This window comes from Lepidothrix coronata, unplaced genomic scaffold (assembly GCF_001604755.1).
Source record: "Lepidothrix coronata isolate B3197 unplaced genomic scaffold, Lepidothrix_coronata-1.0 Scaffold102, whole genome shotgun sequence".
Taxonomy (NCBI): Eukaryota; Metazoa; Chordata; class Aves; order Passeriformes; family Pipridae; genus Lepidothrix; species Lepidothrix coronata.
Window position 1 is genome coordinate 869,804 of NW_016690282.1, and position 137,019 is coordinate 1,006,822.

General features: G+C 51.5%; 6 protein-coding genes and 1 long non-coding RNA gene across 13 annotated transcripts in view; 4 read left to right on the forward strand and 3 right to left on the reverse strand.

The window, feature by feature from the left end:
- Positions 1 to 234: 234 nt before the first annotated feature.
- On the reverse strand, positions 235 to 9,595 carry SH3BP1 (SH3 domain binding protein 1). Its single transcript, XM_017823397.1, has 18 exons — positions 8,830 to 9,595; positions 6,997 to 7,039; positions 6,520 to 6,624; positions 6,055 to 6,131; positions 5,661 to 5,772; positions 5,493 to 5,569; positions 4,980 to 5,115; positions 4,294 to 4,362; positions 3,809 to 3,899; positions 3,375 to 3,517; positions 3,168 to 3,279; positions 2,990 to 3,071; positions 2,607 to 2,687; positions 2,369 to 2,485; positions 1,839 to 1,930; positions 1,528 to 1,657; positions 1,244 to 1,359; positions 235 to 791 (listed from the first exon to the last, which is right to left on the reverse strand). The coding sequence occupies exons 1-18, from the start codon at positions 8,889 to 8,891 to the stop codon at positions 457 to 459; spliced, it is 1,980 nt and encodes a 659-aa protein (XP_017678886.1). The 5' UTR covers positions 8,892 to 9,595; the 3' UTR covers positions 235 to 456.
- Positions 9,596 to 10,973: 1,378 nt separating this feature from the next.
- GGA1 (golgi associated, gamma adaptin ear containing, ARF binding protein 1) lies at positions 10,974 to 21,530 on the reverse strand. Of its 2 annotated transcripts, none has more exons than XM_017823396.1 (17): positions 21,465 to 21,530; positions 20,777 to 20,861; positions 20,406 to 20,481; positions 19,712 to 19,810; positions 18,332 to 18,455; positions 17,748 to 17,848; positions 16,710 to 16,790; positions 16,161 to 16,298; positions 15,940 to 16,021; positions 15,620 to 15,727; positions 15,165 to 15,320; positions 14,335 to 14,399; positions 14,015 to 14,193; positions 13,624 to 13,907; positions 13,253 to 13,422; positions 12,897 to 13,007; positions 10,974 to 12,725 (listed from the first exon to the last, which is right to left on the reverse strand). In XM_017823396.1, the coding sequence occupies exons 4-17, from the start codon at positions 19,793 to 19,795 to the stop codon at positions 12,615 to 12,617; spliced, it is 1,794 nt and encodes a 597-aa protein (XP_017678885.1). In that variant the 5' UTR covers positions 19,796 to 19,810; positions 20,406 to 20,481; positions 20,777 to 20,861; positions 21,465 to 21,530; the 3' UTR covers positions 10,974 to 12,614. The 2 variants fall into 2 exon arrangements, with proteins under 2 accessions (XP_017678885.1, XP_017678884.1); XM_017823395.1 differs by lacking the exon at positions 21,465 to 21,530 and adding an exon at positions 21,244 to 21,292.
- A 1,876-nt stretch (positions 21,531 to 23,406) lies between these two features.
- On the forward strand, positions 23,407 to 42,369 carry LGALS2 (galectin 2). Of its 4 annotated transcripts, XM_017823403.1 has the most exons (7): positions 23,407 to 23,621; positions 28,737 to 28,838; positions 29,078 to 29,149; positions 34,505 to 34,613; positions 40,588 to 40,670; positions 40,905 to 41,064; positions 42,164 to 42,369. In XM_017823403.1, the coding sequence occupies exons 4-7, from the start codon at positions 34,608 to 34,610 to the stop codon at positions 42,308 to 42,310; spliced, it is 396 nt and encodes a 131-aa protein (XP_017678892.1). In that variant the 5' UTR covers positions 23,407 to 23,621; positions 28,737 to 28,838; positions 29,078 to 29,149; positions 34,505 to 34,607; the 3' UTR covers positions 42,311 to 42,369. The 4 variants fall into 4 exon arrangements, with proteins under 4 accessions (XP_017678892.1, XP_017678891.1, XP_017678893.1 ...); XM_017823402.1 differs by lacking the exon at positions 28,737 to 28,838; XM_017823404.1 differs by lacking the exons at positions 28,737 to 28,838; positions 29,078 to 29,149.
- A 1,200-nt stretch (positions 42,370 to 43,569) lies between these two features.
- On the reverse strand, positions 43,570 to 51,770 carry CDC42EP1 (CDC42 effector protein 1). Of its 2 annotated transcripts, XM_017823399.1 has the most exons (4): positions 51,491 to 51,770; positions 50,046 to 50,207; positions 47,096 to 47,984; positions 43,570 to 46,040 (listed from the first exon to the last, which is right to left on the reverse strand). In XM_017823399.1, the coding sequence occupies exons 3-4, from the start codon at positions 47,535 to 47,537 to the stop codon at positions 45,244 to 45,246; spliced, it is 1,239 nt and encodes a 412-aa protein (XP_017678888.1). In that variant the 5' UTR covers positions 47,538 to 47,984; positions 50,046 to 50,207; positions 51,491 to 51,770; the 3' UTR covers positions 43,570 to 45,243. The 2 variants fall into 2 exon arrangements, with proteins under 2 accessions (XP_017678888.1, XP_017678887.1); XM_017823398.1 differs by lacking the exon at positions 50,046 to 50,207 and having other exon boundaries at positions 51,491 to 51,768.
- Positions 51,771 to 65,896: 14,126 nt separating this feature from the next.
- CARD10 (caspase recruitment domain family member 10) lies at positions 65,897 to 82,415 on the forward strand. Of its 2 annotated transcripts, XM_017823394.1 has the most exons (21): positions 65,897 to 65,973; positions 67,879 to 68,097; positions 68,463 to 68,600; positions 68,937 to 69,262; positions 71,737 to 71,919; positions 72,278 to 72,433; positions 72,575 to 72,700; positions 72,830 to 73,024; positions 73,123 to 73,260; positions 74,021 to 74,136; positions 74,390 to 74,430; positions 75,109 to 75,229; positions 75,708 to 75,888; positions 76,691 to 76,814; positions 77,156 to 77,396; positions 77,680 to 77,749; positions 78,094 to 78,193; positions 78,653 to 78,811; positions 80,450 to 80,571; positions 81,212 to 81,327; positions 81,574 to 82,415. In XM_017823394.1, exons 1-21 carry the CDS (start codon positions 65,967 to 65,969, stop codon positions 81,779 to 81,781), a joined length of 3,087 nt encoding a protein of 1,028 aa, XP_017678883.1. In that variant the 5' UTR covers positions 65,897 to 65,966; the 3' UTR covers positions 81,782 to 82,415. The 2 variants fall into 2 exon arrangements, 1 of the variants encoding a protein (XP_017678883.1); XR_001876192.1 differs by lacking the exons at positions 81,212 to 81,327; positions 81,574 to 82,415 and adding an exon at positions 79,590 to 79,738 and having other exon boundaries at positions 80,450 to 80,548.
- A 4,089-nt stretch (positions 82,416 to 86,504) lies between these two features.
- On the forward strand, positions 86,505 to 97,445 carry MFNG (MFNG O-fucosylpeptide 3-beta-N-acetylglucosaminyltransferase). The gene is made up of 9 exons (XM_017823401.1): positions 86,505 to 86,534; positions 87,282 to 87,653; positions 92,700 to 92,748; positions 93,268 to 93,370; positions 93,465 to 93,618; positions 94,088 to 94,173; positions 95,482 to 95,647; positions 96,178 to 96,263; positions 97,094 to 97,445. Exons 2-9 carry the CDS (start codon positions 87,315 to 87,317, stop codon positions 97,158 to 97,160), a joined length of 1,050 nt encoding a protein of 349 aa, XP_017678890.1. The 5' UTR covers positions 86,505 to 86,534; positions 87,282 to 87,314; the 3' UTR covers positions 97,161 to 97,445.
- Positions 97,446 to 118,977: 21,532 nt separating this feature from the next.
- Positions 118,978 to 137,019, forward strand: part of LOC108501513 — a 49,655-nt gene continuing 31,613 nt past the window's right edge. Inside the window, exons 1-2 of the long non-coding RNA XR_001876196.1 lie at positions 118,978 to 119,472; positions 135,423 to 135,603. This is a non-coding gene — a long non-coding RNA (uncharacterized LOC108501513). The remainder of the gene's footprint in view (positions 119,473 to 135,422; positions 135,604 to 137,019) is intronic.

Genomic DNA, 137,019 nt, shown 5'->3' on the forward strand with positions numbered 1-137,019 from the left:
GCTCAGCCGCCCCTCACAGGACACATGCTCCATATATATATATATATATATACACACACATATCTATTTGTATTTATATATATTTGTCTGTATGTTCTTGGGTGGGGCAACGCGTTTTAAGGCAAAATGGGGCTGGGGTCATGGCTGAGCATCCACAAATGACCCCGCCAGGCCAAGCTGCCCACGCTGGCCCAAAAGCTGCAGGCAGTGCCTGGGCCTGCGATGGAGGAGCTGGGCAGGGAGCTGGGCTCTGGCAGGGACAGGGTGGTGGGGGAAGGTGAAGGCGGGAGAGCAAGGGGAGGCAGGTGGAGCGTGCCAGGTGGTGTCAGCTGAGGGACAAAGGTGGAGGTGCAGGAGTCCCTCAGGCCACCACCCTGGTGTTTCCACAGCACCTGCTGGGGTCCCAGAGGGACGCCAGACCCTGTCTCCCCAGCCTGTGATTCCCCCACGCCCTGCTCAGTTCTCTGTGGGCTGTCCTGCTGGGGCCAATATGGCCAAGGGGCTGCTTTCTCCTGCAGGCAGAGGCTGCCCTTCATCTGTGGTTCCTGGGACACAGTCCATGGCAGCCTTTGTGTCAGCCTCACCAGTGGAAGGCTTGGGGGACAGCGGGACATCTTGGCTGTGACGGGGTGCCGGCTGTGGTGGGAGTGGCGGTGGGACAGAGGGGGCTCGGCTGGGTGCCGTCCGTCGTGGCAGGGCTTTGGGGCTGGCTGCCAGGGCAGGAGCTGTGCTCCGGGACTGGGTCACAGGTGGTGGCAGCATCGTGGGTCGGGCTGGAGCCGGGCGCTTGCCTGAAAAGAAAGCTGGGCTGGGCTGGGGTACCCTCCTCTGGTGTGTCTCCGCAGGGCAGAGGGGGCTGTGGTGCCAGCCATGGGTCAGGCAGGGGGGCTGAGGGCAGACAGATGGACAAACTGTCCCTTGCCCAGCTCCTGTACTGAGACCTAAGTGCACAACAGCTTTTGGGGGTTTTTCCTCTTCCCCTCACAAAGGGCCAGGAGTTTTTACACGTCCTTACAGGGGATGTTCAACCCAACACTGGAGGACATACTGTGTCCATCCCCTGGTCCCACCTCAGCTGGATCTTGGCCATGCTACCCTGGCCAGAGGCTTTACCTCTCATTTGGTGACAGGGACATTCTCAGAGGCCTTTTTTGCAGGGAACAGCAGGATGAAGGCTAAACTACAGGAGGTGGCATTCAGGGGTGTCATTTCCCAAGCACTGTGCCATCTGGGGCACCCTTACCTTTGCGGCTGGTATCTTCAGTCATTGTTGGAGCTGCTGGCCCTGCAACTTCAGGAGGTGGTTTGGTCAGTGCTGGGGATGCCAGCTGGGACTTGGCCTCGGGGTCCCTCAATGTCCTGCGCAGAGAACGAGGCAAGTCAGGCTTTGGTTGGGCATGGCGGTCCTGGCCTCAAGGCCAGGCATCCACCTGCGAGGCTATGGCCCCTGGCCATCCCATGGTGGGATGGGAGGAGAACATAGGGAGAGGTGGGACAGCCAGAGCCCCTAGTTCCCAGCAGACTTACGTCTCTCCATCCGAAAGGGTGGGAGTGCTGGCTGGAGGGAGCTCAGGGGTCAGCTCCTCCACTGGGGCAGCCTTGCTAAGTCCACTATTTGCAGGCAGTGTGAACAATCCTGAGACATTAAAATCTACCTCTGGGTGGAGAGAACGGAGGAGACCCTGTGAGGAAGAACTTGTGGCCCAGAGCAATGACCCCATGGCACGGAGCCAGAGCAGGCCCCTAAATCCCTCTTCCTGGGGATGGAGAAATGTCCCTTTCCCTTCCTCTCCCGTTCACCATGTGCTGTGGCCCACCAAGTGGTGCCTTAGCCCTACCTCCGGGGAAGAGGGTGTCCACGTTCTGGATGAGGGCTTCCACCACACCCTGGATGGAGGAGACTGAGGCCAAGTCCAGTTGCATGGGGTCTCTGAGAGACAGGAATGGGGTAGGCATCAGAAAAGGGGTTTGGGGGGCATTAACCCCAAATGGCTTTTGGTGTTCATTCCTGAGGGGCCAGAGCCTGAAGGGAAGCCAGCCCAGCTGAGGGGAATGGCAGGGTGGGAGATGGGCCTTGTTCCCTGTCTTGAGAACCCTGGTTCGGTGTTGGAGGCCAATGGTGTTGAAAGCCATCCATGTCACAAGTGCTTCAGGTCTCAGCCCTTTCCTCTACTGCTTTGCAGAGCGGCTAAGAGGACACAAGGGACATGCAACTTGGGAACAAACACAGGACTTGAGAATGGAAGAGGTGCAGGTGCTTCAAACCAGCCTGAAGGCTGCTGGATCAGCCTTTCCCATGGCATTTGTATTCAAGGTACCTGAGCTGGGGCTGGGAAACTGCATCCCATCCCTCCAAGCTGGACCTTACCCTGTGCTCTGCTGTGACCACAGCAGGTTTGGGCCCAGCACAATGGCGATGTTGCTGGGAGTCATTTTATTCACCTCCTGGTGTTCAGCCAGCTTGGCTAAAAACTTGATCAGATACCTGCAGGGTGAAAGGAGGGTGAAGGTATAGTAGGCATGGATTTGGGGAAGAAACAGCCACTACCAGTGATTGCTTGCCCTGCTCCTTGCAGGGCTAAGGAAGCCCTGCTTCAGCAAAACACCTCAGATTGTTGTAGCTCTCTTGGGGCAGGCGGCTGCAGGTGTCTCGCAGGCTCTGTACACGGCTGTCAACGTCCTTTAAGCTGCAAGAGAGAAGGAGAAGGAATGGAGAGCTCAGCCTGCTCCCTATGGCAGAGAGAGACACGGTAGGCAAGGAGGAAGGCCAGTGCTGGCCACCCCATGTAGGCCATAGCCCTGGGGATGGAGATGTCCTGCTTTTATTGAGCAGCTAAGGTAGGCATCCATGGAGGAGCTGCGTTTTTATACCCCTGACATGGCAAATGAGGCTGAGCATCCCTGCTTCAAGTGCTGGAAAGGATGGAGGGGGTTGATTGGGGGCTTTTTGAGACCAGCCAGGCATTTCCACCCCAATGTCTGGACTCACCTGGCCACTTTGACCCATTCGTCATAGAGCTCAAAGGTCATCAAAGGCTGGGGCAGCTCCCGCAGGTAGGATTTCAGTGCGCCTGGGAGGGGAGGGGGAGCAGCGGGGGCTGATGGCAGCTGGGGGATGGCAAGGACTGCCCAGTGATGTTCCCCCACCCCGCCTCACTGGCACCCACCAGCCACAGCGTGGGGGTCTGAGTAAAACTCCTCCAGGGCATTGGAGCCACTGGCCAAGCTGCTCTTCAGCTTCCTCAGCACTGACGCACCTGCTGCCAGCCGGAAGAGACCCTGGGATGAGGCAAAGAGGGAAGGGATGCACTTCAAGTTTGAGAGGGGTGCCTTTTGGGGGGGATAGTGGTGAGGGGGTCTGGAGCACTCCCTACCTCTTCCCTCATGCCAGAGGCCAGCAGCATCATGACACAGGCTTCAATGGGCAGTGCGATCTCCCGGCCCAAGCTCTTGAGGTGGGTCTCTAGGGACACACCATAGTACCCTGCCACTGGGGTGTCTGCATTGAAGGAGGGCTCTGGAAGAGGGAGGAGAATGTCAAGAGGGATGGTGGCCACTGGGGCCATCCAGCATCTGGCCATGGCAACATCTCACTCCAGTCCAAACTTAGCTGGCTGGGGGCAGAGACAGGTTAGGCAGCATCCCCAGCTCACCTCAGGCTGCGGTCCCCAACCCACCAGCCAAACATGGGAGAGAGCAGCAGATGTTAGGGAGGGAAAATGGGCCTTTTCCAGTCTTGCTGGCCACACTTATATCCCCCAGGCTCGGCTGCAGCCCTCTCTGGGCTGTGTGGAGAGCCAGCAGGTACCTGACTGTCTGTGGCTTTCCCTTAGCTCTGCCAGAGCTGTGTCCAGAGATTCCAGTGACTGCCGGTGGTACTGGGCCTGGATTTCCAGCAGCTGCCAGACAGGGTATAAACAGACAGCACTCAGTTTGGCACCAGCCCCTCTCCGAGAGACACCCATTACCAGGACATTGTACCCTCATGCAGGCAGGGCAAAGAGGGAGCTGCAAAGGGAACCCACCTGAGGTCCATGGAACTATATCTGTAGTGAGGGATAGAGGGTAAATTGGAGAGGGGGGTCACTGGGACAAGCCACTCTGTTTGCAGTTAGTGCTAGTGGCGGCATTAACCTGCAGTGCCTGGAGCAAGGCCAGCTATAGGCATCTGCTGATGCCTCAGTCTGTTCCTTGTCCTGGGTGGGGGACTTGGTGCGGATGGGGACAAGGCTGGGCTCAGACATACCCCAGGAGATGTTCACACACAAAGGAGAAGTGTGAGAAAGGACTTACTTTGATGAAGTAGCTGGCGTAGCTGTCCTCCTTGGTGGAGAAGTGGTAGAGGTCAGCCATGTACTCATCCTGGGAAGGGAGACACAGGGAAGAGCAATCTTCCATCCCCTCTGGCACCCGAGGAAGAGGAGACCCCTTCATGAAGTCTTTCATCTCATCTGTGAGTTGTCTAGACAGGGTCCCTCAGTGTGGTGGGGATTCCTCCTTGCCTCCACTGCTTTCATTTGGGTAGTGGCAGCAACCTGCCCTATGATCAAGGTCCTGGCACAAGTGGCTCAGGGATAAGAGGTCCCTGCACCTTCAGCTCCAGTGAGCTCATGCTTCTGCCAGACAAGATGCTGGGCGTTTCAGAGAAACAGGGCAGAAGAGGAGTAAGTTGATGTGAAACTTTCCTGCCGCCCAGAGCAGATTCTAGCTCAGCTGGTTCCCAGCCCAAGGAGCTCCCCACTATAGCCCCTGGAGCCTCCTCTAAAGCAGAATCCTTTACTCTTTGAATCCTTTACACTTCTTATTCCCTGGGCCATCTCTCTGTTTCTGCTTGAGGAGCCTGTTTGCTTGCAGAGGGCAGGACACGTTGGCTGGCTGCAACCCATCTCACCATGGGGTCACCTCGGACAAGACTGGTGGAAGGAAGCAGGTCTGCAGCCCTGGAGCTGCCCCGTGGAGGACAGCAGTGACATTCTCACCTTGCATTGTTCCACCTTCCTCTTTACCTCCTCCTCCTCTTCCTTCAAGATCTCCAGTTTGTTGGCAGCAGAAGATGCCCCTGGACCAGCACCAGCTCCAGTGCTGTTACTGGAGCTCTTGGCAGCTTGGTTCAGCCTTTGGGGTGGGAGAGAAGAGGCACATTCATGGCCTCAGTGCCAGGGACGTGGGGTGGGACAGCTGTGCAGACTCCTAGAGAAATCTGGCATGGCACAGGCTGCCACTGGCAAGAGTTGGAATTGGACAATCTCAGTGGCACCAAGCAGCACTGGGGCACTCTGCTGCCTTTGGCAGTGGCACTGCCCTTCTCTCTCGGGCCGTGGAACCAGCTCAGCCCAGAGCAAGGATGCACCTGCAGAGAGGGTCTGGCTGGGTGCTCCCAAAAAGCTGTTGGAAATTCACTCCCCAGGGCAGTCATCTTCCTCTCTCCCCCAACCTGTCAGGGGGCTGTGCTCTGTATGCCCTGGCCATCCAAGCTGCAGTGGGCCCCATACCTGCTCTTGATTGTGTTCCAGTCAGAAATCAACTTCTGGAGAGTCTTCTTGTGCTTCAGGATGATGGGAAGTTCCTCCTAGGGGATAGAGTGGCCAGAGTGAATGGAAGAGGCTTGGGAACACAGGAAGGAGTGGTGGGATGGGAGTTAGAAGGGCAGCCAGGACTACCTCACTGAGCTTGTTGAGTGGCTGCAGGACGTTGTGCTCCAGTGCAATCTCAAACTCAGCCAGGATTTTTGCCAGCGAGCTCTGTATACAGCAGCCCATCTCCAGAGCTTTCCTGTGTGAGGACAGAGGTGAAATGCCTGTGGGCTGGAGCCATGCCCCTCTCTGACCCAACACCCTGATGTAGCCGCACCCATGTGGGACCTTGAGCCAGCCCCTGGCCCTACTCTGCAATGGGAGGCTGAAGGTGCTGGCTGTCCCCTCTCCCACTCCAATGCCAGCGTTTGCTCTTGGGACAGGGTTTGAGCCGTGGGTGCCCCTGACCCAAGACAGTGTCACTGCCAGAGTCTGGCATCTTTTGGGGTCACCCTGGCACTTTTTCCCCACCAGTACTTACCCGAGGCTGGACTCTGTGTCCAGTTCCTTGAAGCTCTCAGCCATCGCCGTGGACAGAGCCATCAAGGGTAGCTTCTTCTGCACAGAGCCAAGGATTTGGGAGAGAAGTGGTGACACCAACTGTGCCTGGCAACACTGTGGTGCTGCTCACCACAGGGCATCAGTGGGTGCCAGAGATTCACAGGGGTTTGGGAAGGGGGATAGACAACCAGGGCTTTGGAGGGTTATTCAATACAAAGACACTGTCTCTCTTTCAGGAGTGTCCCAAGTTAGTGATGGTTGAAAGCGTTGCCCTGCACTGCTCACCCCAGGCTGCTGGTGGTCACTGCTGGCAGTGGGACCTAGGCAGGGTACAGCTTTGGGCCATCCTTCAACAAATCTGGCAAAGCTGGGGCCTGGCATCCCATTTGCTGGTGAGGGACAGAGCTGGGGTGAGCACAGGCTGCAGTGGGAGGACTTTACTCACCACTCTCTTGTCCATCTCAGAGCCGCATTGCCCCTGCAGGCAGGCTTGGAGCCTCTTGGACACACTGTGAGCTGCTCGCTTGGCTGGCTCGATCCTCTGCTCAATCTGGGGCAGAAAGGTGGGACTGGGGAAGCCCTTTCATCAACCATGGGCACTTCAAGGCCATTTCCCCACTACCTAGCTCTGGGTGCAGGTGGCCTGCCTGCTACAGCCCAAAGCATCCCCGGTCCAGGGAAAAGGGAACACAATTCCCGGCCAGGATTCATCCCTCTGTGAGCAGCCTGGGAAGCCCTTTCCAGTGGCAGAAGCCTGCCATTCCCTTAACACCATGGTCCTGAAATCACCCTGCGGCACACAGGCGGATCCCAACCCCATGACTTGGATGTGCTGGCAGGGTGAATGGCAGGCGGGAGTGGGACAGGTTCCCACGCCCAGACACAAGCAGACACACGCCTGCCAGCCCAGCCTATGCCTTACCTGCAGCAAATCTTCTGACAGGAGCTCAGTTGCTTCTTGAGCTCTGCAGAGGAAGGAGAAAGAACCATCAGCAAATGGGGATGACCTCCACAAGCCTCCTTGGAAAGGCAGGTCCTTATGCATCCTACCTGCCTCTCTTTGGGCTCCTGGGAGCAGGAGACTTTGGCTATAGCCTGGACCACGAGACACAATGCTATGGGTAAAACAAGCCCACAGGGACAAGAGCAGCAGAAGCAGGGCAAAGGCAGCCAACCTTGCTGACTGGTGGACAACCCCATCAGACAGAGTTTCCAGTTCAGAGCACCTCAGTAAAAATGCCCAGATGTGGCCTGGGTTTTGGAGATGGAGGCCACAACAGGAGTTGATCCTGACTGCTCACCTCTCCCCTGAAGGTGAATCTACACATCTTTGCAGGCCAGTGCAGCCACTGGCTGAGACCACTTGTGCCAGAGCAAGGATATCCTTGTGGTCAAGCTGGGGTCTGAGACCAACACTAGCCCCTCCAGAAACACCCCCACAAAACCAGCTTTTGCTTGATTTTGCAGCAGGTGTTTGCAGCGAATCTGACAAAGGAAACTTATGGTTTGCATCAAATTCTCAAAAGCAAATTCAAAACCCACCAGCCACTGTGACCCCCACACCTCCCTGATGCCTCTCATACAGGAAGACTTGCTTCAACAGCCTGCTGTCATTGCTATGTCCTGGGAACCCTGTTTGCTTTCCCTCTGCTGCTGCTTTTTCTTCAGTTCATGTTTCTCTCTTTTCACCGCCCACCAAAGCCAATATGGGACAAGGCTGTGGAGGTGCAGGAAATGTGGGTGGTTTGGTTGAAGGCAAGCAAGATCACATGAGGTCGTGGCCCACGGAGGAGAGGCTCTGCAGAGGGTAAAGAACTCTCCTGGACTCCACGAGCTGCCTGTCTCGCATTAAGCAAAAGGGAGGTGCGTCTAACATGGAGATGAGAAATCTTGAGGGAGGAGGGATTGGAAAGGGGGTTATGCTCCCCTCTGGGGAATGCAAGAAGATCAAGAGGCCACCAGGATATAGGAGCTGCTTCTCTGTGGCCGATCTGCTGGGGTGGCTGAATGACCTCTGTGGTCCAGAGGACATGATTGGTCCCGCTCAGCCACCCAGCACTGGGGAACCTGTGGAGGTGGCAGTAAGAAAGAGGGAGTGGGGGGGCCGGGAAGGGAGGGCCCAGCCCTGTAATTTCAGTTCTTGGTTTTGCAAGGGGAAAGCTTTGGAAAGGCAAAGAGAAAAATAAGGAAGCGGGAGATGTAGGATGGGGACAGATGGATTTGTGTTAAGCTGTAAGTCCTCCATAGGTCCTCTGAGGATCCCCAGTCCTCTCCTCAAAGGGCATTTCGGGATGCCCATACTGCTGGGCTGCCTAGAGTCATGAGACACCCCAGACTCAGGGGGGAGGGAAAGCCCCAGCTCCTAACACCCTTCTGGTCACCACACAGCCGAGGACATGTGGCTGGAAGGTCCCTCCCCATTGCCCCATTGCCCCACATCCTGAGGAAGCCAAGATTGGGAAAGCCCTGTTTGCAGGTGGATGCAGCACCTGTGGGCCCTGGGAGAGGTAGTTGGGCTTGGGGATCAAATCACTGCCGTGCGACACCAGCACAGCCTTCCTTCCCACTGCCCCTCAGGTGCCAGGAGGTCACAGCCTCTCAGCTTATGCTGAAGATGCTCTAAAGTCAGGGTTATTTCCCCCTTTTCCCGGGGCCACTGTCACTAGGAAGTCAGTACAGCCCCGGCACAAACCCTCCAGAACCCATGTCCCTCTCCCTCTCAGCCCTCTGGTACAGGCAGTGCAGAAATCCTTACCGGGTGGCGATGTTGGGATGGGAGAGCTGCTGCCGCATTCGATTAAACTGTCTTTTCATCATCTTGAGAGCTGAGAGGAGACCAGGAGAGCCACTCTGCTTGACTGTACCTGCTCAGCACCCCTCAGTAATGCTTGGCATTGGATGCCGGCAGCCCCTCGGCTCCCAGGAGCTGCTTTGCTCTTTGCTTTTTCCTGAGGACCTTTCCCTCCTTACTCCTCTTCTTCCTCCTTTCCTCGTTCCCCCTTTTTCAGTTTCCCCAGCTGGTCCCCTCCCTAGTCTCTCTCTGGGGATGCCCTGCCTGCTTTCTTTTCTCCTCCCTTGAACTCCCCTCTCTTGCTCCTTCTCTTTTTCTGAGCTTCCTTCTTCCTCCGTCCGCCCCTCTGCCGCAGATCAGGTAAGAGCAGTTCAGGGCTCCTGCTCCGTTCTGTGTTCCTGTCACCACCCCACAAGTAAAAATAACTTCAGCCAAGCCTTAAAGGGGAAATATTATTACAGCATACACAAAACAAGGCAGGACAAGCACATGCCACTGCCGAGCCCAAGCGAAGAGCCCACGCTCTCTTTCTTGCTCTCTGTCTCAGCTGGAGTGGTTCCCCCCCTTTCCTTGCCCACCACCAGCTGTGCCGCGGGGCAGCCCTTGCCGGTGCCAGCTGGCTGTGTGGTTCACTGGGTGCCTGGTGTACTCCCTGCCCTACCTGGTCAGCCACACTCTGCCAACACTCCTCAGGCACCTTTCCCTGCTCATGGGTGCTCCATCCTCTTCCCCTGTGACGTATCCCCCCTGTCATTGCAAAAGCAGGAGAAGCAGCAAAGCCACCTGTGCAACCCCTCCTGCGCCCCTCACCCTGCTTTCCCTCCCTGCCTTCGCTGAGGCTTTCCGGAACCACTGCAAAGCTGTGGCAAACGGCAGTTGCCTTGTGTTTTGGGGAGGCCCCTTCCTCCCCGCTCCCCCTCCGCCAGCAGAGCTCCTCCGAGCAGGGCGGGTGGGCCCAGTGCAGAGCAGCAGCACTTGCACAGTTGCACGGGGACCACAACCTCCCTGTTCTCAGGCTCGGGTGTTTCCTGCTCTCTGCAGAGCTGCAACAATGTTCGCACTTTTTTTTTTCCTTTTTCTAAAAGCATCCCCCTCACACCACCATGACCTTTGGCCCTGGCTCTATGAAATGTAAACCTCACTTGCACCTAGGACTTTCCTCCTCCTACTCTTAAGAGAGAGGAGAGGTTGCTGTTGGCTGGGTTACATGGCTGGCAAAGGAAGTAGCAAACAAAGCCCAAATGAGAAGCGGTTTGCTTGTGGGCAGAACAGGCAAGCAGAAAAGGAAAAAGAGGCAGAAGGGCCACTCTGCCTGTGCCTCAAAGCCTAAGGAGCAGTAATTTGTGGGCTGCTGGGCTGTGTTTTTTGTTAAGAGTCAAGTCTCCAGTGAGTGTATGGCAAAGTGGCACTGGCAGCTGTTTTCAAGCAGGTACGGGGTGAGGGAGCACCACTCTCCCTGCCCAAAACACCAGGCTGCTCTAAACCTGTGGCAGAGCACATCTGATCCCCTGATCCACTCCAGCACCTATCGCAAAGATGCAGCAAAGCCCTGCTCAGATCCTCCCTGGCTGCCTCAGTCGGTGGCCAGGCCCTTCCCTGCAGTGTCAGAGACCCACTCCCAGCCTCAGGCTGCTGTTTGCCAGAGCAGATCCCCCTCTTTGCACCCCTGGAACTCCTTCCAAGAGGCAGCCTGGGGGAAGAGGAGGAAGTGCTGCTACCATCAGTGGTAAAGCTGCAAAAGTCATGTGGGGCATAGGATCAAGGTCAACCCCTGCTTCCCATGGGCTGTGGGGCACAGACCCTTGCCAACCGCCTCTCAGTGGGGAGGGAAGTAAGCAGCACCCAGTTTGCAGCTTAGAAGTGATTGTTCTCAGAAAAGGAATTGAGAACTGCTGGGGGAATTCCACCATCCCAGCTCCCCGCTCACAGGATTGGGGAAATCACTGCGGCAAGGCTCTCCCTAGGTGACGGTGGGATGAACTACAGGATTGCAGGGGCAGGATCTGAGCTGGAAAGGACCCTGGGCAGGGTGCAATATAGTTCCTCAGAGGTTAGGGAAGGTGAGGTGTGAGAATGTATTCCTTGGGTCAAAAGGCAGAGGGACAGGATCAGGAAAGAACTCTTTATTTCCCATAAATACAGCTGATTCTTCGCGCCGGGCGTCTAATTTTAAATGTTTGTTTTCTTCCATTTACAGAATTCTGCACTGAAAATATATACAAGTCTATTCAAGAACCAAACAAGATCTGCAAGGAAAAAACCCATACAAAACCCTTAACAGACCAGAAAGGGAAGTAAGACACAGCAGAACCCCAGCACAAAGACCTTGCTTCCCCTTGTCCTCTACTGCCTACTGTGCCCAGCTTTGAGACACATCACCTTTGCTGCCCCGAGCCAAGAGTGCAAGGCACTCCACTTGTCTCCACCTCACAGAAGCCTCCTTCTGGCTCTGACAAGCCAACACAGGGCACAGCTTGCCTCTGTTTTCTATGCTCAGGCCCTCTCAAAACCAGCTTAGACATGGGAAGCAGCTCCCGTGGTCTCAAGTCCCATGAGGAATCAGGATTGCTTGGGATGTGCCATTCCCCAGTCTCCTCCGTGCCTGCAGATCCCCGCTCTTGTGTCACAGTGATTAGGTGGCTGGAGTTAGCCCCCTCCCTGCCACAGGGAGCCAGGCCTGCCCTCAGCTGTGGGCAAAGGTGAGCAAGGCACAGCTGAACCCCCCCCGTACGCCCCTGTGAAGAGCTTAGTGGTGATGGGCTGGGCTCCCGTCTCTCCCTGGCTCCCAGCCCATCACCTACCCCACTGGGAGAAGACACTGAAGAGCTGAGAAAGCTCCCCACACCTCCAAGCTCTCCAGTCCAGCCAAAGTGGAGGAAGACTAAGTGCTGCTTCCTCTCCCCATCTGTCAGGAGGTTGCAAGGAGACTACCCCTATTGTGTGCCCCTCTCCAGCCCCCGTTCTTAAAGTTGTTATGATAGATAAAATGTGGGAAGAGTGCGGGCCATCCCGCTGTGGGGGTTCAGAACTCCAGCTGAAAGGGGCTGGGAAGGCACAGAGCAAGCCCTTCCCAGCCCCGAGGGTCCCACCCTGGGGCTCACCTCCCACAAGCAGCTCTCTAAGCAGCTAAGACAGAGAGATGTGATGATCACTCTCCCTGGCCCCCCCAAAGCAAGGGCAGCTGCCTGCTCTCTGGTGCTGGAGAGATACCTAGCCTCTGTCCAGCCTTGTTCCATACCAGTGTGATCCCAACAGACAGGGAAACACTGGGGCCCAGCTCCAAGGAGGGGAGAAGGGGGGACAAGAGGGAGCACCATAGAGCACGAAGTAGCTGAAAAGCTGGGAAGTGCAGAGGGAGCAGAAAAGGATCTTCCTTTGCTAGCCCTTGCCCTGGGCTGAGGCTGTTAAAGCTCCCTGTCCTTGTTCCCCACTGCACCTAGAGCAGGAAAGCAGGGTTAGAAGAGAAGCTGGACAGACTGGGGAGGGAGTGTCATCTTCGGAAGAGCAGGGAAGGCAACTGTTCACACACACGAAGCTTTCCAGTCTGCTCCTAGTCTTGTGGGATGAACATCTCCTGGCATCTCTGCTCTCCTCCTCGAGGCACACTCCCTCGGGTCCTCGCCTGACTGCCTGGAGAACAGAGCATGAGGAGCAGCCCCCCACCCACCCTCCCATCTCCTCAGGCTGCTCCAGCCCTGCAGGGTTGGCTTCCCGAGGAATCTGCAGTGTAGTGCCTGCAACATGTGGCTCTAGAGGTTTCCCCAGGACTCTGGTGGGGGAAACTGGTCCACATCCCCAATTTCATTGTAGGTTTGCTCTCCCATGGTGAAGGTCAGCTTGTACCGTAGCCTCACTTTTTCCTGGAGATGGAGGAGAAAGGATAAGCAGTTAGAAGGAGGGGAAGAAAGGCATGAGGCACAAACCATTTATGTCTCTCAGACAATGCTGAGAGGGAATGGGGACAGGGTAAGGAGGCTTTGCCTAGGCACCAAAACCAGCCTCTGCTCGTGCCCCAGGGATGATGCCATTACCTTCTGTGGGTTAGCGAGCAGCAGGACTTGGGTGATGGCACTGGGGTGGACAATGGGATTGAACGCTGGTAGCTCCGTGCCTGAGGGAGGCTGTAGCTTCACCTTCATTACCTAGGGAGAGAGAAGAGCATCCCACACTCCTGAGTGACTTGGCAGCTAGAAGCTCTGCTCCTGTACTTGGGGAGCTTCCACTGTCTAGTCAAAGAGAAAAACATTGTGCCGGTTCCCGCTAATCTGAAGGCAACACAACTTGCTCCCATGCCCACAGAGCTCTCTCAACCCACCCTGCTTTTCCTGCAGAAGTAGAATCACACTCTTGCTCAGTCTGGGGACCTCAGCCCCAGCAGTTCCCTCACCTTGGGGACGGCAGACTGAAAGACAATGTTGCGGATGGGCTGCGGGGCCGTGCTGAGCATAGAAATCACCACCACAAGCACATCAGGCCTCTCGGGCAGGGCATCCTTAGCAAAGTGGAAGAGGACGCGGAAGCCATGTTGATCATACACTGTCACAGGGAGAATGCTGCCTGTGGGAAAGGCAGGGACAGGCAGCAGTCAGCCAGGAGGGAATTGGCCTCATCACCCAAACTCCATGCAAGTGACAGAGACAGCATTCCTCCTCAAACTCCACAAAATCCAACAAGCAAGAAGTTTCTTCACGTTCTTCCCCTCCATGTGTGCAGTGTTTGTTCCCCCCATGCCTGCCCCCCTCTTTGTCCCCAGCTCACTGGGTTTGATTGACTCCAGAGGCACAGTGATGTTGGCCAGCGAGATCTCCTGGGGCAGCGCAGTGGCAGGAGGCCGTGGTGGCACTGCAGTACTTCCTGCTGGTGTGGTGGCAGCTTTTGGAAGTGTAGCAGGGGCAGGCAGCTCTGAGGTCAGGGGCAGTGTGGGGTTAGGGGAAACACTCTGGAGCACAGGTGGAGTGCTGGGATTGTGGGCTGTGGTGCCAGAGCTGCTCCTGTTCTGCAGATCCCTCAGGGTGAGCCGAGGGGGTGGCTGCTGCTTCTCCCTGTAGGGAAAGAGCAAGGAGTGGAACAGGGCATTGAAGTGCTGTGTCCAGCACCCCATAACGGGAAAAGATGGGGAGAGATGCGAGATTGCACTGCCCCTGCTTACCATCGCACTTGTTGAGACTCTGGAGGCAAAGACTGCTGCAGCAGAGTCTTGCCCAGGAGGTCCAGGTCATCCAGGCCACTGCCGCTAGGAGAAGGTTTGGGGGAGGATGCACCGGCATCTGCTTTGACTGGTGGTGTTGCTGTGATAGGGGTGATACCGAGCTCATTGCTATCTGATGACTGTAAAAAGAATGCACAGGAGAGCCCTCAAAGCACGGTTGCATTTCAGCACCAACCATCAGATCTGGGATCCTTCCCTACTTCTTCATTTATTGCTTTTACTACCCTCCCCACCCTCTGTCATGGCTCCCAGCGCATTACCTGGAAGCTGTTCCAGCCACTGGTGTCACTGGCCTGGGCAGCATGTGGTGCTGGGTCATTCAGGCCTGCCAGGAGTAAAAGCAAACATGAAGCTTAGCTATCAAGTGGGTAAGAGCAATAAACGTGGCCTGAATAAGAGAGACAAAGCAGGGCAGAACCACCAACGTGGTCTCCATCTCTGGCCCCCACCCTTGCATGGGGGAGAGCCTGGAAGGTGATAGCAGTTTTTTCTGTCCAGAGATCCTCATTTGCAGTCTAGTTCTCACTGCAATTGGCAGAAAAGTGAATACTACTGGGCTGACAAGTCTGTCTGACCATGTTGTCTACTTCATGCTGTTGTACTCAAAACACTTGTCTTAGCAAACAGACACCTTGTTGGGCAAAGAAGGACTCTAAAGCCTTCTAGGATTGGGTCCTCACAAGATTTCCATGTGAACAGTTCTGGAAGTCCCATGCATCTGTTGTCAGCTCATGACTTCAACACCAAGCAGTAAACATGAGGAGCTGAGGGTGACCCACCCTTGTGATCCCATCTGGGGATGGCCATTGCATCATGCTTGATTTACCTGCCAGGTCAGTTTTCCCAGAGCAAATCAGTGGGGGCATCCCTGCAGGCTCTCTCTGACTAGCTAGGAAAACACCTTGGGACTGAAGTTCAGAATCATAGCAGGGTCTTTCCCTCATGCTAAATGACAGACATCTCTTTGTCTTTCATTATTCCCCTCTCCCAGAGCTCTTTCTTATTAATGTTGCTGCCACAAGAAGAACCACCCATACAGACTATCCAGAGTCAAGGAGAGAATAAAGAGCTTTTGCTCTGGATTTCTCACCTAAAGACATGAGTTCATCATCCAGCAAGGAGACAGAGCCAGCCTGGTCAGGCATGGGGACTGCTGAGCCACCTGAAACGGTGGGCAAGGCTGGGTAGGAAGGGCATGTTGCTGGAAGCTCCAGGCCAGACAGATCCAGAAGCGCTGAGGTGCTGCCTGCAAAAAAAAAGAAGCTGAGAATCAAAAACTTTACCCAGTCCTTATACAGTGTGCTGAGGCCAGTTCCCATCCTTCCACACACCTGGGAGAGGGAGAATGCCCTGCTCTCCCTTCCAGTTCCCTCTCTTCATGCATCAGTCACCCTCACATGCTGTTTTCTCATCTCACCAGCCCCACTCTGACCTGCTGCAGGTTTCACCTTTCCACTGCTCTCAATCTCCTCTTACACTGCAGGAAACCAGCAACAGGGTCTCTCTGCTTGATGTTCCTGTCCCCAGTTCCCCAAGTCTCCTCACCTCGAAGGGGACCAGCCACTGTCTCCCCATTGATCTCTTCTCCCCGTACAAGCTGCTTGTAGAGATTGATCACCTGTGTTAGATTGTCATTGGCTTGCAGGATCTCCGCTGAAATGGAATAGGTGGGAACTAAGTTTGAAAACAGTCAAGAGAGTGACTTTTATACCCTGATTCTGTCTGTTCTGTCAAAGCAAGGCCCAAGGAGCTGCAACAACCCATTGCAGAGAGGGTGTTTGCCATTGTTGCTGCAGAATGCACCAGGGTACACTGACACCTCCGCGGCAGTCTCAGCAGGAATGAGAAAGGCCAGATTTGTTTACCCAGAGCTTCATCATTGTCTTCTGTGTCACTGGCAAGGCGGAAGAGCATGGGCCTCATGCGCTCACAGCGCTGATACAGCTCCTGGACGAGAGGAGAAAGGGATGCTGAGGTAAGCAGCAGGACGCTCAGCTGGGGCTACAAAATAGGCAGGAGGACAGGGGGATAAGGGTCACCCATTTCTGCTATGCCCAGGGAGGATGCTGGGATGACCTTCCCTCACCTTCATTAGGTCCTCATTGCTTTCTGTTGTCTCCCCCTTGCTGTAGTTTGTCACCATCTCTGTCAGCAGCTTCACATTGTTGTTCACCTCCTCAATGGCATTCACTCTCTTGGAGATCTTCTCCATGCGCTTCTGGTCCTGGAAGGGAAGCACATGGGGAAGGATGTCCTTGCTCTTGCCTATAACTTGGAGAGGAAGCCAGTCAACCACCAACTCCCTGGTCTAAGGCACAGCAATACTGCCCTCAAAACAGCTCCCACTCCACTGAAAAACTCCAGGTTATCTCTGGGTCATAACTTGCCAAACAGAAGGAGCTGCTGCAGATCTAGTGCTGCAACAGGGCTTGGGCCACAGAATGCACCCAGAGCCGTTCCTCCAAGAAGCCAAGGGATGGCAGAAACCACACATGGACTCTTTAGCAGCTGCTACAGCAAAATTCTGGGCAGAAGCTCTGTATGTCTGCATGAGGTCATAGAGCCACTGCTCCTTTAGTGCCAACCATCACGACCCAGACCATGTTCCCCCAGCTTCCCTCTTTCCCAGCCACACCTCCTGAACCATCTCCTTGATGAGCTTGTTGGCAGCCCGGAGGTCCTCAGGATGGGAACTTTTCAAGAGCCGAGCCAGTGTCTGCAAAAGAGAAGGTACCTCTGAGCCCAAGCTGAGGGGCGGCAGCCAGAGTCACTCTTGCTACACTAGAGCCAGTAGTTCCCCCTGCCCCAAACCTGTATCTGGCAGAAGCAGTGGACAATGCCAGCTGTTTAGAAAGCCCAGCCACAGGAGCTATCAGAGACCAGGGAGAGAAGAAATAAAACTGCCCTTCCTTTTCCCATTATGGTTCTGTTTATGTGAGATAGGTCTTTCCCTGAAGATTCCCTGCATTCAAACCCTGCTCCTACCTGCCTGTTACCCACCACAGAAAATCTAGAGTGCAGCAGCACTAGCACTGGGACAGAGAAAGCCTGGTTTGTGCAAGAATTACCATGGGATTGCAATGGACTCAGACCTCTTAACATGCCTCTTTGCAGGTGCAATTGGTGAAGAGGGAGAGCTCCCACCTTCTCTCCCTCTCCACAGTCAGTGAACAGTCCCACTGGCCACCTATAAATCCTCATCTGCAGACTCTGATCCATGGAGGCAAAAGGTGTCACCTGCAGCAAACTGGCTGCAGAACTAGACTCAGAGGAGCTCAATACTTGTTTAAATGTATCAGCACTGATAATGCAGAAGTTTGCCTGACACAATTCCAATGGAAAGACAACAAAGGATGAGTCCAGGAGGGTATAAGTAGTTAGGCAATAAGCAGATTGCAGTGCTGGGGTGGGGAAGAGATAACACCAGTAGCATCTGGGGCTGGATTTAGACCTTGTGGCCAGGTAACTCAGCTAAGTCAAAGGTCAAACAGACCCACATGCCCCACCTCTGTCCATTTCCTTTGTCATGATTTTGGAGCAGTCCCTCAGCATTCCTGTGATGCAATTTTCTGAAGGAGAGCATGTGGAACAGGGGCCTCCACATTAGGGGGACATGAGATACTGGAGCAGGAGGATATTGCCTGCTGTCCCTCTCCTTGCACAGAGCCCTCACCTTGGATTTTTCTTCATCATCAAAGATGATGTTCTTGGGCCGAGGGGGTGGCGGTGGAAAAGGAGCATCATCGGGCAGTTTTGGGTCACACTTCACAATTCCTACAGTAGACACCAAAGCAGAGATCAGCAAAATTCACCCATTTGGGGATGGCACCGCCACCCAGGTCTTCTTTCCCTAGTGGCCCACCAAATCCAGCTGGGACTGACGGTGTGTGGGTTTGCTCCTGTTACCCAAGACCCTGGATAGTGTTTTCACAAGAACTCCCCATAAATATCCTCTCTTAGAAAATTCCGGCATCTACTGCCAAAGCACTCGTAGCCCTTCAGCCCCAGACCTTTCCAGGGCCCCATCTCCCACAGAAGCAAGCAGATATGTCCTCCCACCCAGCAACTTGGACCACCAGCAACTCCCTCTGCCCAGCTAGGAGCCCCAAGACACCCAGTCCTTCTCCTGACCCTAGTGCTGAGCCAGACTGATGGATGTCGTGGGTCTGGGCACAGGGAAGGGAGAGCTCATTTCAGATTCTGTCCAGACAAAAAACAAGGGAGGGCAAACCATCCATCCACCTTCCCCTTCCAGACCTTGTTTCTTCAGCATCTGGTAGGCTTCTGAGATCTTCACCTCGTGGGGCAGCCCTAGTGTCCAGCTGTACATCAGCTCCAGGATCTTTGACTTCACTTTTTCTGGTGTCCGGCTGCCAAGATACTAGAGGAACAGAAAAGAGGTGGCTTTAAGCTGATCTGAGCCATTGCAAGCTTGGCCTGTTCCTCTCCTCTCACTCCCCAGGAGAAGTGAGACTATTTCCAACAGCACAAGGAGGAGGAAAGAGGAAGCAAGCAAGGAAGCTCATGAGGGCCTTGCTGTGCCTGGTTTCCACAACAGGAAAACAATAGGTGTGAGAACTGCTGTAGCAGCAGCCCCTTAGCAACACACAGAGATAGGTGGGAAGGCTCAGGCAGGTCTCTGTCCCCTCCTTGTGAAGAAAAGGGTCCTGCCAACAGATGCTGCTCAGCAAGGGAGCCCTCGAGAACAGGGGACAGCAAGGCTGGGAGAGGAAGGACTGTGGTTAATGGTCTCCGAGGCAGGGCCCAGTGTCTGGCATCCTTTAGAGCAAGGTGAGCCCCAGATGACCAGTACACAGTAGGGAGATATCCAAATGCTACAGCTCTCCTCCTGCCATGCAATCATCCTTCACCCTTCCCCTGTGGGTCTGCTGGGAATTCTGGTAGTAGAAACAGTGCATGTGCCACCAGAGTCTAGTGGCTTAAGGCAGAGGACATGCTCTAGGGTGCCAAGCAAGAGGACTTTAGGATGCTGCTGTCACTGTTCCTGGTTATTCATCACTGCAGATCACAAGCTGTGACTGGCAGACAAATGTTTTCCTTAGTCATAGTCTTTGTTCCGTTAACCCTACACTTGCTGGTGTTCACTGTCTTGATTGAATAGGGGAGCACACACAGCTTGTTCTGCTGCAGGAACAGCAGCATCAGCAGAGGAGCAGGTAATGACTTGGTCCTTCAGATGGACTCGCCAGAACACCACTGACCAGGCCTGGGCTTGTCCTCCCTGAGTGTCTCAATCAGGTTGGGACACCCCAGAGAGACATGGTCAGATGTCAGAGCTGGGGGAGGTTCCCGAGCACATGCAGCACAGAGCCCAACAGCAATGCAGAGAAGGTGACTCCAGGCCCACACGTGAGCTCAGCTGTCTCACAAGTGCTGGCTGCATCACGTCTAGCTGGCCCTCAGCTTCCTACATCAACAATCAGCCTGGAACAGAGGGGTGAAAACTCACCTTCCAACCAGGAAACTCAGCAGGGAACAAGGACTAGATCTCATACTCACACTGTCCTGTTTTCCCTACATTCCAGTGGCTGTCTGGCCTTTCTTCTCAGCCACCACTTTTTCCCAAAGCCCTCCTGTCACCAGGAGTCCTCTCTAGCATGATGCCCTGAGACCCACCTTGGGTGACACCACCTTGATGAGCTCATTGAGGAAGCGGAACTTGCCCACCTCGTCATGGAAGCGTTTGCCACAGCTCTTCATGCAAGACTCCAGCACCTGAGGAGAGGGGACAGGTGAGTCCCAGCATGGGGACAGCAGCAGGATCAGGAGGCAGCTCCCTCTTCCTTCTCCTTCACCAGGTGTGGGACCCGTGGCTCCTGTCACAGCAGCAGAAGAACATCCCCTTCCCCCCATCCCAGGGTAGTCAAGCACCCTCCCACAAAGAAACAAGATTTTCCTCTTTGGAGCCAGTTTTTGCAGACATGGCTCAACAGCCCATGGAAAGGGCTACCCTTAGAGAAGTCATACCAGGGTTTCACAGTGTGGATCCACAATATGATTAAGAATCATAGAATCATTTGGTTCGAAAAGATCATCAAGATCATGGAGTCCAACCATTAACCCAGCACTGCCAAGACCACCATAACAAAACCCAAAAAGCTTCCTATCAACAGGATACAATCTTAAGAAGTAACCAAGTAACCTCTCCTGACTTGTGAAACCACCTTTGCTCCCTCTCCCACCCAAGGGCCCAGGTGCTCCAGGGCTTTCTTAGAGGGAATTCAAAGCCTCCCATACTTCTCCAGTAAAGCTGGAGCATCTCTAGGCCCTGCCCCTCCATCTAGTTCTACAAGCCTGCAGATGCCCTTACCGTGAGGGCCTGGATAGCTTCCCATTCTTGCGGAGACTGGATCTTGTGGGCAAGAAGTCGGGTGGCAAGTGGAGGACTGGAAGGAGTGAGGGGAAAAAAAAAGCTAGGCGGTTATTGATGAAAACCCTGGTCCCTGTCTTCCTGTCTGGGAATCCAGGGGTGAAAAGCATGTCGCAAGTTGAAGACACTGATAAGGCACCAAGACACCTCAAAACCTGGGGAGTACCTTCCATTAGTGGACCAGGACCGCCCCCACCTACCCTTACCTTGAGGGCCTTTGTGCCTATTCAGCTCTTGGGACAATCCCACTGGATTTTACTGTGCGAGGGATCACAACTAGGCCTGTGACCTGGAAAGGACGAAGCACTTACCCCTCCAGCTCCTTATTGAGCTGCTCGCAGAACGCATTGATACCATCCCAGTCCAGGTCCTTGTTCAAGGGGTTTGTTGCTTTGTCTGCAGACAGGAGGAAGGGACGGTAAGAAAAATCTCCCCAGGCCAGGGGCAACGTCGATCCCACTCCCTCCCTGCCAGCTCCACCAGGTGCAGTGGCGGGGGATGGTGAGGGAGGAGAAACGCGCCGATGTGCACTCGCCCCTTCCCTGCCCTGTGCACAAACTCTCGCCCCCTCCTCCCCGATGACCCCCACGCACCCGCCCGCCCCGGGCTCACCGCAGCCCCCGGGTGCGCCCACACCCACCCCTCGCGTCGGGCCCCGCACCTGCCCGGAGCCGTGCCCTCCACACCCCGCTACGCGCGACCCCCGCCGCCCCCTCCCTCACAGCCCCCCCGCCGGCCGCGCCAGAGGAAGCGGCGGGGCGGTCGCGACCGCACTCACTGATGCGCGCCTCCAGCGTCTCGGGCTCCATGTCGGGGGGCCGCGGCTGCTCAGCGGGGCAGCGCCGCTCCGCCGCCCTCCCGCCGGGCCCGGCGCGGCCGCGCCATGGAGGGCCCCGATCCCTCTGGCCACTGACACCCGGAAGTCAGCGGCCCAGAGCGTCGCCCCGCCGCCAGCGCGCCCCCTGCCGGTGCGCGCCCCCACTCCACCATGGAGCTCACCCGCGCGGGGAAAGGAAAGGCGCGGGACGGGAAAGGAAGCGGAAGGGCCTCCCGGAGAAGGGCACGGAGGGCAGGCGAGCGCGGGGCGGGGCGCCGGAAAGCGGCCGCCGCGCGGAAACCACTGGGCCGACCCTCCCCGGAACAACCCGCATACTGGCAGGTGAAGCCACTTCCGGCAAAAAGACCGGGCACTTCCGGCTGGCGGCGCGCGGCGTCCTTTCAAAGGACACGGGCTCGCCGGATGCGGCGCATGCGCAGTGCGCCCCCGCCCCGGAGATGGAGGGAGACCAGGTGCCGGCCCGTAATAAATATAAATATAATATAAATGCTAGTAAGCGAACTCCCCTGCCGTGATCTTTAAGTAGCAGGTGATCTCCTGACCTTCTGCCTCGCTGAGCAGCGTGCGTATGAGGGGATATCGGTGGAGCCCTGGAGAGAGCTGGAGGGTTCCAGGAGAACAAACTCCATTTGCCCTCGTTTTTCTCGTCGCTCTGGCAATCTAGGCCAGCGCCAGCTGTGACACTTGACACCGCCTGTTTGCTCTGTGCTCCAGTGGCCCTGGCAGGAGCAGAGCGTCTTCTACCCGACTCGCTGCCTTCGTTGTTTACTTTCCTGCACTTCAGCGTTGGTGGAAGGGACGAGCTCGGCGAGCTTTGGGGAGCCTCAGCCTCCCCCTGTGTGAGGAGTGCCCTGTTGGGTTGTCGGCGGTGGTGTTTGGGGCTGGGGCTGCCAGGGAACGTCGGCGATAAGAGCACAATGCAGCCTATACAATGCAGCCTGTTCGGCGTTCCAGCGTCTGATCCTGGAGACAAGGCGTCTGAGCCGGAGCCGTCCCGTGCTGGGTTACTCATTTACAGTGCTAATCCCATGGTTGACTCCCAAGGTTGAGGGATCTGCCCTGTTGTCACACCTAATGGCTTTTCCTTATGGATAGCCATTGTTTCGGTGGGGATTTTTTGGCCATTAAAAAGCACTTATTTTGGCGCTTGAATGTAGTTCTTTTTTTAACTGTTACTGCCTTGCATCACTCAATACTTACTCATCACAAAGCCCTTTTTAAGCACCTTTCATAGAAAATTGCAACATCCTTCCCTCTGCTCTGTTCAGGCACGTTTAACACGGGTTATTTTAATCTTATGAGTCAACCTTGCCTGTCAGTACTACCTCTTTGATTTTTCTGAGAATCCTGAAGTCATCTTTAGGAGCCCTCCAGGTCATGTACCATCTGCATAGAAGGCATGCATGTCTCTTCTCCACCCCCCACAGCGATGCCTCTGAAGGAGGAGTTTAGCAGGCTGGTGTTTTACACAGCTCCTTTGCTCAGGTTTCGGTCTGTCTGAGTCTCAAGCTTGTTTGTTTTCCTGCCTTTGGCAACACCCAGTAGTTAGCCAAGTCCAGGATGAATGGAAGGCTGCACCCACTTTTCAGCTGGTTGCAAACAATGGCGAGTGAACTCGTGCATAACAGTCCTGTCAGCAGCGACCTTGCCTTTATTTCTCATAGATTTAGGAGTCTCTTTCCCCTTTGGTTACATCTGCTTTTCATATAACAAGGACCCTAAGTGCAACTGAAGAAGAAAGAGAGATCGGAGTCTGAATCCCTGTAACAGTGGTTAGATGTTGTGAGGAAGAAGCTTTCTCACTTCCCTCGATTTATTTTTACCGACAGCTGGAATTTCCAACTAGGTCTGGACGGCGTGAGGCGCTCCATGTGGTAATTAACACCGCTCCAGAGGGAAAGTACTGGAACTATAATTAGCTTGTAGCCAGATGCGGAGGAAAGTGATGACGCCAAGCCAGAGGCCTGGATGAGCACAGCTCACGGGGACAGAGGGGTGCGGGTCCCGGGTTTGGCACAGGGATATAGGTCCCAGGTTCAGCAGAGGGATGCAGATCCCGAGTTGGGCAGGCCTTGCAGCAGCCGCCCGCAGAGGGCACCAGAAGGCAGGGGAGCGCCTGCCTGAGTAGCCGGGCTCAGCAAACGCTCTTGCTGCCCGTGCACTCGAGGTGAATCGCCGAGCAAACCAAGCCCCAAGTCCTTCGGGAAGGGAAGGTGGCCTCGCAGGAGTGGCCGGGTCGCCTGGGAGAGGGGTTTTCCATCCATCAGCTCGTCTTCAGCCAGCCAAAACCACGTTGTCACCCCCTGCTCTGTCCCAGGGTTTGTTTGGTTTCTCTGCCGTGTGTGTTTATGTAAACCCTGCCATGTTTTTCAGATGCGCTTGTGTGGGGCAGCGAGAGCTTTTGTGTGTTTCCTGCTGGATTGTCGGCTCTGACCCGTGACGTGAGCTTCCCTTTCCCCCTTCACATTCTTCTTTCTTTGGCAAGGCGTTCTGCCAGAGACCTTTCACTTTCCTGAAGCTTGGTACCGTCATCTTTTGTTCCCTTTTCTTGTTTTCCTGCTCTGGCTGACTGCAGCAGCCAGTTCCTGGGGGGTTGGCTCAGTTTTAACTCTGCTACTCTCTCTTGGAACAGGCTGGCAGCACCTCTTCTGACATCATCTCGGACCATGCACCTCTTTATGCAATCCTCTGGATTTACAGCCCTGCCATTCCTTGACCTTGGCTAATCTCCATACTTTTGCAATACTTTCAAGCATCTTTCCCAGTGGAAGGTTGCAATTAGAGAGACAAGTATAGAGTTGCATACTTCTCTAGAGGGAGAGCAGGTTTGAGCTCCTTTAATCTAATAGGAAATGTCTCCTTCCCTTCATATGCAGCACTTTCTTGTGGTGTGCAGTCATCCACCAGGATTGCTCCCTTCCATTTCTTTCAGCAGTTTCCCTTTCAGCTGTAGGAAGACTTGTCCTGCGTGATCAAAGGCATCCTTCTACAACTATAGGAGCAGAATGAGGAAACAGAATGCTGGATAAGGGATCAGAAAACCTGCTGGCTAGATCTCTGCAATTAGGCATGTCTTGGAGCAAGACTCAGGGAAATGCTCAGCTATGCTCACTGCCTCAGTTTCCCTGGTTGTTAGCGTGGGGGTAATTGCATTTGCTTCCTTCGGGGAATTGCCTTGACCTCGGTAAACCAAATTTCCTTTCCATGTTGATTCTGTCATTAGAGCAACTGGCTCAGCAAGACAAGTGAGAGAAGCAAATACCAGAGTTAGAGGTGAGCTGTGCAGCTTGCTGCTTCCTGGTGTTTGAGTTCTCCTTCCAAACTGGGCAGCTCAAGGGGTGTCTCGATCCCTTGACTGAGCTGGCAGCAGTGCCCTTCTGGACAGTATGGGCAGTGAAATTGCCTCCTTACACCCTGGAGAAGGCTCAGATGGGTTTGCCGTTGCTGAAAGCTTCTTCCCAAGAGAGTCCAGGACATTCAGGGGATGCTCTGAGAATGTGGGAATGCTCTTGCTGCCGAGGAACATTATTGGCAGCAGGCAGTGATGGAATAAAACTGACAGAATGGAAGCCCTAGTCATAGCCATGTCTTGGGGGCTGATAGGTTATGTAGCTGGTGAGCCAAAACCTGAACAGGGAGAGGAAGACCTGCCAGGTTAGAGACAGCTGCTTAAATTTATGGGGCTGAAGTGAGCACTGCAGGCCCTGAGCCCGCAAGGGGGAGCCTCGGTGGAGTTATTCACAGCACTGCTGATGAGATCAGTTCCAGACTGGAACAGATCCACTACCGATACTGTGCACTCGGGACTCAGGAGTCAACAGAGGCATTAGAAAACGTGAACAGATTCACCCATTCTTGCTCTAGCCCTCACTTGCTGTGCTGTTGCTAACAGATGGAAGGGGCATCATTAGAAAGCACAAGTATTGGGGGCAAAAAGTAGTTTAAGAGCATGAATTTTGCTGAGATATAGTTTGGCTCTAAAGAACAGCAGGAGGGAGAAGGAGAAAAACCCTACTGCAAAGGCATTTCTGAGGGGCATCCAAGCATGATCTGAGCAGAGACTGGCAACAGGAAACTAGGCATCCTGAAGCAAACCAGGGAGCCCAGCTGTGGCAAATCCCCCAGCCTGGATGATGAATACATCCCTGCATTGCGGTGACAGCAAAGTGTGACTTAGTGTTTGCTGGGAATATTTAGTGTAGCAGCTGCCCGGGGAGCTCAGAGGCACAGCCGTGTGCAGCCTCTCTTTCACAACGTGGCACAGGGAGGAGGTATTCCTGCTGCAGGGTGCCCCAGTGCCGAATGCACGTGTACTCAGCTGTGCAGCTGGCTCAAGTGTGGCAGCTGGTGAGTTTGAATAGATGGGTTTTGGCCTGGGCTTGAAAATCTCTCACTGCCAGCAATCCTGCTTTGGCTGCAGCTGCCTCAAGTTCCCTAGGAAAGTTCAGTGCTGGCTTAAGTCGGGACTGTGAAACAGCAAGAGGAGGCAGTCCGGTGGCACTCTCCCTCCATCCAGGCTGCTCAGTCTCTGCCGCTTGGCACTGCAGCCAGCTTCTGCCCTTAGCTTTTGGTGACGGGTTGGTGACGGTGAGGATCAGCAGGGCAGAGCGATCCCAGTGCTGGGGCATGGTGGACATGAAGCTAGGAATGAAAAGAAAACTGTGACCCAAGAGGAGGAGGAGGGAGATGCAGAGTCTGCATACGCAGATTTCCCAAGGACCTGACTTTTCACAGGCTCCTTTTTAGTTCCTCTGGTTTCGTCTGTCCTAGTAAGCACTACAGGAGCATGGCTGGGCCTAAGCACTGCCTCAGGATGTTGGCTCATGCTGTGCAGTTGTTACCAACCTCCCTGCCTTGGTTTTGGGCAGTGCTAGCTAGCAGTGCCACAGCACCCAGGCACAGGTGGGGGACAGGGTGGACTGGGGACTGTTCCCCCTAGAGCCTTGTTGTCACCATGCATTTAACCCCATAAATGGGAGCTGGGTTCTGCTCCTTGCTTTTGGGGCCAAGAGTGAAACAGCTAAACCCTGTAAGCCCAGGTCTCTTAGAAGGCAGGCTTTTGAAGTACAGTTGCCTGCAGCCTGTGTATTTACCCCCTAATTTTCCACTGTTTCCCTCTTCGAAGATGGGAAATATCATGCAACAGGTTGTAGGTGAGTGTGTGGGATGGGAGCGTGTGCGCCAGACTGAAACTGGGAAATGCTAATGCTCTGTCTGCTGGTTACAGCTGAACACTGGGTTGTGACTCAGTGTCCTACAACCCATGCTATGGATCACTGTATTTGACCTACTGCCATGAGAGGTGGGAGAGATGCTATGAGAAAACATTGCCCAATTACATGAGATCATGTGGGTGTGGGGACCAGCTCCTGGATGCAGGGGATTAGAGAGGCCTGGACACACAGACGTGTTGAAATTGCCCCTCTGGATCTCCTGCCTTGAGCAGGCAGAAGGAGCCTATGAAGCATGCGATTCTGCAAGAGCTTCCCGTGTGTGCACACCTCTGTCCTGGTTCCCCTGCCACCCCAAACTACATCAGGTTTGGGAACTCAGGGAGCAGAATGGGGGCAGAGCTCGTGTATCCCCCATTTAATGTGTTGCCGACAGACATGTCCCCCAGCCAGGAGAAGGATCAGGTGAACACCTCTGGGGGTGTTTGACCAGCCTCTGCTTTGTATTTACCTGGAGGGGCTGTGTTCAAACAACACACTGTTCCCTTCAGCTCAGCGGCATTTCGAAGGCACTGTTTGCATGTGGGTCGTGACGCAACCATGTTGCATCTTTGCTGTCCCTGATTTGCAGCCCAAGCCCTTTCCTCTATGCAGAAGGAGACGTTCCCAGCAGAGGCTGCTTCTCTTTCCACGTCCCTCCTCGATCAGAGTAGCTTTGCATCTTGAGTAGCTTGCTTCCCTGCAGTGGCACTCTGGCTGAATTTCCAGAGGAGGATGTGCACTGGGAGTTGATGGGGTTAAAAGTGGTGTCACAGTGTGATTCCAGAGTGGGCTATTAGACTTCTTCCCTCTACTGTCTTGCTGCTGTGCTGCTCCTGCAGCCAAGCAGCCACTTGCTGGTGTCCAGAGCTCGTGCGAGGCACTCTTCAGCTCATCCTGAGCCAGACCTCTGGGGAGCTGTGTCTCTGACAAAGCTGTTCAGGAAAGATTTCCACCCCTTTCCTAATGAGGCCGAGTGAGTAATAGAGATGTTCCTCAGGGATGGTCTTGTTAGGAGTGCTACGTGCATGTTCAGGAGCAGAAAGCAGGTCTCCACTAGCCTTTTCCCGCTGTTGTGCAGCAGATGTGGATGTGTGTCCCATCTTGACAGAAGAGATAAGCTATCTGCCTGCAGATGGGAACTTGCCTGGCAGTTGCCTGTCATCCTCACATTGTCCTTATCAGATCCCCTGGCTTGGCAAGTCTGTTGGCAATGTGTTTCAGGCTATTCAGCCTGGGATATGATAAGATTAGTCTGGGGTGAATTGCATTTAAAGCATTTAGTTTCTAATACTCTTTTCCCCTCTCTGGAGCAACCATTCTCCATCCAGGAATCTGACTGCAATTAAAGCCTGGTGTGTGCTCTGCTGCTGGGGGCTTTTGGGGAGGGGAAGAGAGTGGCACAAGGAAACCTGGGGGCAGCTAGAGACGCAGGCAGGTTCTGGCCAGTGGTGAGGAATAAAAGGACAGCAGAAAAGCCACACACTGGAAGGAATGGAAAGAGAACCAGAGAGACCGAACAGTCTGGCATGAGTGTTGGGAATAAATATTCACTGTGGTCAAGTAAGGGCTTATGTACTACTGGATACGTGGAGCAGAAAAGGGGTAGAAGTTCGCAGGTGCAGTCCAGAGAAGGGACAGGATGCCTGTATAGGATGGGGTGTCCCTTAGTGCCCAGTATAGTGCTGGAAAGGGAGACCAGGTGTCCCAACAGTGCAAAGCAGCTGCAAGCAGCTGCTGCCCCGCTCCTTTAGGTACCTTGAGGAGATGAAAGATCTCTGGGCTCTAATGCTGGCTTTGAAAGCTCCTTCACCTGGTGGCAACTCTAAGCAAGACTATGGATGTAACTTCTCACTGGGAAGCAGGGAAAAAGTAATTTAACATTCCCTGTGCTGGTGGGAGCTGGAACCTCCTGTGGACATTGGTTGTGCTTGGAGCTCTTGCAGCAGGTCAGGCTCAGTTCTCTTCCCTGTATGTTGCTCTGAAGGTCCATGGGTTCGAATATTTCTGGTGCCCTTCTCTCTGGAAAGTGTGAGGAAAGGAATACAGAGTCCTTCGTGTGGGCCTGATCTTTTCTTAGGTCTCCTTTAGATGCCTGCAGTTCCCTCTTTAGATGCCCATTTCCTGCACTGAGTCAATCATTTGGGGATTTGGATTCCCTTTTTTTGGCAGCTTTTCTTTCCCATTTTCATCTGGTTTGGTTTTTACTATTTCATTTTGCAGGGCCATCAAAGGGAGTTTGTTCAAGCTGATTTTGGAGAAACAGATAGTTTTGACTTGACAACCTCTTCTTCTGCAGACCTCAGCCATGCCCTTAGATCCAGGGTAGGTTGCCTGTTCAGACCCTCTCAAAGCTGATGTGTGGTAAGGTGGCTTGCTGCTTCCCAGTGGGGATGAGGGATACTTGGCTTTAGTGACGTGAGCATGGGAGAACAGACTTTTTCTTTTTGTTTTCCCTCCCATTCTTTCCAGCCCATGAGCTGTTAATTCTTGTGGCTTTTCAAAACTTGCTATTTATCCCTTAGCATTTCTTTCTCTCTCTCTCTTTTTTTTTTTTTTTCCAGTGGAAGAGCCACCCTTGGCATTGTGCCTCATGCGTGTGACTCAGATGGATTCTGCTTGTCTGAAAGGTTCCTGTAAGTCCTCATAGTTGTCCAACCTGCCTGAGCTCAGCACTGGAACCCGTGAGAAACACGCTCAAAGCGAGTCATGCAGTGCCAGTGGCCTTGTTCTCCCTGTGTGGGATGGAGTGCTGTGCGCAGGGGCTCGGCAGTCACTCACTTCATGCCTTTGCTGTCCTGTGGGGTTGAATCTGGGATGGCTGTTTGGAACTCAGAGCAGAGAGGTCCCCGTGGACCGTTTGTGTATGGTGCAATATTTTGCTTATTGTAGTTCCAAACAACTGGTCTCATGCTGTCTCTGTTGTGGGAAATGATCCCCTTGCAGTCAGCAAAGTTGGGCTTGGAGCATCTTGGAAGTCCCCTGGCTTCCACTGTTGGAAGGCTTCTGTTCTTTGAATGCCTCTGATTTTCAGACTTAATTGGAGCCACCCAAGGGCTAATTTTTTCCAGAGGCACTGAATGCCTCAATACCTCCTGCTGGTAGTAAATGGTGTGACCAGAGATCAGCATCTCTCATACTCCAGCTGTATCAGCTAGGGGACCACAGCATCCTTTTAGGTTCTTGCAGAGGTTTGCAAAGAAGAGTTGGCTTTGGATGTGAACGTGGGTATCTGTACCTCAATTTCATCATGTGCAAGATGAGGGAGCTGCTATCTGCCTTCCTCAATGGTAAGATAAAACTGTTGGAGATGTTAATCTTTGAGTGCAAGATGCAAGTGGAGCATAAGACCTCATGAAGCTGATCCTTTGTGGAGAGCTCTTTGGAAGATCTTTTTCTCATTAAGCTAATAATATCTCATCCAGAAGATCTGGGTAAAGCTGGGAGATCCCAAAAGTCTCAGAGAGGGGGAAGCTGTGAGCCTTCTATACATCTCTTTGCCAGTAGGGAAGCTTTCAGCACAAGTGCATTTTTATCTTCAGGCATGTTTTTGAAAGCCTTTCCCACAACCCACATTCCTGGCATGCACCCATGAGTGAAAGAATTAGAGAAATGAAGTCTGGAAATGGAACTGGGTGGCATGTAATCAGTCCTCTGACCTCCCTTCCCCACCCTGTGCCAGTTCTGTTCATTCTCCTGCCCCTCAGGCAAGCTGGGGACTCAGAAGACATGACTCATCTGGCTGCTTGGGTTGATGACATGGCCCTGGTGCCTTATGAACCAGCTTCCTTGCAAACGAACCACCTTTCTCCCCTTCCTCATGCACAACTCATATCATACAAAAATGTTGCCACAGACTTCAGAGCTGCCTGAGAGAGAGGTTCCCTGCAAAGGTATAAGGACATAACTTGGCTATGGGGATGGAAACCATCCAGCAGAGCACACTTGAACTCCCCATGGAGATGGGAGATGCCAGTCACTCTTGCACCACTACCTTTCTGATAGGGTGAAGAGAGAGATGGAGTCTGATGGAGTCTGTTCCCTGTGCTCTTGATCTGCTTTCTTGGTGCAGGTTCCCTCTTTCGCTGCTGCCCCTAGCCCTGAAGAAAGGTGTGGGTTTTTTCCACATTTTAGTTCTTTAGCTAGCTTTTTCCTTCCTCCTCCTTATTCCCCACATCCTAAGGAAGAGAAATTGCCCCCTACAGCTGAAGGGGGATGATGTTTGTGGAGAGCCTACTGGATGCTGACGGCCTCTAATCTCTTGCCCCCAGTTCAGAGCATGGATGCTACTTCCATACTTCCCACTGTCAGGTAGCTGGGGCGGGAAGGGTGACGGAAGATGCTCTTCCAGTCCTTGTTCCTTCCCATTTTACTTGATCTGAATGCAGAGGCTTCAGTGCTTTCCCTAAAGGAGCAGCCCCTCTCTGGTCAACCTCTTAGGCAGGAGCTTAGTGCTCATGGGCACTAGTTTCCTTGTGCTCATCATTGCTTTGGCTTCTCCTAGATCTCCTGGACAGTCCTCTCCTGTACATGCCCTTCAGATCCACAGACCTGCTTACCCAGTCTCTTGCTTCCCTCAGTTTGGCTAAGTACACTTTGTTCTCTTGGTTTTCCTCCGTTAGGAAGCTGGCTGGCTTTCAGAGCTTAGGGATCGGTTGGCTGAAGGTTGCAGCGCTGTCTGCTGAGAGGCCAACTAACACCTCTTGACTAAAGGGGAAATCAGTTCTGTCAAACCTATCTGGGAATTTCTGTGACTGGAAGCTGGAGGACTGAGCATCTCCATCAGGAGGTGGTGGAAGCTTCTCAGTCGTGTCCTGAGCCCTGGCTGCTGAAAATCCACCCCACAGTCCTCTAAGGTAGGGGGCATTCACCCTCTAGGCCTCATGAATGAGGGACACCAAGGCAGAAACAGGGCTTAATCACAACTGCTGGGAGGAACCACAACCAGGGTCCAGATGAGGTCAGAGAACACAGTTTAAATCAGGTCACTACTTGATATTTATTGTGTGCAGTCTTTCTTTTTTCTTTACTCCCGCACTGAAATCTTTCCCCAGAGGCTATTCAAGGAAATAAATAGCCAGTGGAAAGGGACAATAGCTTGCTGTGGAGTACAAATTATATGAAGCTGTAGGAAATAATAGCAGTGTGAGCAGATGCTACCCCAAGAAAGAATGCATGGTTGGTCTCTCCAGTTCCCTTTGCCTTGAGCAGATGCTTATGCCTCGTCCAAGGCACAGGCTCCCTGGTGCCTTGAGTGCAATATGGGACAGGCACCTTATCCCCTCTGCAATGTTGTTGTCCTCCAGTGCTGCTTCTTTGGTTTCAGATTAGCACTGAGCTGAAATCACAGCCTTCCACGAAGGTATTAAGGCGATCTCTTTCCTCTTTTTGCAGAGCTTGGTTTGATGTGGGGTCAGTGGCACGGACATCCGTGCACCTGGCGTGGCTGCCTTGCCTTTCCCTCTCTTCCTCATTCCTTCTGGACTGAGCTTCACATCTGGTGATGACCATGTCGGTCCTGCAGGGGACTGTTCATAGCTCACGTTGTCTAGAGAGAATGTGTTGGCTGCCTTCCCCTCTGAGCCCCTTTCAGCCCTTCCTCAGAACACCATTGGGAGAGATGGTAGGGACAATTTTGGTGTGCTGGTGTGGATTTTGGAGGCTGCCCCTGCCACAAAAGGCCCTGAGAAACCTCTGACAGCTGAGGCAGTTTGGCTACTTTGGCTGGGAAGTGGGGAAACCCGTGGTTTTCCTCAGGGCTTCACACCTTGCTGGCTTATCTCCTGCCCCAGTGAGAAACCAAAATAAATACTGCTGCCAGCAATGATGCTGGTGAGGATCTTGGCAGCCTGCTGGGGAGGGTGGCATTCAGTCTGTTCTCAACAGCTGTGTGGGTGCCCTGTGGTAGAAGTGGCAGCTCGAGGCTATGGTACATGAGGTACTGCTGTCTGAAGGATCCCAAGGATCCCGAGATCCTATGAATGCTCCTGGTGGCCTGAGATCTCCTTAGGACCTAGCAGGAAGGCTGGGAAGGACTGTTAACACTGAAATCTATTGTATGGGACCTCTGCAAATAGAGCTGCTGCATTTTATGGGGTGAAAATAGTCTGCAGAGGACCTGCCCTGCCACCCTTCTGGCTGAAAGCCAAGATGATTGCAATTAATCTCTTCCCTCCTTAAAATATGGTTTTGGGTTTTCTTTATTTTCTCCATGCAAAATTGCAGACCTGCTCCCTATTGGAAACTCATCTTTCCCTTGGGTTGCATATACCCTCACCCTCGCACTGAGTGACTACTTGTTTGGTCTCTGCCATCCCTCTGGAAATGCAGCAAATCCTCCTCTGGCGTCAGTGGTGTGAACATGGGTGTCCCACACTAGTACAGGCCAAATGCCCTCTGGCCAGGTTGAACATCTGTGGGGCCCTGGAGGGGCACTCCCAGTTTGGTACCCTATTATAGGATCATCTCTGAGGGGCGAAGGGTTCCTGGATCCTTTGCACCAGTGGCTGCCAGCTTCCACAGCTATTGTTTATGTTTTCCTTACTGCACAGACCCTCCACCTCTTTTGCAGATGCTCTTTAGCCGGATTTCCTCTTTCTTTGGGATTTACATTCCCATGCTATCATTGTTTCCGCAGGCTTTCTACTTTGCAGTGTCAGCAGGGAAGTATCAACCTGCCCCCGCCACCCTCCTTTCATCATCCCAATTGCCACCTCCAACTGCAATGGAGAATTTTGGTTCTTCTGGGGTCCCTAAAGTCTCATCCCCTTTCTATGTGGGGAGCACATACCCCTGCATGAGAGAGGCAATCAGCACAGGGCTGGTGTCTGACAATGTGGAGGTTCAACTCAGCAGATGAAGGAAGTTGCCAGCACTGGCAGAGCTGCTGCCTGGTTTCCCACTATTGTTCCCAGTGGCAAATAAAAGGGGGGTGAACGCCCCTGCTGAGCATTGTAAGAAGGGGGTTAATGTAATCTTGATAAAATCTCATGGCCCTTCTCTGAGCAGCTCATGCCTCTTTCCTGCTCGTCTCCCTTTTGGCATATTCTCATGTCTGCGGTACTCGTGGCTCTGCGCACAACTCTCTGCGTGGGTAGTTTTCCTCATCCCTCAGACAAAATCATAGAATGGGTCAGGTTGGAAGGTACCACAGGGGATCATCTGGTCCAACCTCCCTCCTCAAGCAGGACCATCCTAGTGCACATGGCACAGGATCATGTCTAGATGGTTCTTGAATATCTCCAGTGAGGGAGAGTCCACAACCTCTCTGGGCAACTTGTTCCAGGGCCTGGTCACCCTCACAGCAAAGTTCTTCCTCACATTCAGGTGGAGCTTCCTGTGCATCAGTTTTTACCCATTGTCTCTTGTCCTATTGGTTGGCACCACCAAGAAGAGCCTGGCTCCATACTCTTGGCATGCCCCTTTAGATATTTATACACATCGATGAGGTCCCCTGTCAGTCATCTCTTCTCAAGGATGAACAGGCCTTGTCCCCTCAGCCTTTCCTTGTAAGAGATGCTCCAGTTCCCTAGTCTTCTTAGTAGCCCTCCACTGGACCCACTCCAGCAGCTCCATGACTCTCTTGTACTGAGGAACCCAGAACTGGACAAAGTAAAAGACATTTACTGCTCTCCCTCCTGGGCAGCTGTAAGGAAAGAGATAATGACATTTGCAGTATATGCCTTAAACAGGCGTGGTGGTGAAACTTGGTGCAGAAAAAAAGGCATAGGTGCCTATGCACAAATCACAAAGGAAACAAGATTTTGGTTCTGGCCCTGCTTTTTATGTCAAAGTTTCACTGTGGTATGTGACGTAACAAGTGAATAATTGCACAAGTGCAGTAAGTGGGGTCACCGGTAGGACACTTGATTTTTGGGGTACTTTTCTTGCACAACCCCCAGAATAGATCCCGGACAAGCACTGAAACCATGCCTGCTCTCATCTTTCATGTGAATGAGGAACTGAAAGTCACTTGTACCTTCGCTTTTCAGCTATATAAGGGACTGCATAAAAATGACTCGGAGTGAACCGGTTCGGACCCCACTACCAAGAAGCCCAGGGCACTGAAGGACCAACGGGGTTGCTGCTGGATCCATGGCGGTGACTATCTTCTACTTAGACTATCTCTCCCCTTCTCCCTCTCTCTCTTTCTCTCTCTTTTCCCTGTACAATTAATTTTGTAAAATAAATTTGGCATTGTTGAACTGGCATTTGGGCTCGTTTGCACCTTAATTTGGGCAGAGGACTTTAACATCAAATCATAAGATTTTAATTGGCATCACAGACAGGATATACTGTTCTCTGACCCAAAGTGCTGTTTAACAGTTCCGAACTTTTACTGTTCTTCTTCCTGCCTGGTGGGCACTGTCTCTCTCTGAAGGAGATTCACCAAACTTTTACTGTTACAAATTGTCTCCCTCTGAGGGAGACTGCTTTCTGCTGCCTGGCAGGCACAGATTGTCTGCCTCTAAGGGAGACTGAAGTAAAATGGTTACCCACGGTGACCAGTGTAAGCCTAATGTTTTACTCTCTCTCCTGGAGAAGTTTCATAGTCACCCCTCTCCCCTGGGGTCGGAATGGGCACAAACTAATTGAGGTAACGTACAGGCAATAGCCGATCACATTACTAGTTTGCCTGCCGAATGAAAAATTGGAAGAGGAAAAGGTAAATTACTCATTAAAGGTAAGTTATTTGTGCAGTTTTAGTAGCTTGTTTATCCTGCGTGCAAAATGAAATCAAAAGCTCCCCGCCACCTGAAAGAGTTGCAGATGTAGAATATATGACTTTGAAGTCAGAAAATTAGGATCCCAAAACATGGGATGGGGACATTTGGTACAATGCTGATGATTTAGAGGAAGACCTTGACCCTATCCCAGCACTAGTAAAAGTTTGGCCTTTAATTAAAACTGAAACTGATGGTGAGGGGAAGGGAGAAGCCCACACTACTGTTCATACTGTTCCCTGGTCCCCCACAGAGTTAGGTAAATTGCAAGAAAAATATTCCAAGTGTCCAGGGAAATCAGAACCTGAGTATGTGTAGTGAGTTTCCCTTACAGGCAGAGACCAAATCTTGCTGAGTGAGGATGAGGCAGAAGTATTTTTAACTACTACTCCAGGTAACCATAACTACTCATTAACTGCCAGACCTCCTTACTGGGCTGGAGGCATAGACCCACAGGACAGAGGAAAGCCTACTACTGTTAAGACTACAGGATTCTCAGGTCTGGCAGCCTCTGTGCAAAAGGCAGCATGTATTCAAACAATGTATGAAAGATGTCAATTAAGGCGATCCCCTATAGTAGCTCCCATTGATCTGGCCAGATTAACTCCTCTCCTTTGTGGCCTTCCAGATAGCCTGAAAATATTTGTATCTGATGCCCAAGATCATGAAAGTTGCTGCAGCAGCAGCAAAACCACCTAGAGACCAAGTTCACATACCTACTCGGTATGAATTCGTCCAGGAAATAGGATGGGTTGGAGTGACCTCTGGGAAGACAGATGAAACCCCCTAGTGAGTATGTCAAATTTATACCACCACACCAAAGCCAAATGCTAAACCACGATTTGATTATATACCCCTTACTGCAGGTGTTGACGGGTTGGTCACAAAATTAAAGCTTTCTATGTTACCCTTGAGAAGTAAAAGATACTTCTTGAAAAGTCCATCAAATTAGTATCAGATGGATAGTGCCCTCCTTTTAACCCACTGTGCACTGGTTAGACAGAGACCAAGCAATTCTGTTCTATGGTTTTTCCAGGTTATAGGTATCCTGGATGTTAGAAATCAGACTGAAGATTCTTTTATACCAACTCCAAGTGTCCACAGGGATTGTTTGCTTTTACATGTAGTATATTTTGGGGGTTTTAATTGGTGTGTGTATCTGTAAGTTTTGTTTACAAATTTAACTAAGTAATTAAGGTTAACAAGTGTGGCATTTATAACCTGTGTTGGAAAGATATGCCTTGGTTTAATATGTTTATACTTAATGAAAATAAGTGATTACTGCTTGCTTGCTTTTGCCTAAATCTGTAGAAGACCTCCTTCCAATGGGTATTCTTACAAAGACTGTGGAATACCTGGGATATCCTACAGATAGTGAATCCTTACTCCTCAAATAAAAAACAAATTACTGTGCAGTTTAACCAGCCACTCAGTTTTCCCATCATCACTACCAAAATGCTACTGATTTTAAAAAGTCCACTGAATAAGTATGTCTGGATAGCTGCGGATGATCACAATAAGGAACATAAAATTAATACTCAATGGATTATCCCATCCTTTTGAACCGGTTCAAAGCTGAGCTGAGTTGTTTATTTGATCTTTTGAAAGTAAAGGCCAGGTGCCAAAAGGAGGAAGAGGGAATTCCTGCTGTAGTTTATGCCATAATATGTTTTGTTTTTCTATTAGTAGGAATAGTTATTATACTAGCATGTTTGTGCTGTTATGTAAATGATTATATATGTCCACTGCTGAAACGGGGAAATCAACCCCAGGGGACAGAAGTGCTAATTCTATCAACCTCATATGGGAGTTTTGGGATTTGTGTGTCTTTAGAATCGAACAGACCAAGGAATAAGTGTAGCTTTCCCTACATCAGCAGAGTAGGGCCCAAGATTTTTTGTAACACTCACGATCTACCAGTCAATTTAAGTGAACCCCCACTATGGAAATGATCTTATATTCTGGTACCTATTCCTTGGTGGTTAGAGAGTAAATTACCTTTGAAATGGAGGGCCCATTACCTATTAATTGAGGGAATATCTACGGTTTTTGAATGCCCCTGGTTCCCACACCAAGTGAGACTTAGTGATACATATTTTGCATACTACAATAACACAGAGGGACTTCAGAGTTGGAATATGTGTAATGCATCACATCCGGAAGCCATCTCCTCACTAAACTCTGAAGAGATTGATCTACCTGGGATGATCAGGGGAAGTCCGCTATTACCAGGGATGTCCCAAATCCCCGACTAATAGGATTCCTTGTCAATATTTCCCTTCTGATCCCATTTTTCATCTGCTAAAACAACCGGATTATTATGAAGCACCATATATTTAAAAGTTATTTTTTGTGGTATGTAGAAATACCCAGCAGGGCAGGAGCATTACCTATAGATTTTTCGATATGTGTTTTAATACGTGGCATGTGTACCTGTTGGGGATGCTCCTCTATGGGATTTAAAAATCAAGACCTGCTGTGTAATTCTGTGGCTCATTTCAAGACACATTGGGCCCACATCCAACGGGTTCAGTATTCTGGAATCCCTTGCACCTACTACCTATAAAAGAACATTCTGATCCTGTCACCTCCCCAAATGTACTTGATGGACTGTAACAACACCTGGACTTGTAGGATGAGCAGCTATCCTGCACCACTTGGATTAGCTTGAGGATGTTCTGATGGAAAGTTTTAACTTGCAGTTAAGCCTAACTCAGCACGCTGGTCTAAGATGTGGGATGGTACTCCTATCCTTTTGCCCAAATCGTGTCTGTCATTATTTATTGGTGGGAAGGACATGATGAGAGCTGAGTTCTCCTGAACACAGCTGAGAATGGATCATTGATATACATGCCGCAGATTATTATATGGTAGGACAAAAGTTAGCTTTGGGATTTAAGATAATTTTTACACCTTATCTAGTTATCAGACAACATCAATGGGCGTTAGAAAACATAATATGGCAAGTGGACAAGGTATCTTTTTTGAGGAGTTAACTTGCAAGTCCAATAAGTGTCAAAAATAGCTTTATGAAATCGGTTAGCATTATTACTTAAAAAGCAAGGTGTATGTGGAATGTTAAATTTAACAGATACTGAATGTTGTATTAGAATTTATAATGCTTCTACTTCCATTGAAGAAGCTTGAGACAAAAGGAAAGAAACAGCTGACCAAACTGCAGAATTGCTCCAATCCATGAAACCTAATGACTGGTTTGAAGGTTGGAGCCCCAACTCTTGTTTAATGTGTGTAGTCTGATCACTGAGACTCACAGGGTGGGGCTCATGGTTAGTGCGAATGATGTTGTTAATTAGATTTACTTGGTGGATGAATGATTGAAATTGCAGTTGTTCAGAGTACGATTTCTTGTATTATCCCTTCTGCTTCATCCATCTTTTCTCCCTCTGTCTGCTACGTGCACATCACCACTGTGGACAAAGACAACGATTGAAGGCAATGACTGCTGATTGATATTTAGTCACGGGGTAGTATAAGGAAAGGGTTAATGACTTTGCAGTATATGCAAAATTTGTTTCAGGAAAAAAGTCGTGGGTGCCTATGCACAAACCACAGAGGAAACAAGGTTTCAGTTCTGTGTTCTCCCTGGGATGGCTGCAGGGGAGCAGGGTGATGTGAAGGTGTGTACAGGTTTGTCGTGGACACAAGAGCGTGATGGTAAAGAGACCCAATGGCAGAAAACACCATCACCAGCACCTGTTTCTGCTGGTTCCACAATCAGCCCAGGGAGATTTCACCAATGGTTTCAGTGTCCTCAACAGCAAACAAATTCCCCAAGCCTGCTGAGTTTTATGACCTGCTCATAGGAAACACCTCTGGGGAAGGAGTGCTTATCAGCACTTCTCCTTGCTTCAGGATGTTTTGGGGAAGGGCAGAAGCTGTCTACCAGCTGGCTGTGCATCAGCAGGATGGCTGCACTCAGCTGTTCTCTGCAGGACTGTGGACGGTGGCTGAGAGACTGCTGGTCTACTGAGACTTGACCTTCTCCTTCTTCTCCTTTTTCCACTTGACTTTTGGAGACTTACAAATCTGTGATACTGTCTATTGACTTATATCGTAGCTTTTACCTGGGAAGAAGACAGCAGGGGTGATACTCCTCTGTAAGGACAACATTCCCATGTCTCAGGGCTAGGGAGGATGGGGCTGTTGGACATTATAAACATCGCTTCTCAGGCTAAAAGATTTAGGTCTTGATGGGGCTTGGATGGGAGGTTGCAGAGAGTCCCACATGTTGCTGTTGCAGTCCATCCAGCTGAGGCTGAATCTAGAGCCACAAGAAAAGAAGGAGCTGGGATGCCACTGTGTCACTCCTGCAAAGGACTGTTCATAGTTTGTACCATCTACAGGGCATGTGTTGGTTGCCCTCTCCTCCAAGCCCCTTTGAGCCCTTCCTCAGAGCACTGTGGGGAAGGATGGTGTAGACCATTTTGGTGTACTGGTGTGGATTTTGGGAGCTGCCCCCTGTCACAAAAGGAAGGAGCTGGGATGCTTCTTTTGGCTGAGCTGTTACACACAGAAAAGGACTGAACATGGTGGTCACGCCTCCATGACCAGCTGGGAAGATGCTTGCCCTGTGTGGTGTCTGAAGTAGCACCTCTAGGGGTTGTGCATAGTAGTCCTTCCACTGGGAGCCCACCAAAGAGGCTGGAAATTGGTTAAATCTCCTGAAGTCCCTAATGAGAAGTGTACATAAGGAAGCTTTTTCTTTGGATCAAAGTCTTCTGGCTTAATAGCAGCCGTTGGAGCTTTGCAGAGGCAAGGGGCATGTTAATGTGTAAGCCGCAAGGAAGTCTAGGGATGTTAGGTTCTCTGTGCAAAGCATTTCAGGGCTAAACTGCCTCCCTGCCTGGTTACTCTACCCTCTGAGGAAGATGTCTGTAAGGGCTGCTGCTCCTGTCCTCTGTCACCCAGGGTCCTCAACTCAGCAAGGCTGAGTGAGGGGCCGGCAGGTCACACCCACTCTCACCACTTTCATTTCTTGGGCAACACTGACTTTCCACCAAACCCTGTGTAATGCCCCTCTGCTTTAACTCTCTTTGTACCTCTGCTGTCATGCTTTTCTTTCCTTCTGCTGAGGACAAGCCTGTTTTCATCTCCTCTCTCTGATGTATTTTCTCTCTTGTGGGCTTCACTCGGCCCACTCTTTCCTCACTGTGAGAGAAGCTCATGCAAGACCTCCAGCATGGAGGTGTTTTGGCCATGAGAGGAGCACCAGCTAAGAGCAGTAGATGTTCACCTGGCTGGGGCACCTTCTCCAAGCAACACCCTCTCACTTACGGGGGCTGAGGAAGAATGGCTGAAGGAGCCTCACAGATTATTTTTCTCTGCCTTAGGATCCATTTGAAATCTTAAACCTCGATATGAAGCCTGGGAACACCCTGAAGATCAAGGGCAAAATATCTGCTGATACTTCTGGGTAAGTACAAAGAAACCATCTTGACTTACCAGGATTGAAGGTGGGCTGTAGAGGTAGGTGGTTTTCCAAGGTCCCCAGATACAAAATGTGTGAGCATATCCGTGCTAGAGGAACCCCTATGCCACCACCTGCCATGCTGATGGAGGAACTGGGTGCAGAGATGTGTGTTGGATCTCAAGTCTTCCAAGACCCTCTCCTGTGCATGCTGCTGACCTTCCTCCTGTTCGTCCACAGCTTCAGCATCAATCTTGGCTCCAGTTTACAAGATCTGGCACTTCATTTCAATCCCCGCTTCAATGAGTCTGTCATTGTCTGTAACTCCAAGTGCTCCAATGTGTGGCAGAAAGAGCATCGTGACAACCACTTCTCTTTCTTCAGGGGCTGCACTGTCAAGGTGAGGAGTGTGTGCTGGGTGTTGGGGGGTGTGCATGTGGTGGGGAATCTGGTTAGCAGATTCCCATACCCTCGTTTTCCCAGTCCCATCCAATACTTCATGCTTCCTCACAACAGCCTGTTATCCTCTGGTTTTTGGTCCTGATTATCATTTCCACTCCTCCTTCAAAATCCCAATGCTGCTTCTGGGAACTTTGTGTGAGCCCTGTCTGTCTCAGGCTTTGTAAGTGCTTCCTGACCCCCCTACCTGCCCATCAGGTGAGTGTACCAGGGGCATGTATGAAGTTAAAAGGAGTCTCCAAGGAGCAAGATCTTTCTGCTCTCTACCTTATTTCTCTCCCTAATTCCATCCTGTGTAAACACAGGCTTTAAGGCAACCCAGAGTTTGGAGCAACGTCCAAAAACCTCTCCATCAGCTCTTCTGTCCTCCCTACTCCTGGATCCACGCTGCCAATCTGTCCTCTCTCTTCTCCTGCCAGGGATGCTGTCCTAGTTGCTGTCTCACCCCATCTGATGTCCCAAGTTGTTGACAGGGCTGAATTTAGGAGAAGTCCAGTTTCCATTGCTGTGGAGAGAAAGCTTGTTTCCTCAGGCATGATGGGCTCTTGGGGAGGGGGTAGTGAGTTGATGGCTTTGGAGAACATTCCCTTTGGTTTGCAATGATCAGTGATGCATTCTCGTCCTGTCTGCTTGTGTGTTTATCAGTAAAGTTCCTTTTTCCAGGTCCCAGTGAGCTGCTGAGGGCATTGGGGGGTCAGGTTTAATCTGCCCTGTTCAAAGCAGTACAGTGGCATATACATTCCATGTGTACATGTACATATACATTCCATAAAGACATGTAAAGACATACTTGGGTTTAGCTGCTCTGAGTTTACAATCTCAGTAGGTGAAACAGTCTCAGGAGAGATCCTGTCCCCAAATCATAGTTTGTATACCAGCTTAGACCTTTGATATCAAGTGCTCATTTCCTGAATCACCCTCAGCTCAACCCCCAGCATCTTGATTAAGGTTATAGAGAACAGGTTTGACCCTCTCAGTCAGGTCTTTTGCTTAGATGCTGACCTCTGAATACCCTCCTTGTCCTCAATTCCCTTTCCCAGTTCCTCATTGAAATGCTGACAGACAAATTCCGTGTGAAACTACCAGATGGGCATGAAGTGTGTTTCCCCAACCGGCACAGCTACCGCAAGATCAACTACATGAACATCATGGGAGGCTTCAAGATCACCTCCTTCAAGCTGAGCTGATGGATGCCACTTCCCAGCTCTAATAAAAGACCAAGCCAGTGGAACACTGCTTGCTCCATCTGCTTTGTCTTCTCTGAGGTCTTTGGGTCTGCTTCTGTGTAAGCCACTGTCAAAGCCCAAGGTTTTCCCAGTAACAGAAAAAGAGTCCTTGTTGGATGGAAATAGCTCCCAGATAATGCCAAGTGCTTTCCTGGTCAGAAGAGGATGTGGGGTTGAATGGGTAGTAGATAAACCAAAGCAGGCTGTAGGTGGGGTTCAGGAGGAGGAGGAGGTCACTATATGATTGCTTGGGAAATGGTTGTGTAATCTCTTCACAGTGCTCCATTTCTTCCTGCACCTGAGCTTTTGGGAGGGAGGGATAGAAGAATGGGCAGAAAAGCATGGATGTGATTGATGTGGCATTTTGCACCACAAAAGAGCAACCTAATTAAAAGTTAGGTGATGTGGGGAGGGCAGCACAGGTGTGCCCCCAGCCAGCATTCCTGCCATAGATAAGAGAGTGTCTCCTCCACTTTCCTCTTTACCTCACCTCACTTATCTGCTGGCACATTCCAGTCAGGTTACCCATTACTCTGACATTTCCATAGCAAACCCTACTCAGGGAAAGTGAGGCAGGGGAGGCAGTGAGGTTTGGACTGAATTATGTGGCTCAGCACCTCCAAGTCTGTGTCCCTTGCACAGGACTACAGGCAAGTCCTGATTATTTTATGCTTCTGCTCTAATTGAAAAGTACCTCGCCAGTCTAAAGTGAAACTGATGTGTGACAGAAAATGTCAGGGCACTGTAGGCTGGGGGGGAGGAGAGCAGAGTAGAAAAGGATGTAATGGAGAGCCTGGGAAGGTGGCAGTACCCTTGCCCCTGCCCCTGCTCTCCACTTCCTTGCTGCCCAAGCTGGAGGGACTTGCTGCTGCCTGAATGAACAGGCTGAGGATGTCTGATGTCTGATGGGCTGGACAGGTGTACCTGAGCCAGCTTTGGGAATGGTACTGATCTGCTCCAGGCTGCAAATGAATTGTTGCAGAGCTGGACAGGAAGCTTTTCACCCTCCTGTGTGCTACATGGGCCCAGATGGATAGGATGTTGCTTTATGTGTGCCCCAGAGAGCGGCACAAAGTACCAGGTTTATTAATCCAGGGATCTCAGAGGTGCTGGAACATCCTGCTGAGGGTAAAGAGGACAGGATTTGGTGGCTGGGGCACCAGCAGACGTAGCAAGGAAGACGATAAGGTCACAGCAGCCAAGAGGAGGCACCAGAGAAGTTAGTATCAAAACTGTTTTAATAAGGACAATAATAAGTGCATGGCATACAGAGTGGAGGCAGAAAGGATAATTCCATGGATGTGGGTCTTTGGTCTGGAGCTTGTGTTACAGTGTGGAAAGCAGAGGGTAGAGGGGAGCTCCTCCTGAGAGCCTGGGTCCCCGCCCTGGAAGTGGGGATAAGGCTGATCCTGCTGGGTATCAGTGGCCAGAGCTGGGGACTTCTTGAAGCTGGTGCCTGCCCCAGTTTGGTGCTGCTGGCTGGTGCAAGGCAGCCCCTCAGGGAGGCTGAGGAACATGGGCTTGCTCATAGCCTCGGTGGCCTGACTGTGAGTGGCACTTGCAAGAGCAATATGTGTGCACACCGGAGCTCTTTATTCTGCTCTGAAGAGCTCCCTGCCAAAAGCAGCCAGGTCGTGGCTGAACTGCGTGGGAGCAGAGTCTTGCAGCCATGGTCCAGCATCTCCCCCCGCTGCACACCCCCTCCTGTCCCAGAGAACAAGGGGGGTCCTGTGAGGGTCCCTCTGGTGACCTCAGACCCCGAGCATGCTGGCTCTACACCATGGCACAAAGGCGCTTCTGTGAGGGCCAGTTTGCACGCGGGGCAGCGTGGGGGGCAGCTCATTCCAGGGTGGCTGCGTCGCCCAGGGCCACTTGGTGAGGGACATTCCATCGTCCACACTTACCCCTGGGAAGGGGTGTACTGGGAAGAGGGGTGTGTGCATGGGGAATGGGCAGAGGGGCAAGGATGGAGACACAAAATGCCTGCCACCACCATGAGGATGGTGGCACAAACTGAGTGGCTTCAGAGGAGGAGTCTCCTTGTTCTGAGGCAGGGGAAAAGGAAGGGAGTTTCAGGATCTGAACTGCAGAATTTGGTGACCTGACAACCTGCCTCTGCTTCCAGCCAGCCAAGAAGTTTCTTCCCTCCCTGCTGAGAGGGGTTGGAGTCAGGAAAGAAGCCATCCTGAGTGATGCCCAGCAGCAGGAGGCAAGTGGAAAGACTCCTGAAATTATCTCTGTGCATGCTCTCACCTCCTGAACACTGAGCACACAGCTTTTTGGGAGAAAGGGGAAAAGAGGAACCTTAGGTCTTTGCCTGCCCCTTGGGTCCCCAGCTGACCTCCCCTAGCAGACAGATGTGCTATACTGAAGGGTCTTGCACTAGCTGGAGCTGGGGAGATTCCCATCCCCTACGTGCCAGAGCTATTGGTGGGAATATTTTTGGGAGGGAACCCATGCCAGTGCAGGGAGAGGTTGGGGGCTTCAGTGGGAGGATGGGGTATGTCCGCAGACATGCTGGTGGGGCCAGGCCAAGGGCTGGGAGAGATGGTACTGGGGAGAATGGGATGGGGTAGGAAGGAGTTTGGGGTTTCTTTGGCACATGGGAATGTCTCTTTGGTGTCTAATGGCAGTGAGGCCAGAGAAGGGGCGTGATGCCTGGCACTGCAGTGCTCACTGGCCCTTTGCAGCAGCCTGGCCCAGACCTAGGGAGCCCCCCACGAGATAGGCTCTCCTCCTGCCCCTCTCCGGCCCACCCAGTGTCCCCAGCTTGGCAAAGTGGTCACCCACTGTGTCTGCCGGTGACATTGGCACCTGAGGGTGGGCATGGGGAGGAGGGCAAAGACCCCAGCACCAGTGTCTCTGGTGGGGCCTGTGATGGGAGGGGTGGCCATTCACACCTTGACTTCATCATCCTCTTCCTCCTCCTCATTGGCATACTCGAAGGAACTGCTGTGCCCACCTCGGACACCAGTGTAGCTTTCCTGCCGGCTGGAGAGCTTGGTCTCCTCCTCCTCCTCTCCTTGGTTCCAGCTGGCCTCGGGGGACTGGCTCTCCTTTGTCACTTGTGACCGCCACAAGATGCTGCTGGGGCTCTCCCACAGGGTCTGTGTCCGGGCCTGCCGGGGACCCTCGCCCTTCTCTGAGCTCCGTGGGGTGCTGGTCCCACCGTAATGGCGAGCCAGGACCTGGGTCGCTCGATCAAATTCTCCTGCCTCAATGGTGCAGTCGTTCCAGTGCCCCTGCCACGGGGTCCCTCTGGGCGCTGCCCCCGGCCCCGAAGCCCACACAGAGTCCGCTCCAGCACCTTCGATGGCATGTGCCTCTCCGTTGGCATGGACTGACAGACCTGGCAGTGAGCTGGCCCCTGACAAGTTGCTCTGCCTGGAGTGGTCCCAGAAGCTGGATGTTGACTTGTCCTCTTCGTGGGATGCACCCACTGCTGGAGGGACCCTGTCCTTGGTCCCCTCACCACACAAGAGGTGTGGGCCATCCTCCCCCACCTCATTCCCATTGGTTTCAGAGAAGCTCATCACCTGGAGGAGCTCGCTCATCAGGGAGGGCCCCAGGTCCAGGCGGAAGGACAGTAGGGAGTCTGAGCGATCCAGCTCATCTTCCCCAGGAAAGGTGCTCTCTTGGGGCTTTTCCAAGCGAGGGACACGAGGAATGGTGCAAAACCCGGACTCCAGCCCTGTGAAGCAGAAGGGATGGCTGGTGAGGGGAGGGGATGGCTTTGTGGGAGGAAGCCTACCTTACTTCTGCAGGGACAGGGGACACTGCCGCCACGGTGGTGCAGGTCACGCTCCCGTCAGTGGCACTGGCCTCTAAAGAACAGGCCAGTGTCTCTGTGGACATTTCCAAAGCTCAGAGTACAGCGCAGGGTATCCAGGTGCACTCTGGGCTTGGTAAGATGGCAGCGGGGGCTGAGCCAGACAGGTGGGACCAGGAGATGGCAGCATTGCGTCAGCTTGCCTTTCCCTCTGAGCCAGGCCACCTCCCCTGGCTGCTGCAGGCCCCCCAGATCAACCCCCCCAGACCCAAGACCTTCTGCTCCAGACCTCCCTCCCTGGGGAAAACCTGAGCCACAGCCCAGTGCTGTGAGGCTGGAGAGGAGGCACATAGCTGTCCCATCCTATCCTTTCCACAACCCTTCCCTAAAGGAGACCCTGCTGGCAGGGAGGGTTGTGGGAAGGCTGGAGAAGGGTGGATGGAGTCCTGTGAGGAGCAGCACATGGAGATGTAGAGGTTGGCACTGCCAAGCAAGCGGCTAGAGCACCTGTGTGGAGGTGGGGAAGCCGTGCCATGAGTCTCCTTGACCTTGTAACCTTGGAGTGGGCATTGCTCCACTGTCCCAGCACCCTCTTAGCTTCCTCAGGGAGGCTGCTTATGGTAAAGGTGTAGGGCTGGGGCTAGATGGAGGGCACTGCCTTACAACTACTCCACACAGGCTGCCAGCTGTGTGGGGCTATGGGAGAGGGGGAGAAACAGAGAAACCATCCATGCCCCACTTTGGGGGACACCCTGGGAGGAGACCTTCCAAGGGCAGGAGCAAGGACCATGATTCAGAGCAAGGTTAGGGTTATCTGCTCACAGGGATTATCAGGACTGGGGACTCTTAAATGTTCCATCTCTCCTGAGAGCCTGAAGTCCCTCAGTGGGGAGGAAACTGAGGTATGGAGCAATGGAGAAGGGCTGCAGAGGATGCACAGTACCTGGGTGCCAGCCTCTGCCCTGCGCTTCACTCACCATAGGCCTGGTGCGTTTTGGAGAACCTGTTGGATGCACTTTTGAAGGAGAACTTGCTGGTCAAGCCGCGTCCACCACCACCGTCATACATCCCCTCGTTGAGCTGCGGCAGGGAGATGGCATTTTTGATGATGGGCGAGATGGCCGGGGGGGCGGGCGATGCCCCCGCCTGGCCCCCACTGCCCCGTCTCTTCAGTGGCGTCCGGCGGACGTGCCGCAGCGTCCGGGTGAAGAAGTTGTTGGCTTTGGCTGTGTCAGCCCCTCCGTGGTTGCTAAGGAAGGAGGTGTCCCCAAAGACGTCCCCGCCGCGCCCCACGTGCATGGTGTGCCGGAAGTCCCCCAGTGGTGGGCTGATCATGTCTGGCGTCAGCTCCGACTTCAGTCGCCGCTTGCCATGGGAGCCTGACACCCAGCTGAGCACTGGCAGCTTCCCCAGGCTCATGTTGCACCCTTCACCTCACTCTTGCCTCTGGAAAAGCCCCAAAAATCAGCCCTCAACAGGCCTCCAGCACTGAGGTGATCTGTCACATCCCTGAGCTTCCCATTGCTTCTGCACAGATTCTCTTGGGGTAACAGCTCATGTCACTTTGGCTTCCAGCAGGTTTCCTGCTTTTCTGCACTATGTTGCACTCATGAAATCACTCTCAGGGGGTACTTCCTCAGTGGTGAGGACAGTGGTGGCACTGAGGTGTCCCCAGGGGGTGTCTGGGTCAACCCCGGTTCTGCAGAGGCTGCTGGAAGCTGTGTCTGGCCGTGGGCTTTAGGGGTTAATCCTCTGTCTTCTGCCACTGCTGGGAGAGTGGAAGCCAGTCACAGATGAAGCAGCGGGTGACAATGGGAGCTTGGAGTGGACTGGCAGGGCAAGTGAGTTGGTCCCCTTGTTTCCCACCTAAACAAGGTAAGAGGAACAGTTAAAGCCTTGGAGAGGATTTTCCCAGCCATATTGACTGAACCCCCTGAACTGTCTGGAGAGATTAAAGGCAATGTATAAGACAATGGGGAGGTTGCTACTGGCTGTCCCCCTTGCCCGGCCTTCCTCTTGGGAAGGAAGAATAAGGCTTTCCTCCAAATCACACGTGCTGTCCCTCACCTCTCTGACCTTCCTCAGTGTGCCTCAGTTTCCCCCATCTGCAAAGCAGCTTGGCCAGACCCATGCCACAACACAGGCTGAGGATTTCCCTCCCAGGCAGAACCTCCCAGAGCAGTGCCCTGCCCGGCTGCCCCGGCTCCTGAGGCGAGAAACCTCTCCCTCCTTTTTGCTATTCAGATGAACCCTTGAGGAGAGGGTGAGGCCTGGGGACTGTGTGCTTCTCAGGGAGAAGGAGTGGTGGGACGCAAAAATGCAATATTTGTAAATTGCTTTGTTTGTCCTTCACTGGCTGGGTCCCCAGGTACTGGGCAGACATGCTGGAGAAGCAGGGAGCTGGCAGTGTGGAGAAAGCAGCTGCTTTGCAGGGAGGGGAAACTGAGGCATGGCAAGGGAGGTGATTGCTCAAGGTTGGAGGAGAAGGTGGGATGGGACCCTGCACTCAGGCGGGTCCTGGAGGCACTGAGGAGCAGGTGGGAAGCAGCAGCTGGATGCATGATAGCAGGGCGATGGCTTCCCCAGTCAGTGAGGACACTCAGGTGGGCAGATTCCCCATTGGCATGTGGGCAGGTGGAAGAGAGTGGGTTGGGGAAAAGAGAGGATTTGGATACGGAGCATCTCCAAGTATCAGTGCTCTGGGTAGCCACCTGGGGACATGTCCCTCCCTGGGGTCAGTTCTGGGGCCAGGGGAACAGGATGGAGCTGGGTCCCTCCATCAGGGCTAGTTTGGAGGACAGCATGACAAAGGGTGATGCAGAAGCCTCACATCCCTTGATCTTCATATGCTGGGACCCCCATTGCTGCATGGCTTTGTCTGTCTCCCCCTGTCATGTTGCCTGCCTCTCCCACCTGTCCCTGTGTCACTTCAGAGTATCCAGGCACTGCCAGGGTGGCAAAGGTTCTGGTGAAGGGGAGTCCTGGACATGAAGTAGTTTTCCTGGCTGGCTACACGTGATTTTGCTTTGCCCTGGCCTTGTTTGCTCACCTGGGGCCCCTCTTATCTGCCAGGGGTTAATGCCTGGGGAAGGGAAAACAAACCTCCCTCAGCAGTGCCCAGCACCATTGGCTGCCTCCCGGGGTGGCAGCAGCCGGTGGCAGGCAGGGCAGGTTGGATTCCTGCTGGCCCCCAGCTCCCTGGCTCATGCAGCTCAAGTCTTCATCCTGCTCACAGAGGCCATGCAATGCTGTCTCACAGCCGGGACATGGCAGATGGTAGATTTGGGGTGGGAGGACGACTGGGAAGCTATTTCCTCTCTCTGGCAGAAGCCCACCCATAGCCACTGGGTCAGGGCTCTCCTGGAGTGCAAGGAAGCTACTAGGGTGGTCCCTGCAGCACAATGGGGGTCTTGGGACCACAGGGAGAGAGATGCAATCCCATTTTTGAGCTGTCCCCAGGGTCTCCCAGGAAGGCACACGACCCTGGAAGAGGGGATTAGGTGAGCTACAGCCCTCAAGTTTTCCTTTCCCTCTGCACATTGGAGACCCTGAAAAACACAAAGTGGGGATTCTGCCCTTCAGCCTGTGCTGCACTGACCAGGACTCTGAGGGATGAACTCCCCTACTCCACCCCAGGTCCCCTGTTCAGCAGAGGTGCCCTGCAGACCCTTGCGGGGGACATCACACCTTGGGATGGGGTGGCAAGGGAAGGAGGGATGTGGGAGGAGAGCTTGCTCCCTGTCTGGACAACTATTGAGTGGGGAGCTTGGTGGAGGAAAGAGTTTCTCCTTCCTTGTCCCTTGGTCACCACAGGGAAGCAAGCCAGTACCTGGCCCCTGACTCTACCTGCCTGCTGGCAGGCAACAGGCACTGGGAGGGGAGGGAGGGAGGAAGGGAGGGAGCGAGGCAGCTGGTGCCCAACCCTACCTGGATGGCAGGTTTCTGGCAGGCCTGTTGGGTTTTTTCTCCTTCCAGTCTCCTCTTTTTCCTCCTTTTCTCTGCCCCTGCTATGACTCCCTGAAGACTGTGCCCCTTTGAGCTCTCTCCTTCACCCAACCAGACTCCTCTGTGCCAGGGAAACTCGTGATTCTGCGGGCAAAGGGTGACCTGTGTGCTGTCCTTTCCTCCACTGGGCAAGGGAACGACTCTGCCTGGCCATCTGTCTGTCCAGGTGCCATTGCTTCCATCTGGCAGCCCTCTGTGTTCGCCAATTCTCAGCAGAAAGCCCACAGCCCATCACGACCTCCCCTTCCCCGGCATCCTCTCTCTGGCTCCCTCCTCGCCTCCTCTGGGAAGCCCCCTGCCCTCAAAGACCCACGACCAGCACCTCCTCCTACTTCCAGCCTGGCCTCCCCCATTTCCACCCTGAGTTCAGCTAGTTACCACTGGTTTTCCACTAGCCGGGAATGGCCTGAGCTGTTCTGCTTGCTGGGAAGAGCGGAAACCAGAAAGGGGGGGAAAATAATCCAGATGTCTAGTTGGCTGGAGCTTTTGAAAGCAGCCGCTTCCCTCCTCCTCCTCTCCTTACACCCCCCTCTCCCAAAGGGGACATACTCCAAAAGAGGGTGAGTAATTTGGGGTGGTCTCAACAGTGGGAAGAGCGGGTGGAAATTGTTGTGGATGGCCAGGAAGGCTTTCCCAGCCTTCCCAAGTGCCAAAAAACCTCCCTTTCCCCAAAGGAAGGGAGGCAGAGGTTCCCCTGTTGAGTGACTGCTCTGGGATGGGGAAAGCCAGCAGGGACAGGCTTTTGGGGAAGGGGGAAAGGGGCTTAGCTGGCTGGGCTGGGCCTCTTCCAGCTTCTCTGGAGCCGTGCCGGGCAGTAGGCAGACGCCTAAATCCAACTCCTGTGCTGCTGGCTGCTATATATATCCATAGTGATATCTCTCAGTATAACAAGGATATTTTTCCAAGTAGACGTGCTGGGACTTAGAGGGAGGTCAAGACTATGAAGGTGGGCAGTTTCCAATCATCCCTTTCCTGCCCTCTTACGATAAAGTGCTCCCTTTCTTCCTCCATGCCTCCGAAATCAAGGCGCCACGAGCCTGCAGGGTTTTGAGGGATATCCAGAGCAGAGTTTGGGAAGCCAGTGTCCCACTGCCTTCCCCCATCTGTGGGACCCTCTTCTCACTCCCTTTCTTTCCTGCCTCTTTCCCCTGGCCCGCGTCCCCTCTCCTCACTCCCCGTTTCCTGTTGCATTCCTGCCTTCTTGTCCCTTTCTTTTTTGCCATCCTCCCCCTCTCTATCCCCTTGCCACCCTCCCCCCGCCCCGCTTCTCCCCTCTCCAACCACCCTCTCCACCCTTTTCCTTCTGCTCCCAACACCTCCCCCTCCCCAGCTCTACAGACTGATGAATCAAAATTTTCAGGATTTACCTCTTTCGAACCGGAGTTATTTTTCCCCGTCCTCCGGACGAAAAGTTGCGAGACACTCCCCGTCGGCCCCGTAACTTGCTCCGAGGGCTACTGGTGCTGCGTCCTGGAATGGAGTTGGGGGGAAACGGGAGGCATGTCCCCCCTCCCTTTTCCCACGGCTGTCCCCTCAAGGCTGGCTCTCCCAGGCTGACGCCCTGATGCCACGGGAGAGAGGGAGCGAAGCTGGCGGGGAGGGGACGTGGGAAGGAGGAGGGCGGGCTGCAGCACTGCCGAGCCAATCCTCGACTCGGCAAGAAGACCAGAGAAAATGAGATTTATTCCAACTATCCAGGACAGAAAACTTCAGGAACTTCTCTGCCGCTCCCCTCCTCCTCCCCACTTCCCCAGTGCCATTTCCCGTCTGCCGGCATTTGCTGTCTCCCGCTCCCGGGCGCCCGCTTCAATGGGTTTGGGGGAAGGGGGAAGCCCAGGTTGCTGGCTAACCTGGTTAGGGGAGCCTGGTGGGGCACAAAGGAAAGGGCTTTGACCTCTGTGTGTGTGTGACCCCTCGGGTATCACATAGGGTCGTCTCATCCCATATTGGATAGAAGTCCCCACCAGTGTCTGTGGTGTAGTAGTGCCAGGCAGGACTGGGGTGGGGGGGTGGGTGGTCATTCCAGGACCTGTCGGTAGCATTGTGTTGGGTGTTAGCAGGATAACAGCCTCCCTGAAGGCCACGTGGGCCAGGTTGGCATTTGTTACAGAGTAAAGACAAGTGTCACAGGTTTGGGACAAGCTTCATATCAGTGGCAGTGCGTCAGACGAAGGTGAGGGGGTGGCAATGGATAAATGCAAGGAGGTGCTCTTTGATGGCACCAGGGAGAATTTCTGCCCACACATAGAACACCACATCCCTCTGGCATTTTGCTTCATCCATCCTTGCTGGTCACAGGGCAGAAGACCCTATAAGTGCCTATGAGGGGCAACCTGCTGGTGGGTGCGGATTCACCAGTGCCATCAGTGACCCTCATGGCCTTCAGGCGAGACTCAGTGGCTCTGCTGGGGACCACTTGGCCAAGCACAAGCACTTATTCAGGGCCCTTTGGAGGAGAAGGGAGGTGTCTCTGCTGGTGAAGGCGAGACAAGACTTGTTGGGGTTAAGTAGGGCCTGGCTAAAGGGATGACAAGATGTCTGCAGAGGAGATGTCAAAATGGAGCCTGGCCTCTTGCTGGGCTCAGATGGCTCCTACTGGGGTGCCCAGGCAGCAGCACCTTATTGCTCAAAGGTTTGCTAAGTAGTAGCAGGATTTTGGCACTGTTCTCAGCCTGTCAGCCTCAGGCTCCTCTTCTGTGAAACGGAAGTTGGGTTTTCTGCCTTCTGTAGAAGTCTTCACCATTGGGAATTAAGAGCATACGGACTGTGCATGTTGGTGGTACTTTAGTGGGTCTATGTCTTGGAGGAAGATGGGAGCTGAGCTCTGGTGGGGGGAGCTCTGCCATCAGCAGGGAAAGGAGAAGAAATCATGACCTGCATTCTCCCTGCTTGTCAGAGGTATAGTAGGCATCCCTTCCCCCGGGTCCTGCTCAGAGGAAGCTAATGGGGGCGGTGAGAGAGGCAGGAAAAGACTCTTTATTTGGGTCTCCCCCTCTGCACTGCTGCCAGTGCATCTCCCCCCACCCTGCCTGAGGGGCTCCCCCTCACTCCCCTCACCTCCATCCCCATACCCTTGCAGGAGAGGCGGTGTCAGGAAGCAGAGCCCAGCGACAGCAGCCGTCTCCGCTGGGGAATGCAGAACAAATCTTTTCCAGATGGGACAGGGGCCACGTTCTGCTTCTTGCAGGGCTGCCGGCTCTCCACTCTCTCCTCCTCCTCCTCCTCCTCACTCCTGCTCCAAGCATCTCTGTGCTACAGGCCAGGATGGGCTCCATTTCCAGGAAAGCAGATGGAAATCCCCCATCTTCAGCACTCTTCCCCAAACCTGTGATCTTGTGGCCATGCCAGCCAGGCTCTGATTTTTGTCCTTCTGAGTCTAGCCCTGAAGTGCTTTGGAGACCTCCAGGGTGTGTGCCAGCTCCAGGTCTCCGTACCCATCCTGGCCTCTGGCTGCTTGGTTACACCGATACCCCCTTCTTTCATATACAGCTGCCTGGAACGTGAATCTGTCCAATCCTCCCTCTTGGCCTAGTTATCCACCCTGGCTGGTAAATGAGAAGTGGCTGTGAGCCTGGACAGTGCTGCAGAGCCACTGTACCACTCATGTGTGCCCTGGGCAGGAGCTTATGCCTGGACCCCTCCCAGCCCAGCTACCTTGTTTACCTTCAGTCACCCCAACCTTTCATCCCGTCTGTAACCCTAAGCCCCAGGCAGTAGTACCAGTCTCACCATTACAGTGAGACTGGCCATTGGGTTTATCATGGAGCAGACAAGTGACCCAGCAGCTTTCCTGGATGAGAAGGATTTGCTTTGATTACCACAATATCAAAGACTGGGCTGTGCAAATTGCATCCTCTCGTCTTCCCAGAACTCATCCCTCTGACATGGGGTTGAGGTCTTATGGGTGTGTGAGTGTAATGAGGATGGAGAGAGGAAGGGAGGGATGTGTGGGGGTGGAGGTGGGGCTGAAGTCTCTGCCCCACACCTCCTAGTGCTCAGTCTTTCCTCCTATCTCACTTTGTAGTCCCTTCTGCTTGCAGACCCAATGCCTGAAGGAGGCTGATGCAGGACTCCCCTCCAGTGAAGAAAAATCCCTCTTCTCCCTTTCCCCAGTGCCTGAGGGGAACCGAGGGAAGGCAGTGAGGGCATCCCAGCTTGCAGATGAGGTCAGTGGGAAGGGGGTGACTTGCTCAGTGCACAAGAAGCAGATATCCTGTTGCTGCCCAGGGTCTCTGGCTCATATTTCCTCATTAACTGAGAGCGCTGCTTGTTTGCGGGTGACTTCCAGATGTTTCCATTCTCCTCACAGGGGCCATGAGTGTGCATACCTCGTGGGTATGGGAAATACTGCCAGCAGTGGGGTCAGGGACAGACTCCTGCTACGATGGAGAGGGTGCTCCATAGGGGTCCCTTGTCCCACCACACATCCTGGTATGGCCTCATCCAGCTACCCCCTCACCCTGGTGCTGTCAGGTCCCTCCTCCCTGCTCCCAGCCCGTGGCCCTCAGTGCTGCCTCCAGTCCACGTCTCGCTGCCCTGGGGATGAGCTGAAGGCAAAGCCAGTTTTAGAGTGAATAAGCCAGGGTGGTGGCAGGAGGTGACACCCCGGGGCAAGGGATAGGTGTAAGGCACCCAGCGTCTTGCCAAGAGCATCTCTGGTCTGATGCCAGCTCTGGCTTTGTAGGCACTGGACCCCTCATGCCCTATGGTTTCTTCATCAAGATGACTTCTCTCTGGCAGCATGTGCTGGGCCTGGCTCAGCCCACTTTTCGGACTGTGCTGTGGGTCACCCACACTGTGCCTGCAGCCTTTGAGATAACCAGGGAAAAAGATCAGAGTGGTCTGATTCCCAGCATGCTTGTGCTGCACTGGGGAAGGAAAGTGGGTGGGTTGTCGTGAGCACCACCAGGCAGGCAGCAGCATTGAGTTAGACCCACTCATGCTAGAAGAGGGGTAGACCAAGCTCTGTAAAAGCCCATTTCTAATTTCCTCCACTGATTCCTCCAGCTCCCCTCCCCTGGAGCAGTAGGAGGCTGAAGGAATGGGATTGACCATGTCCTGCTTGTGGGATTTGCAAAGGGGGAATGTGTGCTTTTCCCTGGGGAGCTGGGCTGGGAACTCAAAGTCTCAGGGTTTGCCAAAGCCCAGGAGGAGGTACGGATGAGTTCCCAGGCTTGTTGGCGGATTGCCTCCCTCCCTCTGCCCATCTCCTCCTATCCCAAATGTTTTCGTCTTTCTTCCTCCCCTCAGACTTCCCAGCTTCATCCTGGTATGCTAGTCCTGTTTTCTGGTCAAGGATGTGAGGTGCTGTAGGGGTACTGTGGGTTAGAGGATTGAGGGACAGACCCAGACACAGATCAGAACCCTGATCTATGTTCTCCCTCCGACTTTCCCCTGGGCACAGAGGAGAGGGAAGGGGGGGGGTTGGGACGTGATTGGGAGGGGAGGGAGGATGTTGCATAAACCAGAAGCGATCCAGGAACAGCTGCCTGTGGCCTGGAAACACCTCTGTGATTTCAGGTTCTAGGAAAGGAGATGTAAATATGTATTAATATTTATATTTACGTATGTAGACTACATCTCCCCAGAACACCCCCTTTCCCCCCCACTTGATTCTCCAGTTACTTTTCATAGACCTTGTGAAAGTTTATGCAGGAGGGACTGGGGAGAGGGCTTAGATATCGGTTTGGTGCTTGGAGTAGCAGCTCTGTGTGTGTGGGCATCTGGGGGTCACTTCCCCCCCCCCAATACGTTCCTTTGGCAGGATAAGAAGGGGGAGCACATCTGCAGGAGTTTAAAGCCTTTGCAGGCTGGAGAGAGCTTGTTGTTGGAACTGGGAGAGAGGTTGTTGGGACTGGGAGAGAAAGCGGGAGATGTTGAGGGTAGAAGGGATGCGGTCGGGAAGGAGGAAGCACAGGGAATGGAGGTGAGGAGCAGGAAACAGAAGGCCTCTAGGTGGAAAGACCCTTTTGGAGATGAATTGCGTGAGGAGGTGGGAAAAGGTGTTTTGGGGAAGGGAGGAGCTGGGAGATCTCAAAGGAAGGGAGTAGGTCCCAGGGCTGGTGTGGCATGGGAGAGGGGATGGTCAAGGAACGGGGTATGCATCCATAGAATAGAAGTGGAGCGGGGTGCAGGGATGAGGAAGGGTGAGATGTGTGAAGAGAAGACGTGGGGATATAAGGAATGAGGGCTGGGGCTGAAGAGATAAGTCATCCATGTTGAGAGAGGGGGACTATGCTTGGGGAATATGTCCTGGTCAAAGGGAAGAAGTGAAAACCAGGGGAATGGTTGAATATGAGGCCTGGACAGCTCTTTCATCATAATGATTTTGCCTGTCCATCCAGCCTGTGTATTTTTGGCCCACGGAAGGAAGGGGGTGGGAATGCAGAGGGAGCTAAAAATAGGGGTGTCCCTGCCCATTCCCCAAGGCGGGCATCCGTCTGCCTGCCTGCCTGTGGGGTTGCTGCGGGATCTGGAGGAGGGGAGCAGGTCCAACCTTCTCCCCATGGCGTCTGGCTCTGCTTTTGTTTGTCTCACAGCCCTACAGGGACAGGAAGAGGCTGCTGGGCTGGGGAACAATGGCTCATTCTCTGGGAGTCTGCGCCTGCTGAGGAGCGATAGGGGGGACGTGGGATGGTGGCCAGAAGGCGAGCACAGCCTCCTAGTGCCACTGCTGCAGGAGTTTTTACCTCAGAAGATGATGGGGTCCACTGGTGGGATGCAGGGGGACCTTCCCCAGCCCATTCCTCTTCTCCAGACTCAAAACCACGTTCCTGTGCCTAGTTGGAGAGGGAATGAGAGGCTGACTCTGGTGGATGCACTTTATGGAGGAGACAAGGGAGGCAATACTGGCAACTCAGAGAGCGGTGGGAGCATGTCTCCAACCAGCACTGGGAAATGCACTGTTTTGCAGCCTCTCCTTGAGCCTATGAAATCTGGAGTGCGGTTGGAGCTTGCATCCCCCAGTGGGAATGTCCCCAGCTGGGGTCAGGGAGGTATTTATCTGGGAGCTGTATTGTGCCTCTGTCCTGGCTGTCACTGTGCTCCCCGAGGCAGTGCCAGTACTGCTGGTGGAAGCTCTCTCCATGCCCTGTGCTCCCTGCTGTCTGGGAGACAGCCAAGGGGCATGGATATGTGTGCATGGTGGGGGGTGATAAATTCTTTTATCCCACCTCTTTTTTCTCTAGACCCTCCTTTTGTGTCAGTGTCTCTCCTGGATGTCAGATCTGACAGCTTGGTGCTGGAAATGCCACAGGGAAAGTCTGTCCCCACACTTTTCCAGGCTTTCTAGGGGTGAGAGGAGGTGGTGTTAGCACCTGAGGTAGGGGAGAGGTTAGGACATATTTTGCAAGGGGTGAGCAAGGAGGGCACAGAAGAACTTCCCTGTTTCCAACCCCCTTTTTTCAAGGTCTTGGATACTTGGGCTGAATGCTTGCCAGGGCTCCTCTTGTTTACTCAGCCGGGGAGCTGACACATCCAAGGTCTCTGCTGACTCCACTTTCCCACATGCTGCTGGCGGGCGCATTCCAGGGCAGAGTGGAGATCAGCACAGAGGCATACCAGAGGTTTCCATCTGGGATGCCATCCCCCCTCCCTGCTCTCCCCAGGCATCTGGCACCTCCTGCCAGGATGTGAAGAAAGGGCATCACATCTGGCCAGCTTCCTGGGTCTTTAAAAGCCAGGGCTGGCACAGAGCCCAAGCATGGATGGGGACCCCAGAAACAGGGACCTACCTCTCAAATTGAATGCCTTCAGCAAGGCTCTGTTCTTCTTTCTCCTTCCCTCCACAGATCTCAGTCCTGTTCCCCGTAATGACCCATGGGAGATGTGTGGAGGGGCAGGGGATGCCTGTCTCAACTTAGTCCTCCCTAGAGGGACCTGGGGGAAAGGGGTAACACCCTCCTAGGCAACAGTCCAGCTTTTTCATTTTAGGATGGGCACGTATTCCTGCGGCTGGGTTTAGCAGCACTGGGCTCTGCAGCTGCACACTTCTCCTGCAGGCACCGGCTCTGGTCCGTCCTGGGCAGCAGCCCAGACCTGGTGTGGCTGCCTTTGGTTTTAGGAAGAAAGGCCACAAAGCTTTTAAAAATAAGCATGGCCCTCACCCTGTCATTTAGGGTGGAGGTTTCTGTCCCAGCAATGCTCCCAGCTCTACCAGGGCAGCAGAGATCTTTGCCTCCTCTGACCTCGGGTTGCTGCTGTTAAAGGACCACCATGACCTTTCCTTTTCCCCCACAGGCCGGCCCACAGAGGCCCCTTTACGCCCAGCCCCAGCGTCTGGAAGAAGGGGCCTCGTCTCCCTCCCTGGCTGCCACAGGAAATGCGGAGCCTGGAGGTCAGGGGCCAGCTGGCAGCTCCTCCCGTGGAGGCCAAGCAGCCCAACGCTGGGGCTTGCATCATGTGGCGTCTGCCAGAGAGGAGGGGAGGGAGGCAGAGCCGTGGAAGGCGGAGGGAGAGGGCCAGGCTCTTCCTGTTTATGTGACTACCAGACCCCCAAGAAAGGGAAAGGACTTGGAAAGCTCATTGCTCTTGGACGAGCTCCAGTAAGCAACTGTCTGTGGCTCTTAGCCCAGGGATTGCATCTATGGGGCAGGGTGTGACTTCTTCCCAGGGGAAACAGGCATCCAGCTCCAGGGAGGGCTAGGGTTACATTCGTGGGCATTGAAAACCTCTGGTGTAGAGAGGAGGCTGCAGTTAGCTTCCTGGGAAGTGAGGGACAGCTCCTGTTACACCCCAGGCTTTGATCCTCCTGTGGTTTTCTCTGACTTTTGCTGATGCTGGTCTCTGGGATGGTCTGAAGGGCAAAGAGCCACTCAGGCCAAGACGAGGAGGTAGCTGGGTATTTTAGCTTTGGGACAGAGGAATGGGGAGCTCTGGGAGTGCCAGGCATGGAGGGGTGCCTAGGGGAGGGTTACAAATCGCAGCCTGTTCAGCCACAATGGCTCCAGCACAGATCCCATGCAGCAGACAGAAGGGCTGCAAGACCTCCCACATTATCTAGGGTCACATCCTGCAGAGCATTTGGTGTGGCCATGGTGGTATGTGGAAGAGGAAATGAGATCCAAGATGCTGTGCTCTTGTCTACACCTCTGGCACCTAACTGCTCTGGCTTAGGTCATATCTGTACCAAATTGGTTGTGTCTCAGCTTTGGTTTGTAGTCCCTGGCCCACACTAAGCATGGGTTGAGGGGTGCTCTGTGCCACCTCTGACAGATGTCCTGAAGGACACACCATAAGACAACACTTAGAGGAGCAGAGGGGAGTTATAGCCTTTGCTGTCCCAGAGGTAAGCCCAGGCCTGGCTCAGTGCAGCAGCAATCTCCAGTCAGCTGTAGGATAAGAATAGCTGGGCCCAGTGTAGGTCACAGAATCATAGAATCACAGAATGGTTTGGGTCGGAAGGGACCTTAAAGTTCACCCAATTCCAACCCCCCTGCCATAGGCAGGGACATCTTCCACTAGACCAGGTTGGTCAGAGCCCCATCCAACACTTCCAAGGATGGAGCATCTACTGCTTCTCTGAGCAAGCTGTTCCAGTGTCTCACCACCCTCACAGCAAAGAATTTCTTCCCTAATCTAAATCTGCCCTCTGTCAGTTTGAAGCTATTCCATGAAAAGGCTTGGGAAAGGCCTCAGCAGTCATGAGTAAGGAGCCCTGGCAGGTTTGCGTGGCAGGAACAGGCTCAGCCCTTGGCTCCTCACATCCTTCCCTTTGCAAGGGCTCCAGTTTAAGGCCACACTGACCCAAAGCGTTTGGGCTTTGCCCAACCACCTCCTTCCCCACGGGGTTGGATGGTGCGGTGGTGCCACCCTATGGCCCTGGAGCAGTGTTACAAGTGCTGGTGGCGCTTGGCTGTTCTTTGCCCTCTCCAGAGAGGCTTTGTCCTGTTAGCATGAATTCAGTTCTTTTCTCTGTCCGTGTCCTGGACAGGTTTGCTCTCCAGTCAAGGGGAAGAGGTTCTGGTGTAGTCCTGACTTACTGAAACCCCAGAGAATTCTCAGCATGCCTCCCTCTCTTGCCACTGCATTGCCTTCCAAGGACAGTCAGGTATTCCTGGGACTAGAAAACCACCAAGCTTGGGCTGGTTTCCCAAACCATGAACTACAAGACCAGGTTCACAAGTGAACCAGGATCTGCTCTCTGACAGTGGTTGCTGGAGCTTTGATGTACTGCAGACTGGAAAGCCAACATGTCATCCCCCATGCACCACCAACCCACGCCCTCAAAGCTTCAACTATTGTAGCAGAAGGGAGTTTTTTGGGACTTCATTTATGTTATCTGTTGCTTATGGAGCAAATTTGCTGGTAAGTCTGAAAGAGCAGCAGCTTCCTTCCCTGACACATGAATCCTGTCCCTTTCCTTGGTATGGCACATGTTTAGTCTGAGTGTTGTGGGATGGTATGACCCCTCCTGCCTCTTCTCCATCAGCATCTGGCCAGTCTCAGCCTGACAGTGACTCAGGGAAATATGGCAGCCAAACACCCTGGGGCATGCTTATGTACCAGCCCAGGAGAGGAGCCATACAGGACTTTGATTATCACAGAGAGGAGGAAGGGAAGATGGAAGCGGTGTTTTCTATCTATGCTTCTTCCTTTCCTCCTGTTGAAGCTGCATGAGGGACCAGAATATTTTTGAACTAGGCTGAGCAGGGCTCCCAGCTCAGCAGCTAATCCCTTGGTGGCAGTAACAGAGTCTTAATTCTGAGTGTTTGCAGGATCTTTATTCTCAAGACCTTTTTTCCTGGATAGTGATGAGGTCATGCTGTGATTAATGCTTTGAATGTTGGTTTACATGCAAATCTGCCCCAAAATTTTGTCCTAAAAGGTGGAAAACACTTCTTACTTCATATTTCTGTTTGACGTCCCAGTTTCAAAGGGGGCTCTGTGCAGCACCCAACAGTTGGGTGAGGTTGGTGTGATCACATTGACCTCTGGTGGCTGCAGCCCTGGCGTGCAAGGAGGCACTAAGGAAAACGGGGCGGGTTTGGTGAGCTGCTGGCTGCTGCAGTTGAAATGCCGCTGGGTTTATTGCTTCTCTAGGGTCCAACCCCCATCACCTTGCCTCTTGGACAGTCATTTGTTTTCTTCCCAAAGCAGGTGTGATTTACCCATCTTTGTGTGTACATCCTCAGTCCATGTGGTTCCCCTCCCTGAGAAACAAATTCTGTTTGAACAGAACAAATTCTGCTACACCAGTAGAAAACAAAGGCAGGTCCTTTGTTGAAGAGCTGAATTCACTCCTGGTTTCTAAACAGCGTGGGTCATATCTGGAGAGAGCAGACACTGCTCCCCTGTATTCACTGTAACCTCTGTGTGTTTAGACCCTTCTTACGCAGTGGAGGGCAGACTTTAGTGGTCCTCTTGTGAAGTGTGATGCAGAAGCAGCCAACCAGATTGGATTCACAATGAGCAGTGAGATGGACTCCCAGCTGGCCCATATTCTGAAGACAGAGCGAAAAAAAAGCTGGGACCAATCCAGTAGGAATAATGCTTTAAGAATAAGGCAACAGCTGCTGAGGTGGCAGCCAAGCACGAGACTTCCAGGCTCAGCCCTGCTGAGTTGGAACCCCTTTGCCAGGGCTAGGTGGGCAGCTTTGGAGTAAGAAAGCTCATCCCAGTGACTCTAATCCCATCATTCTGCTCTAATTCAGGTCTTCCTTGCCACCCTGCACACCTCTGATGCCCTAATGAAGACAGAGATATGTTGCCAATACCTTACCAAAAAGATCCCATGTGCTTTTGCCTCCTGTAGCTCCAGGCAATGGGTGTGTTCCTGTGGTGAGGGGGAGGAATGCTGAAGGAAATATTTGCTTGTTTTGCTATCTCCACACACAGATACATGCATTTCCTTCCTGCTATAAATGCCACTGATTTTTTTTGAGGGAGGACCTCATTTCTCCTCCCTTCTGCAGTCACCACTGTGAAGGGAATAAACCACTCTCAGTATGCCACAGCAGTCTTAAGTCTGCTATGAAAAGTGTTGAGGAGAAGACAGTCAAAGTCCTTGCAAAGGTTGTTAATATAAACATTGAGTTTGATGAGTGTCATTAGGAAAAGGGTTTTTTTCCATGTGCATTAACTAATCTGGTGTGAAGCAGCGTATGAGCCAATTAGATCAGGCTGGAGTCGATAATTCTGTTTCACGAGTTCTTTTGCATTTTTGGCATCTGTTTTTGTTCCACACAGGAACAGAAACTGTAGAGAGTTTTTTCACTACACCAAATCATGTTGGGACAGCTATTGCAGGGTGGAAGTTATTATTAGGGGGATTATTTCAAACTTGCTTCCTCCAGCTGACTTGGGAAACCACCCTGGAGACCTTAGCAAACCTTCCCCCTAAAACTTCATTGGAAGCTGTAAGTCTTTGCAAATCACCAGGCTGCAAGAAGAACGGCATATTTTGATTAGGAAAAAAAAAAAAGACCAAGCAAGGAATACATCGCTGAAGATGTTCTGCGTAGCTCACATTATGGACGCTGTGTGGGTAGGCAGTATCACAGTAAAGATATTGTGCTTCCCAAAACCCAGGGTAAGACTTTACAAAGCATCTAAGTTCAGCATCTGTAGCTGCAGCTTGACCTTTATACTGACGGCATTTTAGCCACACAATCAGGAATTTACTGAATTCCTTCTCCGCCCTTCCTAAAGCTGTTTCCAGGAGGGGGCAAACAATGCAGTACTGTGGCATACTCAGCCCTGCTCTGAGAGAACTGGCTCACTCACCTTGGAGGGATCCCACTGATCCCTTAGTGCTATCGGTCAGCCCCACACCGCAAGGTCCTGCAGAAAACCCAAAAGCCTGTCACACTCTGTGGGCCATGCGTGCTAAGTCCTTCCTCTGGTGGTGGAAAGGACATGGGGTTCACCATTTGCTAGCTTGTCGTAGGTTTCCTGTGTGAGCTGATGTGGCTTGGAAAGTTTTACCAGTGTGACTATTTTGGATAGGACTTGAAAAAAAGCAACAAACCCAATCAACAACTCAACAACAAAAACCACACCCAAACACACCAATGACATTCCTGGTATGAACTCAAGTGTGCCAGCACAAAAATGACTGCTACTGGTAAAGCTATTTTGGAACTGTGATACCTGGCTGTGAGCACCTACAGTCTGATGGGACTGTGTATCTCCAACAAATTGGGTTTGTCTTGTACGACTGCAGCTTCCCTAAAAAGGGTGAGCTTTGCATCTCTGTGCCTCCACACCCTGGCCAAAAAACAGGCATGGAACATATTCTTCCTCTCAGGAACTGTCTGTCTGATCTGTTGGGATCACCTACCCAACAGAGCCTTTAGGGGTGGTCTGCTGGCTCCTAGGGTACCTGCTGAGCTCAGAGACTCTCCATGAAGGAGAACAGCTAGTGGAGCTTGTAAGAAAATAAAGGACATTAGTAATTTAGTCAGTCTAAGGACCTGTCCTTATTGAGGTACCATTCAATTATTGAATTATTTATTTTTTCCTGGACTTGGATATCTGAGACCCTTCTGTGGGCAAGCTAGGGTGAAGATATTTCTTCAGCAGTTCTTGACATGGGACCTGCTCTGTCTGATGTCTGAGTGCTCTGAGTCACAAAGCATGGCAGCCATTGCCTGTGGGGTCAGGGTGGGTGGAGGAAGAGGATTTCTTTGTCATTAGCCTTGAGTTTGTCTCTGTCTGCGTGAATGAGAGAAACCAACTCTTGCTTTGGGACTTTTATTAGGATTGGGAAGATCTTATCTTCTATCACCACATAATTCAGGAAATCTTTTCACTAGAGAGGGAGAGAGACTGGAGTTGTTTGTGAGAGAATAACTCGACATGGCCTGAGTCAGAGCAGATTCCCAACGGGCAGCCTTGCTTGTACTTGCTTTTGATCTCTCAGCTGGCTGCTTCTGGTTGGAGGTAAGGGCTGGAGAGAGGAGGTGTGCACTGCTGCTAGTGGTCCTGAGTTAGCATGTGCTCTTTGGGCACAAGCTGTGCAGTACTGGGCTTACAAGGGAGGGGAAGGGGCTGTTGGGACCCCTTGCAGGGGGGGTGAGTCAACAGAAAATTCATGTGCTCAGGGTGTCAACCAGTGCCTGTTGGGATGGATGCCATTCAAGAGCAGTTTGCTGAGAGCCCCACGTGTGTGCGTGTGCCCCGTGTTTGTTCAACACCTTTGTGTATTTTGCAACAAAAAGGCCATGTGCTTCGTGGCATTGCACAGGTACACTCTCAGTTCTCAGGTGGTAGTTTTGCTTGATCTTAGAAAGAACTTAGCAGCACCGGGAAAGGGTCTTGCTAAAGCCTCTCTTCCCTCAAATCACCTTACTGAAGCTGGTCCAGGAGGCCTGTGGGGACCAGAGGGGATGAATCTGCCACTGGCCCTGGAGGAGAAACAAATGAAGAGGTTCAACCTGGGTGCAGCAGGAATCCTTTAGGGAAGGGAGTCCAGTTCATACCTCAAGATTGTTCCAGACACCCCTAACTTTCATTTCTTCACTTATCTGAAGGAGGAAAGATTTTCATGCCAAGGTGGGGTCTAGAAGCTGCACTGTTGGGGTGCTGAGGGCACCTCCCTTTCAGGAGTGTGTTGGCAGGGGCAGGACCAATATAGGGCTCAGCAGTACTCTGGGCTACCCTGTGGGCTGACCCAAAGGCTGGGTGAAATTGGGGAATTCCCACTTCTAATGAGCTTGATATTGTATTGGGAATTTCTTCCATAGAGCCTGCACTATCTGCCCTGGCCACTGAGGTCTGACACAGCTGAGAGTGATAAAATAAGAGTGAGATAGGGTTGCTAGAGAAAATTAAAACCACCTTAGCCTCGAAGGGGGAGGCATATGATGTTAGGACTGGCCCATCGTGTCCAATTTCATCTCTCCAGAGCCGTCTGTCCCAGTGGCATGCACAGATATGAGCAACTGGGTACATGGCAGATTTGGAGGTTACTCTGTGCAAACTCGTTAGGATGCTGTGTGGACACACAAGTCCACTCGGGCCAGAGGAAGGCTTTCCCACATCCCACCCCTGGGAAACTCAGTGCTGGGTCAGGCTGGGGGTTACAAGCCCCTGCATGCCCTGGAGTACATCTCCAACACGCTGCCCCGGGGTGCCTCCACGCCCAGTTCCACCCACGGACACAGCTGAGGACTGGAACCAAAATCTAGCCTGTGGGACCTTTTCTTGCCCTGGATCAGGCTTCTTTCCAGCACCCTCAGTTTTTCCCCTTGCTTGGATCCCCCCTCCATCCAGAGCCAGCCCTACACCTGGGGTGACCTAGCTACAATTTCTGGAGCCCTTTAAGCAAAAAAAGCCCCTCCTTACAAACCTCTTCTCTGCAGGAAGAGCTAGGACGGGGGCTGAGCGTTGCCCAGAGAGCCGGCCATCCTGCCCGGGCACAGCCCCGGCCAAGCTGGTTACCCCCCACTTCCCCCGCCCGTCCGTCGGGAGGTGAGGCCGGGTGAGTTTCGGAAGAGAAGTGGCTAGTGAGCCACGTCCTTCCGGGGAGCAGCTCCATCCCGGGGCTGGGGACCAAGGGGGGTCAGAAGGACGGGACACACGCAGAGAAGAACCCTTCCCCAGCTCGCCCAGGTGAGGAGCGGCCGGAGGCTCTCAGAAACCGGGAGTGGCCGACGGGGATCCGCCCCCGCCCCGCCGGTGAGTGCCCCCGCGACCCTCCGTGGGCAGAGGTAGGCTGTCCATAGCCCAGGGGTTTGCCTGTTCCCTCCAGCCGGCTGGAAGAGGGAGGGTGGCAGGGAGGGAGGGAAGGAGGGTGGGAAAGTGCGGCGGGGTGGGGAGAGCGCTTCAGACACACCTGCCGGGCGGCGAGACGGCGGCGCGGAGCGAGGAGCGGAGCGGGAAGCAGCCCTCCCGACGGCGGGAATGGCAGGTAAGGGGCGAGCCTCCGCCCGGGAGCGGGGTCCAGGGGGCGGCGGAGCCCCACTGTGCCCCCTCTCCCGCGGAGCCAGCGGCTGTCACGCCCATCGGCATCGCCCCAGGGCGTGGGTTTCGCGTGGGCTCGGGCTGGGGGTGGTCGGAGGGATGTTTGCGCCACTTTTCCTCGGCCACCTCCTCAGGAATGGCCTCCGGCTCGGCATTTCTCGAACAGCGCCTTCGGAGTGGCGAAAGGGAAGCGCTGTGTCCCTCCGCCCGCCCCGCCGCGGGAGAGGAGTACTCCGGGCGGGAAGGGGGGGTATCCCGGGAGCGAGGGGGGGGTACTGGCTCCTAGAACCTTCTGCCTGCCCCCACCCCCGCCACCCTCCCGCCTCTCCCTGTCCGCCGAGCCTGCCTGCCGAGAAGCTGGTCGCTGCTTCCAGTTTCTTGGAGAAACACTTTGATAGTGATAAATCTGTAGCCAAGAAGCGGAGTTCAAAACAACGCAACTGTTTTGACAATCTGTGTTGCGTCCTGCCGTTGCGTCCTCCTCCTGCGTACTTGTGTCCGTGTGGCAAGCGATCCTGTCTCAAATGAGAGTTTAGTTTCTGCAAGAAACGCTGTTTTTATTCAACCTTGGACAATCCAGTACTGTATCTGTATTTAGGCTCTTAAGATCTTACATGCTGGAAATGAGACACTTGAGACATTTTTTGTGGAATCAGCAATTCTATTTTCCTGATGTTCTTCATCCACCAGACCCCAAGCCTCCTTTGTTTGTATTTGGAGGATTAACTTCTGCACAGTTCTCTCAGCCATCCTCCTTGCTGTGCTACTTGTCTGTCTGAAATAACATGATATTCTCACCACAAGAAGAGAAAAAATCACAACCCCAAAAGCCAAAGAAAAGGACAAAGACTGAGACATTTCCTTCCCCCATGCAACATGAACCTCTACACCGCCCTGGCGATGTTTGTGTGCCTAGGGTACGAAAGCTGGATTTGATGCCAGCACCAGAGTGGCAGGTGACCTTCATGCTTTGGAGGAGTGATGGCTTCTAAGTCTCAGCAGATCTTTGCTGTGCTTTGCCTTGACAGCTAAAAGGATTTGTGCTGGCCTGTGGAGCAGACTTTATTTCTCAAGTGAAAATAGATAATACTGGTTTTGTTGATCCACAGCTGGGGAGAGAGCTCCTTGCACATACCTGCTCCATCACAGCTTGTAGGATTTAATGGAGCAGGTTCATCACGGCTCTAAGGGGTTTCAGCCCATTGACTTGAGGGTCCCTCTTGTTTTATTTGGTTGGCAGACTGGTTGCCTTGTTGCTATGTATTTTCAGGGCTCCATACTGCTATGTGGAAGATATGTGAAAGACATGCTTATGTGATTCCCCCTTGATTCCAGTACTTGTAGCCAAGCTGCTCTTTGGAATGGTGTCCCTGAGAACTTCAGTTTGGTCCCTGATGCTTGGGACATGCACAGGGCAAATGAATCCCGAGGGATTCATTCCCGAGCCTTTCCAGCCCCACTATGAGAAAGCACGTCCCAGGCTGTGAAAACTCTTGGTCCTGAGAGTTTCCCATTCTCAGGGACGGGGAAAAAGGGATGATGTGTGATGGTTGGAGGGAATTTAAGAATGCTTCAGGGATGAAGATGTCATCTTCCCTGGACTTCCTGCAGTAGAGTTCCTCCCTTAAGGCACCACTTGCCTTCTGTATATCTAAGGCCCGAGGTGGACACTCAAGATCCTGCTGAACCAATTTGTATGTAAAATGTCTTCCAATGTATCTGAGTCCCATTTGCAAGACTAACAAATCATTTGCAGAATCATACCTTGACCCACGTTTTCCCATGCCTACTCACACCTTCTGTGCTCCTCCATCATTTCTTGTCATTTTATCCTTTCCTTTTATCCTTCCAGCCGTGGAGAATGCCCCTTTCAGAGCCTGCAGCCTCTCAGAGCAGGAGGAGGAAGAAGACTCCATCTGGGAGAAGATCGAGAGTGCACGACACCAGCTGACCCGCTCCCTGAACCCAGCAAAGCTCACCCCATACCTGCGCCAGTGCCGCGTGATAGATGAGCAGGATGAGGAGGAGGTGCTGAACTCCTGCCGATTCCCTTGCAAGAGCAACCAGACAGGTGGGGGAAGACACAGACTTGCACTTAGTGTGGCCTGGTTTGTGGGGAACAACCTGTTTTTGATGGACAGTGAAGGCTACCCAGCATGTGGTGGTGGCTTTCTGCTCCCTCCCACTGCTCTGCTAGTTCAGCTTTGTTCTCTGAGATGCTCTGCACCCAGACCTCCCTCTCATCCTCTGTGGGCCTCCCCCTGCATGCACACAGATGAGGGCAGCGCTCTCACCCCACTCTCTCCTCTAGCCATTCCCATTTTTGTGGATGGAAGTAGAACTGGTAGAGATGCTACTTTCATATCATGAAGCTAGGCTATGCTGTTTTCTTTCTGTTTTGCACAGAATTCATCCTAACTCCTTCCCTTTTTCCAGGTTACCTGATGGACATCCTTCGGCGCCGCGGAAAGCGAGGCTATGAAGCCTTCCTGGAATCCTTGGAGTTCTACTACCCAGAGCACTACACACGGCTAACGGGGAGGGAACCAGCCCAGCGCTGCTCTATGATCCTGGGTAGGAGCTGGTCTTCTGTTCTCCCTTCAGTTGCTGCTTGCACGGGGAGGGCCAGAAATCTGTGCAGGTGCATGTGCATGTGCCTGTATAAAAACCAGGTTCATGCTACCGGTGTGTGAGGAGCCCTGACAGCTCTGTGCTCTGCAACTGTCAGGAAGGGGACCACATATACAGGTGTGACGGACTGTGGTGCTGTAAGCCTGGGACAACAATGGCTGCAAACTGACAGGAGAGCTTGGCACCTCTTGGTGGAAGACAGAGTGTTGGGCAAATCTGTTTTTTGGGGTTACCCCTGTTTCAGCAACCAGGAACAGATCCTCCTTTGTCTCCCCCCAGATGAAGAAGGCCCTGAGGGACTAACTCAGTTCCTGATGATGGAGGTGAAGAAGGTGAGGGCTCAACGGAAAGAGCACCTGCTGAAGGAACACCAGCTCCAGGTGAAGAACCAGGCTTTGGAGCAAGAGCAGACCCGGCTGGAGCAGCAGCTGAAGGAGCTTCTCAAGGTGCAGGAGCGTTGCCAGCGGCTTAGAGAAGAGTGGGACTCCAACAGTGTGGAGCTGCTGAGGCTGAAGGATGAGAACTACATGATGGCCATGCGCTATGCTCAGCTCTGCGAGGAGAAGAACATGGCCGTGCTGCGAAGCAGGGACCTGCAGCTGGTGGTATGATCCTGAGGAGCGCAAGGGTTGGCAGTGGGAGGTGGTGGGGGTCTGGCGGCTGAGAAGGATGCGCACGGATGTCCCCACGTGGTGGCTCGTGAGTGTGAAGGAGCTGATGGCAGGAGGGATGTGTGTTGGGGCTCACGCCCCTGCTTTTGATGGGAATGTGCCCTGCAGAGAGGCCGCGTCATGGGCACAGTGCAGGAGGCTCACCACTGCTCTGGGGCAGCTGGAGATACATCACCAGCTCCTGCCACAGCTGGAGGTACGTTAGCTAGAGGAGCCAGAAATAGGGGTGATGCCTTCCCTGGCATCTCTCAGCTTTCAGCCTGGCCACTGGTACCACAAGATGCCCTGTCTGTTCCTGCCTGCACTTGTTGCCCTGTGCTGCCTGCTCTCTCCAGGCGGCACAGGCAGGCAGCTGATTCTGTCAAGCTGTGTGCTTGTATTTACCTTTTCCCTGGGAAAGGGCTTGCGTTTTCCTCTCTCTAGTGAGGATGGTGGCTGTGCAGGCAGCTGCGCTGGGTGCCTGTGTGCTGTCTGGAGCTGCCCAGCCCACCTTGCTGATCTTAGGAGCCTTTTGGCCCAGACTCCATCCCCCCAGCCGCTCCCCACCGCCTCCTCATCTCTCTCATGACGTTTGTAAGACTCATGCCCTGCATAGCTGAAGGAATTCGTGACACTGCACTCCAGCTGCCAAGCTCTCACCTCCAGCAAACATTTGCCCATTTCCTGCCTGGGCAAGGACAGCCCTACCCTGAACCTATTAATAGCTGACGTTTTTCAGTGCTCTGCTGCCTCCTGGCATTCCCCCTACCAGTCTGGGCCTGGACCTCTCACACAGCCTTGTGATTACCTTTCATTCGTTCTGTTCTGCCAGTGCTGGGATCCTCCCTTACCTTTTATCTGGTATTCCTGCCAATGCCAGCTCTCTGGGGCCTCTTGGAGAAGGGAGGTGAATCACTTACTTGTAGGTAACTTGGGCTGAAGAAATCCCCCTGGAAGCAGGGTCGCAGCCTGCCCTCCCCTCCTGACTCTGGGGTTCAGAAATGACTGGTTCCCAAAAGTCATTCTAGATCTTTTATGCAGATTTACAGAAGTAATTCAGTTCCTGAATCCCTCCTTGGCAATTTTGGCAGTGCTTCTCGGTGGCTTTGCCCCATTTCCTCTCAAAGCCTTACTTAGATGTAAAACTCCTGTTCTTTGATCAGTCTAATCAGTTATAGGTCTGTGAGGACCTCTCTTCCTCCTAACAGTAACTGACCTCCACTGTCCCCAGTGACATGTTGATGGAGGAGTGTGAAAGCAGGCCAGGGTGTGAGAATGCCCCTGTGGTACCCTGCAGTCTCTGGCAGCTTGAGCCTCTGTGCTGGTTTAAGAGTCAACCAGCAGGGGAAATGAACTCAAAGGAGAGACCACAAGTCAGAATAACAATTTATTAAAACAACACAGCAAGCACAATCACACAAACAAACAATTGGTCCTAACCCACAAAACCCACATGTACAACCCAGTACCCTGGGGCATGAACAAAGTGGTGTTCCCTGGGCCCCGCTTGAGTCCAAAGTAAAGGGAGAGGGGAAAAACCTGCTGGTGGGAGAGCTGTTGCAGTCTGGTCAGAAGCGGTGATTGAAGTCCAGCTAAGGTTGAGAGCAATGAGATGCAGTCTTCCTCTGGATCCCACGAGTGGTTGCAAAAGTTCTGAAACTCCAGGTTTATATATTCTCCAGTTCAGGCAGAAATGGTCAATCCTTCCCTCAGAGTGGGGAGCTCCATAAAAGGCTCAGAGCGGGGACTTCCATAAAGGGTGTGAGGACAAGAGCATCCTCTTATCTCACAGGCCTCTTAACACCTAGTTTATAGCCTGAGGAGTCAGGCTCTATGGGCGGAGGGTGTGAATAGTCTATTGACAACAGTTTCTGGGTAATGGCATGGAAGGCTATAGAATACACAGTTTTGGGTTATACCCATACCATGATGAACTGATCTCAGCTGTCCTAACTAGGACAGCCTCAAACACTTTCCAGGCCAGAGGTGGCCTCCCCACACTGAATAGCCTCCAGTGGATTTTTCTGCTGTGAATTTGTTTCTCAGCTGCTCTAGGAGCCTTTGAGACACTCACAACTGCGGGCCCTGGCAGCGCGTCAGAGGTCCCATGTCCACACGTAGACTACCATGTCCAAGGTCACTGGGGATGCCCCAGGGTAGCGAGAGAGTTGTTGTACTGCGAGGATCCTGAAACTGTATGTGCTCATGCAAGTACGTTGTTCTCCTTTCCCTGAGGGAAAAGCTTTTTTGTGCAGCTGTGCTGCTAACCCTGGCCCAGCGGTAGGATACTCCTTCACATAGTTGCCCAGCCTTTGCTTTACTCACCTCTAGGCCTGTTTTCTGCCCAGCGCCCTCTCTGCTGCACTCTCCTGCTAAGGCAGAGGTGCAGGGCTGTGTGTGTCAGACCGTATTTCTTCCCTGGGTTACAGGTGGACCAGCTGAAATGCAAAGTCTCCAGTCTAGAGGAGGAGTGCAGCCTGCTGCGGAAACAGGCATCCGCGCCGCCCCAGCGGGAGGCGGAGGAGCAGGGCCACCCCGACACTGTGTCTGAGCTGTGGGCTGAGAACCAGCGCCTCACGGCATCGCTGCAGGAGCTGCAGGGCATGTTGCAGGTACCTGGCAGGGCAGGGCAGGCTCCAGGTTACCTCCTTTCCTGGGCCACCCCCTGTGCTGGTTACATAGGCACTGGAAAGAGGGGGAAATCATTATTTTGGGCTGGCTTGTCCTGTCCTCTGAGCATATTGCTTGGCTGTGGTGGCTGCCATTGCTTCCGGGTCTGGGTAGTGATGGGTCCTTGTTTCCAGCACTGTAACTCTTGGATTTGCTCACAGGTGTGACTTAGTGCCTTGGAGTGCACAGTAGATCAGTGCAGGAGTGATGATGGCAATTGTGCCAATCTGCCAGTCGTTGCCCTGGTCTGGTACTCCCTTGGTGCTTGTGGTGCAGTGACAGTGCCTTCTCACCTTCTAGACACCCGGTGAGGGTCCAGTGCCAGGCTCTGAGCAGATCCTGCTGGATATCCTGGAGCATGACTGGAAGGAAGCCCAAGACGACCGGCAGGATCTCTGTCAGAAACTCAACTCCCTGCAGAATGAGCTGCAGTGGGCTGAAGAGCTGAGGGATAAGGTAGAGCATCCATCACTGCCCCCATCACCATTCCGCATCCTTGAACACCTAACAGGGCCTGGAAGAGAGGGAAGGGAGGGGGTTGTGAAGCCACAGCAGTCACTTTCAGGAGAGCTAATGCTTGCTGCTTGCTGTTACCAGTACCTACAGGAGATGGAAGATCTGCAGCTGAAATACCGGACGTTGCAGAAGGACTGTGATCTCTACAAGCATCGTATGAACACAGTGCTCCTGCAGCTGGAGGAGATCGAAAAAGAGCGGGACCAGGTAAATTGCTTTCCACCTCCCAGCAGGGCATTTGTCTCTGCTCTGGATACCCTTTCCTTCTCCAGTGAATCTTGTCCATCCATGCCAGGGTGGGAGTTCTCTGCCTTTTCTCACTCTAGCTCCTTGCAGGCAATCCAGAGCCGTGATGGGGTACAGCTACAATATTCCCAGAGCCTGATTGAGAAGGACCAGTACCGCAAACGTGTGCGGGCCCTGGAGGAGGAGCGGGATGAACTCCTAAGCAAGCTAAGCCAGGCGGAAGGGCTGAACAGTACGCTGGAGGCACAGCTGCAGCGGTGCCAAGGCAGCCGCATCCTGGGCAAGGTGAGAGTGGCTAGAAAGAAGAGGGAAGAGAGAAGGCAGAGGGGTCAGAACTCATTTCTGGGGGATATAATGGGATGATGGAGTCCCTTCTCTCCCAGATGTGCAGCTCTTCCTACTCCCTCTGCTCCAACCTCAGCAGCACCTGGAGTCTCATAGACAACACTACAACTGGACTCATGGATGCTCTGGGGACTTCTGTTACCCCATTCCCAGGGGACTCAGCTGTTCAGAGCATGGTGAGTGCTTGGCTGTGAGAGGCTGACCCTCAGCATGAAGGCAGCAGAGACCTACTGCTCAGGAGAGGCATTTGGAGTGGGTTCATCACGGGGCTGTGACTTGGTGGAAGGCTGGGCGTGGGATCGTGTGTAAGGCATGAACAGATCTAGGTTGCAAAGCTTTGCTCTCTCAGTCTCTGACAAACTGGCCTATGCTGCAAAGTGTGCAGTGCTCAACCAAGTGGGGAAGAGGGGGAAGGAAAACTCTCTTTGTCCTGTGTGACATGCTAGAAATCAACAGCCTTATGTAATATATTATCCTCCCCAAAATACTGTTTAATCTATGCATGCTTGGGGAGAAATCCAAGCTCTTTTGAATCCTGTAGCAGCATCACATTGTTTTTAAGAGAGTTGGGTTCTTTCCTTTGACTCCTTGAACTATTATCCTAGAGCACCCAAAAATGGGCAGTCCCACAGGTTACTCATACCTCTAGGTGCTCAGTGGCTAGAAGTGAAATATAAGGGCAAGATTGGATATTCTCTTCATCTGCTACTGCTCCCACAGCTTGTACATTGCAAAAAGATGGGGATGCATAGCCATGGATCTCTATCTGAGCTATCTGCTTGGGAAAACAAGGTGCCCCTGGGAGTTTGGAAGGATGTAGGTTATCCCTAAAGATGGATGCGGTATCCAAGGAGCTGTTTGCAACCTGGCCTGATGGGAGGGGAGAGTTGGTGCTGGGTTGATGTTAGCAAGCATCTCTCTTTCACTCTGCCCAAGGATGTGACTCCTGAGAGTGAGAAGGATATCAACCGCCTTTCCACCTTCCCCTTCCCTCCTTGCGTTGGCTCCATCCTCCGTCGGCAGCGGGAAGATAGGTGCATGCCCTACAAAAGGTGATTGCTGGGAGCTACTTGAGTCTGGGTCTCCTCTGTGGGGTTTGTGGGGGCCAGGGAGAGCTGCCTGGCACGGTTAGGAGAGAACCTGGAGTGGGAACTGAGAGTGGGAAGGCTGGCTGGGAGCTGTGTGCTGGCTGTGGGGGTGCTTGTAGGTGGCGAGGGAGTCTGTGGAGGTGGGATTGAGAACAGAATGCAAACAGGCTTTGGAAAAGCTGCGGCCTTACAGATCCACTTTGTGTTTCCTTTGTAGCTTGTCCTGTGGTTCATTTAGCAGCATCGAAGATGGAACAGGTACCAGGGTGGGGGCTTTCCACAAAGGGGTTGGCTAAAAAGAAGTGGTAGCTGTGGGGAGAGAGGTTGGACAACTGACCCTCCCTCACACCTTTGTGCAGCTCAGTGTGAGGGCTCTGCAGTTGTAGCAGGGTGCTATGGACCCACACATCCCCCCATGCCTTGTCAGGCACAGCAGCTGGAAAAGCTGGCTTTTCCTCTACAGAGCGGGTAGCTATGCGTATCAACTCTGTTTTATTCATCGAAAACTATGTTGATGGTGTGGATTTGGGGGAGTAGGTAACAGGAGAGGGAAATGCCCTTGCCCTGGGTTGTTATTGGATATTCCCTTTGTCTGCTACTGCCTGGGTGATGGGTTGCAAATCTTCTGGAGTGAAGCTCCTGATGCTGGCAGGTCCTGTGGTGGGCACTGGTGGCTGATCTCTGGGCACATCCAGGTGGCCCAGGCTGCTGCTGCCTTCTGACCAAAATGCTGACAAAGGGAATGAAGATTTGCTTGTTGGAAAGTCCTTCCCATGAGGATGACTGTTCAAAGCCCCTCTGCAGCCTCAATTTTCCAGTTAGATGCTAGAAAACAGCCAGGAGATGGTGACAGATCCTTGCCACCCTGAGAACATTAGCTCCCTGCAATGTTAGGAGAGGTGATGTGCTTCCTCTCTCCCTTTTGCTCTTTCCTAGGCAGCGGTTTTGCTAGCAACTTGCTTGGGGCCTCCTCCTCTTCTTCCAGCAGCACCTACACCAGGGTGAAGTCTGAGATCTGCTTGTCCACGCTTCCCAGCCACAAGGAGGTCACCAGGAGGTGACTGCTGCTCTCTAACCTAGGCACTCTGTGCCAGCTGCTTGAGGGGGCATTTTGTGGTGTCAGGAGACCATGTCTGGGAGACCCTTCCTTTCTGCCTCTCCCCTTGCCGGCTCTTTCTCACTAGTGAGAGAGGAGAGAAATGAAGACCCTACAGTCCTTGCTTCCTAGCAGGACTTCAATTTCTTGTACTGTCCCATTTGTTATGGCAGGGGTGTGGGGATGTTGCCCTGGGCTGGACATGCATATGTCTAGGTAGGGAAAGGACCATGGGGTCCTTGGCTTCAGTGTTGGAGCTGGTGGGTTGGAAAGGGCTGTGTGGGTCTGTAAGCTCTGTGTGCCCTGGTGATGGGTACACTGTGAATCACGAGCTCTGCACTGCAGTAAATACCCTGTAGCTGGACACAAGGCATGGGGGACTGGTTCTTAGAAAAGGCAGTAAACTTCAGTTGCCAGACTTGGCATTTCTCCTTGCCAGGTCACTGGTGGTACAGCTCACTAGTGTGGGTCACCCCAGCAACCTTTCACCCCAGGAGAAGAGGCTCGGATCAGACATCTCCATCCTTGGAGGGAACAGGACGGGGATTTATGTCCAGTGGGTCAAGCCAGGCTCACGGGTCAAGGATGCAGGACTCAGGGAAGGGTGCCGGCTTATTGAGGTGAGTCTGGGAAGGGCTCACTTCGTGGGTTTGCAAGGCACCTGGGACGTTGTGAGGGGTGTGAAGTGATCCCCAGTGCAAGCTGACCTCTACCCAACTTTAAGTCCACCTCCATTTCTCTTGTTTCCCAGGACTGTTCCCTGCCTAGAGCTTTATACAGCACAAACACCCATCCAGGTCTCATGGCACTCGAGTGTACCTGTGCATATAAAAATGCTGAGACCTTCTGAAACACTTCCTTGAGCTGTGGGTGGGGAGAAACAAAAAGGAGTCACACGATTAAGATGTGTATGTCCCTGGAGTTGTCTTTCACCTTTTAGGTTTTCAGAACAGTTCGCATCCTGCACATGCCCATTGCAAAGCAATCAATTTTGGAGCACGATCTCTCAGACCTTTGTGACCCTCCTGAGCTACAGAGAATAATTGCTCTGAAGAAAACTGGAGGGAAGGAAGGGCATTTGTTTTGCTAAGAATGACACCACTTGAAATACAGCTACACTGCTTGAATTAATATCCCACCTGTAACTGAAAACAAACCAGTGCTCCTGCTCCCACACGCATTCACGCACACGCATTTCCATTCATGGCAGTTCAGCATCCAGACTGGGTAGTGGCCGACACCAGATATTTCAGAGGCAGAAGAGGGAGCCAGAGGCAGACTGAGGATGCCTTGCCCTCAGGTATAGCTTTTCCCAGACCGGTCTCACTCTGTAACATTTCTTGTGTAACCCTGATGGGTGAGGAAGCTTGGGGGAGCCTGCTCTTCCAGACCTTATGATTAACAGCATTGGGTCCTTGCTAGCTGAGGGTGCCATCGCTGAAGGAAGAGGTGCTTTCCCTGGAGAACTGCACACGAGAGGTTGCCTACCTGAGCCTGCTCCACTGGGATGAGCCCTCTAGTCTCATCTTTCAGCTGGACCTGGAAGGTAAGGTGCTAGTAGATGGGTCTCCTTTGAGCCTGAGCTCTCTGCCTCTCCTTCTAGACCCTCCACCCAGCCCTGGAGATAAATCTCAGTTATTCTCTCTCCTCTCCTGTTTGGTCCTAGGCCACCATGTCTGACACGGGTTGGCCATAGCTCCAGTAGCTTTCCCTGTCTGGTGTGACTTGTGCATTCTATGAGTTATGGGATGGAGGTACAGACCTTCTGTCTGTTTGCCTCCTCTGCACCCCCCCACCCCCAATCCGTAGTGTCACAGCTGTGCTGGGGACTGGCCTATCTTACTGATGATGGTTGTCTCCTGTGTCACCATCTGTTTTGTGCTCCAGGATACCAGCCTCTGCGAGAAGCTCTGGAAGAAGGGAAGAAATTTTCTGGAGACTCATTCTACGTTCGCACCAACCTGTCCCTCCTGGAGCCATCAGACCCGTATGCACTGTGTGTAAAGTGTCGGGAGATCCTCCATGTCACAGACACCATGCACAAAGGGCGTCTGGAGTGGTACTGCTCACGCGTTGATCCCTTGACCATGCGGGACCTGGACAAGGGGACAGTGCCCAACTACAGCAGGTAACTAGGGTGAGGAGGAAGGCAGGGGGTACCTGCTCCATTTACCTGTGGTGAACATCCCCTAGCAGTCATGAGGAGTGCAGACTGGCCTCTCGATGGTGTGGGATGCCCAAGCCTTGCATGGGGACCAGTGTGGTAGTGTTTGGGAGCCCTTGAGAGACCGGGAGGTTGAGTGATATGCCTATGGTTCAGCAGGTCTATAGGGCTGGTGAAGAAGATCACAGCAGGCTATGGTCCCTGGGGCCTTTGGAGTTGCTTGAGTGCAAGCTCTCTGTCTTTTCAGGGCTCACCAGCTTTTGAAGATCCAGGAGAAGGGCCAGATGCCTGGGCAGCAGAGAGGCCACAGAAATAACGTAAGCCAAAGAAGCAGGTGATGAGAGCCATGTGTGTGCTCATAGCCATCCCACCACCTCAGCATGCAATCTGCCCCACTCTTATGGTAAAGCAACCCATACAGAGGTGGCAGATGGGTTAGAAGGCAAAGCAGGGGCTTATAGCCCAGGCAGTGTTACTCTTCTGTGGCTGCTTTTCTAGCACTTCCCCACATCTCAGGCTGAACCCAATGGGCAGCAGATCCAAGCCTATACTTTTTGTAAGCGTGCTCCATCCTTTTTGCCAGAGGGTGTTCTGCAGCCAGTTCTGTGTGTGTGTGAAAAGGTCAATGTTCTCAGACTTATTCTCTTCACTTTCTCCTCAGCTAAAGAAACGGGCCTTGGACCAACTGCGCTTGGTGAAATCCAAACCGCAGAGGAGCCCAGAACAGCCCCCTCAGCAGCTGTGGCTGGACCCCTGCTCAGGTGAGCTGTTAGCCCTGCACCTGCCCTGTCATTCTTGGAGACGCAGTTGTGCCCTGTGGGCACTGAAGGGACACTGGCATCTGAGATGCCTCAGTCTTTCTGCCCAGGATCCCTCTTATAACTGGTAATGGAATTTTGAGAAGTTTGTGCATATTTAAAGTCTCTGCCCCTTTCCCCTGGTTTTCTGGGGCTTTCCATTGCTGCTGTCATTCTTGGGGTCATCTAACTTTTTATGGAGAATAAACTGGTGTGTAACTCAAGGGGGAATGGGCAGGGGGTCCACATCTAGGGTATCTGCCCATGAGCAAATGTTGTAAGTGGGGTAGGATCTTTCCTGGCACGTGAGGTGGTTGGTAGGTACCTACATAATTCAAGATGAGGGGGTGGCACAGGAAGAATGGGATGATCTGTAGGCTTGTTCTCACCTTTGGCTTTCTCTTCTTCGCTCCTGTCTGCCAGACCCAGACATGAACCTGAAGCCTTACAGCCTGGTGCGCCCTGTGGTGGTCAAGGCACCCCGTCCTGTGGTGCTGTCACCAAACTGCATTGTACCACGGCTCATCAGGAACCTGCTGGACTTGCCCACCTCTCGCCTGGACTTCCATGTGTGCCCAGCAGGTAGGCACAAATGAGTGGTTGGCACATCCAGGGCTGTTTTAGTAGCCTGTGGCTGAACGAGAGTCTCCTACCTCCAAAGGCTACTTTCCCTTTTTATCTCCTGCCACTTCTTAGCCATACAGTGGGAAGCTAAGATGTTGCCTAAAGATGACAACTCCCTCTTTCCTTCTTGCTCCTCACTTCATTGCTCTCCTTTCCCAGTGTTTAGAGTTCTTCTTTTGCCAACTGCAGGACTGAAAAATGGGTTAGTATATTTTTTGGAGGGGTGATTATGAAGGTATTGAAAAATCTCTGGTTTGCTGAAAAAGCATGGCTCTGAAAATTTTGGCCACTGGGCTTCTTAGCTGAGTGAGTTGGCCATGTATCCTGTCCTGCTGAGCCCTCTGCAGGGTCCCCCTCACATTGCATGGGGACCCACTTTGATGCCTTTACTGCAGATGGGAATTTACACTGAGGGCAAAAACCATCCTCCCCTGCCAGTTTTGCCTGCTTCATAGGAAGGAAAGTAATCTATGAGACCCAAGCCATATCTCTTTTCTTTGCTGCCTCTGTTTTCCTTTGAAGAACTCCTCAGCCAGCTGATCTTCCACAGGAGCCTGCTGCCTGCAAAGGAAACAGGGCTTTGCAGGATCCATGTCTACCTAGGAAGTACTTGTGCCACCAGCCAGAGGTAGCAGAGGATGCCCAGCCAGCCTGGGCCTTGGGATAACTGAAATGTGCTCTGTACCCAGTTCCAAACATGCCTTCTCCTAAATATATTACTTTATTTCTATCTTAGGAATGAGCAGCTGCTAAAAGCCTTATTATATTCCCTGCTTGTGTTTCTGTGGCAGTGTGAGCAGCTGCCTAGAGCAGCATAGTCAGCAGGTAAAGCCCAGCACCTGCTTCAGCCACACTGGGCTGCAGAGCCTGTGGCTCCCAAGCCAGGTGTGCATTGTATCAGCTTCTGTTGTGAGTTACTGCATCTGGCAGTCATTGCTTTGACCATGGTGCAGCTTGCTGTACTGCCAGCTCTGCCTGCAGTTCTCTGTCTTAGCATCACCTCTGCTGCTCTGCTACCTGGCGCTGGCTCGGCTGCTGGGTGCTCTCCCTCTGCCTCTGAGCAGGGGAGGTGGCTCAGGCTGCCACCAGCAAAAGGAGGTTCAACTTGCTCCCCATCTTCCTCCCACTCTCCATGCCCGGATGCACACTCCTCTTACCTCCCCACAGCCGTGCTACTCACTGGAGCCATCTATGAGGCCATGTAGCTCTCAAACCCTGCAGAAAAACTAACTGGCAAAAGAGAGTGGTTATTTTTCTGCCATACATTGTTAGGAGGGTTGGGATGGTGGAGCAGTGGGGAGGAGGGTGGATAATGTCTGTGAGCCAGCTTAGGCTGCTGTGGTGCAACACAAGGTGCTACTCTTGCCATGAAAGGTGTCTTCAGCTGTGATATCTTGTTTGTTCCATACCAGAAAGCTGCAGGAGATCCATGCCAGCGCATAATGTTGTATAATTAGACTTGCTCTCCAGAATCCATAAACACTGGACTCAGTAAGCACCTGCTCAGCAGCAAACGTGCAGGATCAGAGGTAGAAAGTATTGCAAGAGGGAGAAGGGACTGACGTCTCCCTTTTCATATCTCCTCTTGGCTCGCAGAGAAGCTGGCAGGAGGAGATCCCAGCGCTACCCATGCTCAGGAGTACTCTGTGTCTAGAACTGCCCCGCAGGACCCAAGGGAGAGCTGGCAAATCCGCACGATCCGGGAGGCGATGGAGAAGGTGCTGAGCTTTTCGTCTGCAGAGAGAGAGCTAGGATGGGTCACCTCATTCAGATTGGAGAAGAGGAGAATGGGGGAGGAGGGAGAGTTGTGTGGTGATAGAGAAGGAGCTGCTTGCTTGGGGGCTGTGTAATTTGGAGAGTTTTTTAGATCCAGGTGCTGTGGAGTTGTGGAGCAGCAGATATGGACATTTCCTTCCCTGAGTCTCTGATGAGCTCAGATAAAATAAATGGCAAATGAGGATTTGTGGGGGAGGTGGTGGGACATGCCATATGCAGAAATGACCTGCCTGCTCTCACATTCCTCATCTTCACCAAAGTGGCAATAGCTCTGCTCAGGGCAGACAGAGAAGTGTGAGGCTGTGGGTGACAGCAATGACAAAGGGGATGTGAAGATGGGCTGTGGCTGAGAGAGGGGTCCAGTGGGCTCTTGAGTCGGGTTGGCAGTGATGGAATGGGCGACCCTGCTCTTTAATTCTCCCCTTCCCGCTTGATAGTGTCCATAAATCTCACTTTTAATGGAATTAGTATTGGAAAAGCAATGATATTACACAGTATGGGGTTTGATTTAATGTAACTGTCAGGGGCTGGGGTTATTTTTTCTCCATTTAAATCAGTAAATCTATTCAATTTCCCTTCCAGAATAAACACTGCCTGCTACAGCTGGGAGTTCAGGGTGTGAGGGATCTAATTAAAAGTGAAATATACCCCATCGTTATCCATGTCGAGGTCACTGAGAAGAATGTTAGAGGACTCAGGTAAGAAAAGACAGAGTGGCATGGATGAAGGGTATCACGGGACGAGAGATGTCCAGAGGCTTGGCTCTGTTCAGAGGGAGAACAAGGATCAGGTGAGAGCATTTGATATGTGTGTTGGAGTTGGCTGCTATGAGGGGAGTAAAGGCAGGAAAACTGGCTTTTTGTACATGTGAGGGAGTTCCTGGGTGGTTTTGTCACCCCATTTCTCTATGCCAAGGGTAACATTTGTCCCCGTGTTTTCCCCAGGAGCTTGCTGGAGAAGGCGGGCCAGCGGGATTCTGAGGTGCTGAAGGTGTGCCGTGGTGTGGAGCAGGCTCTCCACACTCTGCCGTGCTCCTGGGCCCGTGTGGAGCCCCATGCCTGGACCCATGCTGAGGAGCTGCCTAAGGTTGTTCGTGGATGCATCTTTCAGGAGCAAACCCGCCCGCTGTGGATTGAGGAGGGCAACGACTGAGCTAGGGGTAGCAGAGCGGGTACTGCCAGCTACTGTCCCTAAGAGCTGTTCTCGGAGGTCCCTGCCTCCCTGAGCCCCTCCAGGTAGCATGTTCTTCCCCCTCAAGGGGATGCTGGCAGCAAAGGGCCCCAAGGGTAGCCTTTCTGGTCCCTTGAGGGCCACCAAGAACTGGGAAGTAACATGTACGGCCTCCCCCATCTGAGCCTTCTGTATTTTATCGGAGAAATGTCTTCTGCCATCACGGTGGAAGCCACTTTCCTGGGCTGCTCCTCATTACCTTGGGTTGCCCTTGTCTCTGGTACGTGGTCAGATTGACAGATAGGGAACGCAGGGGAAAAGTGTGGGATCAGGCTGTGTACGAGCATCTCTCACACACATTTGAAGTCCTTCTCCCATCGCCACCGTCTCCCCTGCCCTGTGGCACTGTGTGCTCTGCCTTCCTTCTTCCCCTGTCTACCTCACCTCTGACCCCAGGGCACAGGGAGCGTGGCTTATATGCCTGTGCTTCACTGCGGCTGGAGTGACACTAAGATTGCAACAAACCCTCGTTTTATAGGAGCTGTACTCTTTATTGCTTGTAAATTATTAATGGAGCCTTTTATTGGCAAACCGTGTGTAAAGGAGAATTAAATACCATTCATAATGGAAATGTGTGGCAGGCTGTGGGCTTGTGTGTTACTGGGAAGGTATGGTTGATGCACAATGGAATATTTTTCTTCTCCATTAGGCCTTTAGGGGAAGGAGGGAGCACTGAATTTGCTGTGGTAGGGCAGCAAGAGGTGTGGGTAGAGGACAGGCTAAGTGTGCCACAGACTAAGGCCCCTCTCTTTTCTACTTGCTCCCTGGCATTCAGTCCCTTGCCTCTCCCCAGCGCTGACGTTGGCCAGGTTACTTTAGGAAAGTCAGGGAAAAGCTCACTTGATGTGTCTGGCTGAGTCCCTAGAGGTTCACATCCCTCCATGCCCTGATTAGTGTTAAGTGACGAGCCAGTTACCTCATCCTCCTGAGGGACAACAGGGAGACTGAGCCCAGCCAGGCTGCTAAGAGAAGGGGGGATGGTGCCCCTGAAAGAGGTGGTTCTCACCTTAACATGGGGCCAAGCATGGGTTCAGACTCTGGCAGAGGGAAGACAGAGGGTTTGGGTAGCTGCAGCAGTGCTCATCTATGATTCCTGACCAATTGCCATTATCAGACCCACTGTGGGAAAGGGGTGCCGGGATACCCATGCCGTGGAGAGGTGGTGGTAGGTGGTCTTTCCTGAGGCATGCAAGAAGAAAATGAAATCTGTGGCTCTGTGAGACTTCGTGGGGCGTGTGGTCAGGCAGAGAGCTGGGTCCACTGATTCTGAGGTTAATGGGAGAAGATGGGCAACCAGCACCAGAGTCAAGTCCTCTCTGTGTCCTCCTTGCCTCTGTGATTTGGCACTGCTAGTGCCATGCACTTCTAAAGCTCTGAGCAAAGATTAACTTGCTGATGTTCACGAGTCCCCTGTGAGGTGTTATTTCAGGCTCTAAACCAGTTGCCTGTGTCTTTTATGAGGACGACAGTGAAGGGGGGAGGAAAGAAAATGAAGATTTTAACTTGCAGTCACTAAAATGTAGAGCAAAATCCTAGGTCTGCCCTGGAGCCATGCAACTCTCCTCTCAGGGAAGGGGGAACTGGCATACACATAGCTCCAGATGAAAGCTCCCAAGTGACACCCACTCCGGGGGATGCAGCCTGAGCATCCCAGCACAGCCAGCCCCCTGGGAGGGTACTTGCCCTGCAGGCAAACAAAGTGGGACTCTTGTTGAGCTGATGAGAAGACAAGTCCCAAAACAAGCTCCCATCCATCCTGTCATGGGTTTGGAGATTAGAATTTGCAACTTTGCAGGAAAAAACGTAGTGCTTGAGTATCCAGGGAAAACACTCTGTATGAGGCACTCTGACTCGGGGCTTGAAAATTCCAACTAGCCTTGCTGTCACTTGAGAGCCAGCCCCAGCCCTATAGCCTAGGCTGAAGGTGGTAAAAAGCCAGCCCTCCCATTTTGGGGAGTCAGGCTGTGCTCCCAGCTTAGCACTTGCTGGTGCTCAAAGAAACATGTCCCCCAGCACCTCCCTGGGCCATCAGCTGGAGGGAAAGGGAGGCAAAAGAAGGTTGCTGGGAGGCAGGTTGGCACTGCTCAGTTAGCTGAGCAGCAGGAGGCACTGCCTTGCCTGCTTCCAGGCTTCTTCCAGGCTCTCTCTTTATCCAATTTGTCTTCCCCGAGGCTTTCAAAATCCAGCTTTAATTTGTTCTGGACACAGGTGAGAAGCGGGGCAGAGGGCTCCAAGGCAAACATAAATGCTTTCCCACTGCCCTGCACGCCCCAGACTGCCTTCTTTGTACTTCTAGGGGGGGTGGCTGCCTGCTTGGAGGAATGAGTCATGGGTTAGGTAACAGGCAGAATGCAATTAGCAGCCCTGGGCACCAATTACCAGCTGTAACAGCCTTGTGCAAGCCTCTGTAAAGAGTCACCAAGAACACTATTTTTCCCTCCAGGGAGGGAATCGGCATGGCAGCATGTGTGTCACCCTGGGAAGTCACCAGCCCTGTCCATGCTGGCCCCCTGTCCCAGCAGAGCTTTCTGGCACCATGCTCTGTACAAGGTAGCTTTGAATTATATTTGTAACATCTTCTGGGGACATCGCTAAGGCTCCTCTGCCTCTGTCCCATCTTTCCCTCCCAGATGATCTCCTAAGCCAGGCTGGGAAGTGCTGCAGGATGCCTGGGAGCCATGGAAGTTACCTTTGCAACTGCCTGGGGCTGCTGGAGTGTGGCAGGAACACTCAGGGAGGTTAATTTCTGGTTCAGGAGCAGTGGCTAGCTGTGGGAGCAATCCCAGTATTGAGCATAGAGGCAGTGGATCAGTCACACCAGGTTCACATCCCTGCAGTAATGTAAGGCCTGAAGGTGAATGACTCCCCCTCCCTGCCCCATGTAAGCATCACTATTCAAAGGAATCTAAAAATAAAACCTGCGGGGATCCTCCAAAGGGATATGGGAGATGCTCTGGAGCTGTTCTTGCTTCAGGGGAAGGCTAGAGAGAGACTTGGAGAAATACAGTGGGGGAGGGAACTGGATTCAGTGGTTTCTTCCTTACAAAAGAAAAAGGTTGTACCCAGGGACAAGGCTAGGGTGAAAGTGTGTGTCTGAGACCTGGGGAAACTGAGCACATGGTTTTAGCCCTGTGGGGCAATCTTCCCTGTGTGCCTGGAAAGTGTCTACGTCTGGACACACAGTGGGAGCGTGGAACAGAGGGACCCTGATCCCTGCCCTGCCCCTGTTTTCTAAGGTCCTATGGTCTGACATGTGCACAGGGAGGGGGTGCCCTTTTCCACATGGAGCCATTCTGCACCCCCACCATTTCTCCTGGGCCCCCTTCTTATTACTTTTTATTTTTATTTTTTTAGTACGCTGAGATTGGATGCCCACAGCTTGCAGCTCCCTGAGGAGGTGCTCTGATTTTGGCAGCTTATGTAGAGCACTACCATCCTGCTGTCCCCCCACAGAGAAGCTGGGGTGGGGGTAAGGATATCATCCCCCTCCTGGGCTGGTTGTCTCTCTGTACCCCCCTGGCTGCTCTGTAGAGTGGCCTACAGGTAGTGTGAAGGGGACCTGCATGGTCATCATCAACCCCATATCAAACTGAACCAGCAACAGAATGCAGCAATCCCCTCTGTGGTGGTCTTTGTCTTGGGAGGAGCTCTCATACCTTTTGAGGGTCTCTAATATCCCTATCCCTTGTTGGCAACCAGATGGCTGGGAGTGAGGGTGACACAGGGGAGATGCACACCTGTGTCCGATGGCGCAGGGGGGCAGTGAGGAAGGAGCTGGAGGTAACATTTTGCTGCTGTGCCTATGGGTCTCTGGGGTTTTCCAAAGAGAGGAGACACCCCCCTTCCTTGCCCAGGAAAGGGGAAAAGGAAGCTTCATCATGGACAACACAAGAGCCACAAAGGACAAGTTGCTGAGCTCAGCCCTGCTACAGCAGCAAGGACTTGGGTGGGATATAAACTCAGCCGTGAGGCTGAGCCCCATCCCTGGAAGTGTTCAAGGCCAGGTTGGATAGGGCTCTGAGCAACCTGGACTAGTGGAAAGTGTTCCTGTCCATGGCAGTGGGCTTGTAGCTGAATGATCTTTAAGGTCACTTCCAACCCAGACCATTCTATGATTCTATGATTGAAAGGGAGGCAGCAGGCTCTCCGTCACACTATCTGATGTACCTGTTCCTGTGAATGTCACTGGTTCTGCAGTCACCTGGGCAGCAGAATGTCCTTGGGCATCCTGTGGGAATGTGAGATGGAGTGGAGGGCAGGGGTTGTGTGGCTGGAGGCAGAGGAAATAGGACCTTCAAGATCAGAGAGTATCTGGATCATGGTTTGGGAGATGGGTGTCAGAAGTGGGGTTCACACCCCAACTTGAGACTCTGGGGCATGGGGGGCTGGGGGGAGGCAGAAGGAGACACACTGTCCTGCTTTGGGGAGGCAGGCTGGGATTAAAGGGCAGGGGCAGCAATTCAGACCTGTGTCCAGAGGAAAAGTTTAGGGCTGAGGGAGTTCCTGGGGTAAAAAACGTTCTTCCCAAGAACAATACAGGACCCTGCACCTTACCTTCACCAGAGCCCACATCAGTGCCACCGTCCCCTCCTCCTTCAGGAGCAATGGGCTGAGCAGGGCTGCAGAAATCGGGCTGGACTGAAACAGAGGAGCGGGGAAAACAGTCAAGCAACAGGTTTGTCCTCCCAGATCTGTTCTTTGTCACCTCGGAGGTGTCCCAGACTGTGGGGGACACCAGGTGAGACGTCTGGTGAGACAAACCCGCTGTCAGACCCAGGGCTCCCCGCTCTCCATCCTTCCCTCCGCTCCATCCTCTTCCTCCCCTGGGGCTGGCGCCCCGCCCCGTGCCCGGAGGCGGGACCGGGGCTGGCAGGGAGCAAGAGCTGCGGGAGAGAGCAGGTGGAGAGACAGTCCAGCCGCACGCTGGACCCCCGGCCCCGTTCCTTCAGCCCTGCGTCCGCCGCTCGCCTGCCGCCCAAGCCCCTGCCTCGGATTGCTGGGCTGGTGTCTGCTGGGGAACTGATGCCTTCGGTCCAGACTTCCCGCCGATGGCTCTGATCTCCTTTGCCGGCTCCTCAACACCCAGCCTAGGACCCTCGGTCTCTCTGTTGGGAGCGGGGATGCCCACTTTCCTCCTGGCAGGCTGTGCTAGCCACGTGCCAGTCGCCTCGGAGTATTTTCCCATCATGTGTTCCTTGCCTCACTGGGTCATTGAGCCCTCTGTAGTCTGTGAAAATTCCCCCTGCTTGACCTGTATCCTCCAGGTCTGCTGCCTCTTTGGCTTCCTGGTCTTCACCCCCCTTATTCCTTGACCACACCCTGCTCAGACCTTGCTCTTGGCTGATCCTGCTGTGTCGGAGGCTTTGAGAAGAGCGGACAGCTTCACGTGGAGGTACAGGGAGAGTTTGTCCTTGTTCAGCAGGATATCGACTGCAGTGGGAACAGTTTGGGAGCCATGGGCCGTCGGCTCATCCGTGGTCTCTCTGGAGCCGCAATCTTCCTTGCCAGTGTGGCTCTCCTTTCCGTGCGGCACCGTGGGGCTCAGGAAACAGCTCGGTATCCAAGGCTCAGGGAAGGGATGTTGGAGAAGCCAGAGCAACGAAGTAAAGTGAGCGCAGAGAAAGCTGGTGGCAGGGGGCAGAAGGACCTCAAAGTCCATTCTCTGGAGGGATACAGGACTGAGAGAAGCCTAACACTTGGAGACATTTTCATAGCTGTGAAGACAACCAAGAGATTTCACCAGAGCAGGATGGAGCTGCTTCTGGACACATGGATATCGCAGACCAGTGAGCAGGTGAGCGTCTGGATTCGAACTGGAGAGAAGGTGTTTGGTAATGGGGCAGGGATGGAGTGTCAGGGTAGGGGTATAAAAGCCAAAGGAAGGGGAGGATGGCACTGTAGTCCCACTCAGTACTTTGCCTCATTTTCTGTAATTCTCACTTCTTTTCACATTGAAAGGGGGATGCTACCCAGCAAAATGTTTCACTGGTAGCTGCTTCATGGGAAAGGCTGGCAGAGAGGCCGCACCAGACTGAGTGCACTGACCATTCTGGGGCTGCATGAAAGGGTGGTTTTCTACCTCCTAGTGCCATGAGTTTGCTAGGTTTGGAGCTGATTTGCTCTCCTGGCCCTTCATCAGGATGCTTGCACTGCACCTGGGCACTTGTTGCCCTGGGAAAGTGGAGTGCAGTGGGCACGAGAACAAGGTAGAAGGACCTGGAAGACCTCCTGGAGTCAACCCTGTTCACTCCCCGGCACATCAGTGTAATCCATTCCTGTCTTTCAGGATGCTTTTAGGTGCATGATCTTGAAGTGATGAGGGTGTATATTTGTTTTTTAAAATATTTCTTTTAACTTGGAGGTCTGATGTTTCCAGCCTTTGCTAAAACCGGGTTTGAAGCGTTTCCTTCCTGTTAGAGGAGCTGATGTGGGGCACCACATTAGTGGTGCTGTGCAGACTGGCTTGCTGGTAGGCAGGAGCACTCCACAGAGCCCGTGTGCTTTTCTCCCTCCCTCACAGAGCTGCTCCTCAAGAAAAAAGAAATCCTGTGGCTGCCCTGAGGGGTGATTTTTTTTGCCTCTGCCTGTGTGTGATGGGTGCCTAGAAGGCACTTTCAGGCCTCAGTGAGGAAGGGGGATGGGGGCGGAGGTAACTGGGTAGGAGAGCGCTTGAAGCAATGCAGGGTTTTCTGGGTAAGGGTGGTTTTCCACTTCATGGCGCTGCAACTGTCTGGTCTGCTGCGGTCGTCACAGGAAGCCGTGTCCTATTTTGAGCACGCTTCCTCTCCTGTCTGCATGTTCCTCTCAGCATCTGAGGTGCCCTGCTTCCTCCTCCAGAAGCACTTCTCTCTATCCAACCTCAGCCCAGCAACTCTTTGGAGAAACCAAACCCAACCACGTGGCTGCACTGGCATTAAGATATTGTTACTGGGGCCTTTGGAGTGGGTTTTTAAGGGACAGTTTCTTTCCTCATGTGTTTGACAAACCTGGCCATTCTGCTGATGACAGGAATTAGATGCTAGCTCCCCATATTCATCTGACCCTCTCTGTTTGGTATGTAAGTGATGTCCAAACCTGGGAAGAGGTGTTGAATTTTCCATGCTGCTGCCAGCCTCTGGTAAACCTTCACAGACTGAGCAGGAAAATAGGAAGGAAGGATAGAGAGGGAGCAGCACTCATTTTTAAACCATGTTTTTTCAGTGTTACCAATTTTTGTTGTAAGCTCAGTGTTTTCCTTCCCCTCCTCAATTTTCCATGTTTTTATTCTGCTCTTTTTACTAAATGGCTTTGAGAGAAGGGGAATGGGAGCAGGAAGAGAGATAAAGAGAAGTACATGAAAGTCAAAACCCCCCTTTTTTTTTTAATATATTCCTGCTTGAGGGGTTTTTTGAAATTTAGGGGAAAAGGTTAGTTTTGAAAATTTTACAATACAGAAAACCTCACTTAGCAAGAAAAAAAAAGTTTTCAGTTTGCAAAGTTCATGTAACTGTTGTGGGGAAAGGGATAGCACACCAGACCTATTATTGAGTTCTTATGGAGAGGTGTAGGTTTTAGGAGCCAATATTGGAGAGATCCAGGTCTAAGAAGTCCTGACAGACAAAGATTGCCTCCTCCTAAAGCTGACCCAGCATCTTTCTGTCTCACTTGCCCTTACTCAAGGCGGGAGACCAATTCAGTGAGTCCTTCTCCATCAGTGGCCAGCAGGGAAATTTTAGCAGCTGGCCGTGTTGCTGATGCCCGTCCTGGCTTCAGAGCTCATTACCTACGTGGTGTCCTCCTGGAGGAAGCAACCCAGACCTCATAGGTCGGGCTTAGGTGACGGTAACAGGAGGCAGGAACAGCTGTGGTTTTTATCACTAGGACAGACTGTATGGGAGCCAAATTAAAAGTCCTCTATGTTGGACTCTGTTGGGGTAGACACTGAGAGAGAGACATTTTCTCTGAAACTTCACTGCTCAAAGAGAAGATGTGCAGTTGGTGAGAGATGGGGAAGTGTGAGATGGGCACTCTTTGCTGGACCATGCTCTGCCTCTTGAGAACTGATCCATGACAAAGTCCCCACAGGAGGTTGACATGAAAGTCATTTTAGCAAAAGACCTTTTCCTCAGCAAAAGTTTAATTTAAATAGAAGTGTTGTTTTTGATGATTGTTTAGGCTGGACAGAATCTTGGAGTCACTTACGTTCTTGGCCCCCGTAGTTTTGGTGGAGGTATGTCTATCTTTCTGGCCTGAAATGGCATTTTGTTTGGTAATGTAAACCAATTCTAGCAACTCCCCCTCTTTTAGAAGCCCACGTATCCAGCCAAATGAAATGAAACCTTTGAATGACCCATCCTGAACTGGCTTTTAGATTTTCAGTGTTGTGAATGCATTGTAGATTTTGAGTCTGTACTCTGGGCAGGACACGACAGTCACCCTGCTGAGGTATTTGCGTTTTGGAGGGGGATTCTTCACAGGCAAGGGATACCCTGTGAGCCTGGGAGATCAACCTGGCCTTGGATTGTCAGGTTCCACATCTTTTTTTCCTTTTCCTATTTTTTCCTTGCTAGCCTGCTTCCCCAGTTTGGGGTCAGGAGATCTCAGAGCATAGTATTTATCCATTGAATGGGCTCTTATGTTCATGAAGAGCTGCCAGGCAAAGCTGTTTGACACAGTGGCTCCATATCACTGCTTGCACTGCTGTTGAGCAGACATCATTTCCCAGCCAGACACCTTGTCCACTCCAGAATGGAGGGACACTTTCTGTACTTCATCTCTTCTCAGACCCAGATTGGCTGTCTTGCTGTAGCACTGACAGCTGTCCTGGCCCAGTCTGTGTGCAGAGGCACCACGACTGGAGATCCTGCGTGGCCCTGTAGATGATCTTATGAAGAACAGGAGAGTGGATATGAAGGGGAGGCTACTCCTGTCTAGCCCATTTGCCTGCAGGGGCACAAGTGACATTAGGTGTTTTTCTGCTCCCACGTCCCCAGCAGGTGGAGTAGGTCTGGCGAGAGACCTTCTAAATCTCTTCGAGACTCCATTAGTATGGACAACAGTGACTGGTGTCTCCTTGAGAAGGAACTGCATAACTGGGCCAAATGGTCTCCAGGCAGGGCTGTTTTCTCTCTCTTCCATCCCAGCCATCGTGTGTGGCTTTGCTGAGGGACACATGGTGGTGGTCACTTGGATGCTGGCAGCAGCTGCTGTTCCAGGTTGCCCACTCTCAGGGGTGTGAGGGATGGAGAGACAAGGATGGAGGCAACTGCCTGATCTATTGTGATCTTCTTTAGCATTTCTAGAGTACTGTAGCCAGGTTTGCCATGGAGATCAGTTTGGAAGAGCCAGAAAAATCAGATTTGCCAAGTCCCCACACTTATAACTCCCTTTTTCAAGTTATTTTGGACAGTCTAGTGTTGCTCGTGGTGACAGTGTACCTTCATCATTGGGTTCCCAAAGAAACATGTTGGGTGTCTGTAAAAAGACGTTTTCCATCTTGCATCAAGAGAAAAGTAGGAATCTCAGAATATTTTCAGAATTATAAAATTTGGGAAAAGATGCAGATTGTTATTTTAAGTCAATCAGATGTGATGTTTGGTAGACACATGATTTCTGGTTGGTTTTATATCTGTAAGCAAGTAATTTCCAGCAACAATATTTCTTGGGGTTTTTTGAAAATGTCAGAAAGTTTCAACAGTTTTTTTTCTTAAGATGAAATATTTGTCATAGTGGAAATTTCTGACACTGACATGCTGGCAAGGGAAATCCCATGACACTGACAATCCCTGCCTTGCCTGAAGGTTGTGATATAGTCCCCTGATCCAGAGCAACTCTTTTACCTGAAACTTAGCTAATTGCTTCTTGTCCCATGATTATCTTGAAAGTGATTTTAACTAAGAGATTTTACTGGTGGGGGAGGTAGGAATGTGTGCATGTTCCATTGCTGCAGCTCAGCTGTGGGAGAGTAGTTCACCAAGCCACTATGGCACATACATCTGAGACCATGAAACCATCCTGGTGCCTCTGCTTGAGCCAGGTGATCTCTGAGCGTCCTTCATTGCCTTCTTTTCACGTACGGAACATTTCTCTTGCTGTGTCCTCTTGATAGGGATGTATCTCCCAAATGCTGAGTGGGTGTGGGGAGATGTAGAGACTCTTGTCTCCTTGCCAGAGCCTTTGGGAGAAATGATGGCTCCTGGGGCTGTTGTCTGCCTGCCTTGTTCCCTTTGTCCCTGTGCAGGTGCTGTGTTTAACCAGCCTGTGGGCAGCTGGTGGGGAGACTGTTTACCGCTCGCGACTCCTTTTTGATTTCATGAAAGCTCATTTTCTGCCTGAGGAAAGCTTTTTTCCACTGGCCTTGATCCTCGCCAGGCCCTGAAGAGGGGGAGATGTGCCACATAATGGCAGCGAGGGGGGTTAGAGAAGCCTGGGGGTGGAGGAAGAGGAGGAGGAGGGGCAGAAAGTGGCGGGGGGCTGTGTGCACTTAACACACAGACAGATGTTCTCCTTTTAATCCAAGCATCATTTAACCACAATGCTTTAATTTTTCTACCACTGACACCTAAGCCAGGGCTCCTCACCCCCTCACTCAGTGTCATGGGCCCCCCGTTCCCAAGGCAGTGGGATGGGGGCAGAAGTGAAGCCAAAAAAGCGCTGATGATTGTGCTGTGCAGGAAGGGGGAGCATAGCCCTCCTTCTGTTCAACTGCTGTTTCAACTGCTGCCTGGGAGCGGGCTACAGCAGCAGAGGATGGGGTCGGAGTAACCATATCGTGTGTGTCCAGCTGTGGGAGAAAGGAGTGGGCATCCAGGAGCAGCACCAGTCCATTCCTGAGAGTAACCTCTTTTCCTTGTTTTCTCAGACCTACGTCTTCACTGATGAAGAAGATGATGCCTTGAAAAGGAGAATGGGTAATGATCTATCCTATAATACCACATTTCCACCCTGCTTTCAGCCTCTGAACGGCCACAGCTTTGAGAAGGGGTCTGGCATGAAGGCTGGCTCTCCTGCACCATCACTGCCCATTGAAATATGTCCCTTGCCTTTCCTGTGGGAGGACCTCAAGCTGTGGTGGTGATGATTTGGTGTATTTGTCTTGCCCCAGGAGAGGCAACTGGAGGCAGGGTGCTGCCTGCCTTAAAGCATCTGTGGGTAGAAGCTGCCCATGACAGAGCCCCTCAACCTCTACATCATGGTTGGCAGCGAGCAGGGTGGAAGTGCGGATGACAGGTCTTCTAGTCTTGGCCAAATTACTTGGCTTTGTCCAGGTTTCATCTCCTGGTGGGGGAAAGCTGGAACCCATGTCACCATGGACTGGGGTGCCTGTTGGGAGGCCATGAGGAGGCTGGCTGTGAACAAACCCCTTCCTTCCTGCTCAGATGTCCTTGTGACTGCTTTCCGTTGTGACAGTGCTTTCCCTCTTCTGGCAGGTGACCATGTGATCTTCACCAACTGCTCTGCCGAGCACAGCCACCTGGCCCTCTCCTGCAAGATGGCAGCTGAGTTTGACGCCTTTCTGGTCAGCGGCCGGAGGTGAGGCAGAGCTGGCGTGGGAAGCTCTTGCTTCCCTGAGAGCAAGAGGCACCCTCCTTGCCACAAACCTCTTGTGTTTTCCTATCTTCCCCAGCTGGTTTTGCCATTTGGATGATGACAACTACCTGAACCCTCAGGCCCTCCTGAAGCTCTTGTCCTCTTACTCTGAGACGTGGGATGTTTACCTGGGGAAACCCAGCCTGAACCGACCCATCCGGGCCTCCGAAACACTGCCAAACAACCAGACGGTACAGCCTTTGGTGGTGGTGCAGGGGCCAGTGGGTTGTTTTGGTGCTCTGGCTCATGGGCTGTAGACACACTGCAAGGAGAGACAGGTCCAAGAGCAATGGGCAACAGCTGAACAGCTGAACAGCAAAACTCGCCAGTCTTGTCTGAACATGGTTGTAGGTGTTGACTAAATTTGATCAACCTAGGGGAAGAGTCTCACATTGCTGCTCTACCTTTGGCTGCCTGTCTGACAGCAGATAAGCCTGCCTTGGGCTGCCCATGTGTTGATACCAGCAGGAGCTTGGCCGTTCCAATTATGAGGAGGTCAGAATAAATGCTGTACTGCTTCTGGGCAGCAGGCAGGGGTCTGGGATGACAATAGGGCCATGTTTGTCCTGGCATCAAAGCCAGGTTTCCAACATTACCATCTCTGGGAGTATAGTATCGTCTGAGCCTCTGCCATTGATTTTCTCTGGTGTTTCTCTCCAGAAATCTGTGCGCTTCTGGTTTGCCACAGGAGGGGCTGGGTTCTGCATCAGCCGCAAGCTGGCAAGCAAGATGGTGCCGTGGGCCAGGTGAGCTGCGCAGCTGGTGAGCATGGGAGCCATCGGGGACGAGCAACATGGCTGCACATTAATTCCTGGCAGTGTCAGATCTAGATTTGTACATGTAGTGTTTGCAAAGATGCAGAGTGCCACATCCTACACATCTGAAAGCATGTGGGACTGGAAGAAGGATGTAGTGGGTAGGTCTGCCCCTTGACTGAAAACAGGCAAGAGCAGGCACAGCAGCAAACATGATCATAGGATGATATGCATCCCTTTCCCCCTCTCCTTTAAGCTCTTGGTTACTCCCCACATTCTTTCCCATCCCTTTCAGCTTCCTCTGACTCTTTTCCTAAGTGCTTTCCCTGTCTGCCTATCTCCTCTCCCCTTCATCTGCCTCTTTGCTTAAGCTCCCTTCTAAGCTAATTTTCTGTTCCCTCACCCCAAACCCTCTTCAGCTTCTTAGAGTAGCCATTGTCATTTCCTCAGCTTGATGCATGGAGAACAGAGGTACGTCCCATGGTATTGTGTTAGTGCAGCCTACAAGAAGATGATGTATTCCATGATACCCTAGGTTATGTCACAGGCTGTATGCACATATACTGGTAGGCATTGGCTTTGCCAACTGTAACCAGATCTAAGCATACCCAGAAAGACAGATCTGATCCACACCAGGTGGCTGGTTCAGATGAAGCCTGTGATACACATTTTATGGTAGGAGGAGGATGATCTGTGATCTAGTGTAAAATGAAAGTGGCACAGAGGATAATGCCTAACCTGGCAAAAAGTCTGCCACTGCTTTTTTAAAATGCTTAGAACACATTTGAACTAGCTGAGCGTTGTTGTAGTAGGCAGTGCTTCATGCTGCGTAACTGATTCCAGTTACAGAGGCCTTAAAATTGGGTATAGCCTATCATCAAAGGATGGCCAAGCGTGTGGTGTTACATTACAGTGGAGCCATGGATGGCTTATGCAAGCTGCAAAACTCTTTCTTCTTTCTCCTGGTCCTGGCTGTGTGCTCCCACCGTTTCTGAGCCCTCAGGGGCTCAGCGCCGCTCACCAAACAGGAAGAGAAGTGACTCTTTGAAGTCTGTCAGTTCTCTGCATCAGCTCACTGAGGAGCTGGTACATATCAGGGACAGCACCTGACAATTCGTGGGACAGCATGGCTGCGAATTCTCAAAGAGCAAACACATTCCTGAATCTTTGCAGATGGAACTCAGGGATTTCTTACCTAATTCCAGGATTTACTCTGGTTTTCAGTCATCTCTCACTCAAGTGGATGCCTATATCTGCCCCTACCATTTTCCTAACCCACACAATCCTTCTCTCTTCCAGTGGCAGGAACTTCCTGACCACTTCAGAGCTCATCCGCCTGCCGGATGACTGCACCGTGGGTTACATCATTGAGTGCAAAGTTGGTGGGCAGCTGCTGCCCAATGCGCTCTTCCACTCCCACCTGGAGAACCTGCAGCTCATCCCCACCTCTCAGCTCATCCAGCAGGTGAGGAGGGGAAATGGAGCAAGAGGGAGGTGTGTGAGGAAGGCGAAGTGGAGGGGAGCTTACAGGCACATTGCTCCATTGATGGCACTGATGTGCATTGCATCAATCATCTGCTCTTCTGGGGAGGCTTTCCTGACAAACGCTCCTTTGAAATGGAGCAGATGTTACCTGCAGCACAGTTGCCAGGCACAGTGTCCTGGGATCAGTGGTGGGGAGCACAAGTATGGGGAGTGATGGAAGGATTGAGGGCATCCCCGGAAGAATGTGTCACAAGGACAAGCAGAAATGATGATTGACTTGGAAAGAGACTTTGACACGGCACCATGTCTGCCTTGTGTGGGGGTGTAGGGGGCTTGGAGAGGCAAAGGACTAGCAGGGTCCTCCATGGGGAGGAAGACAGGAGAGATATGCAAGGCAGAGGCCAAACCAGCAGAGAAAGAACCAGAACGGGACCTTCTGTCACCCAAAGCAAGTTCCTTGCTCTTCAACTCATCTCTACTCCCTGCTCATTTCTCACCACCACTTTGTAGGTCACCCTCAGCTACGGTGTCTTTGAGAACAAACTCAATGTTATTGAGCTCAGCGGCCCCTTCTCTCCACAAGAGGATCCCTCAAGGTATGGGGCATGTGGTGTGAGCCCTCAGACAATAGGTTGGGAAGGGGAGGGCAGCCAAGTAGCATGCAGGAGGCAGAGAGTGAGGGACAGAAACCTTACAGTCACATGGCTTATTGGGTGAGGTGCACACCAGCAGTAAGCTGTTTGTGAACGCTTACAAACTTTGCAAATCTTTTTGGATGAGTGGGAGGAAAAGGAGCGTTCAAAACATTTTATTTGGACAATATCTAATCCAAAAGTATTGCAGTTTTTCACATTTTGAGGCTGAACAAGCTAACCTTTACCTCAGGGACAGGAACACAAATGTTCTTTTAAACTCAGGAAAGGAAATTCTGCTTGCTGTTTCATTTTATGCTTTGCTGAGAAAACTGAAGGGAAAAAAGAAAAAGGTTCACTTTGGGCTGACTGCAAACAAAACTGTTCTTTGATTTACCTTCTCCTCTTTGAGTGAACAAACCTAAAGTTGTTATTTGCAGAGCATGGATAGGAAGATCCTGGCTGGAGATAGCAGGGGTGGGAAGCAGCTGGGTTGATGAAAAGAGCATCAACAGAACCATGTAGCAGGGACTGGTGCAGTACCTATCTCCCTGCCTGTGATCAGGGTGAGCTGTGGGCTTGGGCTCCATGGGCCAGAGCTGGATTTGGGTATCAGAGGGAGGCTTGTCTGCTTAGCTTTGCTGAGAAAAGACATCTTGAAGCGAACAACCAGTCCTGTGGGGCAGGTTGGGCACCTGATGTGGAATGGGATGTGAGCAAAAGGTCTTCCATTTTACAGCTGTGTGCTGGTGTAAAAACTTCTACCTGACCTTATTTTGCTTTCTCCCCAGCAGGTTTCGATCACTCCACTGTCATCTCTATCCCGACACCTCCTGGTGCCTGCAGCCTGTTGGCTGGTGATGCCTGAGCCTCAGCTACAGTTGGTCCTAGTGATACCTATGCACCTTGTAGGGGATGGGACAGTGAAGAAGCTTGGTGTCCTCAATTTTGCCTTTTCTACAGTGGTCGTGGGGCTCTGTGATGGCTTTTTTGGTCCTTGCTCAATACTGGTGACACAGGACAAGAGACAGGATCTGTCCCAAAGATGGATAACACGGGCTGGACACATGGATGAGCTTCCCATCTGTGCTGGGATACATATAAGGGATGGGAGCAGTATGCCTTCTGAGCAGATGGAGGACTGAAAGATGAGGACTTGCTGCTCTGTGCTGTGGCTGCATCTCATTGACTAGAAAGTCCCTGGGTGTGTGTAACCAGTGCACAGCTGAGGGTGGCTGGCAGCATGTCATCGCTCCGGACTCTGAGCAGGGCCTCTTACTCCACATCTGCTTGTGCTTTCCCTACTTGCAGCCACTGCCCTGCTGAGTCTCTGCCTAGTCAAGGTCTATAGAAATGGAATGTGACCATTTCTGTCTTGAATGAATCCTGGAGAAGCGTGGTCCTTGCTCAGCACAGGGGAGATGGACAGGAAGTACAAAGAATCAGGAATCCCTTGCTCTGCTGGGACAAGAGAGGAAGAATGAAAGGGAGCCAGGAGAAGACTGATGGAGATGAGGATAGTTCCCGGATTGAACACTGAGGGTCTGATCCTGTATGGTGCTGCATTATTCCTCTCTTTTTACCTTCTTGATGTGGGGTCAGGATAATCTCTTGCTCTAATTACCAACCTGTCGTCTGAGATTAGACTCCAGCTCCTATCTGTGAGAGGAGACATAAAGGATTAGAACTGGCTGAAAGAGAGGAGAAAGGAAGAGATGGAGAAGGAGCTCTCAGGAGCGGATTAGGGGTTACAGCTTTATAATCTTTTCTGTCCCCGACTAAAAAAATTAAGTCATGAAGGAATGGAAACAGCAAGGCAAAGAGCTTTTTATCTCTGCGTTTCTTTACTCTAGAGGCTAATAGGAGCTTTCTGCCTACCTGCTGTCCCTGCCGAGTGCAACAGGGAGAAGGAGAGGCCCCAAATAGGTTACAAGCTTTCTGGCATGTTTGTGAAGAGTCCTATACTCAATAGAGAGCCTGGCGTGAAACCTGGGCAGTGCTGCTTGCTGGGGAATGAACTTTGGCATCATTTTGTCCTTATACACACAGTTAAACCGCCGGGGGAGAGCATTGCAGGGAAAGCTAGAAGGCAAACAGACTGTTTTAAATGGCAGGTGGTGCCACAAACAGGTATTTCTCTTTAAAGAGCATTTCAAAACAGACTGCTGGGATCTGTGAGAGGTCCTGTAATCTCCAGATGAAAGGACAAATGCCCTTTCTCCAAAGAGCTGCTCAGCTTTGATGCTGCTGATGTGACTAAGCCTGCTGCTGGTGGGCTGGAAGAGCCAAAGGCAACTGTCACTGTGGCTTTGCTGTTTTGAAAACTGGCCACTCTGTCACCTCCTTCCCCCCCACGCACCAGCATCTCCTACACAGCATACATGAGGTTTAAAGGAATGGCATCAGAAAGACGTTCCACCTCTGCAAAGGGGATCTAGAAAGGAACGAGCACTTTAATGTCAAGAGAAGCAGAGGGCAGCAGCCTGTAGAGCTGTTTTCCAGCCTGGTCATTCTTACTGGCATATAATCAGCTTGTGTAGCGGCAGAGACCCCTGCTTTCTTCTGTTGCACAACATGCCTTTGAACTGGAAATTCGTCCTGAGCAGGGACAGGGGCCAGCTGATGCCAGTGGCCATTCCTTGAGTTGTGCAAAGCACTTGGCTCACACAGCTGAGCTCACCAAGGAACCATGCGACACAAAACAGACACACAGCTATTGGAAGAGAGATGCAGCATAAAGAAGTCCTGCCCCACAGGGCAAGCAGTTGGGTTTGAAGAAGATGAAATACACTTTCATGAGAAGAAATCAGTCTTCAAGAGAAATCTACACTACTTGGATATATCCTTTTTCCCCATTCAGACTTTCAGCTGATGTTAATAGAGACTTTGAGTTAAAAAGCCAGTCCTATCTGTAGATGTCCTGGTGACAGTCAGAGCAAAATGCGATTCATGTGAGGAAACTGGTATAGCAGCTTCACTTCCCTGGGGAAAAGCAAAGCAGAGAAACTGAAAGCTTGCTTTAGATCCTGGCCTCAGCTGGTCTGAATTGACCTGGTGTCTTTTGCATGTCTGAAGATCAGATGTTTAATGGGTTGAGTCCTTGAGTGGCTGCATGGGGACCAAGACTGGGCTTCGTTGCTGGAGCAGTTAAGTGTCACTTTTGTGGAAAATGTTTTGTCTTATAAGAAAACAGAACAGATGAGATGTCTGGGGCAGGGCATCTCTTGGGCTGTAGGGAAGCGAATGATAGAAAAATCCTGTTATGCCAGTGACGACAATATGCTGGAAAGAAAATAGCTTCTCAGAGTCGACAAAAGAAACCAGGTTTTCTCTACGAACAGAGAGACAGCTTAACGGGACATTCACCACATGAAATCTGATCAATGTTAAAACATGAGTTAAAATTAGTTTCAGGAATGGTTCCTGCCCCTGGGGCTTGCTGTCAGATGCTATAGTTTTACAGTCTCATTTTCCTTGTTTATTAAAATGTTTAGCTGCTTGGGAAAATGAGAAACAATCTCATGTGAAACTTTTCAGGGGACTGTCTTTTTTTATTCTCTTTCATGATTTTCTGATGTAACAAAGATTCTGGAGAGGTTCCACTGGGTCTATTAAATTTCTATTTTTTTCTTCTCTCTTCTTTTTTTAATATCTCTACCTTTCTCTAGCTCACTCTTCCTTTTCTTATTGCAGGAAAAAAAAAAAAAACCACAAAAAACTCTCCAAAGAATGAAAAGGAATAGAGACGTGGTCTTTATATTTTACTGGTAAAAATGGGGTCAAAGTCAAAGGTGTTGGCATGACCCTGCTGTTGTACAACATTAAGTGTAGTTCAAGGTTTCAAGTACAGAGACCTCTGCCTGCCCAACACCATAGCAACCAACACTATTAATGATGTTTAAACTGTATACTGAAAATTCAGAAAAAGGAGAAGGAGGGGAAAAAAAAGCAGTTACAGTATTTGAAATGTAAAATATTAAGTGAGGCTTTCATGTTAACAATATCTTTTCTTCACTTTCCCCTTAGCGTGAAGAATTTTTATAAGAAAACCCCTATTTGACAGTGCAAAAAAAATGCTAATGACTATCCTTTCTTTAGGGGGAAAAGAGAAGTTAGTTGAAATAGGTGGGAAACTGCAGTTGTTGCTAAAGACTTGAAGGGGAGAGAGAAGAATAGCAACACTAGACAATGCTTCTGTCTCTGGTGCCAACTCCTCTTAACAGCTCTGCTGCCGCAGAAAAACAGATTTTTAAGCCATTGTGGGATTTACCCAACTTGTACCCAGACTGCAGCCTTCAGCTCTCTCCCCAGGCTTCTTGCTAAAGAAGCAGCCTTCAAAAGACAAGCAGTTTATTAGACAGAAGCCAAAAGATGAGAAATAGGAAGAAAGGAGATTGGAAGGAAAGAAACCACTAAGCAGGGCCTTGGAGGAGAGCATGGGAATTTCAGCTGTGCATCGAAAATGGTGTTTGGGAGCTGCCCAGCAAGAACAGGAAAAGGGGTGTTGCCTGCCCCCACCCCTCCCCGCTGCCCCCAGCTCTGGATGCTTTTTTTGTGATCAGGACAACTGCAGCTCACCAGTGCCACTGAAGATGCAAGCCTGTGAGTCAGTTCACCTTGGAAGGGGTGGTTTGGTTGGCCCTGAACCTCTTTTTTTTTTTTCTTTTAATAACACTCCAGATAAGTCAATGCCTTTTCATCAATGTTATACTCAATTCCTTACAGCAGATTTAGCTTCTTAATTTCGATACTTCTATCCTTGCTTACAATGCAGGCTTTTCAGGCAGTCCAGGGTGGGGTCAGCAGCTCCTTTCATTAATTTAATTTATTTCTTTTGTCTTCAGTCTCTGAAATTGAGATTGACAGCTGGCTCTACACACTTCTGTGATGGATGCAAAGCTGAGGGAGGGTGGGTGACTGCTCCATTCAGTTATTGCATGGTCACAAAGAGGCATGGACCATCCTTATGTTCTTCCTGGAGGAACCTGCTAGCAGTTGGTGCCAGAGATGGAATCTCATGCTAACTGGGACTTTCTTCTGTACCAAATCATGCTCATAATATGGCTCCACTGAAGAGGATGCAAGTGTTACCACAGAAATAAACAAGACCAGGAAGAAGAGCACCATCATAAATGTACAAGTAATTGTGCCTGTTCTCACCAGCTCATGCAGGAATTTTTCCTGTAGACTTTCTACACAAATACCTGGGAGGTTAAAGGAGTGCAGAGCTGAGCTGTTGTTGCTCAGATGGCATTGCCTCTTTAAGGCTGTCCCCTATAGGCCTGAGATTTTTGTCACTTCCTGCTTGATCCAGCTTGGACTCCAAGAAAGCTGAGAACTCCTCTCTCTCCCTATTTGAACTGTATGTGATTAATTACAGACCCCGAGAATGGGCTCCTTGCCTGTATCTTGTGTTTAAATTGCCTTCCAGCATTTTGCAAGGCTAAGGAGCATCTTCAGATTTTACATCTGACTGTGCCTTGATCAAGCCTCCCTTGGTTTTGTTGGGAGCTGCATCTGATCCATAGTGAACTTCAGGAACAAATTAAACTGTGTGCTTTGTACGTGGATTTGCTGGCCCTGACCCTTCTGATGCTGCTTGAAAAGAAGACAGTGTTGATTTTAGCAGTGTAGGAAAAAGAAACAGGACAATTGGATGGGGAGAGATGCTGCTATTCTGAAACTCTGCTTTTGCCATCCCACCCCCAGAAGTGGGGCACAAAGAGAATCTGCAGCTGGTGCCTTTGGCCATGGTGTATCAGATGGAGGATATGCCATGAAATACCCAGCAATTGCACTGGCAGGGAATCCAGCAGCTCTGGTTATGAGCCAAGGCCAGCTTGTACTTCGTGCTGGACAGGGTGCCTACCCTGAATTACTTACAAACAGAGATAGGATGGGGAAGGAGGGGAGGGCTTACATGATCCATGAGACAGTATTGTCATGTCTAAGCAGGAAGAACAAGATGGTCTTTGGGCCACGGAGGGGCAGAATTCAGGAGCAGAGTTCCCTCTTCACCCAGAAATACCGTGAAGTGACAGATCTGAAAGATATTTGATATAAGCACGTGGGAAGGAAGAGATGAAGAAAGTGGTTTGATAAGAGAAAGAGCCAGAACAAAATCTACATCCTCTTCATGGCTGTGCTGGCAAATAATGAATGTTGGCCTGATGACCAGTACCTTGGGGCTTAGGGGTTCAACAGAAATAGAGGAAAGCTGGAAAGAAAAATGCAAGTACCATCTTCACCTACCCACACACTTAATGCTGGCTTGTAGCTTCTCACTCATGGCTCCCCCAGTAGCATAGGAGGAGGCATGGGGCTTGGAAAGAGCATCAGCCTCTATTCTGTGCTGCGTGTCTTCTGCCTGAGCATATCACACGTAAGTCAGCTTTCATGAACACCCAGAGAAGCAACAGAATGGGGCAATGAGCAGAATGGATGTGCTGAGAAGAGTCTTCCCCTTCCACAGTGCCCCAGCTTTCCCACATCACCATCAGCTTTGGCTGGAGTAAGGCTGACTGCAGAAGCTGGCCAAGCTCTCTCCACTTGTGATGGTGTTTTTCCTACTTTGCAGGGGAGATCTCTCCTTCTGGGCTCTCAGACAAACCTGTTTCCCAAAAGTGTGATGTGGGGTGCAGACAGACAAGGTCTTGGTGCAGCTGGTAGAGAGAGAGGGACCCTCCCATGCCCCCCTCCCTTTACCCTGTCATATTCAGCTAGTGTTGGACAGTGTCTGTTTTTAGCAAAAGTCGCAGATTCAACAGCTGAGCTGATTTTCCAAAGGGACATATAAAACAAACAGCCTGCCATCTGCTCTATTGTCCTGGAATAGCGGCTTGGAGGATGGGGTAGAGGGAAGGAGGAGAATGAGGGGAATGAGAAATGGAGGTGAGGGAGAGGGTTGGAAGGAGTGGGAGCAGAAGAGAGGAAGAGGCAGAAAGGGGAGGCAGGGAGGTCAGGCAGGGAGGGGAGGGTGAAAGTGAAGGTGGAGGTGGAGGCTGAGAGAAGGGTGATACAGAAGGATATAAAGAAAAAGGGAAGCTGTGTGAAAGTGGGAATTTGGTAAGGGGAGAGGACTAGAGGCAGGCATGGGGGCAAACATGGCTGGCTTGGGATCACCCTGGCTGGATTTCTATCAGCACTGTGAGCCACAGGGGCAGGCACTTTCAGCACCCCTGTCCTTGCTGAGCCAGAGTGTGACTGCAAAAGAGAAAAACTGGACTTAGTGGCCTGGATAATCACTCCCCTTCCTCCCACACAACCCTGCCTGCTTGCCTGCTGCACACCCCCACCTCTGCGCTGGCTTTTATTGAGTGCCGCAGGGCAGGGATTGAACTCCAGGTTTGGCAGCAGAGTAAATAACGGCAACACTGGCCTCTCTGGCCCGGGAGGAGGAGGGATGGTTTTAATCAAAGGTAAATAACAGTCAGTATTGTCTGACCCTTAATCCAATTTCCTAGAACTGGAGAATTAAGTTCCAACTTAGACACATGGCAGTGGCCCACTGGAGAGGAATGGCTACTCAGCAAGCCAGCTGCTGGGCGCAGGACAGCCAAGGAGAACAGAACTGGGGGAGATGCCACAAGGCAGGTAATGTATCCTGGCTGACCTGGGACTGTGCTGTTCTCTTCTGACTCTTTCTGGTTTATTCTCCTTGCTTCAGTCATCCCAAAAGATGGGGCTGCCTTGCTGACAGGTAGCACATCCCCATAAATGTGGACCCAGTTGATTAAAAGCTCCCTGATTTGCTCTGTTGATAAGAGGGTTGGAACCCAACTGATGCCCTGCATCTGCATCCCTGAAGGTCATTTTGCCTTTCACGGTGACCTGGAGAATGGTGCTTATGAAGCATTTGCTGTTATATGGTCATGGAAAGAATCACTGTCAGTTTCTGCTACATGTTAAATGTAAGCAAGATTTCAGTGTTGGAAAGAAGTGTTTGTGTTGTTGTTATTCTGGTAGCACAAGCATCTGTGTGACTAAAGAGTGTGTGCTCTGACTTGGTCACATATTAGAATCACAGAGAGTTAACACGGTGGTGTTACTGAGATATGAGGAGGTTGTCTAATCCTGCAGCAGGGCCAGTCTCCTTATACCACTTCTGTCAGATGTTTTTCCAACTGACTCTTAAAACATGTTGTTCTGGTCCAGACTGTTAGTGTCAGATTGGAAAATTAGGTTGCTGGTAGCAAAGCACTGGTACCAGGTTGATCTTGGAAAGACAGGTTTATTCTGCAACTGTATCCCAACACCATTTGTAGATGCCCATTGAGCAGCTCTGTCAGGGTCCTTGACACTGCTGTGGGGCAGCTGATTTGCAATTCTCTGGAACAAAAATGGCCTAGTGAGGCTAGGACGTGTTTAGAAAGAGGCAGATACACATACTAGAGCTGAGGAGGCCAGCTCCATTCCAGCCCTTTCATCTTGCAAAATGACTTGGCAGTCCACAGCAGGGGCTTGAACTGCAGTGGGGACAGAGCAGCTGTCCACCCTGTGGGTGGACCATGGTTTTAAGACCTCTTTTCAGACTAAGCCTTTTGTAACCATGGAGTGAAACCTCCTCACCAAAAGCTCCCTTGGTGGTGGACGTGGCCCAACACACGCAGCACTTGAGTGACTGCCAATTTCTGATCATGTAATCTGGACGGATCAGGTGCAGGTAGTATAGCTGTGAGTCCATCCTCCCATCTCAATCTCTGCTCTTTCGGTGTGGATGCTGAGAGCCTGGGATCCAGCAGGAAAAAGGACAGAGAGCACCCAGACACACCCAGGGCAACACAGGCTAGGAGTGCTGAGAGCCTATCCCGAGGAGGAGGGAGGTTTGTCCTTCACAGAGAGGTGAAGACTATGTCCAATCCTTACATTTTACTACTGGTCATCCTGTCCTACCCTTAGAAAATGCAGCCCCACGGCTGAAATTACTGGCAGGAGAGAGGAATGGGAAAAATATCTTTTATATCTATTTATATCTAGTTGACTGTGTGTTTCTTTTTCCCCTGCTCAGCCCACTCCGGGAAGCACACTGCTTTTGTAACTGCCTGGGGTCCCTGGAGTGGCCCCTGCCCTCTGTGACGGGAAAGAGCAGGAGGAGGAGAGGGGGCCGGGGCTGGAGGCGGCGGGCTCTGGTCAGCACCCTGGACAGGGACGAGCCCCCCGCCCCTGCCTGCCCTTGCCTTGCCTTTCTCTGCCTTGCCTTGTATTTTTTTCTCTTGCCTTGCCTTCCCTTCGTCATGGTCCAGGCTGGTGGGCAGCCTCCTGGTATGTCACGACCCCGCTTTGCCTTGCAACCTGTACCAGCTCATTTTTGCTCTTGCTTAAGAGCGAATACACTGTGCTGTGGCTGTGTACGCAGCTGCTCTGAAGCTGTGGCTTAGATCTGGGTTATTTTTGCAGATAAATCCTCTTTTCTATCAGATTTGACATCAGGCAATCCCTCCAGATCCCTCCGTTTCTCCCTGTCTGACTTCCCCCTTCCCTTCCCTGTTCTGTATTCTCTTTCCTTGCATCTGTGATCTCCTCTCTATGTGCCTCTCTCCTTTTCTTTCTCTATAGCCTCTCTCTGTGAATATCATTTCATCTGCTCACTTTCTGCTGCTCTGCATTTCCACATTGCCCTTTGTGTCTCTGCTGCCCTCAAATGGATGCATTTTTCTGCTTTCCTTTTTATATCTCTTTTTCTCATTTCCTCTCCTGGTTGTTTCTCTGTGGTTATTTCCACAGTGCTCCGAGTTTCTCAGAGAGCCCTCTCTGCCCTAAAGTGCTGCATGTTGAGATCAGGTGCAAAATACCTAGTGTGTTCTTGTTTTTTGGGACCCCGCTACTGGAGCTTGGCATTTTCTACAGGGGACTTAACTGTTTCACATATTGCCCCTTGCCTTCCAGCAGATCTGAGGAGGAACTTCCAGGGTGGTAGAAGCAGAAAACAATCACAGAGAAGGAATTAAAGCTGCAGGCAGTCTGGCAGACAGTGGGAGTCACTGGCTAATGGATGGGTGGATTGGATAGGGCTCTGATAAAAAGCATTTCCCATATGTCAGAAGAATGCTGGCCTTTGTTTTCCACGTGATCTGTGCCCACACAGAACAACCAGCCTGGGAATGGGGCAGAAGACCATAGAGACCTTGAGGGAAAGAAGCTTGCAGAGAGTTGTAGTCAGGGCTTATTCCAGAAATTCAGTGTGGATATCTGTCTCTCAGCTCTTCTCCTGAGAGAAGATTTGATGGCATAGGAATCATCGCAGACTTCTTTCCCTGGGAGCTCTGCAAACCCTGAGATGTCCCCGAAGCAGTTCTTCAACACCACTGCAGGACACCGATAAAGTGTATTGACTTATTTGGTAGGAGCTGGTATGTAGTGGGTGAGAAAACAGGCTGAGGGCTTCTGTGCTACTTGGAAGTGATCCAGTTTGGGATAATGGGATCTCAATTTCAGTTGCAGAAAATAATTTTCATTTACAGGAGCCCAGGGAACTCCCAGCCTGACACCACTTTGGTTGGGATTTAGCCAGGGGACCATGGAGAATGGGATTGATGCCAACATCTTAGGGATCTGAATTTGTCTGGTGAGGAGAAAGGAAGGAGGTCTTGGCTGCCTTTCTCTTTCTTTTGGTGCTTTTTTACAGGAGGCCTTGTGGCAGGGACAGGCCCATACAGTGACAGATAAATGGACTGCAGCAGATGGAGATTGAGTAGATGGGTCTGGAAAAATAGCAGTTGTGTTCCACCTTGCTTGCTCAACAAGCTATGGCATGGCATCCAGAAGAGCTCACAAAGTATTTGGAAGAGGCGATGGATTTTCTGTCAAACTGCAGTTGTCCTCTGTAAAGTGACATTTACATTTTTGCCAGACAAAATTTTTCTGGCCTGCAATTCTTCCAGCACTTTGGGTTAATAGGAGCAGTAGTTGGCTCCTCATTGTCTGTGGCTCGACATTTAGATGATGGTCAGAGAGGGAGAGAGGGCAGTGGTTTCAGCAGTGCTTAATGAAAAGCTGAAAGAAAAGAAAATTTTTACTCCTCCTTGGATGCTGTCATCTTATTTTTTCCATTACTTTAACAAAGACCAGGGAAGAATGATATCCACTCATAGCTTTCTCCCTGGCAGGGAGCTGCCATGCATGGCATTTCAAGACCACAAGCAGTCCCAGTGAGGGTGGCAACACTATGTGTTAGTCCCATGCTGAAGTCTTTTGATGGACTGCATGTGTAAGCAATTTCAATGTCTTCTTCCAGTGCAAGGCACAGCACTGTTACACTTGATGAGGCTGTGGGACACCTTTTATCTCCTTTAAAAAACCTCCTTCCACTGCATATGATTTTTTTTCTGCCACTGTTTTGTAATATTTATAAAGGGTAGTTCCTGATGGAAGTACTTGCAGGGCTCAGCTTCCTCCCCCATGACGTGTGGGAGGAAGTTTCTCCTCAGGGACTCTCCTTCAGGGCTCATCTGGGACTCCTTTCTGCTCTGTCAGGCCCACTCATACTGGCGTGTTCAGCACCTCACTGCATCTCTCCCTCCTAGGCCCCCAAATACCTCAACACACACCACAGTCCCCAGCCCAAGCCATTTCCCAGGATAACCAGTTTCCATTACCTCTTTCCAACTAACAGTTGCCCTGAACAGTAAATAGACCTGGTATTCAGCATTTCTGCAGCACTGGAACTTGGAAGGAGCCCGAAGAGAGCACTGCTAATTAGCTGACAGATTATCATTTTATCTGTCAGGTCAGTGTGATCCCTGCTTGAATGACTTAAGATACCAAAGTGCAAAGTGACCAGCTCCACAGAGGGACCTGAACTTCTTAGATTGTAATCTTGCTCTCTCCTTTTCTCTTCTTCTGATAGCAATTGAAGGTCACCTCTGTAGTTCTGGAACCCAGAGATAGCATGTCTGGTTTTCTGCTGGTGTAAATCAGCGTAGATCCACAGGGACTTCAGATCCCCACTCTCTATGCACAGTCTTGGGACATTTCTTAGTGTAACTTGGGAAGCCACTGGTAGGTCCAAACCTAGTTGTCCTGAGTCCAGGCAGAATGATTCCAGTGTTCCCTGCCAGTTTTACCGTGGAAGACTGGGATAGTCAAAACTCTGGGAGATATCTAGGGGAGTTCTGCAGGAAAATTTTGGGTAAAGAATAAAGGCATGTACATCCCAGTATGAAGGAAGCTCCCAGCCACCTGGAACAGGTAAATGACCAGGATGTTTTGCCCCAGCTCTGTGGACACTCATTTACAGGGTCAGCCGTCTGAATGCCACCAAGCCTAAAGGGAGAGAGCGTGCTCCTTCTCTGCCCCTTTCACCACACCTCTGATTTTCTTGCCTCTTGGAGCTAAGATGCAGGGGATGGACTTTTCCTCCCATGAAATTGGGATCATACCCAAAAAGCCACTGGGAGTATCTGCCACATCTCTGCCGTAACACTCAAATGTAATCATGGTGGTTACATTCGTGGTGGTTCAGAGTGGTCACTGACTTACAGCTGTTTCTGTCCCTGCTTCCCCATCGTGCTGGCTCCTCTGGGGCTGTGACGCTGCACTGGGAGGGCTCCCTGCTGCTCGTGGGCAGCTGCTGGAGTAGTGCCCACCACGGCGGGGTTGTTGGGGCGTGGCAGGGGTAAGCGGAGACCCAACTTTCCAGAGGTACTGGGGGTGTGCAAGGCTCGGACAGTCCAAATAGTCCGGAAATGGGGCCAGCAGAGGGCACTCCGATACCACTGCTCACTCACCAGACTGAGCCTTCAGATGGGGAACAGGGCTGCCCCCAAAACCCTACAGCCCTTGTGGGCTTTGCCCTGACTGAAGGAGGCAACGAGGGTGAAGCGTAGCAGCCTTGCAGCGCTGTTTTCATCACTGCAGGAGGGGCAAGGAGAAAATGGGTAAGGAGCAATGCAAGGGAGAGATGTCCCATGAATCTCCCATGCCTGTCTCCATCAGCCCACAGCAGTCCCATCACTCAGACACAGACATAGTTGGTAGATACAGTACAAACAGCCTAGGGTTTTCCTGCCTAAGGCGATGGGACAGCTGAGGAAAGGCACTGCCTTCCATTCCTTGGAAGGACTGCTAAACCGCAGGCTCAACAGTAGGACCCATCAGTCCCCTTCCTTTCCCAGCTGCCTATCCTGGTGACATCCCTGCCACTGTGGTAGACCAGCTCTAGGCACATTCCAGCCATCCCTATCTTCCAGACAGTGTCACCAGGACTGACTCGCAGGCAGAGAATGGTCAAGGCTGGCCCTTTGGCAGATTAGAGCATTGCCCTTAATGGAGAAGACAGGAGCCATTTCAGCACTGCTGCTCATGGCATTGGATGGCCACAGCATTGGAGAGGGACCTGGTGAAGCCTGATGGGGTTGAGACATCCTTGTGAGAGGTGCCTGGCAGCAGAATCTTCTGGAGAAGTGTTTTGTGCGGGTCACAGTGCAGCAAAACCAGGCTTGCTGGCAAACCTCGCAGGAAGTCGAGGATCACTGTGGTGTGCCCTCTCCTGTCTCCTTATCACCTGGAAGCAGCTCAAGGAGTGCCATATGCTAGTGCAGAAGGTATCACTAGAGCTGCGCTCACAGCAGAAGTGAGCAGGATGGTGCCTTGCAGTCATCTCTGGGCTGCAGCCACAAAATCAGAGGTGCCTAAATTGGCCTCCTGTTTCTGCCTGAGGTCTGGACACCTTCCCCATCATAAAGTTAGTATGACAGCTACATGGGAAACTGGGATTCCCTGGAGCTCTTGGGGAATAAGGGTCTCCCTGGCTCCTCTGCAGAGATGGCAGGAGCAGAGCACCTTCCTACGTGCTCTGAGAGCCTGAGTGCCTCGTGGTTTTGCTGCAATAAATCTGGAGCAGCTATAAATCTGGAGCAGCTGGCTTAAGTTCCTCCAGGGTTCAGAAGAAAACACATCCACCCTGATGTGTTTTGTTTGCCCACTCACTGTGTTTCTAATTGGAATGTCTGTAGCTTGAGAAATTGCTTTTTAGACTACAGTACCCACAGTCCTTCGCTGGCAGCTCGGCACAGCCTTTTAGGGCAAAGCAAAACCCAGATCTGAAGTGGGGCTTTTCTTACTGGACACATGCAGTCAGCTGGAGGTCTTCAGTCAAGCCTGGCTGACCAGCAGGTGCACTTACTTGGTTCACTGCAAAACGACTGGTGAGATAAGTGAGTGAGAAATGTGCTGTGGTTCCCCACCTTCTCTCAGAGGCCATTTCCAGACCCTGATCCTAGCAAGCAGGTTCTCCTGAGTTTATTTCTTCTCCATTTCTGCACAGTCCCACCCAGAATTTTTTCTAAATGAACCCTGAAGTCCAGTTTGAGAAAACTCGCAAGGCAGAAACAACAAGCATAATGAACCATATTTAAAATGATATTTTTTCTGCCTTTGGAGTTTGGTTAATTTATAATCTATAAAAGTCTCTGCATAATTGTATCTTGATTAAAATGGTATAATTAGGCGCTCTGGATCTCTTTCCCCTTTCCCTAAGATTATTTCTGTCTAATTGCTTTAATCTGTGTTTTCATGCACCCACTAGAAAATCAAAGCATGCTCCCATGAGGATGCGGGTGAGAGTGAATAAAGCTGACGACTCATTAAGTGCAGCAGAGAGAGGAAACTGCATCTAAATCACCACTACATTAACGAGGTAAAATAAAAAATCAAAACCAAATAAATAACAAAGAGATAGAGGATTTAAAAAAAAAAGGCAAACAAACAAACAAAAACAAAACCACAACTAAACAACCTGACATAGATTTTAACATTAATTAAGAACATATTGAATAGCAAATTGTCTGTCCTTAAAGCCAACTTCCTCCATTGTTGAAGGAGAGCAAAAGGTCTGGGAATTTTAATTCTCCAAGTCTGAAGGTGGTTTGTGGAGGGGGCAACTTGTGCAGAATAGAGCCCTGCTAGGGACAGAACAAAGTTCACTGATCAGAGATAGGAAGACGTGGGTAGGAAAGGCATCAGTCCAATACAGCAGTTTAATAACAGAGCACCACAATTAGCCTCAATTTTAGTGAGAACCGGATTAGACTCCAGGGAGACCACCGTCTGGACTCATGCAAAAAGTAATGATTGACTGACTGCTTTGCTAGGGAAGCTTGACAAATCCCTCAAGAGTTGACCAAGTATCCTATCCTCTGTCCTAAGACCAGAACAGCTTCACCTCTACCTTCTAAGTGATTTTCTATTTTATTATCAATGATGTTCAGGTACAGACTCTGCCAGCTAGCACCAGTAACCTACAAACAGGTCACTTACTTTTGTCCAAGTGAGAAATCAGGAAAACAAGACATCTAAAAAAAGATTCTGACTATGTGTATGGTCTATTAACATCTGCTTTAGTCTCCTGAGGAGAAGGCCAAGGTAGTGCTGTCCTCTGGCCTCCTATTGCAGGGGAAACTAACTGTGCCATTTGCTATTTGCTTAGCTCGAGTGCAAATTCCCACCCATTGCAGTGCAGAGAGGCTGATTTGTGCCCCAGATGTGAGTGGAGAACTTTGTCACCAAGCTGTGCATGGCACTGTTTATTTTCAGCAGTACTGAGCCATCCAAACAAGACACTGTACTGACCAACCCCTCTCTTCTGGGATCTGGAGCTCTGCACTGTGTGGCACAGAGGTGGTCCCTGGCAGGGTTGGTGATCCAGCTGCCCAGGACATGGGTGCACATAATGATTTCCTTCATGGCAGCTGACAGGAAGATACTGAAAAAGAAAAGAGGATCAGCTGCTTTCAGCCCTTGAGTTCAAGAAGAGCCTAATCTAATTAAGTGGAGACCACTATCAAATTACCAGCTCTCTTTTAACGTAGCCATTTTAAGTGGTTTGGTGTATTTATAGTAGGCAAGTTAGAGAGGGCTTTTCTCTCTTGAGGTTATGCTTGTGTGTAAGGGAGAGATGTATAACATTAAGACTCCTGCTTTGACTTATTTCTCATCCTCAGCCTAGAAAACATTTTGCTCAAGGTTTAAGACATCAAAATCTGCTCCCAGCCAGCCTCTTCTTATGCCTGTGATTGGAATGTTTGTCTGACCTGTTCCCGAACATTGCCCCAAGCCAGCAGCAGGGAAGTTTCCTTTTGGGATTAAGCTTTCCTTAAAGCAAATCCTTGTGCATCTATCTCGGGTCAGTTGGCAGCCTCAAAAGGGCAAGAGGAGGGGCTGGCTTGCTATGGTCAGAAATCAGCAGCCTTTTTCTGCTGAACTTTGACAGGAGTGGGATGCACCTGTCACCAGTTGTTAGGGAGTGAGTGGAGAGGCTCTTGGCTCCACAGCCCGGCGTGCATTGCTGGTTGATGGAGTGGCCCCAATTTTTCTTCCCCTGATTAGTGACTCTGGCAGCCTGCAGCCCTCTCTGTTACTCTCCCTATAATTCTATCTCTGGGGGAGCTTCCGTGTAGCAGGATCTGTGTCAGATGATCCCCCAGGCTCACAGGAGGGAGAAGATGGGAAGTGCTCGTTAGGAGTTGTTTCCATGCATAACAACAGTAATAATCCTTAGCCCTTTATCTAAAGCTTTTACGAATGTTAATTCATTAACCTCTTGAAATCACCCTCTGAGGTGAGGATTGTTATCCACAGGATTGGACAGATGGAAGAAGCTGAGATGTGGAGTGCCCAGCCTGAGGCTGTGGGACAAGTCAGTCAGTGCCACCAGGTTCTCCTTTGCCCTCCAAGAACTTGTCTCTTCTCTTTTGTGAGGGGTGGCCTGGCTTCTACAGGTCACCCTGTGTCTGACAAAAGGAAACCTGGCTGGCAATGTTTGCTGTTTGACTCTGGCTGCAGAAGAGCCTTTCAAGAGGAACTGGGGCACTGGGCCTTGTCCATCTGTGCCACCACGGACTGTCACCATGGGAGGGCTTGACCTGCACTGCACATAGGCCATGGCACTGCCCTTTCTCCAGGTGCTGAGGCCCCTGGTGTTTTTCTGTGTCTGTCAGGTCACTACCTATATTATTGCTTGTAAGCAGAGAGGAAAAAGGAAGGAGGGGAGAGAGAGGCATAGAGAAAGGGAACAAGGCAGAAGGCTTAGAAGTAAGAGGACTTTTTATCTCCTTCACCATCCCCATCTCCCTTCCAACTGGGATTTCTTCTACTCTTAATGAAGCGTCTCATTCCTGATGTGAAAGATTAAAAACCAAGAGATTAAAAGATTACACAAAGTGGATGAGATGGACTTTGCTGCCTCCCTCCCTCTTGCTGGGACAGACCACTGGGAAACCTCTCTCTCCTGCTTTTTTGGTCTTCCTTCCCCTCCCTTCCCCTCCCACGCCTTCATCTTTGCAGATCAAAAGGCCCTTGCCTTCTGATAGTTTTAGCCGTGCTGGCCACCTTCGAGGCCACTCTCTGATGCTTGCTCAGGGGCAGGTGGAGAGAAAGGATATGTGTGAGCCTGGGGGAGCCACTGACACAATGCCTCAGCTGTCCATCTTCAGTAACTCTAGCATTTCTTCTCTGAGGAATCCTCCTTTCCCAGGCAAGTAATTTTTGCTGGAGAGCTCTGAGATAAGGCAGGAAAAAGGTCCAAGGCATCTTGAACCCATTTTGATGAAGGTACCACCCATGGTGATGTGAAGGCCCCCTTGGGAGGTGTGTGGAAAAAAGCAGATCAAACTGGTGTCGGGTTTCCTTGGCTACTCCTCTTGCAGAGCAGGTGCCAGCATAGGTGAGGGACCCCCTGAGTAGATCTTCAGCTCTGACAAAGAGATTTTTTCACCAGCAAGTCTGATATTTGCTCCTGTTCACTCCTGAGGTGTTGGGGATGTAGAGACCAATATGTTTGTTGCACTTTGAGTTGGTCCCTCTGTTCTCTGTTCTTTTGCCTCCAGAGTGCCTTCTGCTAATGGGGCCTTTGAGGGCTTGAACTGTCCCACTGTAGTTCCAGATCAGGTCTGGAAAAATCCAACACCTTTCTGTCCTTTGATTTTGTTGCTCCATCCTTGCCTGAGTTCACTGTTACTCTTCTTGATGGCACGAGAACCAACAGAGTTAGAACTAAGTCTGGCTCCCCCTGAGCAATGTCTACAATATCCACATCCAAGAGAGGGAAGAAGGTCAATTCCGGGCCAGGAGGTGCTACCTTGTCCCAGGAGAACCTTCTGTCTGTAGCATGCTCACCTCTCAGCCTGACAGAGACAGCAGCACACAGCCCTTGCCCTCTCCTCTACATCCACAGCTATAAGAGGAGAACCTGGAATCACTTCCACCCTGGAATCTGTAAGCAGCTTTGTGTCCAGTGCACTCGTGGCATGTTATTTCCAAATATGCTGCCCCTTGTATTGAAAAATGGGCCCCTCTCCATTTGGCAAAGATCAAGGCGTTGGCATAACAGTGCAGGAATTGTTCATGCTATGTGTGCCTCCGCAGTCCTTGCTGTCTCTCACAGCCACTGCAACATGCATTTACGCATGTAGAAGGAGCCTCATGTCTTTATTCCTGACAAATGTCTGTCCCTGGAAAACAATCCCTTCCCTCCCTCCTCCTGGAGTCCCAAAGCCAAGCTGGGAGGCTGGGAGCACACGAGCAGGGAAGGAAATCTGCCAACTTCGTCTTTCTCCCTGTCGCTCCCTCTTTAGCTGCCTGTGAGCGAGGTTGCAGTAAAATAATGAAATAAAAGCCAAGGACCAGAGAAAGCTGATTCATCCACAGCCCAGGGCCAGCGGCCGGCTCCAAGCAGAGCTGTAAAATCAATCTGTCACTGCTCACCGCAGTATAGATCAGTGGAGAGATTCTGACTGCAACGAGGGCAGAGCCCAGCCTTCTCCCTCAGCCCATTTTCCCTAGCCGTGGGACCCAGTTGTACTCTAGTGGGAGACAGGCAGATGGGCAGGGGAAGAGGTAGAGAGGGAGAAAGGCTGACTCGCCAGCTCTGTGAGCTGGAAGTGCTCCCAGTGAGACTCCCTTCCCTGGCAGCACACAATAAAGGCAGTGCAGGCAGACTGTGTGGCTGCCTTCCCTGCCTGACTCTTCCTCGTATGGGTAAATGGCACAAGAGCCAGGTGATGAGTGAGGGGGTGAATGGCTGTCTGCACTCCCAGTGCCTGCTCCCTACAGGTACCAAAGGTCCACGTTGAACATTACCTCTGATATTTCCCAGGTTGGGTACAGAGGGTTAAAAAATTGGTTTTGTCATCACTTTTGTAGCTCCCAGATTCTGGGCTATTCTGGGACTTAACAGCTCCCTGGCATATGTTGGAATAACACTAGGGAATTACTCTAATAAGGTCAGCTCCCTTGTTCACCCCTAACAGCATCTCCAGTCTTAGAGGATGTAGCAGCCCAACAGAGCAGCAGCTGAGCAGAAAGGTGTAAACCAAAGTGGGTTTGGGGGCTATTTCCTTCCCCAGTAAGGGGGCAGAGTGGTAAGGCATGACTGAAGGTGGTGTGGTCTCAGAGACATAGGTACAAAAGAATTAGAAGGTGATTATTTTTCTGTATGCCTGGACATAGGGAATGAGGCACCTCTGCAGCTGACTGAAAGTATCTATGACGTCCTTAGGAGGTTTTTTTTTCTCTCTTAGTGATTTTTTTTTTTTTTTTGTGAAGGAAAAAACAACAGAGTCTTTCCAGGGCTTTTGGCAAGGACAGAGCCTCTGCAAAGCAAACACGAGGGTGAGCCCCTAGATCATCTGTAATGGGACAAATAAGCACGGGGGGACTGGCTTTGAATCAGATCAAGGACCCAGATGTCCCACACCACTGGTAATGTGGTGTTTGCTTCTGCTTGTCTCTTGGGGCACTTCTATTCTGCTGGAGTTAAGTGTTGTTCCTGGGTCAGTGGGAGTATGAGCAAGTACCATTTGACCCCCACAGGCTCTGGTGGGGGATCCAGCCCCAACACTTCTGAGTCCTGAAGGGATGTGGGCCAGCAGGAGAGCCTCTGGGAGACTCATCACGAACAGACTGCAAGATGATCCTGGAGGAACTCAAGCAGGAACAAATCCTGCATTAATTTGGAGTTGGAAACCTTTTCTCCTACTTCAACACCCTCCAAAATTAGATAATGTCTGTCCTTGGAGGAAGTAGAGGGATATGGAACAAGTCTCTGTTCCTTTAGCTTTTAGCTTTAAAAGAGCTTGGAGGAAAAACCCCACAGTCATAACTCCCCAAAGTGATAAAGGTAAGGAAACTAGAGCCTATAGTTTCCAAGACAAGCTTCCTTCTCCTCTGATTCCAGGAGGAGTGACTAGTGCTGGCATTTAATCCACCGGGAACAGACATCTACAGATGGTCCAGGGAATACCCAGGCGTGTCCTCAGCTCTGCACATCTGTCTTTCTGAGGAGCCTGTGTGTGTGTCTGTGTGTGTGTGTGTTTTCCCACTTGGGGTTGCAGGTTTGGAGTACAAGAGGGCACAAGCTTCCTATGTGTCAAATAGCACTGATGACTATGTGCGTTTGTACCCGGTGGACCAGCTTGTTTCTTTGTGTGTGTATGACGCCTGGAGTTAGTTTTGTAGATGGGTCCTTTGCACTTGCCTGTATTTTGAGGGAGGCAACTCATCCCCATAGGGCTATTTATTGTTTTCCTCCCCATGTACAGTGTTTGTGGGTTTGGTGTCCTGTCCATGAGTCTACTGTATGCAAGTCAGAAGGCTAGGAGCAGTCCTCTCCTTACGGGGATTGGATTTACATGAGATTATTTATCTTCCAACAGAGAAAAAAATGCACAGGGCAGTCAAAGGAACTCACCTTTCTTCTGTAGAGCTGCAGGAGTGAGGGAGATGGGGCAATTACATTGTTCTGTATCTTAATATTAACTAGCAGGATGGAGAGGTAGGCCACAGGTGAGTTCCTTTAGATGCAACGGGCACCATGATGAATAGAATAGAATAGAATAGAATAGAATAGAATAGAATAGAATAGAATAGAATAGAATATCCTGAGTTAGAAGGGATCCACAAGAAACATTGAATCTAGTTCCTGGCTCTGCATAAAACAACTCCCAAAATCACACCATGTGCCTGAGAGTATTGCCCAAATGCTTCTTGAACTCTGTGAGGCTTGGTGCCATGACCACTTCCCTAGGGAGCCTGTTCCAGTGCCTGACCACCATATGGATGAAAAACTTTTTCCTAATATCCAACCTAAATCTCCCCTGATGCAGCTAAATGTCATTAATAAAACACATTTAATAACAGTGCTGCTTGCAGTGGGGTGTGTGTGTCAGATTAGTTTCTCTTTAGTTTTTAGACTGCATGAAGAAAGTAATTAGTTCCTCATTAGAGGTTTTATGTGTTTGTATATCTGTACCTGTGTGCACGTGAGGGCTATGGGTGGTAGGGCTAGGTGTCTATTTACTTAAAAGCTGTTGCAAGCATGTTTGATATTTATGCTGAGAGGAATGTCTTCATCCAGCTGTTGCTTTTGTGTATGTTTGTGTGAGGCAGGGTTGCAGATGGTGTCTGTTCAGGTGGAAGTGGAGGTTTCAGAGCAACCTCTATGAATGCCCATGTGAAGAATGTGGTCAGCCGGCACAGGAACATATGGGTTTGAATTGGACATTAATAAATGCAGATGCTGGGGCAGGCTTCTAACATCAAGGTGGCCAGAGGCCAGAACAGCTTCTGAGCAGGATGCAAATAGTCTCACAGTACTCAGATGGACCTCGAGACATTTGTGAGCAAGACTGTATAATGTGGTTGCCCAGAATAGCAGTAGACTGGATTACACATCCCAGGAAGCCAGCTCCCATCCAATGTTCCCAAGTTTTTTCAGCTGTTGAATGTGTACATGTGTCTGAGTTGAGAAAGGCAATCCCTCCACTGCTGTGCTGAGTGAGAGAGATGCATCATGTTCTTCCCATTGTGGTCTTGCATGTCTGTGCAGGGATTATTTATGTGTGTTATGTGTGCTTCTGCTTTTTGTGAAGGGACTGGGGAGTAATTTCTTAAGAGTCACTTTGTGTTTGGTAAAGTGGTTTCCTAGCAGGTTTGCCCGTGTGCAGTATTTGGGGGCCAAGATGTGGTTGATTCCCCAGCACTGGTGCACATGGATGCTTGTTTCTGACTGTGAGCAAGATATCCATTGGTGATGGCACGTGTGGGGAGAGGGAGGTGGAAGGTCTTCCTGTAAGCTGTTGCATGTACATAAGGGTATATGGCTCTGGGTGGTTTCCGAGGAGCTGTTGCATTTCTGTGGTGGTGATTTGAGAAGGTGTATGAAAGACAGTCTACACAGAGCAGTCACACGCGTGTGTTTACGTATGGATGAAACGTTTCTCCCACCTCCTGTTATATTTTTACTTGTCAATTTTTTTAGCAAATACCTCGGGGGCATGTATCAAGGTGTAGTTTCCCACAGCTGTTGCCATACCTCTGTCAGTAGGTATATGGCTGTTGCATGCATATATATGTGTGTGTGTGTGTGTGTGTGTAGCTCCCCAGGAGCTGTTGCTTGTAACTGTGTGGTTTCTAGAAGTTGTTGTATTTTCATGTGGATGACCTGATCCTAAGAAGCTGTAGCCTCTGTGTGTGTGTGTGTGATTCCCCAACAGCTGTTGCTTCCTGGGAAGCTGTTGTATGTTGTGTGTAGCTCTTAAGCAGCTGTTGTAGGGAAACTGGGTATGTGTGCGTGTGCGTGTGCGTGTGCGCGTGTGTGTGTGCAGTTCCCCAGCAGCTGTTGCATGCGTGTGCTCATGTCTCCGGTGGAGGCCCACCCCTTTCCGCCTGCACCGGAGCAGTGGCTGTGCAGACGAGGAGAGCTAGGAACTGACTCCATGGGAGAGGGTCCTTCTGCTGTCAGAACCTTCCCAGCTGGGAGAAGCAGTGCTGCCGGCTCTGGTCCCAGAGCCCTATCAGCCGAGCCTGTGGTGAATTAATCACTTGCGTTTTAAATGCCAATACAGCCCTTTCTGCCTTCTTCCCCCAGTGATGCGGATGCGGCGAAGGCAGCAAATCCTCCGGCTGTGCGTGCCCTCCCCGGACTGCTGCTCCATCCCCGCCTGTCGTGCTCGCGCGTGTGCACGGCTGGGAGCGCTGCCTAGGTGCGGCCAGGAATGAGACAGCTGTGGGGCACGGAACAGTACAGCTCCAAGGGGTGACACAAGTGGGGGATACCCCCCCCTCCACACACACATCTGCAGGGCTGCAAGTTGCTTGAAGACAGGGGTCTTTTGTGCCTCCGCTTCATCTCTGTCATGCCCCATATGGAAGCAGGGAGCAATCGCCCCTCCAGAAGCAGGTACGTGCATGTGTATGTGTGACACGTTTTTGTGTGCAGTCCTTGTGCAGCTGCCTCGGGTGTCCTCGGCTCCTGGCTGTCATCTGTGTTGCCTCTCGAAGAAGCGGCTGAGATTGGAAAGGGGGGAGAAGGGCAGGATGCATGGATTGCCCTTTTCCTCCAGCTCGTGCACGCACTCCCTGGGGGGTGGATGTCTCTGATCTGAGGATGAAGGCGAGGGGTGAGTGGAAGGGAGATGGGGAAGTGGTCCGGGGGGGCGGGGAGGGGGGAGATTATGCCTACATGGGGTGATGGGAGGGAGGGAGAGAGGCTTGGAGACAGGTTTGTCTCCCTTTCAGTGTGTGTGGGTGTGTGAGTGTGTGCACTTGCTTATGATCAGGATGCTGAATAGGTTCAGGGCTTGCTGCACACAGCTGGGTTTGACCCATCTGCATCTATTCAGACCTTGCAAGAAGAGGGGACTTGTGTATATGTGCATATATATGTGTGTGTGTGTGTGTGTCTTTGTGTGTGTATACATATATACATATAGGTATAGCTATAGGTAAATGTATATACCCCCCACATACATGCATGTGCAGATAGATACACAAATAGACCTCTGTGTATATTGTCTGCAGTTATGGGATGAGAAGGAGACAGCCTCATCCCACAGCCCCCTGCCTCTTTGCAAACTTTGTTGGGGAGCCTTTGCGGGCAGTGATGTGTGTGTCTGTGTGACTGTCCGTGTGTGGTGTGTGAATATTCGCCTGGTTTGCATAAAGGGGAGTGAGTAAATCTCTGCTCTTACACTGCTCTGCTGGGAGGCTGACTGGCTGCAGAAAAGTCATTGCGTGGTGTCTGTCGGGTGTGTGAATGTGTCTGTGGTGGTGGTGGGAGCTGGGTGTTTACGTAGGGGCCCAGGACAGCTACTCGAATGCATATATAAGTGTATATGTATTGCCTGCAGGGTGTCTGCGTGCCCATTTATTCCACCAGAGAAAGCATGCCCACATTTTTATGCATAAGGATCTTCCTGCTTTGGGGCATGGGATGGGGGGAGGAGAAGCTGAATGAATGAATGGGAGCAAAAGGAGGGGGAAGGAGGAGGGGGAGGGGTGGGGAGAGACACGAACAGACGCATCCTATTCTCATCCCAGGACAGGCAGGAGTGTACAGCTCCTGCTGTTCCCATTCCAGAGCTTGGATCTGGCTGGGGAAAGGCAGCATAAATCTGCTAATGCTGCAGCAGGCAGCATATTCGTGAGCTGCTGTGCGTAATGCCGTCTCATGTGTGTGTGCTGGTGTGCCCCCCACCTCTGCACGCATGCATTGCGAGCACACGCGTGTGTATTCCATGTGTGTGTGTGCACGGGGGCGGGGGTGGCTGTGCATAAACAACATGCTCGCAAACATCCTCGCAAGCACCCAGGGAAGGAGGTGTCGATGGGGAGGAGAGCATCGCTCCTGCGCTGCGGGCGCGTACATCCTGCAGCCGTGCACAGCTCGTGGTCCAGTGGCACCAACTCTGGGCTCATGCAAGCACAGTGGGTCCACACAAAGGGGGTGCGCACGTGCAGGCCAGACTTAGGAGCTACTCCCCTTCCTTTTCACTAAAGTCTGGAGAGCAGGACCCTTTTCTCCACTCTGGAGGTAGGGAGCTATAAACCAAGGTGTGGAGCAGGGAGAGGATTGCTGAAATTGCAGGGGGGTAAAGATTACGTAGGGAGTGGGGAGAAGGAGGGGGGTCCATCTCCCTGGAGGGGGCCAAGGGGACTAGGAAACCTGGTTGCATTGCATGCTGCGAGCCAAGGAATTTGTCATGCACTGGGAACTTGGAGGGAGTGGGAGCGTGTGTAATGTGGGGGAGCTGGGATGGAGGGGGAGAAAGGAGGCTGTGTTGAGGTATGAGGGGATTTCTGGTGAGCCTTACCTCCCCACACCCGCCCTCCCGGGTCCCCACACATCCCATCACTCCTGGGTCCCGAGAAGCGCAGCCTGACAGCATCGCTAATGTAATATTCAAAAGAAGCCTCATTTGCATGGAACATGCATTATTAATATATTTAAATACAGCCCCCCTCTCGCCTCCCCCCTCTGTGCAGACGGTACTAGCAGCAGTGAGGAAGCTGCAGGGAGTGGAGGGGTGCCGATGCAGTGCCAGGGGTGAGAAGCAGCTACTTTAATCCTACTGAATTCTCCAACCCAGAAACCCACCCCCACTCCCAACCCCTTCCCCACCTACCACCCTCCTCACCCCATTATTTTCCTTTGGGGGGTGGTTGGGTTTCAGGGCACCCAACCCACAAGCATGCAGATTTGTAGGTATGAAGCAAGCTGCCTTAATTTCTCTTCCCCCCCCATCAAAAACTACGACACCAAGGGAAGAACTGTGGATGTGTGGCCTTTCCCTCTCTTCATCCAGCTCCAAGAAAAGTGTGTATTTGGGAATATGCTGTCTGATCTGCTGCATCGGTGCAAAGCTAAGCTGTGGAGCAGAAGCCACTTCGAGGGTAGAGGGAGTGTTTGGGAAAGGGGGGCATTGGGAGGTGTAGTTTTTGCGGGAGGGGGGCAGCTTGCGTTTAAAATCGGAAAGGTGAAAATCACAGGGAAGGCAGAAGGGAGGGAAGCATAGCTGTGATGATTCCTGTGATGTTCTTACCTGGGTCATGTTAGAAGCCAGATGCAGCTCCAGGCAGAGTGCAGCTGCCTCATCTGACCCTGCTGAAGAGTGGTGGAGAGCACTGCCCACCTGGGAAAAAAGTTAGTGGTCACATCAAGGCCTGTTGAAACCTTCCAGTGCCATTATCAGTTGTGTCAGAAAATATCAGCACATTTGCTGCAGGAGAGAGACCTGGCTGCTCTCTCCTTCATCCCAAATACAATGGTTTTTTTCCCTTGGTCCCGTGCGTGGGCCTGGGCTAAGTTGTTTCTTTTATTAGTGTGAGGTAGGGCAGAGGACATGCAGGGAACACCTGTGTCCTCACACTCTTGTGAACTGATGAGGGGTGCCCTGCTCTGGTAAAGGGATGTGATGACCATAAAAAACACTTGCAGTCCTCGCCCATGCCTGGGCACCAGAGTAGGACAGAGCAGCTTAGGTGCAGAGCAAATATGCTCCATCAAAATATCCCCTTTTTCTGGGAACAGGGGAGCTTTTGCTTTTCTCCTCCATGGAAGAGCAGAGCTTCCTGAACAGTGATGGATCCCCGGGCTGCCGGCAGCTATGGGGAAGGCTGGAGTTTCCTTGATAGCTTTGCAGGTTCTGCCAGTGGGTATTGTCCAGGCTGGTCCTGATGCTGTTACAGTGGGTGCTTGAGCAGTTCTGAAGGGGGAGAGCTCAGTGTACCCCAGTGCCTTTCCATGTGGGAAGAGGAGTGAAGGAGAGCATGGAGAGAGCTACTGAACACATGGGAGCCACTTCCCTCACCAGGGAGGAGGGTTGAAATCCTTTTTATGGGCTGGAAGAGGAGGGTGCAAAGCTCAGGGAGCAGACAAAGGGGCTGTGACCCACCTCCAGCCCTTTCTCTGTGCTGGGTCAGGATGGGTTTCTCACAGCTGTGAACCAGATGAATGCTGTATTTAAAGCCCCAAATGAGTCAAACTTGGCACTTCGGAGGTGACAATGACTGTGGGACTGCTGTTGTGTTTGCTTCAGCAGTGAGATGGTCTGGCAGCAGCTACAGCTTCACTTTATCAGAGCTGCATTTGTGCCCTGGCTTTCCTGTGCTCCCCAGCTGGTGCCTTTCTTTGCCATTCCTTGACCTCCTCTTTAAGGTCTCCTGGGTACCTCAGGGGTACCTAGTCATTGCCTGAAATGAACTGTTTTCCTCACCGAATAATTTTCTGTCACTGAGGAGAAATGACCTCATTTTCTCAACACTCATAAGCCAAAAGGAAACCCAGTTCCAGCTGACCAGCTGAGGTACAGAAGGAGGGAAGGGCAGTTGTCACTCTTTCCATGGTATTTAAGAGGTGGGAAACCAGGTACCAGGAGTCAGGTTGAGATGAATGACAATGGATTTCATCCCCAGATGTTGTTTCTTGCAGGGGAGTCTTTAAAGGTTCCTGGGCAGCACTGTTTTGGGTAGTCTCAGTAGCTACAAGGTGCCTTATAGCAGTCAGTCTGATAGCAGAGAGATGGAGCAAATACAGTTGTGAGGAAGGATCATCAGTGACATGACACAGGGAGGGAGTCACAAAGTAGGAGGAGGGATCCCTAGCTCTGCCACAAGGACCCTGTGGGGAGTCCCTTTCTTCCCCTCTGTGCTCCTCAGCTCTCACCTCACTTCTGAATAGTTTTGGTGACAAGGTAATCACCATGGAAGGTGCTGTAGATATGAAGACTCTGCCTCAGTATGATGTATGTGATACCAGTTGTCTTAAAGCAAGGTGTCATATGTTTGTATTCATTCTTTCCATGGCTCATGGGCTCAATCTGTAGACCAGATGGGTCAGAACTGCCTGTGTATTTTTAGGTTACTATGAGACTCCATGAGCTGTCTTTCCTCTGGGAGCGTTGGTTTATGCATGAGAACACGTATGTTTGTGAACAGGAAAGCACCATTTTGTGCTAGACTTGATCTGTCCTGTCCTTTTGTATGCACAGATCGTGTGTGCTTGCCCAAAGTCTGTGTGCACATGTATGTCATTCCTGCCTCATCTGTATTATCCATGTGTTCCCGTGTGCACTTGTGTATGTGCCTGTGCGTGATGCAGGTAATTGTATGTGGGTTTATTCGTGGAGTGAACAGGTGTGTATATGTGTGTGTATTCACCGTTCCATCTCTTGGGCTTGATGTCTTTTCTTGAGTATATCAGTGTGTTTGTAGTTGTGCTCCTTGTTCAGCTGCAGGATATCTGTCCTTCCTGCCCATGTATCTTCTTCTCCCCATCCCTCATGAATCTGCTTCTTCCTCTCCCTGGGGAGATAGCCTTGAGTTGTATTACCTGGTGCCACATACATGAGGTGAGCTAGCTTTCCTGACATCCATGTACTCAAGTACATCCAGAAATATCAAGCCTTGAAGCACAAGGGAGACCAAATTCATGTTTTCCCAAGGCTTTAGTGAGACCAGTCTGGAAAACCTGGCATTCAAACCTGAGTGCTATACTAGCTGAAGGAGGGTGACAAACTGGAGGGAATTCAGAGAAAAGCAATGAAAGTTATGAAAGGGCTGAAAGTACTTATTTATGAAGAGACAATAAAAGAACAAAATATGTAGAACTTGACTAAATGATGATAAGTAACAGTTAAGATATATTTGAGGACTGTAAACACCAAGGAAAGGAAGACATTTTTTAAGATGGAAAAAAAGGGGCAAAGTCAGAGGTATGGGATGAAGCTGAGAGACGAGGAGAATATTTGTCTGTCTCTTAGGGATACATGCAAGCTTCCTGTTGTGAGTGCTCAGACCAACTATGAAATAGTGTGGCGGGTTTATGGAGACACAACTGCTTGTTGCAAGGAAACGTGGTGGTGAAAAGGGGTGAAAGGAACAAGCTAGGCTCTGCCAATGGTGGAAGTGGAGTGATCTACAAGGCCTCTTCTTTATATGCAGCATTACCAGGGAAATTTTGAGACGTTTGATTGTCTTTCACCTTTTATTGATTCTCTATCTCATGGCTGGGAAGAACCTGTGGACACTGTTGTTGAGGGAGCAGAGAAGTGATTCAGGAGGAATGAGCAAACAGAGTCTGATGAAGGTGGAGGACATTATTCCCCTCCATCTCTCCACCTCTGGCTCGAGAGATAGTCTAGGAAGCAGTCTTGTAGGAAGTGCCTGTGGGTGAAAAGGGGCTTTGCTACAACAAATTTTTAGGACAGTACAGACTGTACCTCTCAAAGCAAGGGGTTGACAGTGGGGTCAGAAGGATCAGACTTCCCTCCTCTAAATTCCTAGTCACAGATGGTCCAGAATTGGGACAACAAGGTCAGAAGGATTAATACCCCTCCTTTTTTTCCTCATTGCAGTCATAGGCCAGGAAAATTGAGTGAGATCATAATAAAAGGATTAGTGTGGAGAGGCTGCCATGAATAGTGTGATAGACAGGTCATGGAAATAGAAGGGAATTCAAGGGGGTTAGACCTGTTACAGATGGTTTGCTGAAAAAGCTCTGTGTTTATCAACAGGCAAAGGGGATTTGGTCTTAGAAAAGTCTGGAATGAGGCATCAAGTGGGCTAGGGCTCAAGCAGAGATGTTATTCCTAGCAAGGATCTGTATGGAATGACTGGTTTAAATGACCTCAGACCTCCTTCAAGCTTTAGGTCGAAGGAAAACAAATCCTTCTTGGAATGGGTTCCGTGGTTTGCTCCCTTGTCTGTCCATCTCCAAAACGATGTAATGCACCAAAATGATGCTGTTACTCAGAGCTACTCTTTGTCCATGACTTATGGGTCAGTCTGGCTTTGGAAAGCCACAGGAATATCAAAAGGACTCTACTGAGCCAGGTCTGAGATCCTTCCAGTGCAGTATCTCCAACTGTGGGTTGAAGAGGGAAGGGCATACAGACAGGACAACCATGTAACTTCCTCTGAACACTCTTTCAGCCTCCAGTGATGTGTGTCTGAGGGGCCTGGTGCTAGCAGATTTGTTGTACACTTCATAGTTGTCAATGGATTTGTTTCTTCCCTGAATTTTTCCAGCTAATTTTTGGAATTGGGTAAAGTTAGGGTCCTCAGAATCTCATGGTAGGAACTTCTGCAGCATAAACATGCAATTTGTCTTGAACCTCTAACTTTCTGATTTAATTTCCTGACCCTTGATTTTTGAGTGGGAACATACAGTTAACACCTCTCTCCTCTACTCTTCCTGTGTCATCTGTGGTTTTATAGACCTGTCTCACTTTATGGTCTCTGCTGTCTCTTTTCCAGCATCCCTTCACCTTTCATCTTTCTGCATCTGTCAGCTGCCTCTTTCTTGGCTACAGTGGTGTAGCTTTTAGAACAGGACATGGGGCATTCCTAGGTGGGAAGCACATCACAGCAATGAGTTGCACCCAGGTTCCCACGCAGGGGAAAACGTTTCAGTCAGCTGCACTGGCATGGGGTAGGAGGAGATAAAGAAGCTGGGCAAAAATTCTGAAACCAGTTGAGGGTGCCCTTGGCCATCAAGGCAGAACTGGGCAGGCTCTTAGGAGGCTTGAAAAAGAGGAAGGGGATCTTCCATGATCTTCCCAGGCACAGAGGTGATGCTGACAGTTTGTTAGTTTCCAGGGTTCTCCTTTCTACCCTTTATAAAGATGGGTACAATGTTTCCCTTTTTTCTAGTCACCTGGGACTTCATCTTAGTGCCATGAATTTTCAAATGTCATGGAGAGTAGCTTGGCAACTATATCAGCCAATTCCTTCAGGACTCTGGGATGCATCTTGTCAGGCTTCACAGACTTATGTGTGTTCGGGGGTCATGAACCTGAACTTTACTTACAGTGGGAGGCACTTTGCTTCCCCAGTCCCCATCCTGCTGTCCATCCACTCAAGAGGTGTGGGAAGAGATGTTGCAATTGAAGACTGAGACAAAAAAGGGTGTTGAGTACCTCAGCCTTCTCCTCATTTGTTGTTACCATTTTTCCAGCATTGTTTATCATTGTTTATCTCTAACCTTCCTTTTCTGGTTAACATACCTGTAAAAGATAAATGAAAATGCACATCAGCCATCTTGTGAGTGGTCTTCAAACTGAATAGGTTCAGAAAGAGAAAACAGGCTCATGCCAAGGAGTAAAAGGCCCTGGTGGGGTGCAACAAATATTGGAGGGTACAGGGAAAGAAGAAGGTGCCCTCAGTAGTCCTTATGACATTTCCTGCAAAGGAAAACTGTTCTGAGTAACCTTCGAACTAGTGGCTGTACAGGATTGAGGGAAGTGGTGGGAAGTCTCTTCACATGCACTCAAATGTGACCTGGGCGAGGACAGGCCACAGAGAGAGTGAGGGACAGCACTGACAAGAAGGGGAGGAGATGAGGGGAGAGGTCTGGTGTGAAGGAAGGGTTAAGGGGTGAAGGCAGAAAGGCCTGAACAACATCAGACAGAGAGATAGTAATGACGAGCTCTGTAGCAGGCACTTATAATGTGAGATTTCAGTCAAGTCCCCCATTGTGAGCCTCTCACAGAGCAAGGAGCTCTTCCCCAGTCCCAGTACCCTGCTCCCAGCCTGGTCACACTATGGGAATGTGCTGCTGCCTTGCTCTTCTTTACAGACCAAGGAAAGTGGTGGGACACGTTATATAACATTGTATGCGTACAAAGCTTTTCCACCAATACTCAAGTGTGGAGATGGCGAGGGAGAAGTTATTTTTTCTTCCTCCCCTCTCACTTTCAGTCCTTTCTTTTGTTTTGCTTCCTCCCCCATGCTGGCTGTAACCTTTCTTCCCATCTCTGTCTGCTCACCTAGCACCAGCTGCATCCTCTGTCTCTGTTTGTTTTCCTTTAATCCACGCAATGGATCAGTGACAGACCCTCACTGTAATTTTTTAAATCAAAGCCCTTTATCTTGAATTGAGCAAGGTCAGGGGAAGCTTCTTAAGGCATCTTTTTATTTTCTATCTCTGCCTCAGAGCAACTTAAAGGATGGCTCAACAGGATTAGTAGAAAGCGCAAGATTGGACAAATGGATTTGGCAGGGGCTGGCTGGTGGGCCTGGGGGAGTGGGAGCTTGCTGTGCTGCAAAGTGGAAGAGCTGGGCTTTGCTCAGGGCCTCCATCTTTGCCTGCTGCGCCTCTGGGCATGTGAAGGCAGCTGGGCTGATGCTGAGTGCAGTCCTGGGAGAGAGCAGCCTGGCCTGAGGCACTGCTCTGCACTAAGCAAGGATACTTAGCACTGGTCTGGTGCTCCAGGGCCCAGGCACAGGGATATCACCCTGTGCTTCAGGGATGGTTGCCCTCAGTGCAAGCCCTTCTGCAAAGCCTGGAGGGACACACTGATCACAGTGGAGGTATGTACAGCTGGAATAGAACAGGTCAGGCCTCAGGAACAAGCCAGGATGCCATTCCATGCTGTTGCAGGTCCCCAAGGCAAGCTTCTCTCTTCACCCCCAGCCTGCTGACTGCTGCTGGGGGTGTGAATTAGCAGTCCAGAGGTCCTGTCATTAGGCTCTGCTTCCTTGGCTTGGCTTTTTCTGCTTCCCTCCTCCCCTGTTTTGTCTTATGGTTTTGAAGTTCATGTATTAGAAGGAAGTGTCAGGCTTGCAATCTCTCCTTGCACAGCTGACGCACAGTGCATCCCTGACCAGTTTGTGCCCTTTGCTCCCCCAGCCCCTCGGTGCTGCTGGCAGCATCAGTCTTCCCCTCCTCTACCCAGGGTGTCTTCTCCCCAGGGAACAGCTGCCTCTGCCTGGGCTGGGAGAGGGTTTGTGCCAGGCTGCCCCTTCACCTGTGATGACCAAGCTGATTTGACCAGCTACCCGTGCAGCCAGCCACCAGCCTGTCCCACAAAGGACTTGTCCCTTTCCTACCACATGGTCAATCTGCATCAAGTGGGAGCCCCCATCCATTTGTTCTTTGGTCCCACAAGTGACTGCTTCTCTCCTTCACCTGAACTCCCTCTGTCCTGTCCTGTATTCTCAGCGTACTGGGACTCAGTGGTCAGAAAGGAGATTCAAGAGGAGCATCTTTCCCAGCTGCAGTCAGTTCCTACAGCCTGTTCCCCATCAGACAGGCAGCCCCTCCTTACATGCAGTGTTCAAGTGCATACACCCATTGTGTTATCCTATGTGAATGCATACAGCAGCGTGAATTGAGCATGTAAGGGAACAGAGATTCACATAACCTTGCCCTTGCTTCCCCAAGCCTACCAGAAAGATGGGATGGCTGGATTAGCCAGAGACGTGACTGCTCCTTCGCAGTGAAAGAATTTCCCTTACAGGACTTGCCACACTGTAGTCTTCCCATTAGCAACCCCTCTTCTCCCAAGCAGATGAATGGTCTCTCTGGGATCTCATTTCCTTTCCATCGTCCTCCTGTCCCAGCCTAACCGTACGCCGCAGGGTTTGTCTCCAGTCTGGGGCACCCCAGCTCCTCAGCATGTGCTGCCAATGGGGGAAGCTCATGCTGTTTCTGCACAGAAGAGGATTTGCATGCATGGTGGGGGAGAGACAGCCTGGCCTGTTTATTCCTAATGCTCCATATTATCTCCATTAATAATGCCACCTCTGCCTCACATGCTAATTAAAGCTCAAGATTGTTAATGTAATAGGGAATTTGGGCAGAGACCACACAAGACTGGCTGGATTAAGTTAACCTTATGGACTGTTAATGGATCTCCTGGAGGGGCATTTCTGCCTAATGAGAATCCAGCTTGAATGGTAATCAGGGGCTCACTCTCTGCATGCCTGGTGGGGCCTGGAAAGCTAGCGGAGCTGCAGGGCAGGATGCAGGAAAGGCATTGGCAGGAGCTGCTCATGAAGCCGAAGAGGGCTGGAGGGAAAGACCTCAATGTGAGGGAAGAACTGGGGTGAATAAAGTAGCAGTGCTGTGGTGCTGCACAGCGGAGAGCCCCAAACAGGCTTTGAGACTGGCTCTGTGCTTTTTGTGGCAGGCATTTAAATACCACAACAAAGGGCTATTTTTCTGTTTGTGATTGCCAGCAGTGAAAAGGTCACACAAACTGCGTTAGCCATGAGCAGGACTCCTCTCTAGGGAAAAAAACTCAGCAAGATCCTGACCTGTCTCCTGGACACCTGCACTGTGGGTCATGACTGCTGCTACACAGTGGGTCTGAGAACCAGAGTTTCCCAGTCTGTCTCGTTGTACAGTGTGGAGAAAACATCAGGGAAGGGATCTGGCACTGAGCACTCTTATGTGTAGGGTGAAAGGCTGGGTTCAGAAGAAACCTGGAGACAAATTAAAGGGGTCAAAATAGAGCTTAGAGGCTAGGCTTTCAGTGTCTGGATTGGGTGAAATTTGGTGATACCACAGATCCAGGACTGCAGCTGAGGAAAAACAGATGATGTTTAAGTGTTAGGCTGCATTTCAAGGAAAAACTGTATATTCCTGGGCCTGGATGAAACTGGGTCTTGCTGGGAGCCCATGAAGCCTTCCAGGGAAGGTGTGCATATTTTCACAAATGGCTCCTGTGTACTAGTTTTGTTCTCCAGAGGGAATAGGTGTGAAGTGGAATATAGGGCAAAAGCAAAGCCTGAAATGGAGGCCAGTTGTTCACATTTCAGTTTGGGGAGTTGAGTAATTTAGATCAGCCCCAGAACAAACAAGTAGAGGTGTTTGGGAGGAAGGTAGTGATTTGGAGAACTGGTTAAAGGAATAAAGAAATATCTTTGGGGTTTTCATCTTGCTCAAGTCCCACTGCCCCAGGAAGTGCTCCAACTGGGCAGAATCCATGCTTTGGAACCTAGCCTGAAAATTGCTCAGTACATGCAGGATCTGGCCAAAGGTCTAGCCTTCTTATGGGACCAATGACAGAGCAGCTAAGACATGTTGCTTTGGCTCCAGAGGGGTGAGTTTGAGCTGTGCTGACTGCACTTCATGCACAACATTTCTTACACCAACCCCAGCTGTGGGTGATTCTGGCTGGGGAGCTGAGAGTCAGGCAGGTATCGCTGCAGCTCCAGCAACCTCTCTCTATTACAGCTATAGGGACTGTTCTCTCCTAACTCTCTTACCTTGAGTTGCCTTACCTGAGGTGTGTCAGCTTAAGATGGCCCATGGCTTCGATGCAAGATATGAGTGGTTTGTAGTGCTTGGGGGGCTTGGGGTGAAAGTTTGTGGCTTTGGGTGAAGGTCCGTGAGCTTGTGATGCTGTACCTGGGAGTTGAAAAAAGATGACAAAGGACATGGAAAGGGAATAAATCCAGTTATGGTTACCCAGTGAGGTTTTTTTTCCACTTTCTGGCTCTTGGTACTGGAAAATACCAGGGAACTGCAAAGAAAGGAGTTCCCTCGCTGTATGGTGTGTGGGAGTTGGTTCCCAGGGCAGAGCATGCCGCTGCCAGTCAGCAAGGGGACCTGAGGGAAGGCGAGAAAGGAAAAGCAGAGATCAGGAGGAGATGCAGTGCAGGAGCCAGACGGACTGTTCCACCCAGAGAGGAGATCCCATCCCTGCAAACCTGTATGCTCCCAGGGGTGCATGCAGCACATGCACACTTTCCAAAGTTTTGTGCTGTTGCACAGCGTTGCTTTCAAAAGGATGCTCACTCTGCATGTGTGCAGTAACACACTGGTGTCACACAAATGAGTAAATGCTGCCATACACACAAGGCAACCCACAGAGGACACACTGCTCCCTACGACATCTCACAAATGCACCGCTGTTTTCAGCAAAGGGCAGATTCACGCACACAGGCGCTGTTCACCCTGCAGTACAGCACTTGATGCACACATGTACACATGCACATCCTAGACACTGATGCCTGGTGTCCACTGCCCACAGTAGGCACATGCACAACACCAACACACAGATGCTCACCACAGGCCACACATTCCTGCACACCTATGTGGACACATGGCACCATATTGTCCATGTTACCCCCTTTCAGTACTATCTCAGGCAGATGGACTCACTCAGGGATACACTGACAGACACCTGTATGTTTGTATCTTCCAGATCTCCCTGCATGCCAGCACAAAACTGGAATGTGAAGGTGAGGCAAAACACATCCCTTTGAGATGAGCAACATGAATACCACACTAATGCACACATACAAACTTACATATGCATATCACTCAGGTCCTGTTTGCCATGCTTTTGCAATCCCTTTTCCTTTGTTTAGCCAGTCATGGTACTTCTTCCATGCCTCTGAAGCACAGGAGCAGATGGTTTGGAGGTTAGTTTAGGATGGTGGTTACTTTTTCCACTAGTGGCTCTCTTCAGCTGCTTAGGTCAGTGTTAAGTGTCTCAGAGATGAAGATCCTCCTTGCCTATCCATGCCCAACACCTCTGTGTTACTTCTCAGCCACTATTAGAATTTCTGAGTCCAAATGCCTCTTTGAATTGCTCTCATGATCATACTTTAACCCAAGTAGCATTTCAGGCCATAGTGACTTTTCCAGGTTTGGCAGCATCTGTTAGGTTTGACCAAATGAGGCAACTCCACCTCCATTCTGCTCTGTACACATGCCTTACTGAGACCCAAAAAAATCTCTCTTGTCCCCTTTCAGCATGAATTATTCATCTCCTGTAATGCACAATGGATGTTTGTGGGAAGCGGCACGCAGGTACAATTGAGCACAGTGCCGAGGAACCGATGTTCCTAGCAAGCTGAAATTGCCTGGGTGCACGGGCCAGGTTTGGCTGAGAGAGAGAGGAAATTTTTACTCCTTTAAAGCGCTTCAGAAAAGTGAATGGTGGTGGCAGCAGTGGAGGCAGAGGGGAGGAGGGGGTGTTTTGGGAGGGTCAAGGTGGTGGTAGAGGCTTCTCCACATGTTTCTTCTGGATCCTCTCATGCTGCTGCATGAACATGTATGCTGTGCATGCATGGGAAGGTGGGAGTGCTCTGGGGGAAGGTGAGAAGTAAGTGGCTTTTGGTTGTGGAGAGTCGGCATGCCTGAGCAACGGTGGGGAAGGTGTAGTCGCATGCTGAGGGTGTTTGGTGAAGGACTATGGAAGCAGGGTGCTGGAAGCACGCAATATGTCTGAGGGCAGGGAGCCCCTAGAAGAGACTATTGCAGTGTATGCTCCACTGACCTACACTGAGGTGTATTCATATGTGCTCAAAGCCCATGCCTGTCCAATAACACAGGACAAGAGCTTTTGAGACTCCTTCCATATTTCCTCCATGTGGCTGGGGCTAGATCCAACTGCAACAATCCCTGCATTGCCTGTGTCCAAGCCATGCCTTCGTGTCTGTGAGCTCTTCCTTTTGTATCTGTGCCACCACTGCTGCAGTGATCCCAGGACAGCTATGGAGCCCTGCACCACATACCTGCTGTTGCATGCACACCCAGCTGCTCTTCCCCCCTGGAAACCCCATGCTTTCCCATGCCTCTCCACTTTCCCAGGAGCACACGGGTACACTTGCTTGTCCTGATGTTGAACCCTGGTTGTTGTCCGTCACCGCTAGCAGCATCGTGCTGTGACATTACCAAGCTTGTTAAACAAGCCTGGCAGAGTGCTCGCTGTGCTGTCCCTGGTGCCAGGCCAATCTCCCCTCATTCCCTTGCTCCTTCTTACCGACGTTGTGTATCTCCCTGTCTTTCCTCAGGCCTGGGGGAAGCTGGTGCCTTCCTGGCCAAATCTCTGCTTCCCATACAGGTCTATGTGCATCTTCACTATGCTTAGGTTTTGCAGTCACATCCCCTGATGTCCCTATCAGCCATCTTCAGAGCACTCGGGACAGGTGGGACTGCGCACTCTTCTTTGCATGCAAATTATGCACACCTAACACCAGAACAGAGGGTAGGAGAAGGGATAAGTGTGGATGCTTTTCCGGGATTTCTACTTCAGAGACTTCACCCCCATGAGCTGCAACATGTGTCAGTGGACAGATACATAGGAGACTGTAGAATGGGCAGAATTAGAGAAAGTGCAAAAAAGGGAAAATCTCAGAGATGGAGGCAGTTAAAACAGAGTTGTTGTGGCAGCAGTGCGTGTGTGCATATGCACCCGCGCAGTTGCACAGAATACAGCTGTCTCCAAAGTTAGTTCCACCTTCCTAATTTTCAAGAACATCCTGTCTTTGATTTTTTTTGGGTGAATGATGCTGACTCTCTGTGCTTCATGTGTAGTTTGTGTTTGTCTGCTTGTGTTGGATGTTGATGAGTATTTGTGTTTTCCATGTGACAGAATATGTCTGGTGTTTGCTGGGGCTAGCGTTTAAGATCCAGAAGGATGCTATGCCACTGTGTGGGCTGAGTTTAGGTAGGTAACAGTATCTGGTATGATCAGTTTGTATGCTGCAGGCAATTCATAAGTAGACTATATTTCTGTGATATGCAGCCAGTGGTGCTTGCTTATGTTCCTGAGTGTGTGAGGATGTTTTATGTGCTCTCATTTTCTCATAAATGTGTGTGTTGTGATTTGCTGGTGCACTGATATAGATGTGTGTGTGTGTACATGACACTTTATGTTCATGGTCTTTGTTATGAGAGTGGGCTTATTAAATGTTGTGTGTTTGTGCAGTGATAGTTACGTATAAGGAGTCAGGAGTTTGTGTGTGGTAGATATGTTTGGGTATTCAGTGTGTATTTGTGCAGGGATCGCTATTTGCTGTGCCGTGTAAAAATGTTTTTTGCTGTGTACTCATACGAGTGGTGGAACAGGCTGGGTGGAGCTGATGTGGTTGTGTGATGGTTGTCTGAAATATCACATATGCATCTTAATAGAGATGTGCAACCTTGTAGGTGCAGGATGAATGTGAAGAAGGAAAGCACCTCATCCTTTAGAGGGACTCTGAATTTTTAGAGGTTGTACATAAGGTGGTGCATGGCAGTGTGAAAAGACCAGTGAGTGTGAATGTGTGTGCATGTGTGCGTGTGTGTGTACAGTGTGTATGTTCTGAGTGTGAACAGCATCCTTGCAGGGGGGCGTGTCTGGGTGATGTGAGCAGGGCTGGGAGGTGGCGTGTCTGTGTGCGTGCAGCCGTGTGTGTAGGCACACTTCACCTTCTCCTGGTGCGGCTCCGTCAGCACCTTACCCTGTGTTGGGTCAGGTGCTCTCTCCTTTTTGTGTGCAGTGGGACAACCAGGCTCTTAGGATACCGGCCAACGTCTTCCCATCCTTTAAGTCTCCTTCCATCTGGCTGTCTGTCTGCTCTGCTGCCTGTGTCCAGTTGTCTGTTCCCCTAATCACTGATACGCCCTGACTAGCTCACACCCCACACTGCCTGTGGACTCAGCAGCTGTGCATCTCTCTGTCCCTCCCACACGCACACACATTCACACACACACACACACCCTGGATCTTCATCTGTGGCATATTCAGTTGCCATTGGAAACCTAAGAAAGAAGTGAATCTACCCTCCAAGTCTTAAGCTGGTGGTTTTTTTCCTTTTTTTTTTCCCTCCCCTTTCCTCCTCTCCTCACAGAAGGCAAAGTCGTTCGCAATGAATCCATGGCAGCTTCGATCGAGCAGTGAGCTGGAGCACCTACTCACAGGCCACTCCTTGATGTGACTGAACAGAGACCTTGCCCAGCACTCGCCGAGGAGAGCAGAGCCCTGGATTTACCTCCCGCGCACCCGGGCACCCCCAGTGCAGGCACCGTGAGGTAAGCCAACCTCAGCACCTCTGCCTGCGCCTCTCTTCATCCCTCCCTCTCTCCCTCTTGTTGCTTGTTCCCCAGAGGTGTGAGGGAGGGGAAGGGCAGGGGTTTCTGCTATGCTGTGAACAAAATCTAGGTTTTCATCAGCACCCTCCCCACAATTGAGAGCTGCTCCCTCCCCCCTGAGCCCCTTTTTTTGTGGCCCTGCAGGCGTGTGCGGGGAGGGGTTGTTTGCAGAGCAGCCGAGGGAAGCGCTGCAGGTCCCCTGCACGCAGTCCTGAGTGCATTCCGCCCCTTTCCCATCCCTCCCTTGGCACACACCTGTCTGCTCTTCTTCATTCGTCATTTTCCTCCACCTCCCCTATTTCTCGGGAGAAGGGGCAGCCGGGCTGACTCTGCTGCAGCCTGGCCAGCAGCATGGCTGGGCTCTGCAGCCCTGGCCTGGGTCCCCTCAGGGATGCAGCTTGCAGCAGAGCAGGAGTGGGCATCATGCTACTGGGAGTGGGGCATGCAGGGGAGAATTCCCCCTCCCTCCGCATCTCATGGATATTTTGGGTATTCCAGTTATACTGGCCTCCATTTCCTAGCCAGGTACCTCCTCTGAATACACACCCCAGCGTGGCATAGCTTTTGGGGTGATGGGCACGCTCTTTATCACTGCTTGTGTGCTGTCCCCTGGTGCTCCTTCCCAGCTGGAAGGGATGTTTTCCTACTGGAGACAGTGCGTTTCATAAGCTGGGAACGCCGTGTGCCCTGCACAGGCAGTGAAGGGGCCCTGTGCTGAGCCTGACCCATTTTGGGGCGCAAAGCTCTTGGGAGCACCTGAAAGGGCCTCCTGCTGCCCGGGGCTGCCCTCAGTGCCCCTTTCCTCAGCTCCTCTGCAGGGAAGGCAGGAAGATCAGCTGCACTATTTCCATGCCATGTCTCCATGCTGCTGGAGATGCTGCGGTGTGGGAATGGGAAGGGAGTGGGAGCAGCTGTTTCTCCCATTGCCTGGGCAGGCCCAGACGTGCTGCCAGTCCTCGAGGAGCACGAACGTGCCTGGAGATGCCTTTCCCCAGAATAGATCCTAAAGAAACGAGCTGCTGACAAGGCAGCGGGCAACCTCAGAGGAGTGGATTTTAGAGGGGAGGTTTGGGAGTTTGCAACCAGCCAGGCTGTGCTTTCAGGTTCTGCATAGAGTCTAGAAGAAACCAGGGTTTTCTGAGTCAGATTTTGGGGGCTATTGTGTTTCTCTGAGGGGAAGAAACTGGCAGGGTCTGTGTTGCTGTGCAGCCCTGGCAGTGGTACTGGTGTGGTGTCCCCCGAAGGAGGTGATGTGTTGCTCTCCTCCTGCCCAGGCCCCACTTGGTGATGCTGGCAAGGAAGGTGTCTTCCAGGGCATGTCCCAGTGCACCTCCCTGCTGCCACCACAGGACCCTG

Excerpts from the sequence above, each read along its gene's own strand:
- SH3BP1 (XM_017823397.1), bottom strand. The coding sequence starts at position 8,891 with ATGATGAAAAGACAGTTTAATCGAATGCGGCAGCAGCTCTCCCATCCC. Across the intron at positions 3,900-4,293 it reads ACGCCAGCTACTTCATCAAA|CTGCTGGAAATCCAGGCCCA; the intron begins GTAAGTCCTTTC and ends CCTGTCTGGCAG. Across the intron at positions 3,072-3,167 it reads AGACCCCCACGCTGTGGCTG|GCGCACTGAAATCCTACCTG; the intron begins GTGGGTGCCAGT and ends CTCCCCTCCCAG.
- GGA1 (XM_017823395.1), bottom strand. The coding sequence starts at position 21,274 with ATGGAGCCCGAGACGCTGGAGGCGCGCATCA. Across the intron at positions 15,728-15,939 it reads AGACAATGATGAAGCTCTGG|CGGAGATCCTGCAAGCCAAT; the intron begins GTAAACAAATCT and ends ATTCCATTTCAG. Across the intron at positions 14,400-15,164 it reads TGATGAACTCATGTCTTTAG|GCCTGAATGACCCAGCACCA; the intron begins GTGAGAAATCCA and ends TACTCCTGGCAG.
- LGALS2 (XM_017823403.1), top strand. Across the intron at positions 40,671-40,904 it reads ATATCTGCTGATACTTCTGG|CTTCAGCATCAATCTTGGCT; the intron begins GTAAGTACAAAG and ends GTTCGTCCACAG. Across the intron at positions 41,065-42,163 it reads TCAGGGGCTGCACTGTCAAG|TTCCTCATTGAAATGCTGAC; the intron begins GTGAGGAGTGTG and ends TCCCTTTCCCAG.
- CDC42EP1 (XM_017823399.1), bottom strand. The coding sequence starts at position 47,537 with ATGAGCCTGGGGAAGCTGCCAGTGCTCAGCTGGGTGTCAGGCTCCCAT. Across the intron at positions 46,041-47,095 it reads CAAAACGCACCAGGCCTATG|GGCTGGAGTCCGGGTTTTGC; the intron begins GTGAGTGAAGCG and ends TCTGCTTCACAG.
- CARD10 (XM_017823394.1), top strand. Across the intron at positions 69,263-71,736 it reads GCAGGGACCTGCAGCTGGTG|GTGGACCAGCTGAAATGCAA; the intron begins GTATGATCCTGA and ends CCTGGGTTACAG. Across the intron at positions 78,194-78,652 it reads GTGGCTGGACCCCTGCTCAG|ACCCAGACATGAACCTGAAG; the intron begins GTGAGCTGTTAG and ends CCTGTCTGCCAG.
- MFNG (XM_017823401.1), top strand. The coding sequence starts at position 87,315 with ATGGGCCGTCGGCTCATCCGTGGTCTCTCTGGAGCCGCAATCTTCCTT. Across the intron at positions 87,654-92,699 it reads TATCGCAGACCAGTGAGCAG|ACCTACGTCTTCACTGATGA; the intron begins GTGAGCGTCTGG and ends TTGTTTTCTCAG. Across the intron at positions 96,264-97,093 it reads CCACAAGAGGATCCCTCAAG|GTTTCGATCACTCCACTGTC; the intron begins GTATGGGGCATG and ends TCTCCCCAGCAG.